The 144179-nt window shown below is 39.3% G+C and overlaps 1 pseudogene; it reads left to right on the forward strand.

The window, feature by feature from the left end:
* The first annotated feature begins 35817 nt into the window (after window positions 1–35817).
* Window positions 35818–98637, forward strand: LOC127215012 (uncharacterized; annotated as a pseudogene).
* Window positions 98638–144179: the final 45542 nt, after the last annotated feature.

Genomic DNA, 144179 nt, shown 5'->3' on the forward strand with positions numbered 1-144179 from the left:
CTGGACCAACGTGTTGACAATGTGTCTCACGCAGTGTCTAAGAACATGAGTCATATCTGACCAAAGGCATACACTGACCCGAATTCAATTTAGTCACAGAATTCTTTATGTCAGCCAACATAGGCTGGGGAGTAGGACTTCAAGAAATTAATTTTGGAATGGCATGAACATTTAGACTAGGACAGGCATGGTGGCATTTATGATAGAAGGAAAAGGAAAGCATTATAAAATACTTCCAAAGTCCCACTCTTCCTTCAGAAAATAAAGCTGATATACATCATTTTCAGCCATGTTCTGTTGAATAAAGATGAGAACAGGCTAAAGGGAGACAAAAGGAACAAATGTGGAAAAAGAAGACCACACCCAATTAATTAGACTATCATGTGTAAGACTAAACATATACCAAAAAAGGAAAATCAGAACCTGATGTTTTTAAGTGAGCTAATCTTGCTGACTTACATGAACAAGTCTTAATGGAAGAATTTTTTCCCAGCAATTTCCAATCTACTCCCATATTGAACTGCAAATTGCCTCTTATTCTTTCCCCCAGGCTGCTCAAAGTTTGAATTTCTGTCAAAGCTGCCAGTGTCTGAACAGTCAAAATCAGCACTGTTAGTTCACTATGTGCACATGGGTAGGACTTAGCCCTAATGAGGAATGATTGTGAAGGAGGGAACCAGAATGGTTGGGGAGATGGCTCAGGAGTACTCATCTGGAAAGGGAGCTGCACGCTGAGTTGCTTGTAAAGTGGGATTTTGAAAAGTCAAATACGATGCAGGATACCCAGAGTGCAGAAGATCCTTGACATTTCCTGAAGGGAGCTCGCACTTAATCCAAATCACAACAGTTTGTCACTGATGAGATTTTAGGAGGACCCAAACAAGGAGCACATATCACAGTGGTAAAAAGTGCCCAGAGCCAGACAGGAAGGAATGGAAAACCAATTGTGTGAAAATGAGGTTAAAAATACATGGAAAAGTTAAGATTTATGAGACAAGAACAATAAATTTGGAATATAAAAAAAACTGTTAAAAGTGAAATGACTAAGGGATAAACTACTGATAATTGCTAATAACAAATCAGAAATGATGAAGTTGCTGTATGAAAGGAGAAGGAACCCAGCATTCCAGAGCATTTCAGACAGTGGGTGGAACTTTTAGGGGTAAATCATGAAAAAAATGGAAAAGTTTCATTTCAGACATGAAGCTCAGAAATTCTGATATATTGATACCATAAATTTGTTTGTTGAATTTAGAAAAATCTTATTGATTTCATTTTCTGATATCAAACATGCTATTTTAGATTTTGTAGAACTGTTCAAAAATATATTCTAATATGTAGCATATACAACCTTTTATTGTCAAATATCAGAAAACATGGATCAATTGAAGTGGAGTCATATAAATCAACATAGAAATAGTGCTTTACATAAAAGTTACATTTTCAAAATGACATAAAATAATTTTTTATGCAATTCTCTTGAAGACCTCTCTTATAGCATAGATTTAGAAAGGAGGTTTTCCAGAAGTAGCAGGAAGAAAAGTTTTAAAAAAATATCAGGAGTAACTATAATACAAAATCTAGAACTCATTGTGAATAATCCAGTGTCTAGGCACTAAGAATAAAATAATGTGGGTAACATAATTTGGTATGCATTACGTCAATGTGTCCAGTCTACATAATCCCTTTAATTTTCAGTTCAGACATAAATACATACTAAAGTCTGACTAATGAGACATGTAGGAAAGAACACTGTAGTAAAAATCAAAGGACATGTCTCCTTTTGTTAAAGAAATTGTCTGATTCTGGGCAGGTGGATGAGAGAGTGCTGTTGTACTTTGAATTTGAAAGCAGTACTGTAGTCTAACTGAGACATTAATGACAGAGTGGTTGTGATATATTCAATTGTTTGCTCTTCAAGACGTATAAGAGTCAAAGAATCTTCTCAGCAAAGACATCAAAAGTGATGTCAGAGTCTTCAACATAGACTACAAAGGTCAAGTTCTCTATCGTGGACATAGTACTTCTCCTGTCTGTGTTCCTTTCATCCTTTAGACAATGCATACTTCAACTTTCTTAAACTACCAATAATTGGATGAACAAAATAATATAGACTAATCAAAGGCATCATTTTTCTCTTTGTTATGAATATAAGAAAAACGATAGACTTTGTATCACTGCATTATTCTAGCAGAGCATGCAATCAAGCTCAAAACTGATAGAAGTTGATGTGTGAGAAATTCCCAGTAGGAATCAGTAAAGTTATCAAGATGGGCCAGAGAAAATCATACTGCTTAGAGTGCTTTTCAGAATGAAAAATTTGTCAAGCTATTAACATGCTAACAAACCATCAAGAGATAGACAGTTTATAATTGTAATCAGTAACAGAACCTACATATACTAGAAAGGCTTGGATGGAAGATAATAAGCAAATCAAAATTTCTATTCAAAGACATCACTATTATCCAAGAACCAAAAGGTCTACCAGAGGTAAGATTCATATTATTAGAATTATTCAATGTATGGTAAACTAAACATTAATCAGTTTAAGTTACTGATGCTCAGAAATTCCTCCATGCAACCGATGTGCAATCACAACTAAGACTAGCATAAACTGGTAAATAAATAAATTTCCAATAGCATCTTGTCCCTGAAGATGCGACAGAAACCTCAGGATGAGACATAGAATTTAGTGATTTTTTTTTTTAGCTAAGACAAAACATGACTAATATACATCTGAGAGTACAGGCACAAAGGCTACTGTCACTGTATTGCTTCTTCAAGGAAACACTCTAGGAGACACAGAATAGACTATGAAATATAAGATTCTGAATGGTACTTAAAGGAATTTGAAACAATGAATATGTTAGTAATAGGGACTTTTAATTCTATTTCTTGAACTAAAGCCTAAAAGTTAAATTAAAACTGAGATTAAATTTTTAAACGTTCAGTTTTATTATTTGATTAGAAGTAGCCAGAATGTATATTTTTGCATTGTATCCTTTTACTTTTTAAGAATACATCTTAAAAGCTCTTTTATCTTTAAATCAAAAGATTATAAGATCATTAAAATAAGATTTTTGATGATTTTCACTTCAAATAAGGAATCAAAAGGAAAATCTGATCATCTTACATAAATAGTAAATTAACAAAGTGTAAAATGGTAAAGTCCATTAAAATTTCATCTACAGAGGTATTTGGCATTCGATGATTACCAGCTTCTGGAAAGTCCTCACTTAGGAAACAAAAGGGATTCCTAAAATAGTTGCTGTATAAATAACAAGTGTTCATTCATCACTAGAAATGAAAATTAAGGTTATCAATAAGTCTAACCATTGTTTGTGCTCCCTGATGTATCTGCATGTTCAACCAAGCTTTGCCAAGTCACACCTGCTTGGAGCTGTAGCAACATAGACTTTTTATAGTCACATATGGAAAGCAAGTCCTAGGTGTCAACATTTCCTAGCACAGCCTGGTTGTGGTTCATGTGGTGCAATCATTGGCATTTTCTTGTCCTTAAGAACAACTGCAGAGTTGATCCCATGCTAGCTAAATAGGAAGAACTCAAGAGTGTAATGCTCAGGTTTGGAAGTGTTGATGTTCTTAGCTTTTATTGGTGGTTGAACTGATACAAGATCATGAAAAAGCATGTGAGGGGGGAGAGAAGGTAAGAGGAAGAAAGGGAGGAAGGGAGGTAGGAGGGAGGGGGACTTGGATCGACATGTAAAATAAAAAAATAATAAAGTAAAATATAAAAAATAACAAAAATTCTTTAGAGGGTTAGTACAACAATCTTATAGCCTTATATCTTGAGAACAACTTTCCAAAAAGTCATGCTAATTCTCTTTCAGCCTACTACAGGTCTCCTGCTTAAGTGGAGTTTGAGCAGAATACAAAAGTTTGGTTTGCCCCTAATATATATATGTATGTATGTGTGTGTATGTATGTACATACATATATACATATATACACACACATACATACATATATTGCATTTTAAGTATATAGGGGTACTTTTCAAGGCCTTTTGAACGGTGTCAATTATCCTTAACCACTGAGTCACCTCTCCCATCAAACCCCCACCCCAAACACACACACACACACACACACACACACACCGCACACATTTTTAAATCTAGTTCTTTTCATAGATACTTTAACTAAAGTATCACTTTCAAATATCAATTAAAATTATTGTTGTATACAAAATACATCCAAAAGTAAGTAAGCCAGCAGTAATGAGAAGGAAAAAACCTGAATTCTTATTGATGACCAGAGGCAGAGTATCAAAAAAATTCCCTGGGCACCCTAGCTCTGGATTACTGAATCATGAGATACATGTCATCGCAATTTATTTTGTTGTTGTTATGAAGCATCATAACTGAAATAGTGGATTTTACAGGTTCCTCTCTAGCAATGCTCTCATATTCAAACTATCAAAGAGTCAGTGAGTAAGCAACATATTATTTCTAGATCCTTCTTATTGGGATGGGATTTTCTGTCATGGAGTCAGGTCAAACATTAATTTATGTAAAAAACACACACCTGTCCAGAGTATAAGTTATTATCCCCTACAGAGCAAGGAAGGAATAATTAAGCACTTTTGGGTGCTCAAATAGACTTTCCATTGTCAATTTTGTCAGGAGTTTTCAGTTTTTCCGAAAGTGAAACCGTATTCTCACCCCTAGAGAAAATTACTCTATGGCTCCTAGCATTTGAACTGCTTTATTCTTGTTTTTCTTGTCTCCCTATCTTTAGATGGCACAAAAGAAAATTTCCAAACACAAAGAAAACTCTACAACTCTACAGCCTCATCATTGGTTGTGAGTTGCAGAAGACAACTCATAGAAGGAGTAGATAGAATTGTCTTCCGTCCTGATGATCTTGTTTGGTCAAATGATGGGAAAATCAAGAAATGTATACCACTGCTCCCTTCATTCATGACTTCCCTGCAGCATCTATACTAATTCAATTAGGAAAGGAAGCAAGAAAAACACATGGTGTCCCTGGACTGTATAATGCATACTAAGTGCATTAAGGAGAATTATTATAAATATTTAAAATAGCTGAGGCTTGCAGGACAATTTCCTGATGTTCAAACAATGATGCCATTTTATTCTCCAGTCTCACTTAATGAAAACTGGAAGAGGAGCTTTTCAAATGAAGATCTGAAAGGATAATCAAATGATATTTTTTTTTCTGAGTAGAACAGAACTAAGAAAGGGAAAAGAACAAATGGCTAGATTAAAAAAAAAAAAAAAACTTGCCTCCCCCACTTAGAACCTCAGCGCATCCCCCATGCATTAGAAAGCATTCATTTCTTCTTTTCCTCCCATTTCCACATAAAGGATTGTTCTAGATTTAATCAAACTCTGGTTCTAAATTTGTAAGAAGCACAAAATGGTAATCAAAGTTGGAGGAAAGTATACCTGACTCATCTAGTGTCGTCACATTCAGTTCAAATATGGAAGTTTGAATTCTCTCTGACTTGGCAAGGCAGTTTCACAATACTCAGAAGAGTTTCAGAAAAACTCATAAATCTTTACAATTCAGGAACATAGCTAAATATTGACATTTCTACTCTCAGATAAATGTTCATTGTGTGGCAGGCAGGGTGACAAACATGAATCACATATATTATTCATGGCAGTTTCTAGAACAATATAATAATGGTAGAGGTGTCGTTGGTAATTTAAAGGTAGAATTTTGAATAATTATCACTCATGTGTATTTATTCTTTGTAGTTGTCATACTGAGATTTCTTAAATTTTAGTTAGTCTAAATTAAAGAGTCACATTCTCTACTGATAAGAGAAACAAGGTTCTTGAAATATGTAAAGGGAGAAAAGCTCTGTTCTGCCATACCACGGTGTTTGGACCTATTCTGTCTCACATTTTACAGTGGTTAGAAAAGCAAAAGAACTTAGTAATAAAGTAATAGGAAAACTAAGCAAAGTTATATTTCAAGTGAAACTAAAAGACTTTATAAAATATTCATGCACAAAAAGCAATATGACTTTTGTTCTCAAAAAATGCATGAAATCTCTTCAAGATTAGACCATATATCTGGACACAAAACATCTAAACACATTTTTAAAAGATTGAGATCATATAACAATTTCTTTCTTGGCACAATAGAATGATGCTACAATTTTTTTTTTAATTAAGGAAGAAAAAAATCTTGAAAATTCTCTGAGATGTAGAAATTAGCATACTTTTAAACAATGAATAATTCACAGCAGATATCTCAGGGGAAATTTGAAAAAAAAAAACCCAAGATGAGTGAAAATAGGCCATAGCACCCAAAATCATGGGATGACATGAAGGAAATACTCAAGGGAAATTTACAGCTGTAAATGCCTACATTAAAAATGAATACTCAAATGAATAAATTAGTTGTACATTTTAAAGAAACAGCTAAACAAGACTGAAGACAAAGATTTGGTGGAGCAGGACAATACAAGATAAACAAGTAAACAGTAGGAACTTAAGCATTAATCACCATCAACACACAAACTGGGAATGTGTGATCACGTACAGGGAAATGGTGGGGTTTTCTATCTGAAGCAAAGCATGCAGAGCTAAGTCAGGGCAATTCACATGAATCATTCCACTCCACACTAACAAGGTGTTGAGTATGAGATTCATGAAGGAGGAAACATAACTTTTGAAATCAAAGTGCACATGAACAGTGGTTGCAAATATGAATTAACCACAGGCAAGAGAGTAATAGGGCAGGAATGTAAAACTTGAAAATAGGAACGTATCTGTCACAAATGATGGTATGATGGGAGTATGGTTAGGAAAAGGTCAGATAAGTGGACATACTTTCATTTTAGCTGAGAAGAATAAGGGAACTGCCTCATATTGAAGAAAAGGGACATGGAATATGTTAGTGTGCTCCGGTATGTATAAATTATTCTAACAAATACCATAAACGGTGTGTGTGGTGGTTTAAATAAGAATAGCCCCTATAGGCTTATATATTTGAGTATTTGATACTCACCATTAGTAAAATTTTTCGTGACACTACCAAGAAGTGTGGCCTTGTTGGAGGAGGTGTATGTGGGGAATGACTTGGAGCTATCAAAGACTGGTGCCATCCCAGTTCTCTCTCTCTCTCTCTCTCTCTCTCTCTCCCTCCCTCCCTCCCTCTCTCTCTCTCTCCCATCTCCTTTCTCCCCCTCCTGTCTCTTGATCCATTGTTGTAGATCAAGGAAGAAGTTGGAATCCTTCAACTTCTGAGAGAAAGTGGTCCTTTTGGTTGTATAATGCAGCGTCTATGTATTTTGAGATGCCATTGTTTTAGCTCTCGTCCCCAGCTGGTAGAGTTTCAGATGTCCTTGATGCTGGGCATTTTGTAAGTGGAGAGAGGTTCTGGAGAGTCCTTTGCCCAACATGGAAAGTGAGCAAACAGTGTCTATTCTATTGTGCAAAGCTCTTGTCTAGGTCTTATTACTGTACTTTGCTGAAGACATTACCAATAAGGGGGAGGGCACTTCATAATATCAAAACAATTTCCCTAGTTAGTATTCAGATACCCTGTACTAACTGTTCAATTTATATAGTGCTATAATGGCACCATTGATTCTGTACCAAACTCACTACAAAATCTCCATGGTAAGCACAAACTCTTTATAAAACTCCACATGTAGCATCTTTACGTTTTCCAAACTATTTCTGTGCATCAGAAACATCACACTTTCAAGTGTCTTTTAATCTTTTAAATGTGGCTTTGTGTGGCTTCCTTTGATATCTATAACTTTGTACAAAATATACAGAAGAGAAAAGGCTCATAAAAACAGCAAAAAATGGTAAGTGGCATAGTCATTTTTCTTTAGCTATTATTTGTAACTGTATGCATTAGTGAAATGCTAAGTACCAATATTACTTTTAGCATTAGCATTTTGTAATTCAAAACTTTTCTGGTTTAACATTGTTTATGAAGATGTGATATACTTACCATTTAATATGCTTTTTATCTAATTTTAGATAACTCATTAAAATGATAATACTGTATGAACTAAATAAAGAACATGTGAATTAAAAATATGTTGTGAAACAAGTTAAAAGTAGATCCCTCCTGGAAGGCATCACCCTCCCTGTGGAGTGGGGGGGATGGGATGGGAGGGTGGTTCAGGGGACATGGGAGGGAGAGGGAACTGGGATCAATATGTAAAATAAGAAAAAATAAAAAAAAATTTTCTTTTATAATTTACCGTGATCATTTTGTTTAATAAGTAAGAACGTATATTCATCCATGATAAAAGATAAAATTGCTATAGAAAGTTACTAAGAAATGGCTGTCTATAAACTATGTATGTATAGCACAAAGAGATATTCATTTAGTACTGATCTGGTAATAAAATTAATTATAAAGCAATTATTTAGCAGATAAAGAAACATGGAAAATATTATTAAATTTGTCAGTCAGTAAAGGAAAAGGAAGGAAACTATCACAAAGCCATTGTAAATTGTTCCTCAACATCACCTGGAATGATGAGCCATTTAACTTGCCAGTGTGCGCTCAGGTCACATGACAGTCAATATAAAAACAGTATGAACTCTGTATGCCCAAGACATGAAGGTTTGAGCTATACTGGGTGGCAATCAGGAAACAAGTCCAGATAGGTCAGCACCCCAAAGCACCTTTAAAGGCACACCTCAGCGCCTTGTTTCCTCCAAGAAGATCTTCTGTTGAAGCTTTCCCCATCTCCCAGAAGTACTGTCTGAATCAGACCAGACCTTTAGTACAAGAGTATCTGAGGGCTATTTAAAATCCAAACATAACAGTCATCTTCTAGAATGTATACAACTCCACTTAAATATTCATATTTTCTGAATGCCCCACTTCACCAGGTGGAATTTATAATCTTTCCAGTTCTGTCCCAAATCAGGGAGAGCATGGCTGCAGTACCAATCCAACTATGCAAATCAAGATTGTTACATTGATATTTGCCATCCCTTGCTTAAATCCTAAGTAACCCCCTAAACATACTCCTGATTTATTAAGTCTTATCTTTACTTCTGAAAGTCTCGTTAGACTGATCACCATCTTTTACTTGGGTTATTATCCTTTGCTACCAGTATTTTCCCTCCCCCTTCATTCTGAATTACCGCTAATAGATTTTCCTCAAGAAAAACGATCCCGCCTCGGATATAGTAATCTCACCGTGATTCCCTCCTACTCCCAGTATGTCAGCGATTCATCAGCTCTCCTTGGAACAAAGGCTAAGCATAAAATACTCTGGAAGGCAGTTTGGTCCTATCTGTTCCCTTTCACTTTAGCCCGCTTCTTAGCATAGCTTTTAGAGTTAGCCATCCAGTTGCCCTGAGTCTTTTCTCAGACTCTTAGAATTGACATGTAATTTTTCTTCCCTTCATTTAAGCATGTGGTTTCCTGGGCTTATAGTTCTCCTCCCTCTGCTCTGGGATGACAGCTGTTCCTATTCATAGTTTAGGTCTCAGTTGAAATTCCATTTCGTTGACTATGTAAAGCTGCATTTTATCTTCTTTTTATGTATTTTTCCCACAAAGACCACTCTCCCTTATTACCTTTATTATAATTGAATCTCCTGCTACATTGCAAACTTCAATGACAAGAGCTGTGTCTACGTTGTTAGTTCATGTCTGTCTAGTTGCATATCAGACTTGGAACTTATTAAGCATTCAGCCTTGCTTCCTGTTTCATAGAGACATAAACCTCTAGATATCTCTAGCTTTTGCCTATGAAAATGTATGTCTGTAGAGATCTTTTGTCATTTTCTTTGTTCTCAAAGAAACAGTTTGTTCTGTTTGTTTACAGCCTAAGTCAAATATAGGTGTCTTGTTCTTAAATGGTCTGTCCACGCATTGGCTACTTACTTTATCTCAAGTGTCTTCAACATTGTCTTCCCAGGTAAACACCTATATAGCAGGATACAAACTCTCCAAACTGCCAATGCCTGTCCTTGAGTCAGCAGTTTTACTTCTAGGTTGGAAAGAACTAAAGAATTTTGCTGCCTCACCTCCAAGCAAAACAGGCCAATTACAGATCATAAAGTCCTGTCTGTCTCACTGACGCCTAATTGTGACCATCATATGCCCTTCATTCCTCAAAGAGAGGAGATCCTTGCCAAAAATTCACTTGGACAAAAGATAATTGTCTAGTACAGGAGTTCTCAACCTGTGTGTCATGACCCCTTCTGCAAACTTCTATCTTCAAAAAATTTACATTATGATTCACAACAGGAGTAAAATTATAGTTATGAAGTAGGGACAGAAAGATTTGATCATTATATGTGTGTGTGAGGGGTCATCACGACATGAGGAAAGCATTAGGAAGATTCAGGACCAATGGTCTTTGTTGTTTCCTTCTACCCTACTGGGTACTCCAGGCTAAAGAATAAACTGACAAAACTCATGTCTGCTTTAACCTGTAACTGTGAAGGAATTTAGAATCAGCGACTCTGTGGTTATACTCATGTTAAAAGGGAATAACACTAGTTCAGAATAGGCACTAAATGCAGTAAGTGCAGCCTTTATGAAACAAAGGAGAATTGGACAGAGACACAGATGAGTGCTTACACACACACACACAGAAAGAGAGGGAGAGAGAGAGAGAGAGAGAGGGAGGGAGGGAGAGAGAGAGAGGAGATCTTATAACACAGGAGAACATAGTGTGTGAATATGGAGGCAGTGCTGTTGTAGTTCAACAACAAGCCAAGAAATGTCAAGGAATTCTAATAGCTACCAGGTAATAGAAAGGAGTTACAATCAATCCATCTAGGCATCATCAGAAAAGATGTGGTCCTGTAATTTCCAGCTCCTAGCTTCCAAATCATCAGAAAATTAGTTTTTTTTGTTTTGTTTTGTTTTGTTTTTTGTGTTCAAACACATTTGAATTTTTAAAGTTAGTAAGATAGCACTTGGGAAGAAACAGTCTGGAATCCAGGACAAAAGCTTTTGGAAGTTGCTGGTTATCTAAGTCCAAGGGGCCTGGCAGTCTAGCTGTCCAAGCATACACAAAGCCCTGGGTTTGCTCTGCCATACCACAAAGCGAATACCACTGACTAAACACTATTTGCCTTTGGATGTAGTTGTTATGCTGTTTTACCCATTGTGGGATATTGTCTAAATCGCAGGATACTAAACAAATCACATTTGAGATTTCTTATAGTCATGCCAGGCTTAGTAACTGGATTTAGAGCAGAAAGAACGCCCTCGGTCACTGGCTCAGCTCTGCTTCCCTTGTGGCCTCTGAGGCAGGTTTCTGATCCTGCCAGTGTTTCTAGGACAAGGGTGGCAAAGGTATTCTTTAACACAAAGAACTATCGTTGCCTGTGCTCATTTCCCATTCTGCTTTTAACAAGAACACTGAAAAGTTTCAAGTCACAGGGAAATGAGAGACAGCATGTGTGGCATGGGCTCAACATGTGTTTCAGCTGCTGCAAGACCCGCAATGTCTGCTGAAGTCATAAGCCCATTTGACTTAGACTGTCTAGCAGGAGGCTGATTGGAGCCTCTATCGTCATGATCATCATATCACAAACACGTTGCCTGTGGACGTGCCAGTAACTCCCGCTTTCATGTAAAATCATGTGCACTTTCACTTGTACACATACACACACACACATACACACTGAGCATATTTTCTCTCACATAACAAGAGAATCACCTACCTAATCATCATATTGCATCTATATCCACAGAGCTTGTGAGCTAATATAATTTGCATTCAAAAGAGAGGATGGAACATTTCTAGCGAAATTTCAAAACATGCTGATTCAATAAAGCATAACAATAAGATAAGAGACTTTCTCCCCTTTTAGGCTATCAGTCCTTCTGAAAGTTAATAGATTTGATGAAGGGGAAAAAAAAGCCCTGGGTGATGTTTTTGTTAGAGATTCAAAGTCAAAAAAAAAAAAAAATCCCTGCTGGGAAGCAGGACACTAAGGTCACTGCTCATGCTTCATCTACACACACACACACACACACACACACACACACACACACACATACACACACATGAGAGAGAGCGAGAGCTCAGGAGCTCAGGAAAAGCAATGACAGAAGCAGCCCTTGATCTGAGCTGTAGCAGTGATCGTCTTAATTGCTCTGCTAAAAACTAATGAAAAATTAGACTAAAATTTATCCTTGAAACATTCACAGCAAAGTACAAGATTCCTTCCTTTCTGTTAGTCATTAGTCTCTGAAAAAGCATTGTGGGAGTAAATGTCAGCTTAACTCTTCATGCCATGGATCTTTTAAGATAAGGGGGAGGGGGGAGATCCAGACACAGCAATTACAGAGATGGGCAAATGAGCGAGAAAACAAGACTGTCTGATGAAGAGATATTTCAGGAAATATGATATTCTAATGCAAATGCCACCATTTTCTAATGCTTTGTGGAAAGGAGACGCTGTGCTGTTGTCAATGTAATACAAGGATTGTGGGTGGGCTAGACATCTTGAGCTTGCAATTCATTTTCACTTTGAAGTGGATTCCTCCGGGAGAAGGTAATCATTCTGACACTCTTCCTGGATCCTTGGCGGAGGCCATGTTGCCATCGGTGAACAGAACATGTCATCTCAGGTGCCCCTGTGAGAAGATGATGACCTTTAGCTGACACTGTCTTTTTAAGCAATAGACAGATGATACCACCAAGACAAAGAATAAAAAATTTAAACAAAAAAGCAAAAGTAAATTAAATCATTTCAGTCTGCTCCACAGTGAGATGTACCACATCACTGAGCTTTGGAGTCAGAGAATTCTAAAGAACATAAAGTTCACCAGGCAATTTACAGGTGAGGTCTGGTTTGCAGGGTGGCTTCAGGAAAATCTAGGTACAGCTCATATTGGGACTCCTGATTTCACGCACCTCCATCTCTCCCTTTCCAAAGCAAAGTGTTTCTGCATATTGAAGTTCTCTTGACCCTCCCTTCTTCCTAGATTTAATATAGTAGGTAATGACCAGAAAATGGAGAAAATAGGAGGCTTTCTATTCCTGAGAATAATTTAATCAATAAAGAGCCTGAGCTTCTCATCAAAGAATAAGGAAGGGTAATGTTGTATTTTTGCCACCACCCTTAGTAAGAATGGAATGCTTACTAGCTAACTCTCAGAATATCCTTCAGAAATATAGTGGGGCAGTTTTACTATAATGATCCATTTCCTAGAAGAAAGACTATGAATGTAGCACTGTAGACCTCTTGTATCACATGAGTTTCATTGGAAGTTTATCCCATTTTCACTATTTGATATTTTTAAAATAATCCCCTGCCATTGCCCTGCCATGTTCAGAGAATGAGCATCCCCTAGTAACAGTTCAGTTTTTTCACATGGACTCTTTCATCTGGAGAGCTTGGTATCCATAGCTCTCAACTGCCTTCTCCCTGGATTCCTCCCTTTCTAATATAACACAGTTCTTATACTCACTGAGCTCTAACATCTCTGGTGACTGCTGAACCCTCAACTCATGTGTTCCTATGATCCCTTTCCACACTCTCATCCTCAACAAATTAAATTGAAGCTTAGCACGTTTTTCTTGGATTTATACTGTTAGCGGTTTGATCAGATACATATATGGGCTTTTCCTCTGCTTTGCTAGCAACAGGCCAAATGTGTCAGCAAATAAATACACTCTGAGGAAATCATTCCATTACTACCAGCTGTGGTAGAAGTTACCATAGCAATGTCCCAGCTTCCCTTTCCTCCACTCAAGGTAATTCTCAGAATCTCTATCAAATCCCCACTAGGATTAATGTCCCATTGTTTATGGTATGACTTGCTTTACAACTTCCTTTAGCTTGGCAGTTTTCATTTCACCTTTTCACTTATTATCTTCATCAAAAGTCTCCAGATAAGTGAAGTGGAGAGAAAACTGTAGTATGCAAGTGTAGATTACTAAGACCATGCTAGCGACCACATGGGTGTGTCTCTCTGATGGAAACATAGAATGCACGCATTAGATTTATGTTGATATGGAAGGGGAAACTGGGATTATAAATAAACTTTTGTAAGTTATTTATTTGTATATTTAGGTTTATTGTTTTGAGATAAATTCTTGTTGATAGTCCTAGGTAGCCTATTCCTAGCTGTGAATCTCTGGCAGACCTCAAACATTCAGAAATCCTTCTACTTCAGTCTTATGAGTCCTGAAATTATAGATGTGTGTCTCTCATGCCCAAGTTTTCTGGTGACTTATTCATTGTAGGGTTTCTAGGATGCAGTGATTCTCTGATTCTTCTGTCTTGTCAATTATATAAGCAGCAGCATCTGCATACTCAGAAAATCAAAGGTACTGGCCTTTGGAAATTGTATCAAATATGTTGTAGTGGGAGGGCTTAAGGATAACTGTAATGCCAGCTACTCAAGAGGCTGGAGTTGAGCAATGTGGCTTCATAGATAGCTTGGCAATAGAGTGAAATCAATGTCAGATAGACACTCCCCACCAAAATAAAAAATAGAATTACAGCTAGTACATAGCTCAGTGGTGAAGCACTCACCTGGCATGTACTTGCTCTAGGTTCACTACCAGCATCTGGTGAACTGCTTGCAGCTGTTTAGTTTGTGTAATATAACTTTGACTATGTAAAAGCATTTCGCATTTGTTTATGTTTCCTTTGATTAACTGTGTAAATATGTTACACTTGTTTCACCTTGTCTGCCTAAGGCATCTGGTTGGTCTAATAAATCTCTGAACAGCCAATAGCTAGAAAGTAGAGGGATAGACAGAGATGGTGGACAGGGAGAAGTAGGAGAAATCTAGGCGCAAGAGAGCAGAGAGGACAAGGGAGAAAGAGAGATAGATGCCCAGGGCCAGCCAGCCTGGCAGTTACCAGCCAGCCAGATATGGAGGAAGCAGGGCACACAGAATGAAAGAAAGGTAACAATTCCAGAAGCAAAACACAGGTGAAGAGGAACAGGGTAATGTAAGTTATAAGAGCTAGTGTGACAAGGCTAAACTAAGGCTGAGCACTGATAACTAATAATAAATCTCTGTGTGATTTGGGAGCTGGTTGGGGGCCCAAAAGAAATCCTGAGAAACCACCCATGCAAGGATGTTATTATGAGAGCTGCTTTTGAAAAATTGAGACTGTGACAATCATGACTGGTGTTGAAAACAAGTAGGTTGTCAAAATCTAAACTGTTCTACAAGAAAAACATAGGCAGACTGCTTTGGAGAAATCTGGGGAATAATCAGGATGTGTCTACCTGAGAAGACGAGGATGGTGATAAAAAATTTCAGGACCAGTAGGAGTTATACAAATCAGGATAAAGGAAGGGTACAGAGAACATTCCATGTACTTGCAGTAGAAAGTCAAGGAAAGGTCATTAGCAGCTGTCTGGCTCCAGTAGAAGCAATAATGTTTTGTGTTTGCATGCAGATAATTAAGAGAAATACTAATGCCAACTAAAAATAGTTCAACTTTTATTATGCTTCTAAGTTCCTTAGTAGAATCAGTGATAGTATCTATACTTCAAAATGATTGCTTCAGGTACTTCATGCATATGGATGCTATGAATGTTTGCATTTTTTATGCTCTTTAATGGCTGCTATTCTTTACACAGGCATGCTCTGAAATAGTTTTATATGATCTGAGTTTGCTTCTGGTGCAACATATATACTCCCTCCATATACTACTCCATATTTGTGAATTAAAAAAAATAGGCTTGAAATAAGTAACAATATAATGGTAATTGGAGAAAACAGAAATGACAGTCGTGGATCATTTCTATTCTGTCATCTGAAAATGCCAGGATAAATGGCCAAATACTTCAACAATGTCAGAGAATACAAAGTGGATGGCGTTTTACTCTAAGAATACAGTACTGGACTTAATGCATGCTCAAAATGAGGAACCCTGCCTGGTACTAGAAACCTAGCTAGTTACCAAAGTCTAGTGAAGTTATGGCCTTGGAGAACCTACAACTACCAGTTTATTAAATCAGCATAATCCTTACCTACACTCCATTTATCCTTATTCCCACAGATAAGGGTGGTCCTCAACCCTCATCAAGGAAACTACTCTTTGTAAAAGATGGAGATCTTTACAAAAAAACCAAAATGATCAAAATGGAGAGTTTGGAAGCCTAGTCTCAGTGGATACATCAACTAAATGCTCCCACACCTAAGGCTCAGGGGACATTGAAGAAAGGCACAGGTAGATCCAGACCAGAGTACTCCCAGAGGATCAGGGAGTTAGCTCTGAAATTGTGCCTCCTGGGAATGTCAGAAGCTAAACATGCAAAGTCTTACCAACAGATTTGCCTGAACTTGAACTGTTCAAGGAAAACCATAATAGGCAATCTAAAATGAATGGGGGAAATCCAAGGAGGCTAAATGAGCACAATGAACTCCAGGAAATGAAAGAATGCTAGAACAAGACAAATAGTCTTCTCCAGGGACTTAACACATACCAACTGGTTATCCAACACCAGATAGAAGGACCATAAAACATACATACAGGTAACATTACACAGACTGACCAGGCTGTATTTAGTACTATATATGTGTATATATATATATATATATATATATATATATATATATATATATATATATATATCAACAATTAATACAAAAGAGACCATGAATTTGAAAGGCAATGGGGAGGGGGAAATGGGAGGATTTGGAGTTAGGAAAGGGAAGGGGGAAATAATGTAATTGTATTATAATCTCAAAAAAGAAAAGTATTTTAAAAAAATAATGCTACATTAAATGCCATAAGTAATATCAAAGACTGGGTATTATGGTGCATGCCTTTAATCCTTTCAATCCAAGCAGGCAGGTTTATTTACACAGTAAAACCCTATCTCACAACTCTTTAATTTAATTATTAACATTGGGTTTCTTTTGATCCTTTTAACTTTGTCTTCATGTATGGGAAATATCCCTGGATGTTTTTAACAGATCAATAAGAAACTTTGGAATTCATCTGAAATAATTTGAATACTGAGATACAAGAAGATGAGGACATGGCCTCTACACATGTGGGTCTATTGTGAAACTGGATGTTGTTGACTCTTCTAAACACATACATTGAAAGTGGATTTTACCATTAATACAGATGCTTCCCTAAAGACTGTTTCTTAATAAGCCACCACTTTAATGTCTTTCTCAGTTTAGGTTCTTTCTTTCCAAATAAATTTGAATTTTCTTAAGATGTAGTTTTCAAAAGATAGAGTCTTACTCATGGGGCACCATTTTTATTGTTCTAATGAAGAACGGAAAGTTCATCTTTACTGGTAATAATCTCTTTAGAAATTCAAGGTGCTTTCTTAGCATCCATCTTGTCTCCAATTTTAAGCCCTCTCTTTTCCCTTATTAAAATGACACATTTTAAAAAATATCTTTTCCTGTTCATTCTTCCTTTAGACTTAAATAAGGGTATTGAGCAGTAATCACAACCCAGACTAAATGTTACCCTGTCTTAATGTTTTTTCTTACATCAATTACTCCATTATTTTTGAATTTACACTCACTCAATTTCTCAGGACATGATGCAGCCAGGTTCTTTTCTAGGCCATAACTGGAATGGCTTCTAATCTAGGTCCCAACATTCGTTGCTCTTCTCTAAAACCTCATTAGTCCCAACGTTGCAGTGTCACATGATAATAAAATCTAGAGATAGATGATGGGCCTCAAGCTGAAGATCAGAAAAGCAAAGCAGCTGGTCAGTAGCTCTTACCTCTACCAAGGCTGAAATGGAGATCCAGTCTTCCTTGTGACTGGAAACTCAAGCTCAAATGAGACCCTTTGCTTCTTTCTTATATACCTCTCTAGTGTGGGAATTAAAGGTCTGATGTTTTTACTATTTTAGATCGATTAACTCTCATGTAGCTCTTGGTGGCCTTAAACTCACAGAGATCTATCTGCCTCTGTCTCTTGAGTCCTGGGATTAAAAGTGTGTGCCACCACTGCTCAGCCTCTATGTCTGTCCAATGTGTGGCTTTGTATTCTGATCTTCAGTGGCTCTATTGGATTATAAACAATATCTTGCCACACTGCTGTCCTTCTTGTAGTATACTGATTTTCACAGTCTTCCCTAGCATGTTCCACTCAGTACTGCCCATAATAATCTGCAGTTTTGTCGTACTTAAAAATAACAATTTTCCTTCAGATTCCCCCAGCAAACCATTTCCAATGACCTAACAGCCACATTGTCAGATTTCTCACAATAGCTCTAGTTCTCAATAACAAACTTCATCTTAGTTACTTTGCTCATTTCTGTGACAAAATACCTGACTACAGAAACTTAAGGGAGAAAAATTTTATTTTGGCTTATAATTTGAGAATACAGTTCATAGACATAGCAGTACTAGAGGCACCTGGTCACACTGTTTCTAGAGTCAAGGACAGTGAGAGAGTAAACTGTTGACCAGCTCTTTTTTTTTTTTCTCATTATTCATGTGTTCCCATCTCTGTTCAATGATGTCAGAACAGCAATAAGACCAGGAGAAGCTCATGAGTGTTCTGTATCATACTTCAAATACTAGTTAATTGGTACTCAGGAATGCCCATTGAGAACTTCAAGGATCACAGAAATGGCATTGTGTTATATTTCACATTGATAGAAGGGCTAGTGGAAAATTTACCCTCTGAGGTCAAATAAAATAATACATGAGTCTCACTCTTCACAGATACCTTTATTACCTTAGGAAACCAATTTTCAAGAACTATCACAGAAGATTAAAAAAAAGTCTTCATCAAAATTATGCACACACAGCTAAAACAGGCAGATAATCTTGACTCTTATCAGTGGCTTCAGCTGCGCTAGGTCACCTTTAATGATAGTGACTGCTTGAATTGCAGTCTGCCTAACTGTTCACCATGTGAGCACAACAAACCTATGTATTACCTCCATAGCCCAATCAAGCACAAGGCTCAATTTAAACATATAACTCTACAGCTTGTCTCTTCAGTGACTACGCGTCTAGCAGGTATCAAGCTGGTTTCACTATCAAACTTCTACAGTGTAGCCATACTTTGGTACACACATACATGCACACACTCACATAGGCACACATGCACGCACGTGCGCATACACACACACACACACATACATGCACACACTCACATAGGCACACATGCACGCACATGCGCATACACACACACACAATATAAAATAGAAATAGATACAAATAAATACAGACATGACATGTATGGACTCATTTTATCATGTGTATGGTGTGATTTGAGGCTTAATATTTGCATTTAAGACTATGATAAAAGAATCTGTTTGTCAACAACCAAGTTTCAAGAGAAATCAGAACTATTAGCTAACACAAGTTATTTAGGTTGCAAATGTATTGTCCAATAGATTCTGTTATCTGTTACAACAAAAAACTGTCTCTGTACATGTGATGACCATTATTGTCAACTTAGTACATTCGGATTAATGTCTAGGAACACCTGTGAGGATTTTATTTTATTTTTTTTTTTCACTAAATCATTTGAAGTGGGAAGACTCACTCATCTTATTTGTTGTTGTTGCTAGGGAAGATCTACCTTTCATCTGGGTGATGCCTTCTGGTGGCAGGCTATGTAAAGGGTGTGAAAGAGGGAAACACTTTCCCTTTATCTGCTTGCCCTCACTTTCATTGGCAAGTCCATTCCATCACTGATACTGGAGTCTATTTCTTTAGGATTCCAGTTTATACTGAAGACTAGCAGAGATGTTTAGAATCATCAACTGAAAAAGTATAGTATTCTTGAACTTTATGTCACTAAACAGACATTGTTGGATTAGCTTGACTGCACCCTGCAAATTATTCTAATAGATCCACTGTGTATACACAATTGTCATTCTACAAGTTCTGTTAGTCTAGAGAACCCTTAGTGATTCAGTGGGTTTCTTGTAGAGTGTTATGATGCTACTCCAATATAAATTAAGCCCATAAAAATATCAAAACAGGGCTTATCATTCTTCAATTACTATGATATTACCCACTTAAATGAGGAAAAGGAAACAGGCTGTCTGAGGCATAATAAGGTACATACCCCTCACTATACAGTGATAGTAAATCCCTATACAGTTTGAATCTATTATTCCATTAAATACAGCCAATAGGCCAGTAATAGACCCTTTAAGTGGCTTAAAGACAAAAATAAAATAACAACAAACAAACCAAAAGCAAACAAGAAAAAAAAGAAAAGAAAAATCCTTCAGTAATTTTTTTTTGCCTTTACCAGGGAACAATTGTAATATACACAAAATGTGATTCCATAACTTCTGAGAGCTCATATATTTCTCAACTTCTAAAATCAACTTAAAACATCTATCATTTTTAGTTTAATTCAATATGTAGATTAGTTATTATTGTAATCTCCCACATACGATTCTTTCCTCAAAGGCATACTTTTTTTTTTTAACAATCAGCTAGACATCCAAAGATAAAATGCAAATTGTTGTTAGAAATTTACACACCTACATCACATAACAGCTATGCAGTGATAAAATAAAATGGGTCCCATGGGTTCATATATTTGAATATTTGATCCTCAGTTTCTAGACTCTTTGAGAAGGATTAGGAAGGGTGGCTTGTTGGAGGAGGTATGTCACTAAAGACAGACTCTGAAGTTGCAGAAAGTCATAAGCCATTTCCAACGTACCTCTGCCTGCCTCCTGTTATGGAGCAAGATGTAAGCTCCTAGATATTCTTATCCTATGTTATTGCTCCAGCATCCATTGACTTTAACCCTATGAAACCAAAAGTCTAATTGAATGCTTTCTTTTGTAAGTTGCCTTGGTAATGGGGTTTTGTCAAGTGTGACAATAGAGAAGCAGCTAAGAGGGGAATTAGTACCAAGGAATAGGCTACTTTTGTGACAGGCCTGACTATGCTTGTTTTTAGAGGAATGTGGATAGATTTTTGGATTTTGTATTAGAAATTCAATGGGACACTATAAGCAGAACTTCATGAGCCATACTAGTAGAATGCATAGAAGACAGTAGTCCCTGTATTGTATAGAGGTCCCAAGACGTTAGAGCTGACAGCACCATAGAATATCTTCTAGAAGAGCTGCACACAGGGAATGGGACCAGACTAATCTGTAGGCAGTAAAAGCAGAAAGGTAGAAATCTAAGTGCTATGACATTAAACTTGGAGCTGGGGGATTTGGAGATTTTGGTAGGGAGTTTTGGTCTTGTCCTCACTATGCCTCAGTTTCTCCCTTTTGGAAAAGCAATACTCATTCTGTGCCATTTCACATGGGCTTATAGTTAAGAGATGGCATTGAGTTTCAGAATTGACTTGTTTGTTTGTTTGGTTGGTTGGTTGGTTGGTTTTTCAACAGTTTTTCTGTTTAACAACCGTAGATGTCCTGGAACTAGCTCTGTAGACTAAGCTGGCCTCAAAGAGATCTGCCTGCTTCTGCCTCCCAAATGCTGGGATTGAAGATATGTGCCACCATCACCTGGCCAGAATTGACTTTGAATTGTGGACTTTTAAAAAGTTGAGACTGAAAGACAATGGGAACTTTTTAAGTGGAAGTAGGTGCATTCTGCATTGTGGTATGGCAAGGAGCCCATGGGGCCAGGGAGTGGAATATGGTGGTTAAAATAAGAGGGCCTCCCCCAGTCTCCCACTCCCATCCTTATATTTCAATATTTGATCCAAACCTTATTCTCACATTATTCTTTCCCCAAGAATTTTGAATTTCTATAGCTTTCCTGAAGTCACACTATGATCAGTGATCTCTGACAATTTTTCATTTTTCTTCTGCTTCTGCACTCTTCAATCTCTGCAGAATTATGTTGTGTTTACCATGCATTCTTGAAAGAATGATATCTTTGTTTTATTACTCATTATTTTCCTATCCCCTTGACTTCAAAGATGAACCAAAACATTTCTCAAAGTTTTTATTTTCCTGAGTACATCTTATAAATGACACATTCTTTTATACTCATAATCAAACATGGAAAATTTGGAGAAAAAAATGGCTTTTGATCTTGGTCAATACCTTAAAGGGGCTTTGGAAGTATATGCTGTTCAAAAGATGTTACTTTTCTCTAGCTAGCCAACTTTGGTATTTTAAGCCATTTCAAAATTATTTCATAGCAGGAATTACTTAGTAAAAATGAAAGGACTGTACTACTTTGATCATAATGGAAAAAACAGAACTTGATGGTCACCTAAGAAGATAAGATGAGCATAACTATTAATTCTGAATAGAATAACATGGCTATGTTGAGAAACAATTAACACAATTAATGCTACCTCCAACTTAAGCAACAAATATGGCTATAGTAATTAACTTGTGACTTGGGAGGTGGAAGTAGAGAATCAAGAACTCAAGGTCATTATTGGGTACATGTGATTTCCAGGTCAGGCTAGACATACACAAATCCTTGTCTCTATAACCCAAAAGAAAGAAATAGTGTTGTGAACACAAAGACTGTTTTTAAGAACTATAATAATAAACTCAGTTTAAATCCCAATGGGAGGTTCAGTCACAAGGAGATTAAAATTTTCTCCTCTCTCTAAAGGTCATTAGTACTGGAAAAAAAATAATGAGGAAGTTTAAACGTTAAAGAGAAGATTCAGCCTTTCGGTGTTTTCAACAACAGGATGGGACCAAAATTAATGATTAGGAATAAATACAGGGAAAGGAGCTGAACTGTCCTTGTTCTTAATAAAGTTTGTAATGATACAGGCTCAGAGCCTAGGTGATTACAATAAACTCATACATGAAAAGTTAGTATATTTATGGTGGTTTGAATAAGAATGCCCTTGAATAAGAATGCTTAGTCATCAGGGGATTGGCAGTATTTGAAAAGGATTAAGATGTGTGTTCTTGTTGAAATGGGTGTGATCTTACTGCAGGAAGGATGTCAGTGGGGATGCCCTTGAGGTTTCAAAACCCTCCCTAGGCCCAGTGTTTATCACTCTGCCTATGGATCTGGATGTAGCTATCAACTACTTCTCCAACACCACATCTGCCATGCCCCAGCCATGATAATAAAGGAGTAAACCTCTGAAACTATGAGCAATTACATGCTATCTTTTATTAGAGTTGTCTTGATCACAGTATCTCTTCACAGCAATAGAACAGTGACTAAGACAACATTCTAAGAAATTAAGAAGATTTGAAACAGATATTAAAGTGCTGTTAAACCATTATTTTTTCTTTTAGTTACAGAGTTATAAAAAACATAGTCTTTTTATTTTTGAGTATAGAATTTAATTACATTCCTCACCCTGCTTTTCTCATTTCAAACCCTTCCATATAGCCCTCCCACTCTCCTTCAAATACCTGAACTCTTTTATTTGTTACTTATTATGATATGCATATGTGTGTGTGTTTGTATATAGCATGAAAATATAATATAAAATACAATATAAATATTCTATATAATATATGATCTTTATAACATAAACATAATACAAACTGTTTAATCCAAGCAATATTACAAATGTGTATATTTTCAGGAGTGATCATTTGATACTGGACAACCAGTGAGTAGGGCCGAATAATCATTTGCAAATCTCACAATACTGTGATAAAATTTTATCAGAAAATTTTATTTAAGCTTCCATTTTTAATGATCTGATTTAGCAAAATAAGAAAAGGAAATAGCCAGAGTGTGAGTGAGAGTGAGAGATTTAAAAACAAATTGTCACATTTTCTTGCTAATGTTTTAGTTTTACTTCTTTTGTTAAAATATTTTTTTCTAGGGGGACCATAAGTGGAAAAGGCAACCTCACACTTAAAATGTTTTGTATGTAAGATTTTAAAATGAATCACTTCATTGACATAGTGGTGAAAAGGTGAAAATTCTGCTTCATGTTAGCTCAAACCTTTGATCCATCCAACACACTAGCAATGTTATTCTTGACAGAGAATATATATAAACCACTTACAAACTATAAGCAAGCCTCACAGGTAGCCTTATTTTGCTTATTTTGTATTTAAGAATCCTTTGGGGACAGACTTCTTACTATGTCTCTGATTCATCAAAATACAAAAGAAGTTAAATCTCCATTCCATTCCTCTCATTTTTTTTTTTGTTTGTCTTTAGACATATGTAATCACATCTGATAAAGAGTTTGGGAAGAAAAAATGTAAAACTTGCAATCAGTTACCACTTTTACATCAAACAAACTCATTGTGGACAGTGCTCATGGTCATTTGTAGAATGATGTATAAAAGTCATTGGCTGAATATTTTGGAATTTAACTCAAGTAAACCATCTCAGAGAATTCAAAGTGTCATATCCCTAAGAAAGGAAAGACTATGAATAAAATTGAGACTCTTCACAGACAGGGCAGCTGCTCTTTTTGAAGGAAGACTTACTTTATTTTACGTAGTTAGTTACCTTTACCATATGAGCTTTCTGTGAAGTTAAACATCTACTTAATAAAGAATAACAGCTCCCAGAGCTCAATGCTAGTTCAAGGGAAAGGGGTTGGGGAACATAATGATCCCTTGTAATCAATGCTGCACTTTAGTCATTATATATATATTATTTAATTGTAGAGAAGTACAAAGACGTTTGTGGCAAGATAAAAGGTGGACTCTCAGATCAGCAAAAAGGCAATTCCCTTAGTGAGAATGACTAAAATATTCCCATATTATTTCTAACCTTGCAGATGAAGTTTTAGTTGAAAGGTTATGCCTTTAAGTACTACATTTGAAGTGTAAATGATGCCCTTAAACGTTTTCCCTTCAGCTACCTTGTCATTTAATTTTATGCTAATAACTATAGAAAAGCACACTGAGAAACTGCCATATGTAAAACTGCCCTGGAGTTCTACAGGTGGAGCAAACAGGCTCACACTATAAAAAAAGCAAGCGAGAGTATTAAGAAAAATGAAGCAGAGAAAGAGTTGAATTATAATTACGTGAAGTTCAAAGACTGCCAATAAGGAAGTATTCAGAGACGAGACAGACACCGATCAGAATTTAATTATAGGTTTTTAATCATGCTGTAGTTTCACTGATATATATTAAGAGATTTATCAATCATTTTTGATATCTCACATACATACAGATGCCTATATCACTCACAGTTTTGAATATCTACATTTCTGTGTTGTGTGTGCGTTCAGACCAGACAGAACATACCACACAGCACAAAACCTTTTTATCAGAGGAAGACAAAGAGGATCCCTTGTCAAAGGGAAGCTGATAATATTGGACATTCTACGGACACTTGCTAAAGCTTTGCTGCCTTGCTGCTTGGTCAACTGTCCGCATGTTATTGTGAAGGTATGCTACAATATGATTAATATTTCAAAAAAAGAGAGAGAGACTTTGCATAGATCAGGGTATTCCCCTATTAATAGCCTTGACTTCAGTGGAAGCCTTTTAAAGGAAAATGGAACCCCTGATTCATAAGGAATTCAACCTCAAGACTGCTTTCCAATTTGAGACTGTGGTAGAATTTCTTCTCCAGGATGTCCCTTGCTCTGGTCATTGTATAAACTACCAGGTTTCCCATCATAAGAGTCTATCCCTTAAACTTGCTCCCATCTCCCACATACATGTCACATGGGCCATGTTTTACTGGAGATCATTCCCTTTATTGCTATCCATGGTGAACTTTTCCTTCTTTTCTTGTTGTGCCACTCTTAATGACATGATCACTCACTGAGTTTGTATACATTTACTAATTTTCAAATTTTAAGGATGTGACATTTGTAAAGAGTTACTGGTTACTCATTGACTTAGATCCATGCACCGAAAGCATGCTGTGCATAGGCATTACACAGCACCTAGGACTAGAACTATGTGTAAGACTGAAAGTTTCTGCTTTTGAGGTTTCCATTCTTACAGGGACCAGTCAGGAACTCTATTATTTTTTAAAAACCAAATTTACATTAAATTCACCCAGTTTGAATTACTGGTTATACCCATGAAGGCGGGTTTAAAGGAGTCTACAAAACCCAGATAAATGATTAACAGGTATTTATTAGGGAAGCATTTACACAATTATGGTAAGTAACCACCATGGTCTGATCTTCCTACTCCTGAAGGTGTAGTCTCTGCCTTTCTTGTTCTCCAACTAAGCCCAAGAATGAGAGCCAACACTTCCTCTTATGTAAGGAGTAAGGTTTTTCTGCCCTCCTGGCTGGTCTTGTCCTGCCGCTGCGCCAGCCCCAAGTAATGCACAGAGACTCTGAATTTGATATATTTCTGTTGACCAGGTACTAGTTTCTTATCGGCTAGCTCTGTCTTAAGTATTAGCCCATTTCTGTTCATCTATGTATTTACACGTGCTTTCACCTTACCAGGGAGTAGGGCAGGCGTTTGGTCTCCCCAGTCTCTCTCCATACTGACTTCCCCTTCCTACTTCCTCTTTCCTCCTTATCTCCTAGTCCCTCCTCTTTTGCTTTCCTATTGGCTAACAGTGCTTTATTCATTAACCAATATAAGAAACATATCTACAGAATGGCCTCTCCCATCATCTCCTCTTTTTGTCTAAAATAAAAAGAAGGGTTTTAACCTTAACATAGCAAAATATATAACACAACATGTATCAAGTAAGAATCACAGATAACAATATTTAGTCCATTAACATTTAGAAAGATTTGAAGAAAATATTCAATAAGCTATCCTATCTTTGTGTCTAAAGTCTAAGTAACTTATCTTTAATCCTAACAAAGGTAAACTATAACCATAACTATTTGTCTTCAACTCCATCAAAGTCCACAGAAGGATAATATATAAACTCTAGAAATGACAGAGACAAGTCACCTGAAGTTCTTCTGTAATGTTCCATCTTCAGCCCATAGGCCGTAGTGTGTCTGGCAGACTCTTCAGCAAAGCAGGAAACTTTAAACTGTCTTCTTGTATTGGCAGTTTGTCAGTCATTTTTGTCTGTGTCCTGCAGACTGTCTGGCAGACTCTTCCATGAAGCAGGAACTCTGTCACAATGTCCATCTTGAATCAGCAGTCAGTTTCCTGTGGGTCCTGCATGTCCAGTTTATACAGCACAAAGTCAAACAGCCAAGACAAGAGCAGTATCTTGTCCAAATGGCTAGTCTTGCCATATTGGAAGTAACTTCATAATGCATTTCTTCGATGTCCATCTTCCATTTTCCTTTCTGGTACAGGTGGTATTGCCAGGAGCATTTATGTCTCACTGTCAAGAAAAACCCTAAACCATTTTAACTGCCATATTCTGTAGGTCTTTGAAATGTTTGAATATTGCCTGCCCCACTCCCTGATAAGGTGAAAGCACGTGTAAATATATAGATGAACAGAAATGGGTTAATATTTAAGCTAGCTGGTAAGAAACTAGTACCTGGCCAACAGCATTATATCAAATACAGAGTCTCTATGTGTTAATTGGAGCTGCCACCGTGGTGGGTCCAGGCCGGCAAGGGAAAAACCTACTCCTTATACTCTTCCTTTTAAGAGATCACATCTGCATACCTAAAGCCAAGCCACCTTAAGTCCACTGGCGAAATAAGACATAATTACATACCAAAAATCTTTTGAACTAAAAGGTTGAGTCTTTTTCCATATAGTTAAAGTAGCCCCATTTTGTGGCAGGATTGAGCCATTTGAAAGCTTCTATTAATCACATCCATATTTTTGGTCAGCTAATGACAGACAATAATGGCAACAATTCATAAAGAAAGAATCATTAGGGCTCCCAGATTGCAGGAATAAAGATATGATTTGTTTGCTCTTCTTCTGTAAATCTCATGGCAAGGTGGTGAATCATGGGCAGAGTAAGTGACCAAGGACAGGCATTTACCCGACACACTGCACAGTAAAGTAAAGGGTCCAGGGACTCATTGTCTCCTTCACAGTTAGGCTGTCAATATCCTGAAGTTGGTCCACTAGACCAGACCTAATATGTTGGCCCCCTCCCTGTAGTGAACTAGGCTCAAGACCAAGAGTTTCCCACACAACCCTTATGGAGACATTTCAGATTCCTACTACAGCCCACATGCAACTAGAAGTACAAAATAATGGCTTGATAAATTCAGTCTCTTCTTGACTCATTCAATTCTCTATCTCTTTTTATATCCAAGAAGTATTTAGGACAGCTTGAAGAGAGGAACAGCTATGGTAATTGAAATTTATGTAGTTAATAGCATAAAATTGGAAGGAGATACCAGATACAGAAATACCAGATTTTCCTTTTTAAAATTTAAACTTGAATTCTAATTTTGAACAAGACAGCACTCATTTTAAGTGATTATATAAAGTATTTGCATTTCAAAACTCACATTCTATTTCCTAGCTACTATTACTTGCCCTAATTGAAGACTTCATTATTTCTTCATAAGGACTGAACTGACTTCTGAATAGATTCTTTGTATCACAAAGATATACCATGCTGCATCAAAACTACCTTAACCATCTATATTAATCTATAATTATCCTGTTATACATTTTCAGTAATTTCCTATATCAAAAAAATCTGATATTTCTGCTACCAAACTAGGTCCTTCATATCTAATTCTCTAGTCCCAAATCAAGGAAATACAATGTCCTTGTAACCCTATTCCCATCTCTGCACATGGTATATGCATCTTCTAGAGTTTTGAATATATTTAGATTAAATTATCATCACCTAAATTGTATAATTATATATTTATAAAAAAAAAGACTCTCTCTGTTCTCAGAACCTGTTTTTTGTTTGTTGTGATCATATAAAAGTTTGATAGCATTCGTCTCCCTGTATTTGAACTATTCAAATACGTATTTCCTTTAGTTACTAGAATAAAAAGTAGACATTTCTTTATGTCTTCAAAAACCCATCACAAAGAGATGTTTGTAATTATTCATAAATTACAGCTCTCAGGTTTTCCTCATTAGCATATGGAATTCTTTGCATGGTGTTAGAAGTGTTTCTCATGACATGCCTAAGGTTTCAGTCATAGCACACACATGATAGTAATCAACAGCTCTCTAATTAGACTACTGAACAGAGGGAAAGCATTCCTGGTAGTAGAAACCTAGGCAACCACCTGGGAGTAATAAAGCCATGGGTCTTGGAGTGGAAGTAAAGTGGATCAACTTCCTCTTTACTAAATGAGCATTACACATAACTACATTGTATACTTATCCTTATACCATACCCACAGATAAGTACAAGCCTCCACCCTCATCAATGGAATGTTTCCTTGGAATAGATGAGACCACTACTGAAAACCACAACCAATTACAATGCAGAGAGAAAGTGATTGAATGGTACCCAACTTAAAATCTACAACACAACTATTGCACCTAAAGAATTACTGTAGAAGTTGGGGGAGAAAGATGCTGTGGTTTTCATCTTCTAAAAATGTCAGAAGTCAGATCCAAGAAGTCTGACTAACATGGCTGCCTAAACAAGATTTAACCAAGAGAAACATTTATATATGCACTAATGAAGAAAGGAGAAAGCTCAAGGATCTTCAACCCTACACAAATAACTCAGGAAATTAAAAAATTCTGAGAGCAGGAAAAATAATATTCCTTGCAAAAGAGATCATTCCCAACTGATATTTTAAGTCATAACAAATGGCCAGCCTTGATATCATATACATACAAATACTAGCATAATGACTGAACAAGTTGAATATATATATATATACATGTATATTCTAATATATATATTCCGTTTTCAGTGCAGTATTTGAGTCAATGCTCATGAAAAAATATTTGATGAATATAACATATAGTGGTAATATTTTCAAATATTTATGTTAGAAACATGTCAATTTAATTGAATTCTGGATATAATCAGAAGTAATAGAGAGTTCTTTTAAAATATGCATGTACAGAGTTTATTCCAGATGAGCTTATTTAAAATTTGTGGGACAAGGGCTAGGCAACAATGTTTTCTAAGCCAAGTGAAATTTCTTTGCAAGGAAAGAAAAAAAAACTTATGTTTTGAATGTAGGTATCTCATTTTATATAACTATCCAGATTTGCATATTATTATTTTTAGCTTTTAGTGCATTGATAAGAAAAGTTTATGTCAAGGTAACTGACAGTCATTTTTCTAATTAAGGAAAGATTTGAGGCATCTCAAAAGACTAAGGAAACTCGTATTTATGAGAGTATGATAGACATGGCACAAATTATAGTTTTAATAGGATTAATTAGTTGTTTCTTTACATGAGCTAGAAAGGAAAAAAAAGATTCAGCATTATTAATAATCTTATCTGCTCTTTTAAAAACATTTTATTTTTAAAAGGGTTGTGTGAAAATCATCTAACATGAACTATTGCTATTTGTTGGTTCTTTGCAAACATTAGAAAAGTGGTTATGTATAGTTCCAAAGTCCTAGAGAAAACCATGTGAAGGAACATTTGATTGACTTTTGTTGAGGAGAAAAATAGTGTTGATACGTTATCCAAAATAACAACTGAAAAGTAATAATCACAAAAATTCTAGTGTCCATTTTATAAACTTTTCATTTTACTTTTACCATTTAGCTCTTAAATAGAAGAATATATCCCTTAATACTCATTCAATGCACCTACAACAGTTCAGAAAAGACATTACCTAGAAATGTCATTCATATTAAAGTTGACAAAAATGTTAATATTTCTTTATTAACCTTGTAGTTTACATATTTAACACCATACAATACGTTCTGTATGTCAATGAAGAAAAGTTATAAGAAGAACAAAATGGATATTTGGAAACTATGCTCACATCCACCCAGGCCAGTCAACAGCCTCATGTTGGGTTGAATGAGAAAAAAAAAAAAAAAAAAAAAAAAAAAACAGGAAAATTTTATTCAGACCAAAATTAATGTATACAAATAACAGAAATGAGCTTCTGATCATTGTTTATCTTTTCTCTACGTTTTTCTCCATTTTAATTTTTCTACTTTTTCTCCTTCTTTAAGGTTTTGTTTTGGTTTTCATGTAGGAAAGGAAAAAAGCATAAATAATAATAATAATGTACCTGTGATAGAGCTAGACAGTCTGTTGAGAAGACTATATACAATGGTGAACTTTGCATTTGTGACTTACCTTTTAGCACATAGAGCTTTTGTCTTGTATTCCTCATATTTCCTTCCATCAAGTTTTAAATACTTTCATTGTAGTACATATCTTCCTAGGCTGTAGTGTTAGACACTTGGGCTTAGTAACCTGTTCACTTCCTGTTCACATTGCACTGGCTATGACTGAGCCAGTGTTCATGCCCAGATAACCATGCATTCTTTTTCCAGCTTGTCAGGTAAAACTAGTAAATATACAGTCGAGAAAGATGATTCAGAGAAAAGTTAGTTGTATCTTGGTAGGTGTCTGTGTAGACAATGCAGCACCATAAGTGAGTGACCACATCCCTGAGCCACCATAAAGCATAAGATTGGATGCTGAAGAAATGGTTTCTATGAAAAGAGGAAGTCATACCTTCAGTTGGAGTAAAGATATGTAGAGCAGATCTTTTTTAAAAATAGCTTTGTTGAGGATGACCTGGACTACTCAAATGCAGAAGCACTACCTAGGCTAGAAAAGAGAATCATGTGAACAAAGGAGAGAGTTACAGCACAAAAGATCAATCCATTTTGAAAGTGTTGGGCTATTAAAAAAAAAGGAAAAAAAAAGAAAAAAATGATATATTAATCATTTTTGGAGGTTGGGAGGATTGGACGCAGTGTCAGCCAACTTCATGGAAAGATGTCCCCTTATCAAACCAGTTGGGACCATGTCACTGTTAGGACACAGCACGCATCAGTGAGGCCATGTAATTTTCTGGAGCATTAATGGCTCCATGGGCAGTTGCTAACCCAGGAACCAGGCCGAGGAAAAGGAAAGCTTCGATTGGTCCTACAGGTAGCATGCAACTGCTGCTTTCCTGGACCAAACACACCGCTGTCCAGCCCAAAGACACCACCATCACTGAATCTTTGTGTTATCATTATGTTTTGAATGTCCAGAGGGATATTCAGGGAAAATGTGACAGGGATTTTAGCAAGGTTGTAAAGGCAGTCTTCCTGAAAGTCTTACTGACGTTTGAATGTGCGCGTGGGAGGAGGATAGATGCTGAACTCTCCTTGAACTTCCCTAGGGTGGAGGCTAGACACATGTCCTGTGTGGAGGTCCCTGCCGGCCGGGCCTGAGGGCTACACTTCCTCTATGCCGTGTTGCCCTGGCCTAACAGACTGGCCTTCCCCAGCCCCGAGGGGTCCTGAGGAACTCCTTGGCTTCCCTGCTGGCCTTGGTTCTAGGGCCCTTCTGATTGCCTGGGAACAGAAGTCCCAAAGTCGTCTCTCTCCCTACTGTCAACCAGCAGCTGTCACCGCCCTTCAGCAAGCCCGGGAGTTGCCTTCCTCTCTCTATATGGAAGAAGTTGGGACACAATGCCCACATCACTTCCTGTAAGGCGCCCTTTTGTAGTGAGATAGTCACCTTGCTGCTCCTGTGGCATAGACCACACCCGTTGGGGATGGAGACAGGGCCGGATGTGACCTGGGGGAACTAAGTCTAAGGAGGGGGCTCAGAGAGCTCTCTTGCTTGCAGTTCGGGGATTGGAGAACATCCAGAGGCATCCTTGGGACCAGGAACCTGCTGGTGTTCATCTGTCTCTGTTGTGAGTTATTTCTCCCTGAATAAATATCTATTGGGCCTGTTTGTTTCTCCTGATCCTTATTAAACATCAGTAACTTCCTGTAGGGCACCCTTTTACAGAAGTCACTTGCTCGGAGTTAGGGATGTGCCTCACATGCTCCTAAGAGGTCACCCCCTTTGGGAACCAGCTATTTCAAGGCCATGATAAATGGTTCCCACCCAGGCTCAGCAGCCTTCCCAGCTGTGGGGGGGGGCACTGACCCTCTCCTGAAAGCCTTGGGTCTTTAGCGAGCTGTAACCACCTTTCCCCCCACTTTGTTAGGACAACTGAAGTAACTAGAATTATTTCTAAAGGTGACAATTTGACATTAATTAGCAGGGGAAGGGGGGAGGATAAGTCCAGTTAGATGGCTTTAACCATCCCTTTCTGGAAAAGCTCCATTTTTCAAATGAGTTCGACTTGAATCGTGAGATTCAGGTTAGCAAGAAAGGGGAATGGGAAATGGGAGATGTGTCAGCTCTTGTTCTCTTCTCAAAACCGGGCAATGCTAAAGACCCCTTCCTAGCGCCGCTTCCCTGGGAGAAGAGCCTGCATTTGGCAAACTGGCTTTTCCAAAATCCCAATTACTTCATCCCCAGATGCGCCGAGAGCCCTGTCAGGTTTGTGGAATGTGAGCCTTTCCTCCAGGTAGAGAACCCAAACAATGCAATGGTCCTCGTGAGGAGATGTTCTGAATTTCTTTTTCTTCTGCTTGTGAACAATGTGTTTGTACTTTCGGAATGAGCACTGTGGTGTGTCACTTCGATGAATAATGGGGTCCGGAGCTCTCCCTGTGCACAGCCAGTGGGCAGGGGTCACCTTCAATGACTTCTTCCTCCCATAAGTCTCTTCCTCCCCAAGTAGGTTGCTTTCTTCAGTTGCTTCCTGGTGTCTGTACACAGTTCGTCTTTGTATAGGAGTGAGCAAGTGTGGTGACCTTCGAACCTGTGCCCTCCAGGGTTCTAATTTAACAAATGGCAGTATGAGGAAGATGCTGTACATAGAATATAAATTAAACTGGATCTCTGTGGCCTAAGTTTTGTACATACAGAAACTGTATGGTAATTAAATTATTGTTTCTCTCTGATGATGTATGCAGTTTGAAAATGCAGATAAGATAAATAATTGCTCAGGTAAAGCCAAATTGCTAATTACTAAAGTTGATCTTAATTTGTGTTATATTTGAAAGCACAAATTCGTTTGCTTTTTCAGAATAAGGCATCACTTATTTCAACACTAGTATCTCCAGAGGAAGTTATTCTTCTTTCTCCCCAATATGTTCCTTCTTAACCTTTTACTTCTTGTAGGGTTCTTGACTCTGGCCCCATGCTTTCCGTCATTGGTTTATTTAATTATATAATTTATTCATCTAATTAGCTCTAATGCAAAAATGCATTAGCCAAATGACTTTTAATACTGAGCCATCTTTCCATGCTTAGTATTAATATCACTCAGATGTAGCATTTATGTTTTTTTATATACATGTCTTATATTTGCAATTTGATGGTCTCTATTTTAAAGGTATTTTTAGGAAGAAAAATTCCAGTATTTAGGAAGCATTTCACACTTATCATCTATATGCTCCAAATATTAATACCTATTATGTCACCCATCTCTCCATTGCCTTACTCTACAGCAGCTCATTCAGTTATTATATGGATTTTTGAGAGAGACTTACATAGGTTGATGTGTTTAGATCTCTTATTCTATCATCAAATATGCTTTTCTCAGCTAAAAAAAAAAAAAAAGGCTCCATTAATTGGTATATAGTCCTAGCTGCTTAAAAGAACATAGTTCATTTTGCTTTTACAGCTTTCTAATGCTATGTATGTAGAATTGGTTGTGCTGTCATTATTAGTGATGCTGAATCATACATTGAGCCATTGCAGAATATTGGTTTTCAAAGCTTCTTCTAAAAGTAATTACTATGCTTTATTGGCCATGAGAATTAAATGAGTCTTTTATAGACCATGCAGAAACATATAAACAATAATTCACTCCACATCATGTTAAATTTACCATATAGAATATTATAGTGTTAAAGTGGAAGGACAAATGTTCGAACTATGTACAGCTGGGATACTTTTGTTCTCTAATTTGTAACAGTGAGAAAAGTAAAAAGAGAGTTTTTGCTGACTGGTTTTGCATGTCAACTTGTCACAAGCTAAAGTCATCAGAAAAGAAGGAATTGTACATTAGGAAATGCTTCCATGAGATCCAGCTGTAAAGCATTTTCTCAATTAATGACCGATGGGGGAAGGCCCAAAACATGGTGGGTAGTACCATACCTGGGCTGATAGTCCTGAATTCTATAAGAAAGCAGGCTGAGCAAGTCATGGGAAGCAAGCCAGTAAGTAGCACCCCTCTCTGACCTCTGCATCAGCTCCTGTTTGTAGGATCCTGTCCTGTTTGTGTGTCTGTACTGATTTCCTTCATTGATGAACTGTAATGTGGAAGTGTAAGCCAAATAAGCCCTTTCCTCCCCAACTTGCTTTTTGGTCATGGTGTTTTGCTGCAGCAATAGAAACACTAAGGCAAACTGGTTTCCACATAGTTAGGTGTTGCTGGGACAGACCTGACCATGTCTTTGGGAGGGTTGTGGAAGGACTTTGGAACTTTGGGCTAGAAGAGCCATCGAGTGTTAAGAACTCAGGGGGATGTTCTTTAGGAGCTTGGAAAATGTGAGAGTTGAGAGTAGTGTAGAATATGGAGGTCTGGCTTGTGAGCTTCAGAGGGAAGTTTACAAACTTTACTGGGGCCCTTTGTTATTTTGAAATCTGTTGTTCTGGTTAGCTGGGGTTAAAGAACTAAGAAAGTGAAAGTTTGCTTCCTGGGATACTTAATGCTGGTCAGCTGGAGTTAAGAAATTAGCAATGAGAGAGAGAGAGAGAGAGAGAGAGAGAGAGAGAGAGAGAGAGAGAGAGAGAGAGAGAACAGCCTTGCTGCGGTGACATCTTCTGGAAAGTGTTTCTCCAGAGCACAGAGAAACTGTTTTCCAGAGGTGACCAAGGTTGTCCACTGTGCTGGACTTGGTCATGTGTAAGAATCACCCAGGTGGTACTGTTTTTGTATATTTGGTTGCGAGCCTAGCCTTTACAAGCTGAGCCCTCTCTCCAGCCCAAGTGGTACTTTTTTTAATGCATGATGGGGGTAACGGAGAGCAGCTGGGGCTTGACACTGTGAGAAGCCAGGAGAGGCCATTGGTGAAGGTACAATCTCAGTGGCAGTTGAAGGCCCAGGGCTGAAGGGGCCATGGAATGAAGCTGAGACTTGGCACCATGAATAGAGTCTATGAGAGGCTATTGGAACAGGTACAGCCAAATGGGAGCAGAAGAGCCTAGCATTTTGGAGATGCCAGGACAATGGGATGACCACCGAGAACAGCAGCAGCAGAGGAGTGGAGCCAGCCAGAGCCTAGAAAATCAGCCATGTGTGCTGCAGAGGGCAGAGTCAAAAAGTGACTGATGATGCCCTTTGGGGAATCTAGAAAAGTGTGAGTGGATCCCACCCATTAGACTGTTGAAATTTGGTTTTGCTTTGATTTGATTGTAACAATGACATATTTTCCTCTTGAAGTAAGAAAGTATTTTACTGGATTCCACAGTTAAATTTTGAATTTTCAAAGACTTTGGATTTTAAGAGACTGGCTGTTTTAAAGGGACTGAATTTTTACTATGTCTGCATTTGTGAAGACTATGGCACTTTTAAAGTCTTAATTTTGAGATATTGGGGATGAACAAGAAAGGAAGGATTATAGCTTAATAGTGATTTGTTTGTGTGCCAAGTTGACAAGGCATCAGTTATACCGGCTGCTTTTGAGTTCCTGTCCTGACTATAGCCATCCCTACCCTAACTTGCTCTTTGGTCATGGTGTTTCATCACAGCAATAGAAACCCTAACTGAGACAAGGGAATATAGATGTTCATTTTGCTCAAGTTATACATATTCCCATGCTCATGGCTGATGACTGGTTTTAGATAGAACATTACCATAGCAATTACAGAAAATTAGTGCTGTACTGATCTTAAAAGACATCAGAAAAGATGTGCAAAGTCATCCTCACAGTACTGCTATAAATATGGTATGAAGAAATGTGGGTGTTGGTGTTGGGGTACCAATCCTCCATGCCAAATGGAGGGTACATAGGGGAAAGTTGCCTGCACCCAACCCTAATGAGGAAGGTGCTGAGAACAGATGAGAACTAACAGACTCAACATGTATGGCTCAAAGTCAAAAGATGATAGTAAACCACTCACAGCCAAAGCCCCTGACACTATCTTGCCAGACCTGACTGTGAAACTGTGTTTTAAAAGCTCTTCACTTTCTGTGTCTGAAAGTAGAATATAACCATATCATGTCTTCTTTTCCTTTCCTCCCTCAGGACTCTTTCCTACCTTCTTCCTGGCTCTTTCAAATTTATGGTCACTTCTTTTTGTTATTTGTCATCTCTCTCTTACAAACATGTACAAATATGCATATGTATATACACACATATTCTGTGAACATCTAACTGATCTTTAATATTGACCTTTTCTACTAGGAGGTTTTTTTTTTTTAATATTCAAGCAATTAGTTAAACACATTCATACTTAGGGTATATACTTTGCATTTAGTAATCTTGAAGTACTTTGTGCATAAAAGATTTTTAAACATTTTTATTTAATTTTTTTATTTAAAAATTATTTTTCAAATTACACACCAAGCCACTTTCCCCTCCCTCCTCATGTTCAGCCCCCCTTGCTTCATCCTCCCACCCCATCTACTCTTCAAAGGAGGTGAGGTCTTCCTTGGGGAGCCCAAGGTCTGACATACCAAGTTGAGGCTGAGCAATGTATCCCAGTATAGGGAATGGGCTCCTAAAAGCCAGTTCATGCCACTGGGTTATATTCTGGTGCCAGTGCCAAGCGCTCCCCCCCCCCAATAGATCAAGTCACGTAACTGTCACCCACATTCAGAGTGTCTCATGTAGTCCCATGCCGGTTACCCTGCTGTCAGTCCATAGTCCATGAGGTCACACTACCTTGGTCAGCTCTCTCTGTGGTTTCACCTATCATGGCCTTGAGCCTCCCTTTTCATATGATCTTTCTTTCCTCTCTTCAAAAGAACTCCAGGAATTCAGCCCAGTCCTTAGCTGTGGGTCACTGTATCTGCTTCCATCAGTTACTGAATGTAGGTTCTATAATGACAATTAGGGCAGTCATTAATCTGATTAAAGGGGAAGGCCCATTCAGAAACTGTCTACCTTATTACTAGGAGTTTAGCTGGGGTTATCCTTGTAGAGAAAATCTGAGAATTTCTCTAGACCCAGATTTCTCCATAATCCTCCATTAGGATTACGGAGATCTCTTTCATTGGTCTCCCTCTCCATCCTTCCCCTAACTTGGTCTTCTTGATCCTTCATGTTCCCATCCTCCATCTCTTCCCTTCTACCTACCCTTCTAGTTAACCCAGGAGACCTCAAATATTTTTCCTTCCTGGGACCCTGCATGTGTGTCCCTCTTAGGGTCCACCGTTTTACCTAACATCTCTGGGGCTGTGGATTGTAGCCTGGTTATCCTCTGCTTTACGTCTAATATCCACTTATGAATGGACACATACCATATTTGTCTTTCTGAGTCTCAGCTACCTCACTCAGTAGTTCTTTTTATGCTTCATGTTTCTTCATGTACTTCAGATTTCATGTTTTAGATGCTGAGTAATAATCCATTATATAAATGTACCACATATTCTTTATCTATTCTTTGGTTGATGGACATCTAAGTTGTTTCCAGTTCTGGCTATTACAAATAACACTGCTATGAACACAGTTGAGCAAATAGCATTGTGGTATGATAGCATCCTTTGGGTATATGACCAAGGTGATATTGCTAGTTGTTGAGGTAGATTGATTCCCAAATTTTCTGAGAAACCACTATATGTTTTCCCAAAGTAGCTGTACAAGTTTGCACTCCCACTAGCAATGGAGGAGTGATCCATGTCCTCTCCAACATAAACTGTCCCCAGTGTTTTTTTATCTTAGCCACCTGACAGGTGTAAGATGGTATCTCAGATTCATTTTGATTTGTATTTCCATGATAACTAAGGATGTTGATCACTTCCTTAAATGTCTTTCAAACATTTGAGTTTCTTTTGTTGATAATTCATCTACATGACTAAACAATTCTAACTCTTACTCTAGTAAAATATGTGCCTTTGATACCATTACCTCAACAAATTCAATATTGCCTTCTATGAAATAATTTAAAATAAGTAATAATTAGGTAACAATAAAGAAAATATTTAAAGGAGTATGCATTTGAAATTAAATGAATACTTTCATTGCATTAACGCATGCACATTAAAAATAAAATAAATATGTAAATAATTTTAAAAATACAGCCTTGTCCAGAAGGGTTAAAAATGAAGTGAATTTATCCATCTGCCTAAAACAAGTCAAAGCTAAGACAGAAGACTAAATTATGGTTTGTTAGATACTAATTGTCAGGCAACAAAATTATTTTGTTGTGAAATAGGAAGCAAGCAAAATGAATCCTATGAAGGTCTTGAATGATGAACTTTATAGTATCTCCAACCCATAGATCATGAAGAGGGCAGACGGGTGTCCCAGGGTTACAGAACTGAGCAAGACGCTGAAGGCTGCAAAACTGGAGAGAAGAGAGTATTGCTACAGTCCTGGTAACCTTTCTGAATACTAACCCTGATACTTGGAATAATTCAAGATTATACATACATAAGTACAATTGAAAATTATCTTCAGCTAGAGAAAACACCATTTCAAATTACTAGAGCAAACTATATCCAGTGTACACACACAGAAATAGCATCTGCTCTCATGAGATGATTTAGAAACATTTCTAAATTTTGCAGAGAAGAGTTTTGGATGGATAGTGGGGATTAGAGTACAAACTGCTCTAAAATGTCTTAAAAGCAATCCTCCTACAGCATAAACTTGCTTCTTGAGTCCCTTAACTTGGTTCCAGAATAGAGCTCAAGAATACCCTCCCTGTGGAGTGTGGGGAGGGGTGTGTGTGAATGGGATGGGAGGGTGGTCAGAAGTATGGGAGGGAGAGAAAGAGGGAGGGAGAGAGGGTGGGAGGAGAGGGAACTGGGATTGATATTTAAAATAAGTAAATCCAATAAATAAAAAAGAATACTTGCATATATTATATGTCTAGAAACTGAGAAATTTTAGCTTGTCTAGCCAAAGGAAATGCAAACTCACAACTCACAAATAATAATAAGCATGGGGATACACTCCAAGATGCAAAACAATGTGTGAAGCAGTTGTCACAGGATAAGAGATGATGGAGGAAGGAATGATCTTGTCAATTACAGTACCCGCCTATGGAAAAACACTCTCTTTATGTACCTGTATGATATGCATGCATTTGTTCTACAGCACCGTTTATTTTATTTCTTCTCATTATTTTCAGTTTAAAAAACCTTACAAACCAATCTCAGTTCCCACTCCCTTCCCTTCTCTTGTTCCCCCCCCACACCCTGCTACCCCTCAGGTAAATCATCCCACCTACTCATACATCCACTCATCCTCATGAATTGAGTTAGTCAAAAGTCATTGTCACTCTGGAAAGTAACTGTAGTCTAAATTGCCTAATAAAAGCTCTTTGTGACTGGATATGTTATTAAAATGCACGTCTAATTATGAATCATTCTTGAGAGCATCTATTTAAAAATCTTTGAAAATTCCTTGTTTCTTTGGCTAAAAATGGTTTTAATACAAGAAAAGGGAAAGTGTACTTGCCAATGCCTACAGCATGCTAAGAGAGATGCATTGAACCTTTCAAATTATAGCTTCTTTCTAATGATTTTGCTTCTTCCACTGTTGAAATAACTCTGAGGTAAATGATATCGGTGCTCATTTGTGAAGCATCAGGAAGGCCATCAGTGGAAAGCCATTTTCAATGTATTAACAGTTTATATATATGTTTTGCAGTGTGTTTCTTCTTTTGCTAAGATAGTTTTTTTTTAAACAAAATATTCAGTTGGGGTAACTCATCAGCAAGAGTAAAAGGAATCAAGATTCACAAAACAGTTATCCTAAATTCATCTTCATATGAGAAGTCACAGAATTAGCTTTCATGATAAAAACCTAGAAAAACTCTCCTTTGGCTAGTGGACTGAGACATCGCCTTCTCATAAAAGGGTGGTGGAAATATCATAAAATACCCTTTATTGCAACTTAAATAGAATTCTATGTATTTGTTTCTAGAACTTCAATCACTCTATCAAGAGAACTGATAGACACCAAACAATGTCCAGACTGCTCTACATGACTGGAAGAAATAATTGTTTGATTTTGGAATTATGACTTATCAAGATCATTTTTAAAATTAAAGATGCAAGCTGTTTATTTCTGTATTATGTGTAGAAAGAGTAAAATATATTTCTACAATTCTATTTCTAAAATTATTGAGACTTTGTACCAGAAATGTGATAGGGTTAGGAAAAGAGAAGTAATGACTGTATCAAATACAGGACTAAAACATAGCAGAGGTGGCCTTTTATTTTAACTTGTATTATAGCTTTCCTTTTATTTGTACATTTATACACAAGTGTGTATTAATGGCCATAAGAAATATGAAAGAGAAGACACATGCATAAAAATTTAGATTCAGGGTTGGGCAAACATCCTAAAAATCTCATTTCTTGTGGGGTACTTATGGTACTACATTAGCATAAAGTCTTCAAATAGAGTATAAAATGAAACATTTAGAAGATGTTAAATACACTATAGATGTAATACAATATTTCAGAGAGTTACAATGATAGTCCCCACTAAGTAAAGTTCTATAAATTATTCAAATCAGAACATCCCATATACATTTAAAAACAGCAATATTTTTAAATAAGTCTTTCAATAACATCACTTTGTGTTATCTATGAAAAAACATCTCTGAGAATATTCTATTTTCACTGGACCAAATTACTTTTCCATAAGCAAGTATGCATCTAATTTAGGGAAGGTGGAAATTTATAGGATACCTGAAGATTTTTAAAAATTTGATAGTGACTGGAAAGCCATATGTTTTAGCTATGTATATTATTTCCTCCTGCTGTTTGGCTTCTTTAAGGCATGGTACAAAGGAAATTAAAAAAGTAGTTTTTCCACTTACTGTGAAGTTATAACACAATATTTAGCCAGTCAATAATAAGATCTTACAGGAACATGACCCAAATATTATCAAAATGATTTGATAGTTTGCCATAAGAACCAAATAAAGGACTCATAGCTTTGATGCCTTCATGGCCTGTGGTCTGAGATGACTTGTAGAGATCCACTTTAAATGTGAATTTGATCTATGAATAATATCAGTTTCTGACATAGATGTGACAAAGAGCACGTATGTCCCAAATTTCTTAATAATTAGCTAATCTTTCATCATGTAAAATGTATTTTATTATAAATCTGATTGTCTAAAATTGTATTAAGAGTAACCTATTACAGCTTAGGACTGATTTAAACAGGGACAGATTACGGATAGAGAATGGACTGATTGATTTCTTGTGTTTGTACAGGATGCTTCAGTGGAAGAAAACAAGTGAAAACAAAGCCATTATGCATTAAAATAATATTGAGTTCTATTGTTAAAATATGCCACAACTAAGAATTACTTACTATGGAATTGAACTGAAGTTCAACACTGAGTAAATTTTTTAATACTTCTACAACAGATGTAATTTTGTTCAGCATTCATTGAGAATCTCTTGTTCTCCTTTGAAGCTATAGATCATAAATACCCATGAATATATGTGCAGGATTCACAAGCAAATCTGCTTGCTCTGTTCCTAACCTTCCACTGTGCTGTAAAACCTAGATGCCACACTTTCTGCTTCCTAGGTCTCTTGCTACCAGTGTTCTGAAATGACTTTCATATTGCTACTGTACTTTCAGAATGCAATGTGTTGTTAGTACTGTGCATGGAAGGTAGTGTGCATTTTTGATCTGTAAGAATAGTGAAGAAAGACTGTAGTAAAATATTCTGTGCTCCCAAATTTCTCTTTCTGGATTTTTGTCCATTTGTTTATTTTATTTTATTTTAATTCATGCTAGAATGAAGTAAACTGACATGGCCCTTGTTTCCCATCATATTTACTAATTCATCCATTTCTTTCAGTTTTCTTTGCTCTATTGTTTAGAAAATAACTATGAAAACTGACTTCTAAAAGAGGATTTTTGATGAAATCAATTGAATTAAAATGATAGTGCATGAAATTACAAACTACTTTAAACATTTCCCTCGGTGTGCTTAGTGTAAAATCTAATAAATACCTGAAAGTTTTCAAGCCAACGGGTGTTGTGTGCTTGGGCTCTTTAAAAGTTATGCACAGATTGTCATTGGAAGATTATAAAGGAATCACAATTCTCCCGCTTTACTGGTGTGTGAAACACTACACACAGCACATTTGTTTCAGAAGCACCATCACACGTGTCATCTTCTATACTCTCTTACTGGCACTATAAATTACTGATGTAATTCAGAGTCAGAAAAGGAAAACTGAACATAACTGCTTTAATCATAAAAGATGAAGAGCTAAAATTTCAGGCAAGATGATCTGAATCATGAGTCAAAAGTTTTTTATTGCATTATGATTACTTCTATAATTCAGCAACATGTATTTATTATACTTTGGCCTTCATGAAATAACTATACATACAAATGTAAAGGACACTTTTCTACAAGAAATTGAAAGACAATACTATTGAAATGTATTCACTTATAAATTTGATAGGAAAATAATGAATATTAACTTTCATACACATACACACATACAGATGCATTATATATAAACATATTTATGATATGGATAGGGTTGATTTGTTTGTGCTTGCCACAATTCCCAATAAGTTGAGTAAATTATATTATGAATGTAATTGTAACGTGATTTGAAACGAGACAGCAAAAATCTAATCAAATGTTTTATATTGCCTGAAGAAACAGTAGATCAATAAAAGAGAGACAGTTTGAAGAAATTAATTAGGATTTAGTTACTATTTCTTGATGTTTGCCTAGAGCATGTAGCAAAGCAGTGAATCAGAGAAGCCACTCTTAGATTGACACTACAAGTAGACAAAGTAAACTAAATGTCATTTAACCCCCAGTTTTTGTAATTTATTTTATATAACCAAGTTCATTTAAATGAAAACAAACATTTATAGACAATATTTGGGGATTTGGGTGTCGTTCTTTCCAAACTACTTCCTGCTGGTAAGAGCTGCTGTCATAGGGGATTCTAAGAAGATGCAGAAATCCTGGCTGTAGTCTGCAAGGCTGCTTTGTCCAGCTGTTTTGAATGTAGGATCACTTGGTGCTCTGTTTCGGGCAGTCTGGCTTGATCAAACCACATTAGTCTGGAAGGAATCCACTGCTTTTCAATTTCTGTGGAAACAAAAATAGAAATCCTTTTCCCCAGTAACTTGTCCTTGAACTTAAATTTTGCAGTCAAAGCATTTTTTTATTTAATTTATTGTTTTACATGTCGATCCCAGTTCCCCCTCCCTCCTTCCCTCCTTCCCTTCCTCCCTTCCTCCCACCCTCCCTCCCTCCCTTTTACCCTGTCTGCCCTCTTATATGCACCCTAACCACCCTCCCCTCTCATCCCTCCACCCCAATTCCATATGTGGGGGAATGCCATCCAGTTGGGGTCATGTAGATCTCACAGGTCATGTGAAGTAGGGACTAGGGCTTCTCTCCTGTCTCTAGGTTAAGGCAGTTATTCCTCCATGGGGATGTGTTAGCAAGGTCCTTTTGTGTACCAGGGATACATCCTGGCTCCACTGTCTGAGGTTCCCTTAGACTGCTCAGTCCTTCTGGCTGAGACCCATATTCAGGGGGTCCTGAGTCAGTCCCATGCTGGCTTTCCAGCTATCAGTCTGGTGGCCCGTTAGCTCCTCCTTGTTCAGGTAAGCTGTCTCTATGTGTTTCTGCAGCCTGGTCTTATCTTCTCCATCTGCATCTGGGTTCTAGTTCGACCCAGTGTTTATGTATGGGTGTTTGTTCCTGTTTCCAACAGGCATTAGATGAGTTCTCCATGGATAAGTTAGTTGTTGATCTCACTATCCGGGAAGGGCATTTATGGTAGCCTTTCCACGGACACTCAAATTGTTAGTTGGCAGCAGTCTTGTAGTTCTCTAGACCTTTCTTTGTGTTCAATTTCATCATCAAACTAATATTGGCTCCCTCTATTATGTTCTCTCTCTCTCTCTCTCTCTCTCTCTCTCTCTCTCTCTCTCTCTCCTGTCTTCTATTCCTAACCGGGCTCAATCTTCCTCGTTGCACGTGTTTTCCTTTCCTCCCCCTTGTTTTCTCCTACTTCTTTCTCCATTTGCTGCCTCCTCCCCACTTCCCCTGAGCTCTGGAGGACTTGTCCCTTCCTGGTTCTGTGAGGGACTTTATATGAATCTCTTGGAATACACCTTGTATCCTAGTTCCTCTGGTGGTATGAATAATAGGATGGTGATCCTTTGATCTATGTCTAAAATCCATATATGAGTGAGTACATACTATGTTCCTCTTTTTGTGACTGTAACCCCCAGGTTTTTAGTCATATTTTTACCGTGTGATTCTAGTTCCTACTCTATACTGTGGAGAAATCAGATCCTTTGGTTTCAGTGAATCTAGACACAGTCTATGCCAAAAAAGTGTGCCTTGGGTGAATTTATTTAATTTGTGATTTAATTCTATCATTCATAATTGAGACTATTAATAGTAACAACATCTCAGGGTTGTTCCAGTTATTAAAAGAGTTCATACATGCAAAGTTCCTAGAAAATTATCTATCATATAGAGAATGGTTGACAAAAATTAGAAAAAAACTGAACAGTCATTATCACATTGGTTTGTCAGTAACACATTGACTATTCAGTAAATTGTACTTTTATATGTGTGATCTAAATATTACAAATGATTTCACGAGATAGGACACTTTTAGGTAGGAAAACTGAACACACAGAATTTAACCAATTATCAGTGACCATTAACATCTGTAAATGCTTCTGGTTGTCTCATTTCTCATTTGTATCTATTATTCTTTGGATTACAATTGGCTGTGATTTGGTTGCGGTGACTCAGTATTACTGCGTAATCAGTATGGGTAGATAAGCCTCTAAATTACATGGTGCACCTGCAGAGGTGAAGATTCAATTTTGGAACATAGTTGGTAAATGTATACAGTACTATACCTTTATGATATTCTATTTGCCTTCAGAAGATTGCTTCCTTTTTTCACCTTAAATTTAGCAAAAACTTCTGACTATTTTTTAGAAGTATGATTCATATTTTTTACTCAAGTATTGCATTTTTGGATCATAATTTGTCTTGGAAAGTTTAATATATTTTATTTTAATAGCAAAGCTCTTGAAGAATCTTTATGAAAAAATTGCAAACATATTAATTTTCTATGATAATTGTCATATAATGTCATTACAAATAAACCAGTCTTGAAAGTAGGCACGCTTTCTCTGTCTTCCTGTATTAAAATTTCATATGTGAAGACTAGCTAAAATGATCTCTCTGAGCTCTTTCTTCCCTTCTTTTAAGAGAGAGTCAAGTGAAAAATAATCACAATAGAATAGTGATGTGTATGAAGACATGGGAAAAGAAGCAGTCTCTTTTAAACCTGAAAGTATCTATCGTCCTCAACAACATCATCATCACCATCATCACTATTATCATGACCTGAATCATTATTCTCATAATAATCACCACCACTGTCACTGTTACCATTATTTTATCCTGCTTTGGTATATACATTCTGTTCATCTCTTAAATGTAAGGTTAAAAAATCATGTAACTCAATAAGAAAGTCTGTTTTATTTTGGGAAGAATTAGCAGTGAGTTACATGAGTCACAGATCAGAATTTATACTCTTCAATCATTATTTTAACAATGAAGGTAAGGCTGAATTAAATAGCTATCTTTTAAGCACTTATGTGAATTTTGAATAAAAGAAAAACAGGAGATTGTACTTAAAATGTCAATCATCTTCCCTTCCCACATTTCCATTGCCTGTGTTATTTCTGAGGATATTTCCCTTGCCTTCAAGAATCTTCCTACACTCATTCCTATTTTTCCATGAATATTCCCTCACTAGAGAAGGGAAGAGTGTCAAGTAGTTACTTCTGACAGTCTTAATATTGGCTCTTTGTACAGGTAAAATGTTCCACTGAAATACTATGCAAAGGCTTATAAAGATAGAATATGTATTAAACAAACAAGAGTTTTGAACATTTGGTATAAAACCAAAAATAATCAACTCAACCACGTTGTCTATTGTCATAAAAGCAGCAAAGAGAACATGTGTACTTCATTCACAAGGGCCAGACAAGCTAATATAAAAGGTGATGTGGGGCTTTTATTTCCAAAGTATTTGGACCCATTAAATGCATTGATAAATTTCCTAGAGATAAGTGCCCCCCCGAAAACTCAACCATTATTCAACCATTACAGAAGAGCATGAAGATTATTTCTTTCTTAGTTGGGGTGAAAACTTGATTTTTCAGTAAAGGTTCTCATTTAACAGAAAAATAAATAGTAAGAAAAATTTCAGTCAATAGATCAAGGGATGAAAACAGTAGGAAAATAAAAGTACAACACTGACATTATCACTGAATTGACACTAAGCATGTGCAATGGCTTGCCTTAGGGTGAGCTCCTCACCTACTGAGTGCTAATTACTGCTAACAACTAACAACTAAAAGATAGAAAATGTCTTCCAGGGTGTTTATGGAAGCAGGTGCAAGAACATTTTCCATACCCTTTTGTAATCAGGCTCCTGTGAATCCAAGGAAAATCAGCAAAGTTTTGCTGGAGAGAATCCTCAAGAGGACATAGAATTCAAATACAGTTACCAAGTTTAAAGAAGTTTCATGAGTTTAGCATTCCCATGAATGCTAGCAGCATCAGTGAAGTTTCAGAGAGCCTCACATGATTTTTAATGTGCATCAAGTCCTTCATGCATTTATTGACAGGTAGGAAGAATAGAAGCAACAAAGAACTAAAAGAAAAAGAAAAAAAAATTTTTTTTTAATACAAGGACGCATTGAATCAGCACAAGAGCAGTGACTTAGTCTCTGTTGCAGGTCAAAGTTGCCCTTTGAAATATTTGCATGTAGTGTATGCACAGAGAGAGTAGCCTATTCATTAAGGCAGATTAGAAAACTAGACAAATATCTCCATTTAAGGGGTAAACTACAAAATATCACGAGACAACGCAAAAATGTGAAAGAGTTTTCCAGAAATGAAGAATTGCTGTGGCAACCATGTCAGCCTGGACCTGGACCTGAATACTCAAAACTAATTCTAGTAGCCAACATATTTATCAGCACATTACCATTTTCTGCTTACCATTTTCTTGTACCAATGAAAATGCAGACTACATTTTTAAACTCTGGTTTCTTTTTCATTCTAGAACACAGCTTCATTAGTTTTCCCTCAATATATGAAGCTACAAAAACATTTTGTTAGGATAAACTCTGTCTAGTTATAAATCTAATAACATTATCCCTAAAGTTCCAAATAAATACTCAGTTGTAGAAAATATATTTCTGTTCCTATTAAATGTAAAAGTATGAATTCTTTTGGCTGGAGAGAGAGAAAACAGCTGAGTTTGGTGGTATTTTGGGAAAAATGCCCTGCCTTTTTTCTCTTTGTCCTCTGTACAAATATTTGATATGTATCTTTTCATTGTTTAAAATTATAATTGCTAATGATGAATACTGGAGGTATCTGGGATTCCTACTGGTAATGAAGGACTTCATTTTTTTCTTCATTTAACAAATACAATGAAAACCTTTAAAAGAAAACTAAGGAAGTAACCTGCCTTTAGGCTTCTTTTGAATATTTTCAGACATATAAATAAAGTAAGTATAGAAAACACTAAAAATATATAAGTTCTGTACACATTACTTATTCACAGGAAAAGCATGCATTAATTAACTTTTCTTTTTGTTCCCATGGCAACAATTCCATCATGTAAGGAGATCTGAGCTATTTTATAATTCCATTATGCTATTTATAATTCAATATATCACATTAAATTCTTTTTTAATTTTAATAAGACATGGTCTAACTAGTATAAATTTAGAGAGGCAAATTGACTGATTCAGCAAAAAGCAATGATTCTGATATTCCCTATACTGATTACTGAATTGCAGTAGAGTTTTATCAATTTGCAAGCAATCACTCATCTTTGTTGAATACCTAGAAACAATCTGTCACCTCTCACATTACAAGGTGTCCTTGATACCTGTTGCCCTTTCTTTCTTATCATATGTCTCTTGACAACACTGAATTCTGTAAACCATCAAGTTCAAAGCATTATTCTTGGATTATTCAATAAACAGAAGACCAACTGTGAAGGTGGGGTTTAAATGAATAATAAGACCCTAGATAAATGATTAATGGGCATCTTTTAGGAAGTACTTACACAATTATTAGTAAATAACTGATGTGGTCTTTCTGCTCCTGAAGATGTAGTCTCTGCCCTTCTAGAGTTCCAACTACTGCCCAAGAGGGTGAGCCAACGCCTATTCTTCCTCATATGAGATCACATCTTCACACCTGAAACCATGCTCCTAGGATGGGACCACCACCATAAGTCTACTGGCAAAACAAGATGTCATTCACAACTGTGTCATTTAGAATTACAGAGTTGTTTGGGGGTTATCTTGGGATGTCATAACTAATCTAAAATGTGCATATTGTTATTTGAGTCAAAATACATGTAATATGTAAAATTATTTTTTAGCCATTTTCCTTGAAGAAAAAGCACTTAGATATGCATATAACTATACCTTTACTTTCTACTTTCCCTTATTTGATGAACATGAAAGAACAATGGAAATATGGTCCCATGACCATTTGACAATCTCTTGGACTGATGATACATGTTCCTCCTCTCCTGAATGTATCCTTGAATTCTGCATCGATAAATGTTTGAAACTAATATTTAAATCTATGAATCACCTAATTTACACCTGTAAAGGCCTTTAATAGGCTTTCTAGAGTTTTTAATCCATCAGGATTTTCAATGAAATAACATGTACAGTCTTTATTTATTAGAAATGATAATGAATCAGAAAAGTACAAATAATGGTCTGAAATGACTCAGTAGCTAAAAGCATTTGCTTTCTTATGGAAGTCCTAGGTTCAGTTACCAGCACCCATATAGTGGCTAGCAAACACTGGTTACACTAAAATATTCAATGTCCTCTTTTGGTCTTCACAAACACTGTATATACTTTGTGCATTCACATACAAGTACACAAACCATATATACATATAAATGCATATATAGAAATAAATGAATAAAAGTACAAATACAATACTGAGAGGCAGAGTAATCCAAGGCTTTCTCAGAGGTCCTGGTAAAAGAAGAAATGAAATATAGTTCTCTGTCCTTGCTGAGCAGCCAACTTTACAAGGACACTCTGGGACTGGGATTAGGACATCTAAGAAATTAATGGTTCAGTTCTTGGGAAGTTGACTTTTCTCCCATGAGGAGCCTGAAGTTATCATTCTCAGTGCCACTGTGTGCTCAGTCCTTAATGCTCTTGAGATACCCACTGCTCTATTTGTGTAACATTGTTTGATTGTCCTCCTGTTGACTTCACGCCATTGTATAATATTTTTGCTTACTCTGTCACATGTCTCCCCAGAAAATAGTATATAAGTATGTCTTAGTGTATTAGTACTTCTTCTATGAAGCTCGTTTGGCAATAAAACATAGTTTGTGCAAGAATATTGTTAGAGACAAAGTTACATTTTAATTACTATTCCTAAGAGAACCATGAAACAAAAATGCCTGTGATCTGAAAGCCCCTTGTCCAAGAACTGATAGTTCCTGAAATACTGGAGACTATTGATTATGGGAGAATAAAAGCCACACATGTTTCACTCCCTTAAATATGTTTGTTGGACCCATGGGCACCAGATGTGGGCGGAAGTATGTAGGCAGGAAGTATTCAGGATAAATGCTTGTCCCTGATTGGACCTGATGTGAAATGCAATACATTATGTATTTTCCTTTTTAAGCCATTGCCATATTTGATTTTGGGCCATTTCCCATAAACCTGGAAATTGACCTGGCCAGTATTTAATTAACAGTTGCTTCCAATTTGGCTTTAAAGTGTGGTAGTGATATTATTTTTGATTGGTGAGATTAACATACCTGATCCCAAACTTTCCTATTTTTTAACTTCTCATCTCTTTGTCTTGTCTCTTAGAACCATGTCACTGAAAAGCAACCTTCTGTTCCAGGTAAATACATGTGTTTCACCCTCTGAAAATGACAGTTTGATTACTGAAGGAAAAATGAATATGTAATGTATTGAATGATTCATTTAGCTGAAACATCACAGACTTAAATTTAAGACATTTAGGATCTACCCATGACTCTGCTGTCCGTGAATAGCTTTTTAAAATCAAGTTTGCACTTTTTTATTATCCATGGAGGTAGGCTTGGTCCACATACCTCCTAGAATGCCTACTGGTATTGCATTTATAGAGTCTTAGCAAAAATATCAATATTTTTTTTGATTTTTTATTTCTTTTATTTTATATAACAAAGTCCAATTAAATGAAAACAAACATTTATACGCAATATTTGGGAATTTGGGCATCGTTCTTTCCAAACTACTTCCTGCTGGTAAGGGGCGCTGTCTTGGGGGATTCGAAGAAGATTCAGATATCTTAGCTGTAGTCTGTAAGGCTGCTTTGTCCAGCTGTTTTGAATGTAGGATCACCTGATGCTCTGTTTCAGGTGGTCTGGCTTGATCAAGCCACATTAGTCTGGAAGGAATCCACATCTTTTCATTTTCTGTGGAAATAAAAATAGAAATCCTTTTCCCCAGTAACTTGTCCTTGAACTTAAATTTTGGAGTCAAAGCATTTTTTTTATTTAATTTATTATTTTACATGTCTATCCCAGTTCCCTCTCCCTCCAGCCCTCCATCCAGCCCTCCCTCCATCCTTCCCTCCCTTTTACCCTCTCTGCCCTCTCACATGCACCCTAACCATCCTTCCCTCCCATCCCCCCCACCCCAATTCCACATGTAGGGGAATGCCATCCAGTTGGGGTCTTGTAGATCTGACAGGTCATGTGAAGTAGGGACTGGGGCTTCCTCTCCTATCTCTAGATTAAGGCAGTTATCCCTCCATGGGGGATATGTTCGCAAAGTCCTTTTGTGCACCAGGGATACATCCTGGCTCCACTGTCTGAGGTTCCCTTAGATTGCTCAGTCCTTCTGGCTGAGACCCATATTCAGGGGGGCCTGAGTCAGTCCCATGCTGGATTCCCAGCTATCAGTCTAGTGGCCGTTGGCTCCTCCTTGTTCAGGTCAGCTGTCTGTATGTGTTTCTGCAGCCTGGTCTTGTCCTCTCTATCTGCATCTGGGTTCTAGTTCGACCCAGTGTTTATGTATGGGTGTTTGCTCCTGTTTTCAACAGGCATTAGTTGAGGGCTCCATGGAGAAGTTAGTTGTTGATCTCACTCTCCGGGAAGGGCATTTATTCTTATACTATGTGTGTTAACTTGAGTATTGAGGCATTATAGAAGTCAAAACTACTGACTAAAGCATATATCTGATTATATTTTTTATTTAAAATATATGTTGATATAAGGGTTTCCAGCCTGAAGATTTACATATTTAATTTTATGTGTTAGTTAATACAGGTAGCTTATTTATTTTATGTTAGGAGGGACAGATGAGTTTTGAGAGGAAGATCATTATAATCATTTTACTTTCTACCAACAGGTTTTAATTTTGGATTTATTTTCCAAAGCATACTATCCAGTGATATATACAGATATCCCACTTTGCTTTATTTAGGATATAAATGTATTTATTTAATATGCACTTTTTATATTGAATTTTTATTTAATCCAAAATATTTGATTTAAATAATGCCTTAGTCAATAAAACAAAACAAAACATAAGTGAGAGTATAAGCCGGAAACATTAATGTCACAATAAATGTCAAAGTTGTAACATGATTTATTGCATATGCACTTACTGATCTTTCTCATTTCTGTCATTATTGATATTCAGAATTTTATTGCATTCTGGAATTAATTGGAAGTAACTAATTATAACTATCTGGTAATGGCTCAACAATACTAGAACGTAATGAGAACAAATAGAGATTAAGTTATTTTAATCATAAATTACAATCTAAATATTGTAATACACATACATTTATACCAATTCAATAATATAAATATCCATTTACAATGCTCCCTTCAAAAGGTAAGGGATGTTCAGGAAAAAACACCATCGGGCATGAGATGCCCTCTTTAGAATAGCTGGTCAGGACTGTCCAAAGAACTCACAAAATATATAACTGAATTGCTACTGCTCTTGGTTGTACCATAGAGACAGCCCCTTTTGCTGGTGACACCATGCACAATTTAAACACAAACAACAGACATAAAAGAATCAGTGTCATTAATACCTCATTTAACAGATTAGAAAAGGGAATATTATCCAGATATGGGTAGCATATGACAACTTTGGCTTACAAAGCAATAATAAACACTATGTCTTTATAAAACAATAAAATTATGGTGATAAGTTGGTGAGGTGAATCAATGGGTAAAGGCTTGTTCTATATAAGCCTGATTGAACATGAACTTAATCAATGTTGTGCATGAGTTCACAATCTTGATCACATTTAAAGTGGAAGTAGTGAATTGATTCAGCAACACTGACCCCCTCCCCACACACACATGACCATGGCACGTACGTGCATGAGCACACACACAAATAACAAGGGAAATAATATTTTAAGAATGTGACCCTCATGCCTGGCCTCTGCTAGAGAGGCCTCAGCTGGAGAGTGCTGGCCCAGGCCAGATCTGCCTATATGAGCAGGACATTCCTGAGTCCCTGCCTTCTAGATCTTTGACCTCCATCCCTGGGCCTCTGCTAGAGGGAAATTCCTGGAGTTTCTCTGAGCAAACTAGACCTGCCTGTCCAAAAGGGACAGCCCTGAATCCCCACCTGCCTGATCTCTGCCCCTCATCACTGGTCCTCTGCTAGAGTTCCAGGCCACTCCCAGAGATCTGCCTATTCCCTCAGGACCATCCTGAATCCCTGCCTGCAGGATTCTTGTCCCCCATCACCAGGCCTCTGCTACAGATGAATCTGGGACCAGCTTGAGTTGAATCTCCCCCACACCCTTCCCTGGGAACTCCCTGGATTAGCCCTGAATCTCGCTCTCCCCTGTATCCTGTCCCCAGCTAGAGTGTTCCTGGTGCTCTGAAACACACCCCCCCCCGAAGAGCTTACCCTCCCCCCACCCTGTGCCAAACACTGCCCACTGTCCCACACTGGGACAGAGGGCTGCTCCAACAATCCTTCCACCTTTGGGGAACTTCCTGGAACTGCTCTGAGCACACTAGACCTGCCTATCCACACAGGTCCACCCTGAATCTCAGCCTGCCTGATCTTTGACACCCACCACTGGTTCTCTGATGGAGTTCCGGGCCCCTCCCAGAGATCCGCATAACCCTGCAGGACCATCCTAAGACCCTGCCTACTGGACTTTTGACCCCCTTCCCCAGACCTCTTCTGCAGCCTGATCTTTGACCCCCATCACCCGGCCCCTGCCTAAGGAGAGACTTCCTAGAGAACTTGGACCAACCAGAGCTATAGACATGGAACTTCTGTCACACCTAAGCCCACCAGGGGAGTACCAGAGAGAGAGAGAGAGTGACCTCACCTGCACCCACTGGAAGAAGCAATGGGAAGGTGGCAATACAAGAAAACACCCAACAATAGAAAGACAAGCATGACACCAGCAGAATCTAGGGACTCTACACCAACTAGACCTGAACACCCCAAAGCATATGAAAGAGAAGAGAACGACTTAAAAAATAATTTCATAAAAAAGATGAAGGCCCTCAACCATGATGTAAGATAATCCCTTACAGAAATGGAAGAAACAACAAACAAAAAATTGGAAGAAATGAACAAATCTCTTAAAGAAAGTACGGAAAGCCAAGAAAAAAAAACAATTAAACAGGTGAATGAAACAGTTCAAGACTTTAAAACTGAAATAGAGACAAAAAGAAAACACAAACTGAAGGAATGCTGGAAATAGAAAAACTGGGCAAATGATCTGGAACTACAGAAGCAAGCATAACCAACAGAATACAAGAGATGGAAAAGAGAATCTCAGGTGCAGAAGATAAACTAGAAGAAAGAGCTTCATCGACCAAAGAAAATCTTAAATCCAACAAATCCTTAACACAAAACATCCAGGAAATGTGGGACACTGTGAAGAGCCCAAATCTAAGAATAATAGGCATAGAGGAAGTTGAGGAAGCCCAGCTCAAAGGTGAAGAAAACATAGTCAACAAAATCTGAAGAAGGACATGCCCATGGAAGTACATAATAATCAAAACACCTAGCATACAGAATAAAGAAAGAATATTAAGAGCAGGAAAGGAAAAAGGCCAGGTAACATATAAAGGCAGACCTATCAAAATTACACCTGACTTCTCCCTGGAAACTATCAGGGCCAGAAGGTCCTGGATAAATGTTCTCCAAGTACTAAGAATCTATGGATGACAGCCCAGGCTACTATACCCAGCAAAACTTTCAATCAGTATAGACAGAGAAAACAAGATATTTAATGACAATGATAAATTTTCACAATACGTGTCTACCAATCCAGCCCTATGGAAAGGTACTAGAAGAAAAACTCCAACCCAAGGAAGTTAACTACACCCACAAAGACATAGCCAATAGATAATACCACTTCACCAGAACCCAAGGGTAAAGCAGGGCAAATATATTCACAATACCACCACCAACAACAAATCTAAAACAAGCAAGTATTAACAGTCAATGGTCCTTACTTTCCATCAACATTAATGGTCTTAACTCGCCTATAAAAAGACACAGACCAGACCGCCTGAAACAGAGTACCAGGTGATCCTACATTCAAAACAGCTGGACAAAGCAGCCTTACAGACTACAGCCAGGATTTCTGCATCTTCTTAGAATCCCCCATGACAGCGCCCCTTACCAGCAGGAAGTAGTTTGGAAAGAACGACGCCCAAATCCCCAAATATTGTCTATAAATGTTTGTTTTCATTTAAATGGACTTGGTTATATATATACATACATACATATACATCTCATTAGATGCTAAAAAAGCCGTTGACAAAATTCAGCATCCTTTCATGATAAAGGTCTTGGAGAAATCAGGGATAACAGGAACATACCTACATATAATAAAAGCAATATATAGTAAACCATAAGTGAAAATCAAACTGAATGGAGAGAAGCTAAAGGCAATTCCTCTAAAATCAGGAATAAGACAAGGCTGCCCTCTCTCTCCATATCTCTTCAATATTGTTCTAGCTAAAGCTATAAGACAACAAAAGGAGATCAATAGGATCCAAATTGGAAAGGAAGAAATCAAACTTTCTCTATTTGCAGATGATATATGATAGTTTACAAAAGTGACCCAAAAACTCTAGCAGGGGACTCCTACAGATGATAAACACCTTCAGCAAACTAGCAGGATACAAGATAAACTCAAAGAAATCAGTAGCGCTACTTTATTCAGATGAAAAAAGGGGCTGAGAAAGAAATCATAGAAACATCACCTTTTACAATAGCCACAAACAGCATAAAGTATCTTGGGGGTAATGCTTACCAAACAAATGAAAGACCTATATAATAAGAACATTGTGGCTCTAAGGAAAGAAATTAAAGAAGATACCAGAAAATGGAAAGCTCACCCATGCTCTTGGATAGGTAGGATAAACATAGTAAAAATGTCAATCTTGTCAAAAACAATCTACAGATTCAATGCAATCTCCATTAAAATCCCACCACAATTCTTCACTGACCTGGAAAGGATAATACTCAACTATATATGGAAAAACAAAGGACCCAGGATAGCCAAAACAACCTTGTACAATAAAGGAACATCAGGAGGCATCATCATTCTTGACTTTAAACTCTACTACAGAGCTATAGTTCTGAAAACAACCTGGTACTGGCACAAAAATAGACAAGTAAACCAAAGGAATAGAATTGAAAATCCTGATATTAACTCCCACACCTACCAACACCTGATTTTTGACAAAACAGCTAAAAGTATACAATAGGAGGAGGAAAGCATCTTAACAAATGGTGCTGGCACAACTGGATGATTGTGTATAGAAAACTGCAGATAGCCCTATGTCTATCTCCAAGTCCAAATGGATCAAGGACCTCAACGTAAATCCAGCCTCACTGAATCTCTTAGAAAAGAAAGTAGGAGGTACCCTTGAACAAGTTGGCACAGGAGACTGCTTCCAGAACATAACTCCAGTAGCACAGACGCTGAGATCAACAATTAATGAATGGGACCTCCTCATACTGAGAAGCTTCTGTAAGGCAAAGGACACAGATGACAAGACCAAATGGCAGCCCACAGACTGGGAAAAGAGCTTCACTAATCCTATAGCTGACAAAGGGCTGATCTCCAAAATATAAAAGAACTCAGGAAACTAGTCAACAAAACACCAAATAACACTATTTAAAAATGGTGTAGAGAACTCTCAATAGAGGAAATCAAAAAGGTTGAATGACTCTCAAGAAAGTGGTCAACATCCTTAGCTATCAGGGAAATGCAAATCAAAACAACTCTGAGGTACCATCTTACTTCTGCCAGAATGGGTAAAATTAGGAACACCAGTGACAACTTATGCTGGAGAGGATGTGGAGAAAGGGGAACACTCTTCCACTGCTGGTGGGAGTGCAAACTTGTAAAGCCATTTTGGAGATCAGAGTGGAGGTTCCTCAGAAAAATGGGAATCAATTTACCACAGGGCCCATCAATTAAACTCTTAGGCATATACCCAAATGATCCACATCCTTGCAACAAAGATGTTTTCAACTATGTTTATAGCAGCTTTATTTGTAATAGCAAGAACTTGGAAGCAACATAGATACCACTCAACTGAAGAATGGATAAAGAAGATGTGGCACATTCACAGAATGGAATACTACTCTGCGGAAAAAAACAATGGCATCTTGAAATTCACAGGCAAGTGGATAGAACTTGAAGAAACCATATTGAATGAGGTAACTCAGTCATAAAAAGAGGAACATGATATGTACTCGCTTACATATGGATTTTAGACATAGAGGAAAGGATCACCAGCCTATAATTAACACCACCAGAGAAACTAAGATACAAGGAGGATTCTAAGAGATTCTTATAAGATCCCTCACAGAAGGGGAAATGGACAAGATCTCCTGAGCATATTGGGTGTGGGGAGGGGCAGTGAGTGGAGAGGGAACTAGGAGAAGGAGAAGGGGAGAAGAGGAGAGCACGTGGAACTAGGAAGATTGAGTCAGGGGAGGGATAGGCAAGAGAAGAGAGAGAGGGGGGAGAGAGAGAGGGAAACCATATTAGAGGGAGCCATTATAGGTTTGAAGAGAAAACTGAACCTAGGGAAATGTCCAGAGACCTACAAGACTGACCCCAACTAACAATTTGAGCAACAGTGGAAAGGCTACCATAAATACCCTTCCCTGATAATGAGATTGATGACTAACTTATCCACCATCACAGAGCCCTCATGTAGTAGCTGGTGGAAACAGAAGCAAACACCCACAATTAAACACTCAGCTGATCTAGAAACCAGATGCAGAGAGGGAGTACAAGGACAGGCTGCAGAAACCCATAGAGACAGCTGACCTGAACAAGGAGGAGCTAATGGGCCCCCAGACTGATAGATTGGAATCCAGCATGGGGCTGACTCAGACCCCCTGAATATGGGTCTCATCTAGATTGCCTGAGCATTCTAAGGGACCTCGGAGAGTAGATCCAGGATATAATCTTGGTGCACAAAAGGACTTTGGGAGCACATTCCCCATGGGGGGTTATCCCTTAACCTAGATACAGGAGAGAAGTCCTAGTCCCTACCCCAAATGACTTGACAGATTTAGACGACCCCTCCTGGATGGCATCAGCCTACATGTGGGGTGGGGGGGTATGTGAGGGGAAGGTGGTCAGGGGGCATGAGAGGGTGGGAGAGAGGAAAAGAGGGAGGGAGTGGGAACTGGGATCAATATGTAAAATAAAAACAAAAAATTAATTAATTAAAAAATTTAAGGATGTGTCCTCTGGTGTAGTAATGGTCTGAACACAATGGAAATAACAAACCATTTCTGATTGCTTCTATTCCACTAAGAAATATGACTATATAGGTCATAAACCTTTGGAGAGGAACAACTACTATTATTCTGCTAAATGGAACATAGAATTAAACTGGATTCCCCCAAGACTCAGTTATCATTAAAGGAGTTGGAGTGGAAGGGCATAAGAATCAGGGTTGGTGGATGAGGACAAGTAAACAATTGTTTATGGACAGAGGAGGGAAGCTGCACATAAACTCAGGTCAGTTGTGACCGCATACACAAAATCTACATAAGGTCAAGCCAGACTAACTTTCAGCATCTAGAGGGAGGTGAGGTGGTCATTAATTTCCACCCCAAGCTATGGACATATTTGAAATTGTTTGCTACTGGAAGAGAAGGAACTGATTTTCTCTGTGAGTGTAGACCCTGTTAAATCAACCATGTTTCTGTCGATGGTCACACATTCAAGTGAATTTCTGGGTTAAGTGAAGAAAAATAACAAAATACAGAGAAAAAAATATTAAAAACCACGAAGCAGAGAACAAGAAATCATCCTGAGTGAGGTAACCCAGTCACAAAAAAGAGAAACATGGTATGTACTCACTCATATATGGATTTTAGACTTAGAGCAAAGAATCACCAGCCTACAATCCACACTGCCAGAGAAGCTAGGAAACAAGAAGGAGCCTAAGAGACACATACATGGTCCCCCAGAGAAAGAGAAAGGGACAAAATTTCCTGAGCAAATTGTGAGTATGGGAGGAGAGGAAAGGGAGTTAGGAGAAGCAGGAGGGGAGAAAAGGAGGGGAGAAGAGGGCATGAGGGCACAAGAAAATAGTCAGGGAAAGAATAGAGAAGAAGAAAAGAGAAATACCATAATAGAGGGAGCCATTATAGGTTTAAAGAGAAATCTCACACTAGGGAAATGTTCAGAGATCTACAAGGATGACCCTAACTAACAATCTAATCAATAGTATAGAGGCTACCTTAAATGATCTTCCCTTGTAATGAGATTGATGATTACCTTAGATGCCATCCTAGAGCCTTCATTCAGTAGCTAACAGAAGCAGAGGCAGACACTCACAGCTAAGTACTGAGCTGATCTCCTGGAATCCAGTTGCAGAGAGGGACAAGCGTTGAGCAAAGGAGTCAAGAGCTGACTGGAGAAACACATAGAGACAGCTGACTTGAACAAGGAGGAGCTCATGGACCCCAGACTGGTAGCTGGAAAACCAGCATAGGACCAACCCACCCCGCAGATCGTGGGTATCAGTTAGGAGGCCTGAGAAGTCTTTGGGGATGTATCCCTAGTGCAGGTATTGATTGACTTTGGGGTCCCATTCTCCGTGGAAGAATCCTTCCTTAGCCTAAAGACATGACAGAGGCCCTAGGCCCTACCCAAAATGACTTGACAGACTTTGATGATCCATCATGGATGACCTCACTTTCTTTGGGGAGTGGATAGGGGAAGGGACGGGTGGCTCAGTTGGGGGCATGGGAGGATTGGAGGGGAGGGAACTGAGATAGATATGTAAAATAAAAAAAAATTAAATTAAGGAAAATATTAAAAAAAGAAAATAATCTCTTTTTCAAAAAGAAAAATGTTATCGTCCTTAATACAATGAGAAGAAGTATATGACATAAAAAATATCAACAAAAAATGCTGTGTTGTGTCTACAACAGGAAGAAATAAGCAACAGGCCTACCTATTCTTACCCAAATCAATAATTTATGCATACTACTATTGCTTAATTATTTTGTATCTGTAATATATAAGCTTTATCTTAATTTTTCTTTTATTGAATATATTTTTTTCTCATAATATATGTCCTTATTACAGTTTCCCCTCTACTCCTCCCAATCCCTCTCTACCTCCCTCTCACCTGTGTTCACTCCCTTCCCATCCCTCGTCAGAAAACAAATAGGTTTCTGAGGGATATTAATAAAATGAAATAAAACTAAAACTAATACATTGGAATTGAACAAAAATAAGAGAAGACATCTCATCAAATCTCTAAACTGGAATTCGTAATGCATTAGACAGAGGACCTAGTGCAAACCAGTGCAGACCCTGTGCTAACTGCCTCAGTCTCTATGGATAATATTGATTTAGAGGGCCTTGTCTCCATGGAGTTCTCTATCACCTCTGCCTTGCATGCTCTTTCTACCTCCTCTTCTCTGTGATTCCCTGAGCCCTGAGGGCAGGGATTTGATGGAGACATCTTGTTTAGGGCTAAGTGTTCTAAGTTTTCTCACTCTCTGTATAATGTCTCTGTATCTGTTTGCATCTAAGTCTATGAGTACAACAGTATATCAATAGGAGTCATTTTATTGCTATGTCATTTTATTTATTTATTAGAGCAATAGTAGTTGTTTTTAACCCCAAGTCCTTGGGCTATCTAATTTCAGATTTTTGGTCTCCTAAGCATTGTTGGGTATGGGTCCCATTTTATGGAGTGGTTATTTCCAATTTTTATGCCACCATTGCCTTAGCATATCTTGCAGGCTGGCTTGGTGTTTCTGTTTCTCTTCTGGTAGCATGTGGAATACATTTCTGTATTAAAACTGCTAGCCAGTAGTGGTGAAATCTCTATTTGAGTACCAGCCTGACTTCAATGAGAAATGTGAGTATTACCTTCAGCAATGAGGCCTTGCAATCAGTTTGGGTAGAGAAACCCACAATCTTGGCAACTGCCTCAGTTGTTTAGAGATTCTTATGGGAGCTATTGGCCAATAACTCAATTAGATGGAAGTCCAACCTAATTTTGGCCTTGAAGCTTCATTTGCTAACAAGAGATAGCCATTCAATACAATGTGTCCCCCATTATTTGACAATTTCCATTTAAACTGCCTTCATATATTCATATATGAATATACTTTAGGAAGCTTCTCCAATATGCCCCTTAATTTAAGCTGTCTCTCCCTGTATTTGTACCCTATCCCCTATGCCCCCTCATCCCCACTTGATTCTCTGCCACCCAAACAGTGTTGGGTATGGCTTCTATCTCTTAGACCGGGCCTTCTTATGTAAGACTTCTGTTTCAGTGATGTTGAATGATGGAGAAAATGAGAGCTAATTTTTTTCCCAGTTTCCCTGGTTGGTTCCAATTAAGCTCATAATTTATGGGTTTGTCCTGAAGATACATCTTTCAGACCAATGAGTATGAGCTAGAGAAATAAAATGTCCCTCTACGTTGAGTTCCCAGGGGCATTGCTCCAATATTTCAAAACAAATCCCACATTTTATGTTAATTCTACTATTTTCTCTTCTTTCATCAAACTCCAGTTGTAAAAAATGCCAAGAGGAAGAATTACAAAGTTAAATTGCAAAGATGTTGCTGCAGGTAAGAGGTATAAGTGGGAAGCTATGCAGATAGGATTGGCTGATTCTTTGTAATCATAGAGACTACCACTAGTCCACACCATTAAACTTGTTTAGTTTAACACTAAACAAGATTATCAAAGAAGGAAATGAAGAATGATATTTTTTAAAGATTTGTTTATTTATTTTGTAAATAGTATTCTGTCTCTGTGTTTCCCTACAGGCTGGAAGATGGTACCACATCTCATTACAGATGGTTGTGAGACATCATATAGTTGCTGGGAATTGAGCTCAGGACATCTAGAAGACCAGTTAGTATTCTTAACCACTGAGCCATCTCTCCAGCTCCATGAAGAGTGTTTAAGTTACATACTTTCTATAAGTGTTCATACCAGGATTACAAAGAAGGGAACATCTGGAAAATTGGAAATGAAGATCAGTTAGAGTACTAAAAAGATGACGCAATGAAGGAAATGAAGGCAGAGCCAATACTCTGGCTCTAGAAGGAAACTTAAAAAGTGAAGTATTAGAGGTGTCAGGACAAAATCAGAAGCTAAACAATAATAATCAATAAATCAGAAGCAGTAAAAAGAAGATAGGGTTTCAATAAAGGGAAAAGAAAGGAATTCCCGCATAGAAAAACATTTTTAAATAAAAAGTATTCAAAATAAAAAAATTTGCCAACAAACATCACCAGAATGTATATTTCCTTTCATGTATTTCCTATGGCATCTTAATGTATAGCAGCATTTTCCAATCTTTTACTGGGTTAGCGTATCAAATATCCTGTTTTTCAGATATTTACATTATGGTTCACAGCGGTAGGAAAATTATAGACAGGAAGTAGCAATGAAAATAATTCTTTTTTTCTCATTTTTATTTATTCTTTGTGCCTTTCACATCATGCATATCTATCCCATTCATTTCTCTGTCTCTTTGTATCCACCCTCTGCCCTTGCAACCTCCCCCACAAAATAAAATACAATAAAATTTAAAAGAAGGAAAAAAAAGAAGAGAAAAGGGAAAAATCAATCTTATCATGGCAGCTATAGTGTGACACAGTGAGTCACACAGTAAACCCTTTTATCCATATATCTTTGAGGATTTCCCCAACACAGGGCAGCAGCAAGATAGCTAAGAGGAATTTCAGTTGTAAGACCCTCAGAATGAGGAGTTTCCCAGTTTCGGTGGATATCCCCAAGAACTCAACGTCCAGTCCAGTTGCTGTAACATGCAAGAGGCTTTAATGAACAGGAATCGTTTGGGCAAACGGGCTCCCTCAGCACGCAGGCCAGAGAGAAGCCCCATTCCCAGAGCACAGGTGATTTTAAAGACAAAACCCACAAGCTTAGGGAGAGGGTGGGACCCTCTGTCCATTGAGTACTTGACCCTTTGAGGCAGATGGTCTCGCTATTAGGGTCAACAGACCTTAGGGCCTTGGGGTGTGCTAATTAATCTTGTCTGGGCAAACCAGAGGTACAGCTATCTCTGTTTCTTAAGGACCCTATTTACCACCTGCTGACTCACGGAAAGGAGAGGCAATATGAATTCTTGGTATCCTGCTATCTTAGGGCCAGTGGTTAGCAAATTCTGCCCAGCATTCCAATTATGTGGGCTTCATTTCATTTCTTTGCTAGTTTAAGTATTTCACAGTGAGGGCCCAGCATCAGTGGTGTAGCATAAATAAGAGGCCTCTAACCAGACCAATGACTTTCTGTAACAAAATGTTTATGGGTGGGGGATCACCACAACACGAGGAAATGTATTAAAGGTTGCAGTATTAGGAAGGTTGAGAATCACTGTTCTACAGACTATGATATAATATTGAGCCAATTACCAAAATACTACAAACATTTTGTATCATCTTTGCTGACCTGTCAACTATGTATCATTCATTTAACTATTCACGTGACAATAAGATTTTTTAAAGAGGAACCAGCTTTATGATATAAAGAACTGTCACCATGAGCTATTTCCAACTTCCAGAATGATGTCCCTGATAGTAGAATTGAGAAGAAACGTTAAACCATCCTTGGGAGATTTTCCCTCAGGGCTCCAGCACTGTGGGCTGTATTTCTTCACTGACCTAATTGCTCTTTTCTCTTATACATAATCTTATAACACATTTTTATTACCTTTGAGGAAATGGTATCTTTGTAAAAGAGGGAAGCTTCCATCAAGGAAATAGGTTTTCGTGTTTTTCAGTTCTATGGTAAATATTGTAAACCTGATGGATGTAAAATTACTATGGAAGCAAACATCTGAGCATGTCTGTGAGTCTCTGGATGGGGTGAGCTGAGGTGAAAAGACTCACCATAAACGCTGGCGACATCTTTCCTGGGCCAGGATTGAGGACTGATAGGAGCAAATGAGAGGGGCCCTAGCCTTCAGCTCTCTTTGCCATGTTACTCATTCAACTGTCCCCATTCCCATCATGCCTTTCCCTCTACTGTGGATTGCACCCTCAAAATATATAAACTCTTTCTTCTTTAGGTTGTTCTTCTTTGATAGTTTGTTACAAAACAACAAAGTTAATACAAAACTTCTGATAATATTTTTAAGGATTTGAAGTTTTCCAGTTTTTCCTCTCATATTCAGTTATAAACATTTAGGTTTCTATGAATATGTATTCACTCACTTAAAGCTACCATTTGAACAACCTTTGTGTATTTCACTGGGAGTTGTGTGTTGCTTTGCTATAACTTTGATGAACTATTTTTTTTGCCTGTGATATTGAGATGATTCAGATGTAGTTTTAGATCAGGCCTCCCAGGGTTACCCCTAAACATGGCGGAGCAAAACACAATATGGCTGGGCACAAATCCTAATGGCAAGGCAACCCAGTAGAAGAAAAATGGCCCCAACTGCATTCAGAGTCAGAAACACCCCCCACTGCCATTGTTGGCAGCCTCACGAGAACACCAAGCAACACAGCCATAGGGTGTGTGCAGAGGACCTAGCTCAGACCCATACAAGGTCCGTGTTTTCGCTTCAGAGTCTGGGCCACCATGAGCCCTGCTCCACTGATTCTGTTGGCCATGTTCCCAGGGAGACCTCCATCCCTCTGGCTCCTATAATTCTTCCCCCACAAGCATATGCTTTAGAAACCTAAAAACAAGACAATCCAAGAAAATTAAAAAGAATCGTCACTGTAAATTGTACATTAGAATTAGCATTGTTCGGTATTCTAAATTCCGTCTGATTTTTTTTTACTTATGGTTTTAATTTATTTTATTGTAACTGAAGTTGATATATTGTCTTCTTTGGATAAAAATATTTATGGTTTTAATTTTGGTATAGTTGTAACAGGATCACAATTGTTTTGATGTGTGATGTTTATATGTTCATAGTTCTTTCAAAACTCTAATTGTACATTTGGTCTTTTCATGACTCACTAGTCATTTAGGAGAACACTTTTTATTTAGCTGGGCTTAGATAATTTTTCCATAAACTCTGATACTTAATTTTTATTTATAAGACATTGTTACTCAAGATTGAAATGGATTTCAACTTTGTACTTTGAAAGTTTCAATTTAAATATTTAAATTCTGTGTTTAAAGTAGTAATACTAGATCTAACTTTAAGATTTTAAACTGTAATAAGATAATGTCTTTCTCTTTCACTGCATACCTCAAGTGACAGGTGTCTGTCACTGGAATATTTTGTGTATACATTTTGGAATACTTTCTACATATGTATAATGCATATATACATGTGTTTATTCTTCTCTTATATAAATGGTACTATTGTTCTATATATTACTTTTCAATTTCAAATATATCTTTCAGGTCAAAGATCACATTGGTAGATCAGCTTTTGTTCTATTTTAGCTGGCATGATTATGGTTGAGGGTTAGCTTTAGGAGAAGGGATGACTTAAACGCAGTTATATCACTGAGAAGCCCACCCTGACATAGGCAAGGATCCGGGAAATTCGCAGTCCTGAAGGCTCTCTACACAACTCATAAGCAGCTCTACAAGTTTGAGAAATATGATCTCTGAAGTTCTGCATCTCAGTCCCTCTGACTAGGAGCCCTGGGGAGGGGGCCTTCAAGAAACTTGCACCTTTCTTTTTTTCCCAGACAGGTGATACTCATTTTTCTTTTGCATCTAGGGAGTCTCCCAGTCCCTCCTGTAGAGACTATTTCAATTCAGAAGGAAATGCTTTGCAATGATACTCGCTACTAACAAATCACTGTCACAGTGTTTGCTGTTGCTGCTGTGTGTGGCTGAACTGGCGGTGTATTGGTTTAGCACAATACAGCCAGTCATTTTCCAATCAACATTATAGTCTTCTCAGTCTTATGTAATTACTAACAATGCTATCTATACTCATTATCTGCATACTTGAGGCATTTCCCATACCTGTGAGTGAATATGAAGGGTAAATTTGAAGGAAAGGAATTGCTGCAGGCCAAGGGTTGTCCATGACTGACAACACTCCTGCATTCTCTATTGCTCTCTGAACTTGGAGATCAGAATGAATACAGTGGTTGGAATGGGGGCTGGGTTAATGATGCAGATAGAAATATTATCCTTTGCTCTAGACTATAAACACATAATTCTTGGGAAAGAAGACAGAGTTCTCTACCATAGAAAGCAAACAGATAGCCCCAAAAAGATTCTCATTAGGTATGTGATTTCTTAAATAGCATCAAAAGGGTCCTGAAGGAGGAGACAGATTCCTCTAGGCCTTCCACTTCACACAGGAGTCGATAGCTCTGGGTAGAGCGATGGCTTTTTTCCTTTATAGGACACTCATTTCTACTGAGCAGGAGACATAAGTAGAAACACTCAGACCTAGGAACATTTGCTTTCAAATATTTTAATGTGTATTTTTGTGTACATTTTCTCTTTGGGTCTCAGTAGCTCTATTTTCCCAGAAAAATAATTATTTTGTTTTGTTGTTGTTATTATTATTACTGCTTCTTAAGGTAATGTTTAAAAATGAAAATTGTTTGTGCTTCTTTCAGGTTTCTATTTCTGTATGATAAAATATTGATCCTTTTTTTTGTTTTGCATTTCTTTGTTATTTTTTGCTTTTATCTGTGGTAATTTATTTTTGAAGTTCTATTTTTATTTACTCACATGAATCTGTGTTTGTATGTGTTCACACTATATGTGCATGTGTGCTCATGGAGGCAAGAAGAGGGAACGTAGTGAATATGCACAGGTGGTGCCCTTAGTGGCAGCAGCTGAGGACATATCCTGTCAGAACCCAAGGACAGGCCAGTACAGATGCCTGGATACTGGCAACCACTGCTCTAGAGAATCAGTTGTCGTTACATGCTGTTGCAGCTCTCCCTTCAGAAGGCCTCACAACAACAATCTCTCACATACATATGCAGGACAAGAATACAGAGGAATGAAAGTTTAGTTGGACATAGATCACAATAAAGCTAAATTTTGTAAGTTCTTGGTCCAATAGATAAAAAAAAAAAAAATTAAAACAGGCCCAGAAGAAGCTGGGCGACGCTGTTATTAAAGTTAGGGGTAAAACACAAGACAGGCAAGCTGTAAGTGTAAATGTTGCCACTGACAGGTTGAGGGAACAAGATAAGAGGAATGGTGGAACACCGGACTTCTGAGTTGATGGTCGGAAGGCAGCAGACCTAGCTACGGATATCTGTAAGCAGATACAAGGGGTAGCGGTCTTCAAAGAGTCAGTGAGAATTCCCAGAGTATCTGAGCAAACGGGTTTAGTGTTTTTGTCTGATATGTGAAAAGGAAAAAAATGGAAGGAAAAGCAAAGTTCATTTCTGAGGTGGGACTTAGAGAAGAGTACAACTTCTGTAGTGAGTGAGCAACAGCACAGAGGGAGGGATGTTCTGATCGGTGTAAATGAGTATCTTGTAAGGTGAGCTATTCCTCACATCTTCTCAACATGCCTTAAGGTGAACTTGAATTCCTTTGCGATTGGCAGGACTCTTTGAAGTAACTCTTAAGGGAGGGGACAAGAGTATGTCTTTATAATCTGACAATCTTATAGGCAATTGGAACTATTACATTTCATTTAGGGGCAGAGGTAGAATTATTATCCCAAAATTTTGACCAAGAACGTTATGAAATAATAAAGAGAATAGAAGAAAAATAAAAAAAAAATATGTATCTAGGAACTAAGAAGATGACTAATTTAGTAAAGTGCTAGACACACAAGACATGATTTCTTGGGTAAGGATAGCTAGGACCAACATAAAATTGACTAGTATATGGTAGCACATGTCTGTAATTTCAACATCTTGTGTTGAGGTGGAAGGCACAGACAGGTGAATTGTCAGAAGCTCTGGTCCTACTGGGCTGTCTAGTCAAAGTAGAGTTGAGGGCAACATCCAAGATCAAATTTTGTCCTTCATATATGTGTAGTCACATGTGTACATTCTCATTCATACACAGTAACACACACACATGCACATATACACACATGCACATACACACACATGCACATACACATGCATGCACTCTCATACACACAAACCCACATATACATTCACAGAAACACACTTTCTCACACACACACACACTCATACACACTCTCTCAAGCATACACAAACACACAGAATAAGAGAGAGATTTAAAAATAAATAAATATATTAAACAGCCATTCTTTATTAGGAAATAGCCCTTAGTCAGCAAGCCTCAACCTTCCTCCATTTCAATAATATTGAAGTCTTAATGGCAATTGTGATTTTCTTTACTATGTATTTAACTTACTATGTATTTAAATTCTTAGATGGGTAACCATCTTTCTCTTTAAGAAAGAGAAAATATGTTAAATATGTTACTCAGGAAACAGGAGATAGGTTCCAAAGAATATCATAAGTGAAGGGTTCATTGTCAAGGGTAATACAAGTCAGTGATTCACTTAGACAGTGTTTACATTAGAATGTTCTTAAGATGATCAGTTCTGCAGTTTATAACAAGGAAAGCAATGTAAAATATCCACCAAGACTTTGTCACCACAGCAGGGAAAAGGAGCAAACATTTAAGCCAATATATTTAAAAAGCCATTTTTCAGCATTCATTTTATTACACACAAAGGAAGCACAATAAAGAACACCGACTGTATACACACATTTTTAACCTGGGCCTTGGGAGTCCGCTCTCCCAGAAAAGAGCATTAGTGCTACTTCGGGGAGAGCAATGGGAAAAGGAACTTACAACTAAAGAACTGCATCCAACTGTAAAATCATGCGCTTGCTAAGCTTAGCTGGAACCTGAGCAAGTCCAGGGACAGGGTGAGATGCCAGGGACTCTTTCCTGACTTCACAATGCCACAGTAGTGTGGTCAGTTCAGTTGCTGTAAAAATAAACTCCTAAACTCAGGCTACTTCATTGTCCAGCACTTTTTTTTACACTTAATGGAGCCCACAGTTAGTAATGGAAACTACCCCCTTACTTTATTTTCAGGTCTGATGAAACAACATACAAGAGGTAATCTAGAGATCAAATGGGAGGCTCAGCCTCTTTCTATGTCTCTGTGTCTCTTTCTGTCTCTTGCTCACTTGCTTTCTCTTTCTTTATTGTATCACATGTGGAAACACTACATTTCATAGGTCCAGGCACAAGAGAAAAACTGTATTTTATTCTGGATATTATTTGCAAATGCATTATACCAGTGGCAAATCTCCAGTTTGTCTGTATATATCTGCACACATAAATGACTTGACTAATACTGACTTCAATTCTATAATTTGAATGACAACTTTAACTGGATGATTGTAATTTAGGCCTATGTATAAAAATAAGCTATTGACTTTTGCTGTTTTAAATACAATTCTCATAAATATATTTCCATTCTCAAAAATATATTGAGTGTTTGTAAGACGTCCAATGATGAACTGTCAAAATATGAATTAAAAAAACAAACAGATATTAAAATAAAATCCCTCAAGTATTTTCAAGACAATAGTACAAATAAAGCAATGAGAATTTCTTAGATCCTAAATATAAAAAATTCATGGAATGTTAACAAATTGAGACTTTTTGAGGAAAGAATTTCAAAACATGTTTAGGATATGTAGAATTGGTGTTTGTGGCTATGAATTTTTTTTTAAATTTATTTTATATAACAAAGTATATTTAAATGAAAACAAATATTTATAGACAATATTTGGGAATTTGGGCATCGTTCTTTCCAAACTACTTCCTGCTGGTAAGGGGCTCTGTCATGAGGATTCTAAGAAGATGCAGTAATCCTGGCTGTAGTCTATAAGGCTGCTTTGTCCAGCTGTTTTGAATGTAGGATCACCTGGTACTCTGTTTCAGGCAGTCTGGCTTGATCAAACCACATTAGTCTGGAAGGAATCCACATCTTTTCATTTTCTGTGGAAACAAAAATAGAAATCCTTTTCCCCAGTAACTTGTCCTTCAACTTAAATTTTGCAGTAAAAGCATTTTTTATTTAATTTATTATTTTACATGTCGATCCCAGTTCCCCCTCCCTCCCTCTCTACCTCCCTCCTTCCCTCCCTCCTTTCTTCCCTCCCTCCCTCCCTTTTACCCTCTCTGCCCTCTCACATGCACCCTAACCTCCCTCCCATCTCATCCCCTCACCCCAATTCCATATGTAGGGGAATGCCATCCAGTTGGGGTCATGTAGATCTGACAGGTCATGTGAAGTAGGGACTAGGGCTTCTCTCCTGTCTCTAGATTAAGGCAGTTATCCCTCCATGGGGGATATGTTCACAAGGTCCTTTTGTGCACCAGGGATACATCCTGGCTCCACTGTCTGAAGTCCCTTAGACTGCTCAGTCCTTCTGGCTGAGACCCATATTCAGGGGGGCCTGAGTCAGTCCCATGCTGGCTTCCCAGCTATCAGTCTGGTGGTCCATTAGCTCCTCCTTGTTCAGGTCAGCTATCTTGATGTAACCACCTGGTCTTGTAGTCTCCATCTACTGGGTTCTAGTTAGACTCACTGTTTATGTATGGGTGTTTGCTCCTGTTTCCAACAGGCATTCAATGAGGGCTCCATGGATAAGTTAGTTGTTGATCTCACTATCTGGGAAGGGCATTTATGGTAGCCATGCCACAGAAGCTCAAATTGTTAGTTGGCGGCAGTCTTGTAGTTCTCTAGACCTTTCTTTGTGTTCAATATTATCTTCAAACCAATATTGGCTCCCTCTTTTATTCTCTCTCTCTCTCTGTGCCTGTCTCTCTCTCTCTCTCTCTCTCTCTCTCTCTCTCCCTCCCTCCCTCCCTCCCTCCCTCCCTCCCTCCCTCTCTCTCTCTCTCTCTCTCTCTCTCTCTCTCTCTCTCTCTCTCTCTCTCTCTCTCCTGTCTTCTATTCCTAACCGGGCTCAATCTTCCTGGTTGCACATGTTTTCCTTTCCTCCCCCTCATTTTCTCCTACTTCTTTCTCCACTCTCTGCCCCCTCCCCACTTCCCCTGTGCTTTGGGGGACTTGTCCCTTCCCGGTTCTGTGAGGGACTTTATATGAATCTCTTGGAATACACCTTCTATCCTAGTTCCTCTGGTGGTGTGAATTATAGGCTGGTGATTCTTTGATCTAGGTCTAAAATCCATATATGAGTGAGTACATACTATGTTCCTCTTTTGTGACTGGGTTACCTCATTCAGGATGGTTTCTTCAAGTGCTATCCACTTGCCTGCGAATTCCAAGATACCAGTGACACAGCAGCCACAATGAAATTTGAGTGCACTGGAGCCAAGGGAAAGGCTGGAAATGCTGCTGAGGGTGGAACCAGAGAGATGCCCTGGGCCCTGTGCAAGAGACCCGGGGTCAGGAATGAGTCCTGGGTGTTGAACACTGAGTTATTTACGCTGTTGGAGTTTGTCTTGCCTTGTTCCGATTGTGATTGTGCCCTGCTTCTTCTCTCTTGAAGTAAAAGAGGTCTGTGACATTTTTTTGGATATTACAGGAGTCCAAAGTTGGGAGCTTGTAATTAAAAACAACAAGAAAATTTTAAATTAAAAAAAAAATGTTTTTTAAAAGAAACTTTAAAAGTATTTAAATTAACAAGGCTCTGGGACTTCTAAGTCCATAAAATGTTTTATATTATGATGTTTTGTTAATATATAATCAAAAACAAACAAGCAAAAAAACAGACATGCATAAAAGTTAGGGCTACAGATATGAGCACTAAATACCTAACACTAGAAACTCAAAGATTCCTTTTTTTATTATTATTCTGTTTATTTTACATATTCATCCAAGTTCCCTCTCCCTCCCTCCTGCTTTCCCTCTCTCCCACTCTCCCATGCCCCTCCCCAACATCCTCCTCTCCCATCTCCCCCCCCCCACACACACACACTCTACATGTAGGGAACCTTCCAGGAGGGGTCATCTAAATCTGCCAAGTCATTTGGAGTAGGGACTAGGCCTTCTCTCTTGCCTCTAGGTTAAGGGAGTATCCCTCCATGTGGAATGTGCCCCCAAAGTCCTTTTGTGCACCAGACACATCCTGGTTCCACTGTCTGAGGTCCCTTAGACTGCTCAGGCCTTCTAACTGAGACCCATGTTCAGGGGGGCCTGAGTCAGTCCCATGCTGGATTCTCACCTCTCACTCTGGGGGCCCATTAGCTCCTCCTTGTACAGGTCAGCTGTCTCTATGTGTTTCTGTAGCCTCATCTTGTCTTCCCTCTCTGCATCTGTATTCCAGTTCAGCTCAGTGTTTAGTTGTGTGTTTGCTTCTGTTTCCATAAGCAACTAGATTAGGGCTCCATGATGGTGGATAGGTTAGTCATCAATCTCATTATCAGGGAAGGGCATTTATGGTAGCCTTTCCACTGTTGCTCAAATTGTTAGTTGGGGTCAGTCTTGTAGGTCTCTGGACATTTCTCTAGGTTCAGTTTTCTCTTCAAACCTATAATGGCTCCCTCTTTTTTATCTCTCTCTCTCTCTCTCTCTCTCTCTCTCTCTCTCTCTCTCTCTCTCTCTCTCTCATCTATTAATCCCCTAGCTCAATCTTTCTAGTCCTACATGCTTTCCTCTTCTCCCCTTCTCTTTTTTCCTAGCTCTCTCTCTCCACTCACTGCCCCCCCAATATGCTCAGGAGATCTTGTCCCTTTCCCCTTCTGTGAGGGACCTTATATGAATCTCTTAGAATCCTCCTTGTATGCTGGAAAGGATGTGGAGAGAGGAGAACACTCCTCCACTGCTTTTGGGAATGCAAAATTGTACAGCTATTTTGGAGATCAGTATGGCAGTTCCTCAGGAAAATGGGAATCAGTCTACCTCAGGACCTGGCAATCCCACTCTTAGGCATATACCCAAATGATCCACATCCATGCAACAAAGACATGTGTTCAACTATGTTCATAGCAGCATTATTTGTAATGGCAAGAACCTGGAAGCAACCTAGATACCCCTCACCTGAAGAATGGATAAAGATGTGGTACCTAAACAATGGAACTTTGAAGTTTGCAGGCAAATGGATGGAACTTGAAGAAACCATCCTGAATGAGGTAACCCAGTCACAAAAAGAGAAGCATGGTATGCACTTACACATATATGGACATTAGACATAGAGCAAAGGATCACCAGCCTGTAATTCTCACCAGAGAAACTAGGATCCAAGGAAAATTCCTTTCTTATGATTCAACAAGACAATGATCTAAGCAGTCTGCCAAAGAACCTATAAAATGTCTCTCCTTAACTAAGGTCTATTCAGACTACCTTAAGGATGTATATCTAACTCCTTGGTCTTTATTAACTTTGTTAAGCTTTAATTATTTTGATAAACTGAGTCATACAAGAAACTTTGATATCATGTAGTAGTGTCCTAGAAAAGAACCAAAAAAAGTAAGGTTTCCAGTCTCTGTGTAAACTTTCTTTATGCTCTTATAATGTTCCCAGCCTGTCAACTTAATGGTTTAAAGTCTTATTTTAATGCTGAAAAATCTTTTTTTTTTTTGAAATTTTTTTTATTTTATTTTATTTTATATAACAAAGTCCAATTAAATGAAAACAAACATTTATACACAATATTTGGGAATTTGGACGTCGTTCTTTCCAAACTACTTCCTGCTGGTAAGGGGCGCTGTTTTGGGGGGGATTCGAAGAAGATTCAGATATCCTAGCTGTAGTCTGTAGGGCTGTTTTGTCCAGCTGTTTGGAATGTAGGATCAGCTTGTACTCTGTTTCAGGCGGTCTGGCGTGATCAAACCACATTAGTCTGGAAGGAATACACATCTTTTCATTTTCTGTGGAAACAAAAATAGAAATCCTTTTCCCCAGTAACTTGTCCTTGAACTTAAATTTTGGAGTCAAAGCATTTTTTTTTAATTTAATTTATTATTTTACATGTCGATCCCAGTTCCCTCTCCCTCCCTCCCTCCAGCCCTCCCTCCTTCCTTCCCTCCCTTTTACCCTCTCTGCCCTCTCACATGCACTCTAAACACCCTCCCCTCCCATCACCCCACCCCAATTCCATATGTAGGGGAATGCCATCCAGTTGGGGTCATGTAGATCTCACAGGTCCTGTGAAGTAGGGACTAGGGCTTCTCTCCTGTCTCTAGATTAAGGCAGTTATCCCTCCATGGGGGATATGTTAGCAAGGTCCTTTTGTGCACCAGGGATACATCCTGGCTCCACTGTCTGAGGTCTCTTAGACTGCTCAGACCTTCTGGCTGAGACCCATATTCAGGGGGGTCCGAGTCAGTCCCCTGTTGGCTTCCCAGCTATCAGTCTAGTGGCCCTTAGCTCCTCCTTGTTCAGGTAAGCTGTCTCTATGTGCTTCTGCCGCATGGTCTTGTTCTCTCTATCTGCTTCTGGGTTCTAGTTCGACTCAGTGTTTATGTATGGGTGTTTGCTCCTATTTTCAACAGATATTAGTTGAGGGCTCCATGGAGAAGTTAGTTGTTGATCTCACTCTCCGGGAAGGGCATTTATGATATGCTGAAAAATCTTTAATTAAATCTTCCACCAAACTTTTGAGTCTTACACTTAACAAAGAGAAAGCAGTAAAATCCTAATCTTATAAAAGCTACTAACTTTTTATAAACTGTTGAAGATAATTAAAACATGCCAGTTAATACTCAGCCATCATATAAATGATCAAATTCCTTAATATGCTCAGAGCTATGCTCACAGTCCTGCTAAGAATAGATGTAATTGATTTGTAAGAAGAAGCTTTAATTAGCCTGCTATATAGGCTTTCAAGGTTAAGACTAGTAAAGTTTGTTTAAATCAGGTATATTTAATAGAGTATTGCCCTTATGCTCTTCAGAGATCTGTTAAATAAGACATTTTTAAGTTTTGTTTTGCTTTTTTGTTGTTGTTGTTTATGTTTTGTTTTCTTTTTCTCATGATAGACAAACATTGTACTTCCTAGCAGCAATTTCTGGTTTCCCAAGAAGATAATGGAGCATAGACAACTCCATCTGTGTTGTGGTCATGCTAACCATTGGGCACAAACTGCCCCATGCCTCACCAGCCACCAGGTCCCTATCTAAACTGTGGACACTGTTGAGTTGACTGCTCTACTCTACCTCAACACAGCAGGTCAGTTTTCCCAAGTTCCTCCTCCACAGGGAAACCTCTCAGACCCTCTGGATCTGACAGCTGAAGGCCAATATTGTCCTGTGCAGAAACTGAAGATGTAATGCTGCCCTGTGTATGACAGCGGAAGACCCTTCTGCACTCCCCTTACCGCCTCCCCCCAAAGTTACTGGACTAAAGGAGCCTAGGCTAATTCTCTAGGTAGTGGGTAAAATCTCTGTCATTTCAATTGATGTAGAAGCCATTTGAATTGTGTTTTCTGTTATAATTTATCCTTCTCAGATCTCTGATGGTGTTGAAAGCTAACTATAGCTTTTTGTTAACATCAATAAGCCAGCTCCTACCCAAGGCTGAAGCTGCCTGGTCAATCCGTTTCATATGTAAAATCAGGTCTCACTTTATTTTAATGCTGTTAGTTTTCCCTTGCTTGCAGACTCTGAAAGGGATAAACACATTAAACATGCTTTAATAAAACATTTAACTCTTATTTAAAGGAACTTACTTTCAGTGACTGCACTCCGTAGTCAACTACTTTGTGTCTCATGGTAAATGGTTGGATAGAAAGAAAAGGTTTGAAGTATACAGAAGTTATAAGGTTCTAAGAAAGTGTCTTTAAGTACATAAATGTAAGTTGAAAAGGCCTAAGAAGGTGATTTAGGTATGTGAAAGATATTTCTATTTTTTTCTTCTTGCTATATTATTTTGTATTAAGACTTCTAAAGTTCACATTTTTAACCTTAATCAATGGTGTTATGATGAGCTATCAATCTAGCCCTGGTAAAGCACTGACTATATCATAGTCACAAAGCTCAAAAGTTTGAATTTCCTTTGGTTGTCTTCTAAGTATAGACTCATTGTGTTGAAACATCTCTGTCCAATAAATATATTTCCATCCCTCTGGATGAAGAAAAGAATGTGAAGGTCTTTTAATTCAGAATCCTTGGATCTTCAAGCTTTTACTGTGACTCAAAGATGTGAGTCCACTCCAGTAGTTTATTGATCTCCTTTGTAACTTCAAAGAATTCATGTAAGCTTCAAGTCCTTTAAATGTCTTAACTTTCACTTCTGTCCCTCGTTTCTATCTTTCTGACAGATTTCTACTTGGTTGACAGACACCATCCAGGTATCACCTGTGGCAGACAAATTGCTCCAAAGGCAATCAATACCATGTCAGCTGCAGGTAATCCTATGAAACCTGGGAGCTCTGAACTTGATGAGCAGACACTAAGCAATCTGGAAAATGTGATTGCTCCCTGTCTCTTAAGCTAGGTCAGCAAATCAGATGCTACAGATGAGTGACTCAATGCTATAGTCTTCTCCTAGCCTTTGGATAACATTCCAGCCACAAATATATATATTTGTGTATGTTTATTCTTGTTTAAGGTATTGCACCTTACATTTAACACTGTAATCTGAATTTTTACCACTTTACCAACTGAGCTATTGAAGGAAAATGTAATGTAATCTCTAGTCCTTAAAAGTTACTACAAACTATTTAGAATAATTAAGAAATACAGGTGGGTAGTCATCTAACAATGAAATTTGTGGTGATGTTGGATATGTTTTCCAGGTCAAACAGAGATATATGCTACATATGATCTTCAAATATTTCAGAGATCTACATAATATGGCATATAAGATATTTTAATAAAAAGGTTTTTCACAACACTGAGATATACCTGTTGATTTAGCACCAATTTACTTTAAAAAAAAAAAAAGAAAGAAAAGAAAAGAGGATGATGGGCATCAAAGGAATTTTGTATTGAGTTTGGTTTCATTTGTGGCAATGTTAGACATGGGCCGAGAAACCACCCTTGCCTCAACACCGACAGTATATTGTCCAAAGTAGACAAGCAGGACACAACTTTGCCAAGACAAGAACAGTCCTGCAAATTTTTTCTGCATCACAGAAAAGTCTGTCAGATATTCTAGGCCTGTAGTCTGAGGTAGATGACCCAGTGTTGCAGAGAAACCTTGGGTGTCTGTCCAGGCAGTAGGCTGTTTCTGTCACTTTTATAGTTTTGAAAGCTGTTTGCTCTGCACTTCCTGTTTACTCATGTAATATCTTTCTTGAGTACCTGATGTGGATGAAAATGAGGTAGTATAGTTACAGTTTTTCTTGTTTCAAATTCAGAAGAAGAAGCTCACAAAAGAGGTATAAATGTATAAGATTGAGAAGCATAAAAGCTTAAATTCTTTATCTAAGAAAATGATTTAAGATGTAAAAACATAGTTTTAGTTGGAGTCAGTTTTGTAGGTCTCTGGAAATTTCTTTAGGCTCAGTTTTCTCTTCAATCCTGTAATGGCTCCCATAAATGCCCTTCCCTGATACTGAGATCAACCACTAACTTATCCACTATCATGGAGCCCTCATCTAGTACCTGTTGTAAACAGAAGCAAACACACACAAATAAACACTAAGATGAACTAGAATCCAGATGCATAGAGGGAGGACAAAACCACTCTGCAGAAACACATAGAGACAGTGGACCTGAACAAGAAGGAGCTAACACGTCCCCAGACTGATAGCTGGGAATCCAGCATGGAACTGACTCAGATCCCCTGAACATGGGTCTCAGTTAGAAGGCCTGGGCAGACTAAGGAACCTCAGACAGTGGAACCAGGGTGTATTCCTGGTGCACAAAAGGACCTTGTGGGCACATCCCCCATGGAGGAATACTCCCTTAACCTAGAGTCAAGAGAGAAGTCCTAGTCCCTACTTCAAATGACTTGACAGATTTACATGACTCCTCCTGAATGGCATAAACCTACATGTGGATTGGGAGGGGTAGGTTGGTCTGGGTGCATGTGAGGGGGGAGAGGGAAAGAGGGAGGGAGGGAGAGGGAACTGGGATCGATACATAAATTTAAAAAAATAAAATTAAAAAAACATATTTTTAGGAGTGTAGTAGAAGTTATGGTAAAAATGGTTTAGGTATAAAACTTTGGATTCCTCATGATAGTACAGATAATAGAATACTTTCTATGAATTTACCAAATACAAGTGGGCTAGACCGTGTGAATGTAATCTTACTTGATAATTGTTCCTATTGTGCAAAGCTATACTGTGTTAGAGTTAAAACCTTTCCTTTTTATTTAGATGAAACAGGGAAATGTGGAGTACTTACTTCCTCTGTGTAGATGTGTCATTGTTATTGGCTTAATGAAGAGCTGAATGGGCAGTAGCTAGACCAGAGAGAATATGCAGGATTTCTGAGCAGGAGAAGGAACTCGGGAAAAATCTAGGTACATAGGAGATGCCATCATGACATTGAAAAAGACAAATGTCACAGAAGAGAGGTATGCATGCCATGTGGCTTAATAGAAAGAAGGTAATTTAAGTTATCAGAGCTATTTGAGTAAAAGCCTAAGCTAAGGCCAAGCTTTCATAATTAACAGTAATTCTCTGTGCATTTATTTGTGAGCACCAACCTCAAGAAAGTCTGACTATAGAGTGCTAACTCCTCCTATTTGTTCTTCTGCCATAGAATGATGCATCAAGGATTGCCTCAGCAAATGATGGCCATCGGAAGATGACCTTTCCAGAAACTTGGAGTCAATGAATAGTTACTCAATGAGTAATACCTAGAATGTGACATTCTTTCATAACAATAAACAGATTAAGACATATCTCAGGATAAACACAATAAACAAGGTATCTAACACTTCAGGGTGAAGAGCAATGCACAGAGGTTCCTCTGAGCTCCAAGTATAAAAACTAGAGGAAAAAAGTGTGAAGACCATTGTGAAACACAGAAATATGAAGACATTTTGTGTGTCAGAAAGGCACCACTAAGAAATCTTTTGGGGACCAAATGGACATTATAATAACAGCTCAAGTCCTGCCTAGAAAAGTTGCTTTTCACATAATGCATAGAGGATTCATACTCATTTCTGGATAAAATGCCATTTGTTCATTTCTATCATTTTCCACAAAGCTAGTGTTCAGTTTAAAGTATCAGAAACTCACAATGCAAGGGTAAATTCTGTCAACAATGAAAGATGAGGCATCAGTTGACAAAGAGATGTAACCATTAAAATGTCATGTTGAGATGCTAGAAAATAAAGCTACCCTTTGAGGGGTTCAACAGAAGTTAGAACATAAGTAACAAGGAAAGCAGTAAAATTGAGTTAAATAAAATTCATTCAAAGTGGAATGCAAATAGGTAAAAATGAAGTATGTGTTAGGGTATAGGGTGGGGTGGTAGGAACCAGAGCAGAACCCCCACGATTTGTTTAATAAGAATGACCACATACAAGAAACACTAATTTTAAAATGAAAAAAAAAATATATAAATATTTCGAAGACAAAAAATTTAAGGACATAGAGCCTGGACATTTAAAAATATTTCAAAATGACCCTTAAAGAAAATGGGGGGGAACCTGAATAAGAATAATGGGTGGGTAGCATACAGTTACATGTATAAGTGCAACTAGAACCAATACAGGAAGCCAAAGAGTCATTGTTTATGATAGTTTGAGGGAGGAAATTAACAAATAAATAGGTGCAAGACACTTAGAGAATCAACTGAAATACCAACACTAGTTAATCCTAGTTTACTCATTAGAAATAGTGTAAATAATGCTGTTGTATCTTCTAATTAAACATGAAATTTTATTTCCTGTAAAATTATCCATGCTGGTTAATATTGATTATCAATTAAACAGGACCTGGAATCATTTAGGAGACAAGCACCAAGCACATTTGCAAGGGATTATCTGGACCAGGTTAGCCTCTGGGCATGTCTTTGGTGATTATCTTGATTAGGTGAAAAGAAGTAGGAAGCCTCGTTTTAGGGAAGGGCAGCCCCACTCCAGCTTGATTTCTAGACTACATAAAAAAGAAGTTAGAGTTAACTTAGAGTTAAGTTAGTTAGGTTTTCAAGATACACAGAGATGTATTTGAGATAGATAGAAATTCTTCAAACCTTTCAAAGACCTACAGAATATGCCATTTAGGGTTTTTCTTGACAGTGAGACATAACTGCTCCTGGCAACGCCACCTGCATCAGAAAGGAAGATGGACATCAAAGAAACATGTTATGGAGTTTGCTTTCAATATGACAAGACTAGCCATTTGGACAAGATACTGCTCTTGTCTGGACTGTTTGACGTTATGCTGTATAAACTGGACATGCAGGACCCACAGAAAAGTGAGAGCTGATTCAAGATGGACATTGCTACAGAGTTCTTGCTTCATGGAAGAGTCTGCCAGACAGTCTGCAGGACACAGAGAAAAGTGACTGGCAAACTGCCAATACAAGAAGACAGTTTAAAGTTTCCTGCTTTGCTGAAGAGTCTGCTAGACACACTATGGCCTATGGGCTGAAGAAGGAAGATTACAATAGAACTTCAGGTGACTGATCAGGAAAGATGTCTTTGTCATTTCTAGAGTTTATATACTATCCTTCTGTGGTCTTTGAAGTAGTTGAAGACAGGTAGTTATGGTTATAGTTTTCCTTAGTTAGGATTAAAGATAAGTTACATAGACTTTGGACATACAAAGATAGGATAGATGATGGAATATTTTCTTAAATCTTGCTAAATGTTAATGGACTAAATATTGTTAACTGTGATTCTTATTTGATAACTGTTATGTTATATATTTTGCTATGTTAAGGTTAAAACCTTTTTTTTTTTTAATTTTAGACAGAGAAGAGGAGATGATGGGAAATGTCATTCTGTATATGTTTCTCATACTGGTTAATGAATAAAGCACTGTTGGCCAATAGGAAAGGGAGATAGGAGGGACTAGGAGACAAGGAGGAAAGAGGAAGTAGTAAGGAGAAGTAAGCATGGAGACACCGGGGAGACCAGACACCTGCCGCACTCCCCAGTAAGAAGACCATGTGGAAACACATAGAAATGGATTAATAATTAAGATAGAGATAGCTGATAAGAAACAAGTAACTGGCCAACAGAATTGTATCTAATACAGAGTCTCGGTGTGTTAATTGGGGCTGGCACAGTGGCGGGACAAGACCAGCGGCGGCGGGCAGAAAAACCGTACTTGTTACAAGTATGGCTGAGCAGGAGTAGTTACACATGTGAAATGGTTAGAATTGTTACATAATGCAGGCATCAGTGAAAATGTATCATTTTTGGAAACGCCTTATAGCAATACACACATGTCTATTGCATAGTCCCAATTTGCTCCACCATTATCCAAGAGAATTAGGAAAATATAACTCCCCCAAACTAGGTCACAATAGTTAATAGAAATTATAGATGTAAAAATCTAGAAGTCAAATGTTATCATTAGTTTAAAAAGATAATCATAACATTAAAAGTAAGTACTTCTTACCCATAAAATTTATAAACAATGTTATGCTCATTATGTATGTAAACAAAAAGGAAGTAAAAATAATGAGTAGATGCTGTGTTATTCTAGTTATGCAAAGCCCATACTGGGTAAAAAAGTCAAAATCATAGCTCAACATCAGAACAAGAGCAGCCTCTGACTTTTGGAGAAATGATGACACAAAAACACTGATGTGATAATTAGGAGTCAGTGCTTCCATGATACTTATTGATAAAATGGTATGTATATGTAAGTTCTTTATAAACTTACTGGAATTAATAACCTTTTATTCAACATGTCATATTGTAGGCTTTCTTTTTTCTATTGGCAATATAGTTTAATGAACCTATTTATTTATTTATTTGTTTATTTATTTTATATCCTAAGTGCAGTTTTTCCTCCCTCTCTTCCAAGTCTTCCCACCAATCGCCTCTCTGCATCTACTACTCCTCCATTTCTGATGAACTGTAATTTTAAAGGTCAGTGAAACCCAATTTAAAATCAGCAACGTGTGTGATCTGAAAGTTTATTGTCTTTCAAGGTTGTCTTAGTTGTTTCAAGTCCCTTGAAATTATATGTCATTATGAAAATGGAGTAGTCTGATTCTGCAAAAAGTGCTATTAACTATTACAAGGTTTTCAATGACCACATCAATTCAGCAATAAGGTTTCTTTACAGTAGTGAATCCATGAACCAGGAATGCCCTCTCTTACCTATTTTCTCTGGCTCTATTTTATGGTTTCAGGCAAACAAGAATTTTTCTTTGAGTAAGTTAGTTTCTATATATTTCCTTCCTTTATGTTCTCCTATGAATAGATTATTCTTAATTTCAATTTGATAATTTAGTTCTTCAGTTTATAATGAAAACATATAATCAATGTCAGATTAGTATATTTTATAAAAATTTACAATAATATTTTAAATACAACAAGTAAATACTAATACATAGAAAATCTGTCTTCACAATGTCAGTATTTGGGATTAGATGGAGGAAATTGAAAAGAGACCAATAAGAAGTATAGTCACATGATTCAGAGATGGTGTCCCACAGCCAGTAGGTCAAAGTCGATCTAGTATTTGTTTTGTAAACAAGTTTTCAGTGAAAAAAGCTGGTGTTCATTGTTCACAGTTGGGCATGTAGCACACAGAGACATCGTGGCCCATGAAACTAGAAGTGTTTTTTCTGCTTAGTGGTTCTCAACCTTCCTAATGCTGTGAACCTTTAGTACAGTTCCCCATGTTCTGGTGATCCCCAACCATAAAATTGTTTTTGTTGCTACTTCATAACTGTACTTTTGCTAGTTATTAATCATAATGTCAATATCTGTGTTTTCTGCTGGTCTTAGGAACCCCTGTGGAAGAGTCATTTGTCCCCAAAGGGGTCATGGTCCACAGGTGGAGAACAGCAGAGAACCACTGTACTAGAGGATCAAATTGTTTTGTTTTTCAAGTAGTTGCTGCAAGAAACGCAGTCAGGATCAGACTTCCCAAGGCCCCTCTGCTCAGCACAGGGTCCTTTTCCTCTGTATGCTTTGCTGTGTGTGTATTTGTTCACCTACAAACAACATCTTTCATTTACTGGGTGTTTGTTTTTGCTGTGTATGAGATTTCTTCCACTGCTTTCTGTGATGCTTGTGAGTTTTTCCTGGTTTTAAATTCCTTACCTGGTAGAGAAAACCAAGACTCCATGGATAGTAACATTGTTGGAACCTCATCTCAAGGTTTCTTCTGAGTTCCACTGTAAGACCCTCAGAATGAGGAGTCTCCCAGTTTCGGTCGGTACCCCCAAGAACTCAATGTCCAGTCCAGTTGCTGCAACAAGCAATAGGCTTTAATGAACAGGAAACATTTGCACAAACGGGGTCCCTCAGCACGCAGGCTAGAGAGAAGCCCCACCCACCGGGCACAGGTGCTTTTAAAGACAAAACCCACAACCTTAGGGAGGGGGTGGGACCCTCTGTCCATTGAATACTTGACCCTTTGAGGCTGATGGTCTCACTATTAGGGTCAACAGACCTTAGGGCCTCAGGGTGTGCTAATTAATCTTGTCTGGGCAAACCAGAGGTATAGCTATCTCTTTGTTTCTTAAGGACCCTATTTACCACCTGCTGACTCACTGAAAGAAGGGGCAGTGTGAATTCTTGGTATCCTGCCATCTCAGGGCCTTGTGAGGGGAAGTTATCAAATTCCAGGTCAGACTATCCTTTATTTCAAGTGGGGGGGGGGGTTCTTTAACTTTACTTTTTTTGTCTTTCACCACCAACTAATCAAGATTGGATTAAACCCAGCCAAAATGTTGTAAGGATAAAAGGCCCTGCAAGTATGGGAAGGTATGGCCAGTGAGCAGTGAACACCCTTCCCCCATCCTGGAATGGGGCTGGCCTTATTATTATCTTCATTTTAACAGGAAAGGTATCCTTTGACATCTGTCTCCCTAACTCTAATAACTGTGTAACGCAGAAAACAAGTTAAACTGCTTGATGACTAGGGTGTAGGATGAAAAGGGCCAAGGAAAAAGCACCCTACCCCTAAATAGACCTGAGACAGGGCCAAGGAAAAACACACTGACTCTTATTTTACCCCAAGACCCACCTTATTTGAACCACAAATCCCTGATCACAGAATCTGATCAATCCCTAAACTTGCCCCAGATATCAGACCACAAAAATCCAACAAACCCAAGGCACCCTGGAAAGCTCTGCCCTCCAAGAAACACGATACAAGCTCTGTACCCAGTTCTATTTGCTGCCTCTTCTAGTCCTTAAGGCAGATATCCTCCTGGATTCTTCCTTCCCAATACATCTCTTGAGTGAGGTTTGTCGTGCAGTGTGACCCTTTCCTGGGAAGGAAGCCCAGCTCTAACAACTTTCCCCTAGAGGAGAGGAGTGCAGCAGAACTGTAAGTCTTTCCCTGAAGAACCTTACCCTTAGAGGAGCAGAGTTGTGACAACTTGCCTTGGCTAGCCCTCCTCTGCCCCAGTAGGGTTGTCTCACACACGCACACACACACTGGGGAAGCCTTTCCCTAGAACAGGGCTGTAATCTGCTATACTTTGGGTGACTGTCTTGGTTCCCGACTGCTGGGATCCATTCCCAGCTAAGTTGCAATGCTTACCTAGAGGCCTGTGAGGGAAAAGAACAAAACAAAACAAAAACTAGATTCACTACTAACCCAGTGACAGAGCCTCACATGGGTCAGGTACCGGACAGGACAGGCATTCCCTGGGGAAACTTGGGGATTTACTCCCCAGCTGAAGACACATAAGTTTGGAATTTTCAAAGCCTCCATATTTCCCACCCTTCTCTCGTCCCTTTTGCAAACTCGAGAGAGAAAGAGAGGCCCCAATATTGTTTTGAAATATAATTGAATGACCTTGAAAGACCTAAAAAGTAATGTTAATGATGGACTAACCTAGAAACCAGTATCTGTTCCTTGGAATTTGCTAGCTTCCTCTCACAAGGCCCTGAGATAAGAAGAATTCACACTGCCCCTCCTTTCCTGTGAGTCAACAGGTGGTAAATAGGGTCAAGAGATAGCTGTAACTCTGGTTTGCCCAGACAAGATTAATTAGCACACCTGAGGCCCTAAGGCCTGCTGACCCTAATAGCAGACCATCCGGCCTCCAAGGGTCACTACTCAATGGACAGAGGGTCCCACCCCCTCCCTAAGCTTGTGGGTTTGCCTTTAAAAACACCTGTGCCCAGGGGAGGGGGCTTCTTCCTAGCCTGCGTGCTGGAGGAGCCCATTTGCGCAAAAGTTTCCTGTTCATTAAAGCCTCTTGGGTTTTGCAGCAACTGGACTGGACATTGAGTTCTTGGGGTATCGACCGAACCTGGAAGACTCCTCATTCTGAGGGTCTTACATTTTGGGGGCTAGTCCTGCATTTGGTCGACCCCTCAGACCCAATTCCATTGCCAGTTGGAGGTAAGAAACAGCTCGGAACCTATATGTTTGATGTATGTCTGATGCGTCTGATGTTACGTGTTTTGACTCTAGTGAATCTGTGCTTGGCCTGCACAGAACTTGTATGTTATGTGTTTTTGACTCAAGTATTTGAATCTGTGCCTGTGCCTGGCCTGCACAGGACTTGTATAGGACCACAGGGGGAGCCAGACGTGTACTGAGACCCTTGGTCTCGCCCTGGACGAATGTCCAGGGTTGTTTGGAGGAGGGAAGGAGACGAAGTTTCTCTTCTCCAGGGGACGGCCGGCCTCTGGACTTGCTTCCTGCTTTGTAACTTTGGTTTGGGCACCGTTTGTCTACCGCACGGATTTGTCCTCTTTGTCAGATTGTTCTGTGTTTTTTTGTGTCCTTCTGTTCCTACTGTTTGCGTCCATTTCTACTCTCCCCATGGGTCAAAAACTAACTACCCCCCTAAGTCTGACTTTAGATCACTGGCAAGATGTCTCAGGCCGGACCCACAGTGAAATTATGGATGTCCAGAAGAAGAAATGACATTTATTCTGTTCCTCGGAATGGCCTTTTTCGAAGTGGCCTGGCCGAGAGATAGCACCTTTAACCTTACAACTATCTTTTTTTTTTTCATTATTATTTTTTTATTTATTTATTTTTATTTAATTTTATATAACAAAGTCCAATTAAATGAAAACAAACATTTATACACAATATTTGGGAATTTGGGCATCGTTCTTTCCAAACTACTTCCTGCTGGTAAGGGGCGCTGTCTTGGGGGATTCGAAGAAGATTCAGATATCCTAGCTGTAGTCTGTAGGGCTGTTTTGTCCAGCTGTTTGGAATGTAGGATCAGCTTGTACTCTGTTTCAGGCGGTCTGGCGTGATCAAACCACATTAGTCTGGAAGGAATCCACATCTTTTCATTTTCTGTGGAAACAAAAATAGAAATCCTTTTCCCCAGTAACTTGTTCTTCAACTTAAATTTTGGAGTCAAAGCGTTTTTTTTTTTTTTTTTTAATTTATTATTTTACATGTCGATCCCAGTTCCCTCTCCCTCCCTCCCTCCATCCCCTCCAGCCCTCCCTCCCTCCTTCCCTCCCTTTTGCCCTCTCTACCCTCTCCCATGCACTCTAAACACCCTCCCCTCCCAACCCCCCACCACAATACCATATGTAGGGGAATGCCATCCAGTTGGGGTCATGTAGATCTCACAGGTCCTGTGAAGTAGGGACTAGGGCTTCTCTCCTATCTCTAGAATAAGGCAGTTATCCCTCCATGGGGGATATGCTTGCAAAGTCCTTTTGTGCACCAGGGATACATCCTGGCTCCACTGTCTGAGGTCTCTTAGACTGCTCAGACCTTCTGGCTGAGACCCATATTCAGGGGGGTCCGAGTCAGTCCCCTGTTGGCTTCCCAGCTATCAGTCTAGTGGCCCTTAGCTCCTCCTTGTTCAGGTAAGCTGTCTCTATGTACTTCTACCGCATGGTCTTGTCCTCTCCATCTGCTTCTGGGTTCTAGTTCGACTCAGTGTTTATGTATGGGTGTTTGCTCCTGTTTTCAACAGGCATTAGTTGAGGACTCCATGGAGAAGTTAGTTGTTGATCTCACTCTCCGGGAAGGGCATTTATGATAGCCTTTCCACGGAAGCTGAGATTGTTAGTTGGGAGCAGTCTTGTAGTTCCCTCGACCTTTCTTTGTGTTCAACTTTATCTTCAAACCAATATTGGCTCCCTCTTTTATGTTCTCTCTCTCTGTCTCTGTCTCTCTCTCTCTGTCTCTCTCTCTCTCTCTCTCTTTCCTATTTTCCATTCCTAACCAGGCTCAATCCTCCTGGTCGCACATGCCTTCCTCTCCTACCTCTCATTTTCTCCTACTTCTCTCTCCATTAGCTGTCCTCCCCCACTTTACCTGAGGTCTGGGGGACTTGTCCCTTCCCAGTTCTGTGAGGGACTTTATATGAATCTCTTAGAATACAACTTGTATCCTAGTTCCTCTAGTGATGTGAATTATAGACTGGTGATCATTTGATCTAGTTCTAAAATCCATATATGAGTGAGTACATACTGTGTTTCTCTTTTTGTGACTGGGTTACCTCATTCAGGATGGTTTCTTCAAGTGCCATCCACTTGCCTGCGAATTTCAAGACACCATTATTTTTTTCTGCAGAGTAGTATTCCATTGTGTAGATGTGCCACATCTTCATTAACCATTCTTCAATTGAGGGTGCTTCCAGGTTCTTGCTATTACAAATAGTGCTGCTATGAACATAGTTGAACAGATGTCTTTGTTGCATTGATGTGAATCCTTTGGGTATATGCCTAAGAGGGGGATTGCCGGGTCCTGTGGTAAACTAATTCCCATTTTCCTGAGGAACCGCCATACTGATCTCCAAAATGGCTGTATGAGTTTGCACTCCCACCAGCAGTGGAGGAGTGTTCCACTTTCTCCACATCCTCTCCAACATAAGTCATCACTGGTGTTTCTAATTTTAGCCATTCCGGCAGGGGTAAGATGGTATCTCAAAGTTGTTTTGATTTGCATTTCCCTGATAGCTAAGGATGTGGAGCATTTTCTTAAGTGTCTTTCAGCCTTTTTGATTTCCTCCATTGAGAATTCTTTCTTCAGTTCTGTACCCCATTTTTTAAAGGGTTATTTGGTGTTTTGTTGACTAGTTTCTTGAGTTCTTTGTATATTTTGGAGATCAGCCCATTGTCGGATATAGGATTAGTGAAAATCTTTTCCCAGTCAGTGGGCTGCCATTTGGTCTTGTCAACTGTGTCCTTTGCCTTACAGAATCTTCTAAGTTTGAAGAGGTCCCATTTATTAATTGTTTCTTTCAGTGTCTGTGCCCCTGGAGTTATGTTCAAGAAGCGGTCTCCTATACCAATTTGTACAAGGGTACCTCCTACTTTCTCTTCTAAGAGATTCAATGTGGCTGGATTGATGTTGAGGTCTTTGATCCATTTGGACTTGAGTTTTGTGCATGGTGACAGACATAGGTCTATCTGCAGTCTTCTACACACCCTCATCCAATTTGCCAGCACCATTTGTTGAAGATGCTGTCTTTGCCCTATTGTATAATTTTAGCTGTTTTGTCGAAAATCAGGTGTTCATAGGTGCGTGGATTAATATCAGGATTTTCAATTCGATTCCATTGGTCTACCTGTCTATTTTTATGCCAATACCAGGCTGTTTTCAGAACTATAGCTCTGTAGTAGAGGTTAAAGTCAGGAATGGTGATGCCTCCTGAAGTTCTTTTATTGTATAGGGTTGTTTTGGCTATCCTGGGTCTTTTGTTTTTCCATATAAAGTTGATTATTATCCTTTCAAGGTCAGTGAAGAATTGTGGTGGGATTTTAATGGGGATTGCATTGAATCTGTAGCTTGCTTTTGGTAAGATTGCCATTTTTACTATGTTTATCCTACCTAACCAAGAGCATGGGAGGTCTTCCCATTTTCTGGTATCTTCTTTAATTTCTTTCTTTAGAGTCACAAAGTTTTTATTATATAGATCTTTTACTTGTTTGGTAAGCGTTACACCAAGATACTTTATGTTGCTTGTGGCTATTATAAAGGGTGATGTTTCTCTGATTTCTTTCTCTACCTCTTTGTCGTCTGAAAAAAATAGGGCTACTCATTTTTTTGAGTTTATCTTGTATCCTGCTAGTTTGCTGAAGGTGTTTATCAGCTGTAGGAGTTCCCTGGTAGAGTTTATTGGGTCGCTTATGTAAACTATCATATCATCTGCAAATAGAGACAGTTTGACTTCTTCCTTTCCAATTTGGATGCCCTTCATCTCCTTTTGTTGTCTTATAGCATTAGCTAGAACTTCTAGTACGATATTGAAGAGATATGGAGAGAGAGGACAGCCTTGTCTTGTTCCTGATTTTAGAGGAATTGGCTTAAGTTTCTCTCCATTCAGTTTGATGTTGCCAGTTGGTTTGCTGTATATTGCTCTTATTATATTTAGGTATGTTCCTGTTATTCCTGATCTCTCTAATACCTTTATCATGAAAGGGTGTTGAATTTTATCGAAGGCTTTTTCCGCATCTAGGGAGATAATCATATGGTTTTTCTTTTTCAGTTTGTTTATATGGTGGATCACGTTGATAGATTTTCGTATGTTAAACCATCCCTGCAATCCAAGTATGAAGCCTACTTGATCATGGTGGATGATTTCTCTGATGTATTTTTGAATTCGGTTTGCCATTATTTTATTGAGTATTTTTGCATCGATGTTCATCAGGGATATTGGTCTGTAGTTTTCTTTCTTAGTTGTGTCTTTGTGAGGTTTGGGTACCAAAGTTATTGTGGCCTCATAAAAAGAGTTTGGCAATAAACCTTCTGTTTCTATCTTGTGGAACAGTTTGAGGAGTAGTGGTATTAGTTCTTCCTTGAATGTCTGGTAGAATTCTGCACTGAATCCATCTGGCCCTGGACTTTTTTTCGTTGGAAGGCTTTCGATGACTGCTTCTATTTCATTTCGGGTTATAGGTCTATTTAAGTTGTTTGTCTGTTCTTGATTTAATTTTGGTAAGTGATAGTTATCCAGAAACTTGTCCATTTCCTTTGAATTTTCAATTTTTGTGGAATACAGATTTTCGAAGTATGACCTGAAAATTGACTGGATTTCCCCTGTGTCTGTTGTTATGTTCCCCATTTCGTTTCTGATTTTGTTAATTTGCATGTTCTGTCTCTGCTTTTTTGTTAATTTGGATAAAGGTTTATCTATCTTGTTGATTTTCTCAAAAAACCAACTCTTTGTTGCATTGATTTTTTTGTATTGTTTTCCTGGTTTCTATTTTGTTGATTTCAGCCCTCAAGTTGATTATTTCCTGGTATCTGCTCCTGTGGGGTGAATTCGCTTCTCTCTGTTCTAAGGTTTTCAGTTGGGCTGTTAATTCATTTATGTGACTATCCTCTGTTTTCTTCATATGGGCATTTAGTGCAATGAACTTCCCTCGTAGCACTGCTTTCAAGGTGTCCCATAAGTTCGGGTATGTTGTATCCTCATTCTCGTTGAATATTAGAAAGTCTTTAATTTCTTTCTTTATTTCTTCTTTGACCCAGGAGTGATGCAATTGCACATTGTTAAGTTTCCATGAGTTTGCAGGTTTTCTGCTATTTGTGTTGTTGTTGAATTCCAATTTTAAAGCATGGTGGTCCGATAAGATACAGGGGACTATTCCTATTCTCTTGTATCTGTTGAGGTTTGTTATGTCTCCTAGTATGTGGTCGATTTTAGAGAAGGTACCATGTGGAGCAGAGAAGAAGGTATATTCTTTTGTCTTTGGATGGAATGTTCTATAGATGTCTGTTAGCCCCAGTTGAGACATAACTTCTGTTAATTCTTTTGTTTCTTTGTTGAGTTTCTGATTTGTGTTCCTGTCTAGTGTTGAGAGTGGTGTATTGAAGTCTCCTACTATAAGTGTGTGAGGTTTTATATGAGCTTTGAGTTTTAGTAGTGTTTCTTTTATGAATGTGGGTGACTTTGTATTAGGGGCATAGATGTTCAGAATTGAGACTTTGTGTTGATGGATTTCTACTGAGATGAATATGAAATGACCGTCTTCATCTCTTTTGACTAGTTTTGGTTTGAAGTCTAGCTTGTTAGATATTAGGATAGCTATGCCTGCTTGCTTCTTATTTCCATTTGATTGGAAAATCTTTTCCCAACCCTTTACCCTGAGGTAATGTCTATCTTTGGAGCTAAGATGTGTTTCTTGTATGCAGCAGAAGGATGGATTCTGTCTTCGTATCCATTCTGTTAGCCTGTGTCTTTTTATAGGTGAGTTAAGACCATTAATGTTGAGGGTGAGTAAGGTCCATTGATTGTTGATGCTTGTTTGGTTTAGGTTTGTTGTTGGCAGTGGTATTATGAATATATTTGTTCTGCTTCACCCTAGGTTTCTGGTGTAGTTGGATTATCTGTTGCCTACATTTTTGTGGGCGTAGTTACGTTCCTTGGGTTGGAATTTTCCTTCCAATACTTTCTGTAGGGCTGGATTTGTAGATACATATTGGGAAAATCTGGTTTTATCATTGAATATCTTGTTCTCTCCATCTATATTGACTGACAGTTTTGCTGAATATAGTAGCCTAGGCTGGCATCCGTGTTCTCTTAATACTTTTAGAACATCTATCCAGGACCTTCTGGCCTTGAGGGTTTCCTTGGAGAAGTCAGGTGTAATTTTGATAGGTCTGCCTTTATATGTTACCTGTCCTTTTTCCTTTGCTGCTCTTAATATTCTTTCTTTATTCTGTATGCTAGGTGTTTTGATTATTATATGTCGAGGGGTCTTTTTTCTTTGGTCCAGCCTATTTGGGGTTCGGTATGCTTCTTGTACTTTCATGGGCATGTCCTTCTTCAGATTTGGAAAGTTTTCCTCGATGATTTTGTTGAATATGTTTTGAGCTGGGCTTCATCACCTTCCTCTATGCCTATTATTCTTAGGTTTGGCCTTTTCATGGTGTCCCACATTTCCTGGATGTTTTGTGTTAAGGATTTGTTGGATTTATGGTTTTCTTTGGTCGATGAATCTATTTCTTCTAGTTTATCTTCTGCGCCTGAGATTCTCTCTTCCATCTCTTGAATTCTATTGGTTATGCTTGTGTCCGTGGTTTCCGATTTTTTGCCCAGCTTTTCAATTTCCAGCTTTCCTTCCATTTGTGTTGCCTTTATTTTCTCAATTTCGGCTTTCAAATCTTGAACCGTTTCCTTCACCTGATTAATTGTTTTTTCTTGGCTTTCTGTACTTTCCTTAAGGAATTTGTTCATTTCTTCAACTTTTTTGTTTGTTTTTTCCTCCATTTCTTTAAGGGATTTTCTCATATCTTCTTTGAGGGCCTCTATCATTTTATGATGGTGATTTTTAAGTCGTACCCTTCTGCTTCCTCTGCTTTGTTGTTGTGTTCCATTCTAGTTGGTGTAGATTCCCTAGATTCTGGTGGTGTCATGTTTGTCTTTCTGTTGTTAGGTGTTCTCTTGTATTGCCTTCTTCCCATAGTTTCTTCCAGTAGGTGTTGGTGGTGTCTCTTCCCTCTCTCTATGGTCCTTCCCTGATGGGCTTATGTTGATCTAAGATTCAATGTCTGTAGCTCTGTGTGGTCCAAGCTCTCTAGGAGGTTTCTCTGCAGACAGTGATCCAGGGATGGGGTCAAGGATGAGGATCCAGAAGAAGATACCAGCAGGTACTCACAGTGGTCCTCTGACCAATAGCTCTGGCCAATGACCAGCAGAAGAGGACAAGGGCTGAGCTTGAACTTGAGAAGGTTTTGCAGGGTAGTGGGATCTCACTGAAAACTGGCGCTCTCCAGCTGAGACCTCGTTCTTTGGCAGGGGCCCGGATTTGGGGGTCAAGGATCTTGCCCGCAGGAACTCCGAGTGGACCCGCAGAGATAGGCGGATCTCTGGGAGGGGCCTGGGACTCCAGCAGAGGACTGGAGGCGGGGTCAGGGACCAAGCTGGTGGAAATTACAGGTGGTCCCAGGTGGATAGTCAGGTATCCTTTGTTCGGAGTTGCTCTGAGAAGTCTCCGAAGTAGGGTGGACTGTTGGCTCCACCCTCTGTCCCAGTGCTCAACCAGAGCGGCAGGACCGTAGGTGGGGTAGGGCACAGGGTAGGGTGGGTAGGCTGGAGGTGGGGATGGGTGGGGGTTTATCAGAGCTCCAAGGGTGCTCTCAATGGGGACCGGAGACAGGAGCAGCAGGATCAGGGGCCAATCCAGGGAGTTCAGGCGGGGGAGGGGGGAAAAGAGGTTGAAGGGGACAGGCAGCCCCAATTGGGCCCAGACTCACCTCTGGCCAATGGGGGGGGGGGGGGGGGGGGGGGGGGGGGGGGACGGGGGGGGGGTGGGGGGGGGGGGGGGGGCCCGGGGGGGGGGGGGGGCCGCGCCGGGGGCCCCCCCCCAACTATCTGGGGGGGGGGGGGCCGCGCGCTCCCGGGCGGGGGGGGGGGGGGGGGCCGCCCGGGCCCCTTTTTTTTTGGTGGGGGGGGGGGGGGCCCCCCCCCCCCCCTGGGGGGGGCCCCCCCCCCTCTCACCTCCTCCTCTGGGCCCCCACCCCGGACCCCTGCCTTCCCATGTCCCATTCATTCCCACACCCTCAGCCCCTCCTTCAACCTCTTCTCTGTTCCACTTGACAGAGCCCCGAACTCCTGATCATAGGCCCAAAGCTCCCCTAGTCCTGTCAGATGCGCAAGAGGATCTCCTCCTTCTAGAACCTCCTCCCCCTTACCCTAATCTCCAGCCAGCAGCACCCCAACTCCCGGCACCTGCACCTGGCCAGGGACCCCCATCCCCAAGCTCCACCTCAGTACGGACACCAGAGGCCCTCGAGACCCATCACCACCATCTGCCCGACTGCGACCCAGCAGAGATAGAATGCCGGAAGAACCTGACAGCTCTGGAGTCTCCCAGGCTTTTCCTCTCTGGTCGATGGGGGGAGGGCTCTATCAATACTGGCCTTTCTCCTCTGCAGGTCTTTATAATTGGAAAACCCATAATCCCTCCTTCTCACAGGACCCACAAGCCTTGACAGGTCTTATTGAATCCATCCTCATCACCCACCAACCCACATGGGACGACTGCCAGCAACTCTTACAGACTCTCCTCACAACCGAGGAGAGACAGAGTCCTCCTAGAGGCCAGGAAAAACGTGCAGGGACCGGGATAGCAGGCCTACCCAACTCCCCAACAAAATAGAGGAAGTCTTTCCCTTAACCAGACCAACGGATTGGGACATCAACACGGCAGCCGGTAGGGAGTGTCACCGTCTCTATCGCCAGACTCTGTTGGCAGGTCTCAAAGGGGCAGGGAGACGCCCCACGAATTTGGCTAAGGTACGTGCAGTAGTTCAGGGATTGGAAGAAACCCCAGCAGGCTTCTTAGAACACCTGATGGAGGCCTACAGGATGTACACCCCTTTTGACCCCCAGGCCCCAGATAGGGAAGCCGATGTAATCATGTCATTCATTGGACAGTTGGCACCTGACATGCGTACAAAACTACAACGCCTTGAGGGGTTGCAGAGATACATCATTCAAGACCTAGTAAAGGAAGCAGAAAAGATTTTTAACAAGAGAAAAACTCCAGAGGAAAAGGAAGAAAGATTGCGAAAGTTACAGGAAGACAGGGAGGACAAGAGAGATAAAAAGCGAAACCAGGAGCTGACAAAGATTTTGGCCACAGTGGTAGTGCAGAAAACAGAACCTAGACCAGGCCAGACAGGGAACCTGGGAGACAGAAGGAGAACCAGGATGGAGAGAGACCGATGTGCTTACTGCAAGGAAAAGGGGCATTGGGTCAAGGATTGCCCCAAGAACCCCAGACGGAAGCCCATCCCCGTTCTCTCTTTGGGAGGAGATTAGGCCAGTCAGGGCCAGGAGCCCCCCCCCCAGCCCAGGGTAACCCTTAATGTAGGAGGGCAGCCCGTAACCTTTCTAGTAGATACGAGAGTTCAATACTCAGTCCTAACCCAGACTCATGGACCGCTGAGTTCCCGGACTGCTTAGGTTCAGGGTGCCACTAGAGGAAAGCTACACCGATGGACAACAGAACGAAAGGTCCATTTGAGCACTGGACATGTGACCCACTCCTTCCTGCTCGTGCCAGAAATGTCCCTACCCCCCTGCTGGGGAGAGACCTCCTTTCCAAGGTAGGAGCCCACATTCACTTCCATCAGGATGGGGCCACGGTTACGGGAGAGAAAGGATTGCCCCTCCAGATACTAACTCTACGACTGGAGGATGAACATAGGCTTTTGGAAGACTCCTCTCCCCCCTTGCCACCCATGGAAACTAGTTGGCTGGAAAAATATCCTCACGCCTGGGCTGAAACAGCAGGCATAGGACTGGCCAAAAAGCAGCCCCCATTGATAATTAATCTCAAGCCCTCGGCCACCCCCGTGGCCATCAAGCAATATCCCATAAGCCATGAAGCTAGAGAAGGAATCAGACCGCATATTAATAGACTATTATGCCAGGGCATCCTCAGACCCTGCCAAAGCCCCTGGAATACCCCTCTCCTTCCTGTAAAAAAACCAGGCACGGGGGACTACATGCCGGTACAGGACCTCCGGGAAGTCAATCGGAGGACTGAGGATATCCATCCAACGGTACCCAATCCCTATAATCTGCTGAGTATGCTGCCCCCGAGCCATGTCTGGTACACGGTATTAGACCTTAAAGACGCATTCTTTTGCCTCAGACTGAGCCCACAGAGCCAGCCCCTGTTTGCGTTTGAATGGAAGGACCCAGAGACGGGGTTTTCCGGCCAACTTACATGGACACGACTGCCTCAAGGGTTTAAGAATTCACCCACCCTCTTCGATGAAGCCCTACACCAGGATTTAGCAGATTTCCGGGTCCATAACCCTAACATAATTTTACTCCAATATGTAGATGACCTTCTCTTGGGAGCAGAGACTGAGCAGGACTGCCTTCAAGGTACTGGGGCTCTACTGCAAAAGCTGGGAGAATTAGGATAACGGGCATCAGCAAAGAAGGCCCAACTCTGTAAAGAACAGGTCACCTATTTGGGATACTGGCTCCAGGGAGGTCAGAGATGGCTGACGGAGGGGCGGAAACAGGCGGTAGCTCTGATCCCACCACCCAAAAATCCCCGAGAGGCACGTGAGTTCCTAGGCAGTGCAGGGTTCTGCCACCTTTGGATTCCGGGTTTTGCGGAGCTGGTAGCCCCGTTATACCCCCTAACCAAGACTAACGCCCCTTTTGCATGGACAAAAGAACATCAAAAGGCCTTTGATAAAATCAAAAGAGCCTTGCTATCAGCTCCAGCACTGAGCCTTCCTGATGTAAACAAGCCTTTCACCCTTTACGTGGATAAAAAGGCAGGAGTGGCAAAAGGGGTCTTAACACAGCAGCTCGGGCCATGGAAAAGACCCGTAGCATACTTTTCCAAGAAGTTAGACAATGTGGCCACAGGATGGCCCCCTTGCCTCTGGATGGTGGCTGCAATAGCAGTCTTGATCAAGGATGCAGATAAACTGACTCTGGGTCAGCCACTTACGGTAATGGCCCCTCATGCAATCGAGACTGTGATCCGACAGCCCCCTAACAGATGGCTTTCAAATGCACGAATGACCCATTACCAGGCTCTACTCCTTAATCCAGACAGGCTGAAATTCGGGACAACCAGGTCCCTGAACCCAGCCACTCTTCTTCCGGAAGCCGATGCAGACACCGCCCCATCCCATGACTGCCACCAGATCCTGGCCGAGATCTGCGGAACTAGAGAAGACCTAACGGACCAACCGCTAACCGGAGCCGACCATGCTTGGTTCACGGACGGGAGCAGTTTCTTGCAAAATGGCATACGACGAGCCGGAGCAGCGGTGGTAGATGGACGAACCACAGTATGGTCCAGTGCACTGCCACCAGGAACATCCGCCCAAAGAGCAGAGCTCATGGCTCTAACCCAAGCACTCAAGATGGCAGAGGGCCACAAAGTTAACATCTACACAGATAGCCGCTATGCCTTCGCCACTGCCCACATACACGGAGAAATTTACCGAAGACGAGGCCTATTGACCTCTGCCGGAAAAGACATCAAAAACAAGACTGAAATCCTGGACCTCTTGCAGTCTCTCTTTCTGCCACAGAAGCTGAGCATCATGCACTGCCCGGGACACCAAAAAGGAAATGACCCAATAGCCAAAGGGAACCGGATGGCTGATGAGGAGGCCAGAAAAGCAGCTTTGGGACCACAGATTCTCCCCTTAAAGATTTCTGATCCAGCCCCACATACACCACAGGGATTTGAGTACACTGACCAGGACTTAAAAACAGTCTAGAGTTTGGGGGCTAAATATGACCCAGAAGCAAAGGTATGGCGCTACCAAGGTAATATTCTACTACCCCAGATAGAGGCTAAAGAGCTTTTGTCCCAGCTTCATCGATGGACTCATCTCCGAAGCAAGAAGCTCAAAATCCTCCTACAGCGAGAAGAGCATACCTATTTACCTATTATATTCATAACCTCAACACCCTCCTCCAGCAGATCACTACCACCTGTGTTCCTTGTGCAAAGGTGAACGCTGGGTGATGCAAGCTGTTGGAAGAAATCAGAGACAGAGGGGAACGGCCCGGGACCAACTGGGAGGTTGATTTCATGGAGATCAAACCTGGTATTTTTGGGAACAGGTATCTTCTAGTTTTCATAGATACTTTTTCAGGATGGACTGAAGCTTTTCCTACTAAGCATGAGACTGCCCAAGTGGTGGTCAAGAAAATACTAGAGGAAATCCTCCCGCGGTTTGGACTGCCTAAGGTAATAGGGTCCGACAATGACCCGCCTTTGTCTCCCAGGTAAGTCAGTTGGTGGCCAAAATATTGGGGATTAATTGAAAATTACATTGTGCATATAGACCCCAAAGCTCAGGACAGGTAAAAAAAAAAAAATAAATAGAACAATTAAAGAGACCCTAACTAAATTGACCATAGAGACTGGCACTAGAGACTGGGTGCAGCTCCTGCCTATGGCACTGTTCCGGGTCCGGAACACACCCTCGATACATGGGCTTACACCCTTTGAGATCTTATTTGGAGGACCTCCACCCATAATAAACACGCTCCTCCCAGATCCTAACCACCTTACTGATTCCCAACCCCTCCAGGCCCGACTGCTTGCTCTTCAGATTATTCAGAACCAGATCTGGAAGCCGCTGGCTGCAGCATACCAGGCCGGAGGCCCTGTCGTCCCACACCCATTCCAGATTGGGGACTCAGTATACATCAGGCGTCACCAGTCCAAGACTCTGGAGCCTCGCTGGAAGGGACCTTACACTGTCCTCCTGACCACCCCCACGGCACTCAATGTAGACGGAATCGCAGCATGGGTCCATGCCTCACACGTCAAGAAGGCCTGCACCATTAGAGATCAGAAGGGGGACGAGACACAGGGATGGCGACTGCAACGCACCCAAAACCCGCTCAAGCTAAGATTTTCCCGAAATGCCTAATTGTTTTGCTTTGCATACTGTTCCCCCATTTCCCAGCCCCTATTAAGGGCAACCCACATGCCCCTCAGCAATTGATCTGGCAGGTGATTTCCCAGATGGGTGAGGTTATCTGGTCCGCCTCTGGCTATTATCCACCTGGCACCTGGTGGCCTAGCCTCACCCCTGATTTTTGTCAACTGGCCGCTGGACTAGAAACTTGGAACATTCCTACTTTTGGTGCGGACTCCCTTAAGAAAACAATGCCTAGGACAGACCTAGGGGACAAACGGTCTCGGGGCTGTAGCGACCCCAGGGCCCGATGCTACTTGGCTCAATCAGTCTTCTATGTCTGCCCTCAGCAGGGTCAACCTAGGGGATCGGGATGTGGGGGATACCAAGAATATTTTTGTAAAAAATGGGGATGTGAAACCACTGGGAGTGCCTACTGGAACCCAAGCTCATCTTGGGATCTAATAACTGTGCGCTGAAATTATACTTGCCCCCCTTTGAGCAGATCTGGCTGTGTCTCTCCAGCCCACTGGGGGAGTTGGACCTGTGAGTCAGGCCTTTGTCTCCCCTTAAAAATTGACTTCACCATCCACGGGAGAAAAGACTATGTTGCCTGGCTAAAAGGCAAGATTTGGGGACTGAGATGGTACTTACAGGGGCCGGATAGAGGGGTTATCTTTAAGATTCGCCTAGAAGTTCGGGACCCTGCTCCATGAGCCATAGGGCCCAACCCAGTTCTTAGAAACCCAGGAATGCCCATACCTAGAGTCCTGGCTCCGGTTGCTACCCCAGTAGTCCCAATCGCCATCAGTCCCCCTCAGGGAGAAGATACCCCGTCAACAGGCCAGCGGGCCTTTAAATTAATCCGAGGAGCCTTCTTTGCCCTCAATCGAACAAGGCCAGATATAATTAACCCTTGCTGGCTATGCCTTACCTCAGCCCCTCCTTATTACGAGGGCATAGCCACTAATGGGGCGTTTACTAACACCACTGAATCATCCCAATGTGACTGGGGGGCACACCATAGGCTAACTCTCACCCAAGTCACAGGAAGAGGCACCTGTTTAGGATTTGTTCCTCAGTCTCACCAGGATCTCTGCAACAACACTCTTCCACCGCCTCAGGCCTGTATGAGCCCCACATACCTAATACCTGACCCTGGCCTATGGTGGGCCTGTGATACGGGGCTCACCCCTTGCATACATACAGGGGCCCTTGACCTAACCAAAGACTTTTGTGTGCTGGTTCAACTGTTGCCTCGTATATTTTACCACCCAACAGAATACCTGGAAGAAATCTATGGTTCTCACCCAATCCGATACAGGAGAGAACCTATATCCCTGACTTTAGCTGTTCTACTAGGAGTAGGGATTACTGCAGGTGTTGGCACTGGGACTGCGGCCTTAGTTCAAGGGTCACAACAATATAGTGAACTCAGACATACTATGACAGAGGACCTAAAAGTAATAAAAAAGTCAATGACCAGACTGAAAGAATCGTTAGCCTCCCTAGCAGAGGTGGCCCTTCAAAACCGAAGAGGATTGGACTTATTGTTCCTACAAGAAAGAGGACTTTGTGCTGCCCTCAGAGAGGAATGTTGTTTCTATCACTCAGGAGTAATTAGAAATTCCATGGCTAAACTCAGGGAGAGACTAGCCCAAAGACAGAAGGAGGTCGAGGCCCAACAGGGATGGTTTGAAGGATGGTTCAACAGGACCCCATGGCTGACCACCCTAGTTTCAACTCTGATAGGACCTCTGTTCATACTCCTTCTGCTCCTAACATTTGTCCCCTGCCTCCTCAACAGGCTTTTAAGGTTTATATGAGAAAGATTATCCATTACTCAAGCCCTTGTCCTTACTCAACAGTATCAGGCTATACCGAACACCGAGGTCCCTTAAGACTTTAAGATTAAAATCTTGCAGAAAGAAAAAGGGGGAATGAAAGACCTAAAAAATAATGTTAATGATGGACTAACCTAGAAACCAATATCTGTTCCTTGGAATTTGCTAGCTTCCTCTCACAGGGCCCTGAGATAAGAAGAATTCACACTGCCCCTCCTTTCCTGTGAGTCAACAGATGGTAAATAGGGTCAAGAGATAGCTGTAACTCTGGTTTGCCCAGACAAGATTAATTAGCACACCTGAGGCCCTAAGGTCTGCTGACCCTAATAGCAGACCTTCAGGCCTCCAAGGGTCACTACTCAATGGACAGAGGGTCCCACCCCCTCCCTAAGCTTGTGGGTTTGCCTTTAAAAACACCTGGGCCCAGGGGAGGGGGCTTCTTCCTAGCCTGCATGCTGGAGGAGCCCGTTTGCACAAACGTTTCCTGTTCATTAAAGCCTCTTGGGTTTTGCAGCAACTGGACTGGACATTGAGTTCTTAGGGTATCGACTGAACCTGGAAGACTCCTCATTCTGAGGGTCTTACAACCTGAGACCAAGATATTACTTCATCTGTTTATTTTGCTATTTTGAGTTTACCTAAGTAAAGGACAAAATCAAAGGGTATACATTAATGTATGAAATGTGAGCATCCAACAGGTGTTTGTGCCCCAGTTAGGGATGGGCTCTCTTAACAATAAAACTAAGCTCATCATAAGTACAAAGCAATCCTTTGTTTTACTACCATTTCATTTGGTGGCCTCCTTAACAAGGAGGTACTGAAAGACCCGCGGAGGGCCTGGACCCTCACGCACTGACTCAAGAAAGGCGCCCCCCCCCCCAAAATCACTCAGGAGAAGCAGTCTTGATGCAAAAGCATGAGGTCTTTTATATTCCAGTACACTGGGGTTCGCAGCCATACTCCACGTGGGTTAGAGGACTGGGAACCCTAGGTGCAGGGTTCAGACAGCTTTTATAGGGTTACAACAAAGCCTGTGCATCATAAACCAATCATCTCATACCATCCAGTGTGGACCAATCAATTTGAACTCTCCAAGCCCTTGCTTAAACCAGGAAATCTGCTTTCGCTAGGGCTTCTGGGTAGAGTAGCATGGCTCATTTCCTGTTCTCATTCACTCACAGGTGCTGTCAGTAAACCCACCCTGTCGTAAACAGTCAAGAATGACCTTTTGCCTACTCACTGCTAGGGTGCAGAGTCTAGGGGAAATTAGGCTACATTTTTCCATCCTTACATTCCCCACTTCTTCTCTGGTTAAGTTCTAATCTTAGAACTGGGAGGACTAAAAGGCCATAATTTGGACCGCACTCATTTTTTCCCTAACAAAAGTAACAGTGAGCAACAAGATGAATGAAATGAGCATTGTAAGAGGCTGTTTCTGGGTCTTATAACCTCGAGTGGCATGGGGGTGGGTCCAGGGGAAGAGAACGTATTCTGGAATGGCCACAAAGTGGGCCTTTTCACCAAGTCTCAAGGTTACTGTGTGGTGACATCTATCGTAGCCTGAATCTCCTCCAACTTGGAAGTGATGTGCAACTTTCAGAACTTTCCTTCCGCCAAGCGCCATGTAGGCCTCCTGGAGGCGCTTCCACGCTTGCTGTCTCAACCATTTGAGCACTTTAAGCCTAGTAAACAGAGGCTTGGAAAAACAGCACACTATGTACAGAGACAATTTTTATCAGTGGACAGCACCCTCCCATAGAGCCATTTATAGGGGGTCAGCCTAAACAGTCCAGGGGTGTTTTCAACTCTGAAAAGCACAAAGGTTAGGAGAGCTATTCAGTCATTAATGCCAGTCTCTGCTGTCAATTTAGTGAGGGTCTCTTTAATGGTTTTATTTATCCTTTTTACCTGCCCTCAGCTTTGGGGTCTGTATGCACAATGTAACTTCCAATCAACTCCCAACATCTTGGCCAGCCCCTGACTTACCTGGGCAACAGTATTTTCTTTGCCACCATGGTTGAGGTCTCCTTCTTGGTAGGGTAAGCCTCTACCCATCCTGAAAAGGTGACTATAAAACTAATAAGTACTTGTTACCATATTTGGCAGGCTTTACTTCCATGAAGTCCATTTCCCAGTGAGCGCCTGGATGGCTTCCCCTCAGTCTCTTCCAGGGAGGCGTTCTTACAGGGTTAGCATTAACCAGCTGACAAGGCATACATGTTTTACTATTGAGTCGGCCACCCCCAAATAGTCTCAAAACATGACAAGGGGATGTTCTAACCAGTCTCTGCAGATGTTTAGCCCCTAGGTGGGTTAGATGATGTATCTGCTGGACGTACTCTAACCCTTCTGAGTAGGGTAAAGTTTCTTTCTATCTGAGGTATAGCGAGTCCCCTCTGTTTACAGATAGCCCTGCCCCGTGCATATGTACAGTTACAAAAGCATAACTGCTGCCCATGTAGAAGTTTACGGATTTTTTTGTTGGCCAGCTGCAAGGCCTGTGTTAAGGCCATGCGCACAGCTTCTCGTGCTGAGGTTCCTTCTGGCAGGCTGCTGGCCCAAACAGTGTGGGTTTTATTTACACTGCTGCCCTAGCCCCCCCCCCTTTTTTTTAACCTTTTACAAGGTAACTTCTCATTGAGGAACAAGGTCAGTGGTTTCCCAGCCAGAGGGAAGTCCGTAAGATCTTTGCAAACTCAAATCTCTTTAACCAGCAGTTGGTGGCTGTCATGAATTACCAGTTCATTAGTCTCCTCATGCAGTAGAGTGGCAGGGTTGAAGGTGGCTGGCTGAGCAAACGTAATCCTCTCGGTGAGAAGCAGGCTTTGGTAGTGAGTCATTCAAGCATTGGTCATCCACTTACTGGAGGAAGGTCATCTGGGGGAGTTGGATCCTGAAGCTGGCCAGATCTTTATGGAGGGCCTCATCAAAGATGGTCGGGGAGTTTTTAAACACTTGTGGCAGTCGGGTCCAAGTGAGCTGTCTGGTTCTGCCCATGTCAGAGTCCCTCCATTCAAAGGCAAAAAGCAGTTGGCTGGTAGGATGTAACCTCAGGCAGAAGAAGGCATCTTTTAGGTCTAATACAGTGTACCAGCTCTGCTCAGGTGGGAGGGCATTCAGGAGGTTATAAGGGTTTGGGACAGTTGGATGTATGTCCTGTGTCCTTTTATTGACCTCTCTCTCAAGTACTGCACTGGCCTATAATCATTGGTACCAGGCTTTTTAACTGGCAGCAAAGGAGTTTTCCAGGGAGGTTGAATAGGAACCAGGACGCCTTGTTGGATTTACCTCTGGATGTGGGGTCGAATTTTTTCCTAGGCCTCTCACGGGGAACTGTTTAACTGACACTGGTGTAGCACTAGCTTTCAGCTGAATAACCTGTGGAGGGACTTGCTTCGCCAGACCCATTCCGGATATTTCAGCCCAAGTTAAGGGAGTGTGGGCCAATCATCAGTCCATATTGGAGGTTCCAGCTCCATCTGAACAATCAAGGTCAAGCCCTGGCTCCTCCTGGATTTTGTACTCATCTTTTATTCTATCGATAAGGACCTGCAATTGATTTTCCTGTTTATTGGTAACTGATGGCTGTTTAGAGTCAAAATGAATCTGAGCTCCTGCTTTTGACAGGATGTCTCACGCCAGAGTCATTGATGCTATTTAGGCTTTTGAAGTAGGGTCAAAGGGAGTTAACCACCTGATCGCCTCCATGAGTCTTTTAAGAAACATCTAGGGATATTCAGTTGGTCCCTGAATCACCACTCTCAACTTAGCCAAATTGGTGTGCTGTCTCACAGCACCTCGGAGACCCACCATCAGAGCCTGGCGATAGACTTTTAAGTTCTCCCTACCCTACCCTTTGTGCTGTTGGAGTCCCAACTGGGGTGAGCCAAAGGGAGTCCCAAGTCAATAGTATTCTCTCCTGCTCCTCGGTTGTGAGGAGCATCTGCAGCAGGCTGTTGACTGTTGAGAAAACATAAGAGACTCTATCGATCCCGTGAGGCATTGGGGATCCTCTGAGACAGGGGAATGGTTAGTCTTTAATTACAAAGATCTAGTTTTCCAACTACAAAGATTTGAGGCACAGCATTGGAGGCTGTAATGTGGACATTAGGTGGGAGCCAAACTTGCACAGCGGCACGGTCATAAGCCTGCCCATCCATTCCGGCCTGGCTCCACCCCTGCCACCCAGGCCCACAGCCTCATGGCTGCTGCTTGCCCGGGCGGCAAGCTCCAGGGGTCGAGAGACCCATGCTTTTACATTCTTGCTGGGTCTTCTGGGCTCCAAAGATGGACCCGCACAAATGCTCTCTGGCAGTAGGTCAATATGAGAGCCAGGTCCTGAAAAAAAGTTGCCTTAACAGCTTGGATAATCTCAGGATTAAACGCCATGTGACACTGAATGTCCGCCAACTCAGGCACAAAAGTCTGCAGAATCTTCTTAGTCTCTAGTGACAAATTATGGGTTAACTTCAGTCCAGTGGTCAACAGTTAAACTAAATGGGAGTCGTCCATCACAGTCAGTCCGAGGGTAAAACTACAAAGACAAGACACCAAAGACTCACAGAACAAAAACACATCAAACAGAAACTAACAGATCCAGACATGTGACCGGCTGAGTCTCCAGCAAACAGCAGGCAGATGGGTCCTATTGACCACAGATGGAAGCTAAGAACTGGGCATCCCCAGGCTTCCTATAACCACCCTGGAGATTTCTCCAGGGCCACAGCTTTGTGACTGAATTAGCACGTGTACTTGTCACAGTCTCTTGGTCCCGGGAAGGCAGCTGCAAACTGAAACCGAGAATGCCTTCCAGAAAACAGGTCAGACTCAGTCCTACCAACTGACAGAAGCAGAAAACAGATTCAGACTCGGCCCTACTGACCGACAGACAGAAGCTGAGAGCTTCTTTACCTCCCGTGGTGTCACCTGGAGGCAGCAAACAGATTCCGACTCGGTCCTACTGACCCACAGATGGAAGCTAAGAACTGGGCGTCCCCAGCCTTCCTATAACCCCCCTGGAGATTCTCCCAGGGCCACAGCTTTGTGACCGAAGAACATGTCTGCTTGTCACAGCCTCTCGGTCCTTATGGCCAGGGAAGGCAGCTGCAAACCAAAATGGAGAATGTGTTCCTGAAAACCAATACCAGAAAACACATATCAAACAGAAACTAGCAGATCCAGACACGTGATCTGCCTGCGTCTCCAGCAAACAGGCAGAAAACAGATACCAGAAAACACACATTTGGAACAGAAATGCCGGCCAACATACAATACATATACACACACATATACACACACAACAGAGGGGATCCCTGTATCTCCAAGTCCGGGTTCTCGGGTGAGAAGGGTGGTCGCGGTTTCCTGGCCATTCCTGGCCAATGCACCAAAGGAAAAACCCAACGGAGGGCGTGGACCCTCATACCCTACTCAGGAAAGGCGCCCCCCCAATCACTCACGAGAAGTGGTCTTGATGCAAAAGCATGAAGTTTTTTATATTCCAGTGCACTTGGGTCCACAGCCATATTCCACATGGGGTAGAGGACTGGGAACCCTGGGCACAGGGTTCAGACAGCTTTTATAGGGTTATAACAAAGCCTGCACATCACAAACCAATCATCTCATAGTATCCAGTGTGGACCAATCAATTTGAACTATCCAAGCCCGCATTTAACCCAGGAAGTCTGCTTTTGCTAGGGCTTCTGGGTAGAGTGGCATGGCTCATTTCCTGTTCTCATTCACTCATAGATGCTATCGGTAAACCGCCCTGTCCTAAACAGTCAAGTGTGACCTTTTGCTACTCACTGCTAGGGTGCAGAGTCTATGGAAAATTAGGCTAAATTTTTCCATCCTTACAGTAGCCATGTAACTTGGATAGCAACTTGGCTCCTGGTATCATAAAGAAGGCAAATGCCATGTGATATCACTCCAGTCTTGCTTATATTAAGGAGACAACACCCCCAAGGTGGCTTTCTGTTTATTTTTTTCATTTTTATTTTTTGTGTTAATTTTGGCATTTTTAACATAATATATTTACTGGTTTTGTAAGGATGGAAAAATTTAGCCTAATTTTCCCTAGACTCTGCCTCCTAGCAGTGAGTAGGCAAAAGGTCACATTCTTGACTGTTTACAACAAGGCAGTTTACCAACAGCACCCATGAGTGAATGGACACAAGAAATGAGCCTTGCCACACTACCAGAAGCCCTAGCAAAAGCAGACTTCCTGGGCTAAGTGCAGGCTTGGATAGTTCAAATTGATTTGTCTGCACTGGATTCTTTGGGATGATTGGTTTGTGATGTGCGGGCTTTTTTATGACCCTATAAAAGCTGTCTGAATCCTGTGCCCAGGGTTCCCAGTCCTCTACCCCATGTGGAATATGGCTGTGGACCCCAGTGCACTGGAATATAAAAGACCTCATGCTTTTGCATCAAGACCACTTCTCATGAGTGATTGGGGGGGGCGCCTTTCCTGAGTCAGGGCATGAGGGTCCACACCCTCCGTGGGTCTTTCCTTTGGTGCCTTGGCCAGGAATGGCCAGGAAACCGTGACCACCCCTCCCACCTGAGAACCCAGACTTGGAGGTACAGGGATCCTCTGATGTGTGTGTGTGTGTGTGTGTGTGTGCTTGATTGTATTATGTGTTGGCTGGCGTCTCTTTTCTGAATATGTGTTTTTTGGTATCTGTTTTCTGTCTGTTTGCTGGAAACATGGGCGGGTCACGTGTCTGGATCTGTTAGTTGCTGTTTGATGTGTTTTCTGGTATTGGTTTTCTGGAACACATTTCTCGGTTTCTGTTTGCAGCTGCCCTCTTGGGCCGTAAGGACCAACGGGCCATGATCTGTAGATGTGCGAATTCGGTCACTAAGATGTGGCCCTGGGAGAATCTCCAGGGGGGATATAGGAAGCCTGGGGATGCCCAGTTCTTAGCTTCCATCTGTCGGTCGGTCCATAGGACCGAGTCTGAATCTGTTTGATGCCTCCAGCAGACACCTGGGGGGCCCCCGGGGGGTGGGGAGGTGAGGAGGCTCTCAGCTTCAGTCTGTTAGTCGGTAGGACCAAACTCTGAATCTGCTTCCTGCCTGCTGTTTGCTGGAGACTCTGAGGATTATGTGTCTGGATCTGTTAGTTTAATGTGGTTTTGTTCTGTGAGTCTTTGGTGTCTTGTCTTTGTCTATAGTTTTACCCTAGGACTAACTGTGACTGGTGACTTCCCCTTAGTTTAATTCTTGACCTGCAGACTGAGGTTAACCCAGAATTTGTCAATAGAGATTAAGGAGATTATGGCAGACATTTCTGCCTGAATTGGAGGACATTCAGTGTCCATGGCGTTTAATCCTGAGATTATCCAAGCTGTTAAGGCAACTTCTTTTCAGGACCTGGCTCTCATATTGACCTACTGCCAGAGAGCATTTGTGCGGGTCCATCCTTGGGGCCCAGAAGACCCAGCAAGAATGTAAAAGCGAGGGTCTCCTGCCCCCTGGAGTGTGTTGCCATGGCGAGCTGCAGCCAAGAGGCTGTGGGCCTGGGTGGCAGGGTTGGAGCCATGCCACAATGGATGGGCAGGCTTATGACCCTGCCGCTGTGCATGTTTGGCTCCCCCCCAGTGTCGGGTGTCCAGATTACAGCCTCCAGTGCTATGCCTCAGATCTGTGTAATTAAAAAACTAAATCTTTGTAATTAAAAAAACTAACCACCCCCCTGTCTCACAGGGTTGCCAATGACCCACAGCGTTGGTAGAGTCTCTTATGTTTTCTCAACAGTCAACAGCCTGCTGCAGATGCTCTTCACAACCGACGAGCAGGAGAGAATACTATTGACTTGGGACTCCCTTTGGCTCACCCCAGTTGGGACTCCAACAGCACAAAGGGTAGGGTAGGGAGAACTTAAAAGTCTATCGCCAGGCTCTGATGGTGGGTCTCTGAGGTGCTGTGAGACAGCACACCAATTTGGCTAAGTTGAGAGAGGTAATTCAGGTACCAACCAAATTTCCCTTGGTATTTCTTGAAAGGCTCATGGAGGCCTTCAGGCGGTTCATTCCCTTTGACCCTACCTCAGAAGCCCAGAGAGCTTTGATGACTCTGGCCTTTAGAGGGAGAACAGACATGACAGAAGACAGGAAAAAATTTGACTAAAATCTTGGCCACAGTAATTAAACAATTTTAAAACAGGCCCTAGACAGTCAGGAAGCCTGGGCAACAGGACCCCTCTTGACAGGACCAAATGTGTATATTGTAATGGGTGACACAGGGTAACTGCAATATTCATGGACTACCTGAAGAACAATGAAACTTGGCGTGGGCTGGGTATCTCACTTTTCCTGGTTATCCCAGAATGCCTTTACCCTCTGTTAAGAAGAGACATCTTGTCAAAAATAGAAGCCCAGATTAATTTTGACTCTGAACAGCCATCAGTCACCAATAAACAGGAAAATCAATTGCAGGTCCTTACCGATAGAATAAAAGATGAGTACAGAATCCACGAGGAGCCAGGGCTTGACCTTGATTGTTCAGATGGAGCTGGAACCTCCAATATGGACTGATGATTGGCCCACACTCCCTTAACTTGGGCTGAAATATCTGGAATGGGTCTGGCGAAGCAAGTCCCTCCACAGGTTATTCAGCTGAAAGCTAGTGCTACACCAGTGTCAGTTAAACAGTTCCCCATGACAGGCCCAGGAAAAAATTCGACCCCACATCCAGAGGTAAATCCATCAAGGCGTCCTAGTTCCTATTCAACCTCCCTGGAAAACTCCTTTGCTGCCAGTTAAAAAGCCTGGTACCAATGATTATAGGCCAGTGCAGTACTTGAGAGAGAGGTCAATAAAAGGACACAGGACATACATCCAACTGTCCCAAACCCTTATAACCTCCTGAATGCCCTCCCACCTGAGCGGAGCTGGTACAGTGTATTAGACCTAAAAGATGCCTTCTTCTGCCTGAGTTTACATCCTACCAGCCAACTGCTTTTTGCCTTTGAATGGAGGGAGTCTGACATGGGCAGAACCGGACAGCTCACTTGGACCCGACTGCCACAAGTGTTTAAAAACTCCCCGACCATCTTTGATGAGGCCCTCCATAAAGATCTGGCCAGCTTCAGGATCCAACTCCCCCAGGTGACCCTCCTCCAGTACATGGATGACCTACTTCTAGCAGGAGCCACCCAACACGACTGCATGGAAGGAACAAATACACTGCTGCTGGAACTGTCAGATCTGGGCTATCGAGCCTCTGCCAAAATGGCCCAGATCTGCAAAAGAGAGACTGATGAACCAGTGATTCATGACTGCCATCAACTGCTGGTTAAAGAGACTTGAATTTGCAAAGATATTAGGGACATTCCACTGGCTGGGGAGGCATTGAAGTGGTTCACCAATAGGATACAAGGTTAAAAAAAATGGCTGGGGCAGCAATAGTGGATAAAAACCCTCACTGTTTGGGCCAGCAGCCTGCCAGAAGGAACCTCAGCACGAGAAGCTGAGCTCGTGGTCTTAACACAGACCTTGCAGCTGGCCAATGAGAAAATCCGTAAACATCTTCACAGGCAGCAGTTATGCTTTTGTAACTGTACATATGCTCGGGGCGGGGCTATCTATAAACAGAGGGTACTTGCTATACTCATATGGAAAGAAGCTTTACCCTACTCAGAAGGGTTAGAGAACAAACAGCAGATACATCATCTAACCCACCTAGGGGCTAAACATCTGCAGAGACTGGTTAGAACATCCCCTTGTCATGTTCTGAGACTATTTGGGGTAGCTCAGGGCTTCTCACTGATCTGTCCCTGTGAGGAAGTTAGAAGGATACTAATGATGATATCTATGGCATAAGTGAAAGCTGGCCTGGCAGAGACTGTATTGCAGGCACGGTTAAGTATGAATTAGTCTCACACTGGGAACCAGTCCTGGGGTGCTTGAATGATGTCCATCACTATTGGTTGGCCAGGATATATCCTCTCTGGATGCTGGGCTGAGGAGGACTAAGCTACCATCCATTGGCCACTCCTAATATTTATTTTGCTTTGCAGATGGTGACTCCTCCAGATTCCTCATTAGCTTGCCTCCTGGACAACTGGAGCATGTTAAACCCCATGTTCTTAGGAAGAAGACTTCAGTGTTTTTTGCAATTGAGGGAGGTTTTTATAATTAAGAGAATCCACTGAAATGTCTTATATACAAAATTCCCTTTGCGTATGAGATTTCACGAACCTAGTGAGATGTGTCAGATAAGAATCACTTGGGAAACTATATGCAGATGATAAGAAAGACAAGTATCTTGATTCCAAACAACTGTCATGAGACTCACAGCAAGATTCCTGTCTAGTAGAAGTCACTGAGTTCAGTTTTAGAAAGAGGAAAATGCCGTTGTGTGATAGATTGACAAATTATTCTATATTGGCTAAATGTGCTGATAAACTGGCTATGGAAAAAGGATTTGGTCCTTGCAATTTAGAATCACTCATCTTTGTCTCAATGTCCTGCAAATTTCCTGTCCTGGGTCAGGATGTTCCCCTGACTTTGTAACAAGGAAAATTAGGGCAACTAATCAGCCATAGGTTGACTTCATGCTTCCTTTCAAGACAGCTAGTAGTTAAAATATTTCCAGCTTAGATTCCTATTATTTATTTCATGATATGACCTTGCCTACAGTAAAATAGCTAATGGGATGCTTTTCCAGAGAGAAGACTCTTTGCCTAGAAGCTTCTCAATAAGTAACACCAATATAACAGTGTTGATGGGTTTTCCTTCGTTGAATTCTAGGAGAGGTTAAAAACATACTTTGAAGGATGTTTTCTTCTGCATTTGCTGGTTCTCTTTGTCTGCTACTTACACACACTCAAAAGCAAAAGCACAGTTAGAGTAGATCATTTTCTTGGACAAACAGAAAACAACATTTGAAAAAAGAAAAATTGAATTCCTGAATTTCTATTTAACTTCTTTTCAATCTTTGACAAATTAGAGGAGTCTAGAATTCTCTCTCTCTCTCTCTCTCTCTCTCTCTCTCTCTCTCTCTCTCTCTCTCTCTCTCTCTCTTTTTGAAGTGGGGATCCTATAATAGAAATATCTGATCAATTTCAAAGTGGGACCAAAGGGAGAAAAGAAAACTTTCAATCCATGGGCTGTACACTGCTCTATTCTATTTGAAACAAGGAGAATACATTTCTTCTGTCATCTGAAACTGCTATCACACAGTTAACATGAGGGATTTTTGGCTGTGTGTGTTTTCTTTTCTACCTTTCTTTAATTGCAGAGGCATTCCTTCACCTCAAGGTCATTCTGATAATGTGTCAAAGCTCTTACTAAAATGTAAATTTTCTATATGTATTGTAATTGCTAATTTGACATATATATATATATATATATATATATATATATATATATAGTTTGGATTAGACTTTGATTTATTAAAGAGGTTTGGCAACCATCTTCCAAACCAAGCCACTTCCATCATCATGAATTCAACTATGACTGTAAAAGACAAACAAGCAAGGAAACAAACAAACAGCTAAGCTTTCTGACCGCAAGTGTTCTTTCAGATAAATGGGGATGGGTAGGGTCATTGCATGCTAGTCTGAGTGTCCAGCCACTCTACCCAGGTATCATTTAATTCTGCTTTGGTTGCACATGGCCTTATGTCTGGGGGGGGAGGGATTAGAATAGCTAAGATATACAGGTTAAGGAAAGAGAGCTTCCCCTATGCAGTTATGAGAAAAATATCCAAATCAATACCAAAATATTGATATACATGCAACACGTTTTTCTCTGTGCTGCCAGCCATCTCCAAAATAATAACATGGAGCTTTCTTATTAATTATGAAAGCTCAGTCTATATTCCTAACTGGTTCTTACAATTTAAATTAACCCATTTATATTCATCTACATTCTATCATCTTGCACCTCCTATTTCCTCCCCATCTCTCTTGACATTTCTTCAATTACTCTTCCTTTTTCTTCCAAGAAATCTCACATATACCTCCTGCATAGCTATTGGCAACTTAGCTTTTTATTACACCAATCACAGCATTACTCACACAGGGTACAAACATCCCACAACAAATACAGGGTATGGTTGCTTTCAGAAAATTTCTGTGATTGGCTCCTCATGCTCTGTAAATAACGCTTCCAATTTCATTGGTCAACCAGGGTGAGCGTGGGTAAAACTAAAACTTTGATTACCACTGTGGACCTTAGGAAGAGGGACTAGAAATTGCTTAATTCCTCCACCCCAAATTTTCACAGCAAATGGTGAATTTATTTGACTATGTTGTTAGGTATTATATTATTGTTATGCTGCTGCTGTTGTTTTTTATGGCAGGGTTTCTCTGTCTAGCAGTGGCTGTCCTGAAACTTAGACCAGGTTGGTCTTAAAATCATAAAAACCTGCCTGCCTCTGCCTTCCAGGTGCTGGGATTAAAGGTATGCACCACTGCCTGTCTATAACTTTTTAAAAAGTAAATTATTAGGCTGTAACAATAAAAAAATATTTCTTTAGTAAAAAAACGTGTGAGTAAAGATGAAAATGGATAGATTCCTTTTTCCAAAATGGAAAATAAGAAGGTTAAATGATCATGCAAATCCTGAGGGTCTGGGTAAGTTATTTAGGATTGGTAAAACATAACACTTTGAAAATGTGAGTGTAGAGAGATCTGCCTATCTCTGTGGGTCCACTCTGAGTTCCCGCCAGCAATATCCTCAACCCCCAATGCAGGGCCTCTGCTAAAGAAAGAGGCCTCAGCTGGAGAATGCCAGTTTCCAGTGAGATCCAACTATCCTGCAAAAACTTCCCAAGTTTCAGCTCACCCTTTGTCCTCTTCCGCCAGCCATTAGCTAGAGGTGAATCTGGGCTCAATTGGGGCGGCCTCTCCCCTATAACTTCTCCCCCCCCCGAACTCCCTGGGTTGGCCCCTGATCCGGCTGCTCCTGTGTCCTGTCCCCATCGAGAGCTCCCGTGGAGTTCTGATACATACCCACCCATCCCCACCACGAGCCTTCCCCTCCTAATCTGGGCCCTACCCTGCCCACAGTCTTGCTTCTATGGTTGAGTACTGGAACAGAGGGTGGAACCAACAGCCTACCCTACTTTGGAGACTTCTTGGAGCAAATCTGAACAAAGGAGACCTGCCTATCCACGCAGGACCACCCATAATTTCTACCTGCTTTGTCTCTGACCAGTCCTCTGCTGGAATCCCGGACCGCTCCGAGATCCGCCTATTTCTGTGGGTCTACTCTGAGTTCCCCCCGTCCCTGGGCAAGATCCTTGACCCTCAAAGCAGGGCCTATGCTAAAGAAAGAGGCCTCAGATGGAGAGTGCCAGTTTCCAGTGAGATCCCATTAACATGCAGAAACTTCCCAAGTTTCAGCTCAGCCTTTGTTCACTTCTGCCAGCCATTGGCTAGAGGTATCTTCTACTGGATCCTCATCCCTGACCCCATCCCTGGGTCCATGTCTGTGGAGAGACCTCCTATAGAGCTTGGACCACCCAGGGCTAAAGATATTGAATCGCTGACCTACATAAGCCCACCGGGGAAGTACCATAGGGAGAGGGGAAGAACCCACCAACTCCTACTGGAAGAAGATATGGGAAGACGGTAATACAAGAAAACAATTAACAACAGAAAGACAAGCATGACATCACCAGAATCTAGGGAATCTACACCAACTAGAACGGAACACAACAACAAAGCAAAGGAAGTAGAAGGGAATGACTTAAAAATTACCATCATAAAAATGATAGAGGCCCTCAAAGAAGATGTGAGAAAATCCTTTAAAGAAATGGAGGAAAAAACAAACAAAAAAGTGGAAGAAATTAACAAATTCCTTAAGGAAAGTAAGAAAGTACAGAAAGCCAAGAAAAAAAAAAAAAAACAAAAAAACAATTAAGCAGGCAAAGGAAACAGATCAAGACTTGAAAACTGAAATAGAGAAAATAAAGGCAACACAAACCGAAGGAATGATGGAAATAGAAAAACTGGGCCAAAAATCGGGAAGTACAGATGCAACAGAATTCAAGAAATGGAAGAGAGAATCTCAGGCGCAGAAGATAGACAAGAAGAAATAGATTCATCGACCACAGAAAACCATAAATCCAACAAATCCTTAACACAAAACATCCAGTAAATGTGGGACACCGTGAAAAGGCCAAACCTAAGAATAATAGGCATAGAGGAAGGTGAGGAAGCCCAGCTCAAAGGTGCTGAAAACATATTCAACGAAATCATCAAGGAAAACTTTCTCAATCTGAAGAAGGACATGCCCATGAAAGTACAAGAAGCATGCCGAACCCCAAATAGACTGGACCAAAGAAAAAGACCCCTCGACATATAATAATCAAAACACCTAGCATACAGAATAAAGAAAGAATATTAAGAGCAGCAAAGGAAAAAGGACAGGTAACATATAAAGGCAGACCTATCAAAATTACACTTGACTTCTCCATGGAAACCCTCAAGGCCAGAAGGTCCTGGATAGATGTTCTACAAATATTAAGAGATCATGGATGCCAGCCTAGGCTACTATATCCAGGAAAACTCTCAATCACTATCGATGGAGGAAACAAGATATTTAATGACAAAACCAGATTTTCCCAATATGTATCTACAAATCCAGCCCTACAGAAAGTATTGGAAGGAAAACTGCAACCCCAGGAACGTAACTACGCCCACAAAAATGTAGGCAACAGATAATCCAACTACCAGAAACCAAGGGTAAAGCAGAACTAATATATTCACAATACCACTGCCAACAACAAACCTAAACCAAACAAGCATCAAAAATCAATGGTCCTTACTTACCCTCAACATTAATGGTCTTAACTAACCTATAAAAAGACACAGGCTAACAGAATGGATACGAAGACAGAATCCATCCTTCTGCTGCATACAAGAAACACATCTAAGCTTCAAAGATAGACATTACCTCAGGGTAAAGGATTGGGAAAATATTTTCCAATCAAATGGAACCAAGAAGCAAGCAGGCGTGGCTATCCTAATATCTAACAAGTTAGACTTCAAACCAAAATTAATCAAAAGAGATGAAGACGGACATTTCATATTCATTGCAAGAGAAATCTATCAACAAAAAGTCTCAGTTCTGAACATCTATGCCCCTAATACAAAGTCACCCACATTTGTAAAAGAAACACTACTAAACTCAAAGCTCATATAAAACCTCACACACACACTTATAGTGGGAGTCTTCAATTACCAGTCTCAATACTAGACAGGACCACAAATCAGAAACTCAACAAAGAAACAGAAGAATTAGCAGAAGTTATGTCTCAACTGGGTTTAACAAACAACTATAGTCCATTCCATCCAAACACAAAAGAATATACCTTCTTCTCTGCTCCACATGGAACCTTCTCTAAAATCGACCACATACTAGGTGGCACATAACAAACCTCAACAGATACAAGAGAATAGGAATATTCCCCTGTACCTTATCAGACCACCATGCTATAAAATTGGAATTCAACAACAACACAAATAGCAGAAAACCTGCAAACTCATGGAAACTGAACAATGTGCAATTACACCACACCTGGGTCAAAGAAGAAATAAAGAAAGAAATTAATGACTTTCTAATATTCAAGAAGAATGAAGACACAACAAACCCGAACTTGTGGGACACCTTGAAAGCAGTGCTACGAGGGAAGTTCATTGCACTAAGTGCCCATATGAAGAAAATAGAGTATAGTCACATAAGAGAATTAACAGCTCAACTGAAAGCCTTAGAACAGAGAGAAGCAAACTCACCCCATAGGAGTAGACTCCAAGAAATAATCAACTTGAGGGCTGAAATCAACAAAATAGAAACCAGGAAAACAATACAAAAAAAAAATCAATGCAACGAGAAAATCAACAAGATAGACAAACCTTTATCCAAATAAATGAAAAAGCAGAGAGAGAACATGCAAATTAACAAAATCAGAAATGAAAAGGGAATATAACAATGGACACAATGGAAATCCAGACAATTTTCATGTCATACTTTGAAAATCTGTATTCCACAAAAATTGAAAATTCAAAGGAAATGGACAAGTTTCTGGATAACTATCACTTACCAAAATTAAATCAAGAACAGACTAACAACTTAATTAGACATATAACCCACAATGAAATAGAAGCAGTCATCGAAAGCCTTCCAACCAAAAAAAACTCCAGGGCCAGATGAATTCAGTGCAGAATTCTACCAGACATTCAAGAAAGAACTAGTACCATTACTCCTCAAACTGTTCCACAAAATAGAAACAGTAGGTTCATTAACAAACTCTTTTTATGAGGCCACAATAACCTTGGTAGCCAAGCCTCACAAAGACACAGCTAAGAAAGAAAACTACAGACCAATATCCCTGATGAACATCGATGCAAAAATACTCAATAAAATATAGGCAAACCGAATTCAAGAATACATCAGAGAAATCATCCATCATGACCAAGTAGTCTTCATCCCTGGATTTCAGGGATGGTTTAACATATGATAATCTATCAAGGTGATTCACCATATAAACAAACTGAAAAAGAAAAACCATATGATTATCTCCCTAGATGCTGAAAAAGCCTTCGACAAAATTCAACACACTTTCATGATAAAGGTCTTGGAGAGATCAGGGATAACAGGAACATACCTAAACATAATAAGAGCAATATACAACAAACCAACTGCCAACATCAAACTGAATGGAGAGAAACTTAAGCCAATTCCTCTAAAATCAGGAACAAGACAAGGCTGCCCTCTCTCTCCATATCTCCTCAATATCTTACTGGAAGTTCTAGCTAATGCTATAAGACAACAAAAGGAGATCAAGGGGGTCCAAATTGTAAAGGAAGAAGTCAAACAGTCTCTATTTGCAGATGATATGATAGTTTACATAAGAGACCCAATAAACTCTACAAGGAAACTCCTACAGCTGATAAACACCTTCAGCAAATTAGCAGGATACAAGATAAACTCAAAAAATCAGTAGCCCTATTTTTAAGAGGACAGAGACAGAGAAAGAAATCAGAGAAACATCACAATAGCCACAAGCAACATAAATTATCTTGGTGTAATGCTTACCAAACAAGTAAAAGACCTATATAATAAGAACTTTGTAACTCTAAAGAAATAAATTAAAGGAGATACCAGAAAATGGAAAGATCTCCCATGCTCTTGGATAGGTAGGATAAACATAGTAAAAATGGCAATCTTGCCAAAAGCAATCTACAGATTCAATGCCATCCCCCTTAAAATCCCACCACAATTCTTCACTGACCTTGAAAGGATAATAATCAACTTTATATGGAAAAACAAAAGACCCAGGATAGCCAAAACAACCCTATACAATAAAAGAACTTCAGGAGGCATCACCATTCCTGACTTTATGCTCTACTACACAGCTATAGTTCTGAAAACAGTCTGGTATTGGCACAAAAATAGACAGGTAGACCAATGGAATCAAATTGAAAATCCTGATATTAACCCACACTCCTACCAACACCTGATTTTCGACAAAATAGCTAAAATTATACAATGGGGCAAGACAGCATCTTCAATAAATGGTGCTGGCAAATTGGATGAGGGTGTGTAGAAGACTGCAGATAGTCCCATGTCTGTCGCCATGAACAAAACTCAAGTCCAAATGGATCAAAGACCTCAACATCAATCCAGCCACATTGTACCTCTTAGAAGAGAAAGTACAAAATGGTATAGGAGACCGCTTCCTGAACATATCTCCAGGGGTACAGACACTGAGAGCAACAATTAATCAATGGGACCTCTTCAACCTTAGAAGCTTCTGTAAGGCAAAGGACAAAGTGGACAAGACCAAACAGCAATCCACAGACTGGGAAAAGATTTTAACCAATCCTATATCCGACAAAGGGCTTATCTCCAAAGTATACAAAGAACTCAAGAAACTAGTCAACAAAACACCAAATAACCCTATTAAAAAATGGGGTACAGAACTGAAGAAAGAATTCTCAATAGAGGAAATCAAAAAGGCTGAAAGACACTTAAGAAACTGCTCCACATCCTTCCTATCAGGGAAATGAAAATAAAAACAACTTTGAGATAACATCATACTCCTGCCAGAATGGCTAAAATTAGAAACACCAATGATGACTCATGCTGGAGAGGATGAGTAGAAAGGGGAACACTCCTCCACTGCTGGTGGGAGTGCAAACTCATACAGCCATTTTGGAGATCAGTATGGCAGTTCCTCAGGAAAATGGGAATTAGTTTACCACAGGACCCGGCAATCCCCCTCTTAGGCATATACCCAAAGATTACACATCCGTGCAACAAAGACATCTGCTCAACTATGTTCATAGCAGCATTACATTATTTGTAACGGCAAGAACCTGGAAGCAACCTAGATACTAGATACCCCTCAATTGAAGAATGGATAATGAAGATGTGGCACATCTACACAATGGAATACTAATCTGCAGAAAAAAAATAATGGTATCTTGAAATTTGCAGGTAAGTTGATGGAACTTGAAGAAACTATCCTGAATGAGGTAACCCAGTCACAAAAAGAGGAACATAGTATGTACTCACTCATATATGTATTTTAGACTTAGATCAAAGATCACCAGCCTATAATTCACACCACCAGAGGAACTAGGACACAAGGTGTATTCCAAGAGATTCATATAAAGTCCCTCACAGAACCGGGAAGGGACAAGTCCCCCAGAGCTCAGGGGAAGTGGGTGGGGGGGGAGCATCGAATGGAGAGAGAAGTAGGAGAAAACTAGTGGGAGGAAAGGAAAACATGTGCAACCAGGAAGATGAGCCCGGTTAGGAATAGAAGACAGGAAAGAGAAAGAGAGAGAGAGAGAGAGAGAGAGAGAGAGAGAGAGAGAGAGAGAGAGAGCATAAAAGAGGGAGCCAATATTGGTTTGAAGATGAAATTGAACACAAAGAATGGTCTAGAGAACTACAAGACTGCTGCTAACAAACCATTTGAGTATCCGTGGAAAGGCTACCATAAATGCCCTTCCTGGATAGTGAAATCAACTAACTTATCCATGGAGCCCTCATCTAATACCTGTTGGAAACAGGAGCAAAACCCATAACTAAACACTGAGTCCAACTAGAACCCTGATGCAGATGGAGAGGACAAGACCAGGGTGCAGAAACACATAGAGACAGCTGACCTGAATAAGGAGGAGCTAACAGCCACCAGACCGATAGGTGGGAAGCCAGCATGGGATTGACTCAGCCCCCCCCCAATATGGGTCTCAGCCAGAAGGACTGTGCAGTCTAAGGGACCTGAGACTGTGGAGCCAGGATGTATCCCTGGTGCACAAAAGGACCTTGCTAACACATCCCCTATGTAGGGATAACTGCCTTAACCTAGAGACAGGAGAGAAGCCCTAGTCCCTACTTCACAGGACCTGTGATATCTACATGACCCCAACTGGATGGCATTCCCCTACATATGGAATTGGGGTGGGGGATGGGCAGGGAGGGTCGTTAGGGTGCATGTGAGAGGGCAGAGAGGGTTAAGGGGAGGGATGAAGGGAGGGAGGGATGGAGGGAGGGAAAGAGGGAGGGAGGGAGAAGGAACTGGGATTGACATGTAAAATAATAAATTAAATAAAAAATTGCTTTGACTGGAAAGTTTAAGTTCAAGGACAAAGTACTGGGGAAAAGGATTTCTATTTTTGTTTCCACAGAAAATGAAAAGCTGTGGATTCCTTCCAGACTAATGTGGTTTGATTAAGCCAGACTGCCTGAAACAGAGTACAGGTGATCCTACATTCAAAACAGCTGGACAAAGCAGCCTTGCAGACTACAGCCAGGATTTCTGCATCTTCTTAGAATCCCCGATGATAGCGTCCTTTACCAGCAGGAAGTAGTGTGCAAAGAATGATGCCCAAATTCTCAAATATTGTCTATAAATGTTTGTTTTCATTTAAATGGACTTGGTTATATAAAATAAATAAATAAACAAACAAACAAACAAATAAATAAATAAAAAGAAAATGTGAGTGTAAAGTGCTTATTCTCAAGGTTTTCCTAAATATTACATATACGTTATAATTACCAATCTGGTCAAACTTACTTTTTGGGCATTCAGTTACCATACTTGACAACCTATACTGATGTGGGCAGGAAGATTAAACTGATGAATATTTCTTCTTTATCCTTCAAGGTCAACTAAGTGTCAGTGTAGTGTGGGTTGGGGGATCTCCCAAAATCTTCTGTACCTGTGAACAATCATCTTTCCCTTTTTCAGGAATTCCATGGAGATACACCAGAGTGAACACTAACCCTTGTTAGGTTTACAAAGAGGAGGGTCAAACAAAGAAATCATATCCTCCACACTTCCAAGTGAAAGCAGGACAAGAAAGGCCTTTGAGTTATCCTGGAATAGAACTAACTTGGGATAGAAGGACTAAGGGACCAGAGGTTCTTCCAAGCCCAAATCACCCCTGAGAGAAAATGATTAAGTTTGGCTGCCTACATTGTCTTAAACATTCAGCAGGAATTAAACTTGCTAGTTTATTTATTTATTTATTTATTTATTTATTCATTTATTTATTTAAATAGTCTAAGGGACTGCAGTCCTCAAATGTTCTTAAACTTATGAGATATTACTGGACAACTGTTTCTCACTAATGATTATCTTCTTGATAAGAACAAATAAAACACAATAACAGAAACAAAACAAAAAAGCAAGCATAGTTTTTGGGGAAATTATTTAGAATAGGAAAGTCTACAAAAACATCTGGTGGGCTTATATTTCTGTTTTAGATTGTCAGTTAGATGATGATATCTAGTTGTGACTTCCACAAATGGAATACTAATTTTAGTCAGGTTCAGCTCCCTCTGGACAATACATCAGGTACATGAGCACAGGTGTCTATTGTTGGGAGAGCGTTGCAAATGAGTCAATTATCTTAACTGATTTTGCTTATAAAACTTTCCGCTGTTTAGAACCTCATGCAGGAGTCTGATGTAACAAATGGCTAATTACACAGTTACACTTTCATTTGTCCAATAAAACTTATAGCAGTGTAGAATCAGAGAACGCTGCTTCTCTGACCTTATCCATCTACAGAGCTGTCAGGTCAGCTGCACTATCATAATTCACCTTACTAAACAAGACTTATACTAATCATACTATAATAGATTTTCCTCATTAACTTTTTCTATGAATGACAGCCTCAAGGAGACCCAACTGACCAACAGTCTCACTTTCTGTATTTTACAAATGCTGCCTCACTCAGAGAGCATCCTCCAAGGATGCCTACTATCATTGAATGGCTGTCTTATGTCCTGGAGCTTTTCTGTCTACTGCATTCTATTGTGGCCCCATAGATTGAACTTCCTCTGAGGCACTCTAATTGTTGCCCTACATTCTTTCATCACCCTTTTACCAGCTTGCAAGCAGCTAGAGCAGTCTGTACCCATAAACCATTAACAGCAGCTACAATTATGTCTGAGAGTGGAGAATGGGGAACTGGGAGTTAGCTAGATTCCCTCATCACAGACAGACAGACAGAGATAGACAGGGAGGGAGGGAAGAATAAAGGAAGGGAGGGAGGGAAGGAGGGAGGGAGGGAGAGAGGGAGAGGGAAAGAGAAGAAAGTAACAAAGAACCCCTTTGCTCATCTAAGAAATTTTACTGCTTCTTATCCAAGTCTCATATATTAGCAGTTCTTATAACAGAATCAAACATAATTACACTTTCTATTTTGTTCTCTAGGATTAACTGACGATGACCCCTTGAAGCTGCAACAGAGTCTATGAAATGTTATCTTCTAGCTGCACAATAAGCATGAAATGCACTTCTGATGTGGAGTTAGAGCAATTGCTGCTCTTGCAGTGTGGTCTTTTCCTATTTCCAGGTTCACAGTGTGCACACATTGGGATCCACTGATAACTCCAGGTCCAGGGGATCTGATTCTCTTTTTTAGCCTCCACAGGCACGTGTGTGTGTGTGTGTGTGTGTGTGTGTGTGTGTGTGTGTGTGTGTGTGTATTTGTACATGCAGGAACATATAAATAAAATGAAATTCATTTTAAAGTCATAAAAAATGATGTACTAACATAAGGGAAGAATAAGAATGGGTATTTGGGAGAAACTTGAAAGATTTATGCTCTGTTTTCATATCCTACTCACTCTTTATGGACCTAAGGCCTTAAAACATTAAAATAATTTATTGCATTACAAAAAAAAAAAAAACAAACAAAACAAAACAGAACTCCCCAAACAATCTCTAAGTCAATTTTAAAGGTGTTTCCTTGATGCTGTGGTAGAAATCTGACTCTCAAGTTAAAAGACATTTGAAGTACTTGTAAAAAGCCAAAATGTACCTTTGAACAAAACTTAAGCCAGGAAGGGTGAATGTGTTAAATATCACGGCTAACTAAAAGAAAAGAAATCATGGTAACACATTTCAACTAGAGGATTTCAGTTATCAACAGTCAGAAACAAACATTGGAAATTTTTTCCTTCTTCAAAGAATGTACAAATTAACAGCTGTTTAGCCACACACTGACTGGGTTCAATTTGACAAGATAATCAGTAAGGTTTCCCAAAAGAAACAAAACCAGAGAAATTCAGGTATACATAAAGAAAAACATTAATTTAAAAAACTTATGTACAATATAATTTGGAAGTACAGAGTCAGTGTCCTCTGAGTGCTGGGGATAAACTTGGGTTTGATTTTCAGCTCTGTGCCAGCAGCCCACCAATTGTTTACAGACATCATCTTCCCCTTGAGGCATTGTGAGTATGAGTATCATGAGTATCACTGATGTGAAGGCCCGAATGCCAATGCTGTATTGGAAGACACTTATTGTTAACATAAAAGAGATCTAGTTGCCAAATGAAAATGAAAGGAACTCTGTTGCACAAGAAATATTTAAATTGAATCATACCTAAATGCAGCCTACATTATTGTCTGATTGTATGTCTTCACAAGTCTGAAAGGCAGCAGATTTTTGTGGACTGATTTAAAGATGTCTGCTCCTCTTGCTGTCTGCTTTTCTTTTTTGCTCTAGTTATATTCCTTCTCTGTCTCTCCTTCCTTTCTGCACTACCCTTCATTCCTCACTAACTCTGCTTACCTATATCCACAGATCTCATCATAAGAACTTTCCTGTTTAGAAAACAAAAACTAATAATTTATACGTTTGGGTTTATGCACACTAGCCATTGAGATGTTATGAAGTAAATTTAAATGCTATGGAGTTTTGCAAAATATAAAGAATTAATGAATGGATGAGGGTTATATGATATTTCATAGGGTGTCTACAAAGGTCAGTTAAAGGTGAAGTCCAGTGACTACTCAATTTCCCAAGGAAATGGGAAAATGAGGCTTGGTCAAATCTCCCCAGACTTCTGTGCTGAAGGCAATTGAATGATACCAATAAACAACTTCGATTCTGAAACTCAATCATTTCTGCTTCCCGTAAGCTACACAGGGTCACAGAGGGACAAGGCTGAGTTATAAAGCTCTAATGTAGCTAATCAGGAAACATGGAGAACAAAAGGACAAAACACTAGGAAAAACAAACCAGGAGCTATAGCTGCAAATTTGGAAAGACATCACAATGTAATAATTATGAGAGAATACTAAGTAGGTTCTGTGCTCATGCATTTGAAATCTCCATAAAGTGGATCATTTGCTAGGAAAACATAAAGAATGAAATTATCCTTATAAAGGAGAAAAAGCAATAGTGAATAAAAATCAGGGAAAAAGTTGAATTATCCTCTAAACTAAAGACTTGAGTCCACCTTAATTTATGTCCAGGGTTTTCCAAATCCTCAATGAAAATAATTTAATTAAGAACTAAATATATTCTATCAATAAATAATATTTAAGTCTATTTCATAACTGAGTGGCACCTCACTTTATTGTAAAAGTTAACAGGACAAATTTAAGTGAAAGGGTATGAAGTATTATTGTCTAAAAATAATATATATATGTATATATGTGTATATATTATAAATACTATACAACCACTTATTGCCTCATGTTGTAACATTCACAATGAATAAGATGGTAAATTCCAAGTGTTCTCATTAAAAGATGATAAGTAAATGAAGTAATGTTAATCACCTTCATTTACCTATTCCACAAAAATATGTTCAACCAACTCTATTATTAAAAATAATTTTCATTGTTAACAGTTTGTGAATTTGTTGTTCTCAGTGATCTTTCAAGTTTGTTAACTTTTCACTTTGAATTCTTATTTAATTTTGCCCAAAAATATGTTTAACTATGAAATACTGAGTGCTTAGTCTCAAACAAATGAATTCCAATGCAAATTTAACTCACCTAATTAAACATTCGAGGCTTGCTCAGGTGTTTATAAATAGGCTTGATTCAGGTCTCCAGTAGCATTTAATATCAGTACCTATCTCTCTGTTTTTCACCTCATTTTGTTTGCTCCCCTTTAGGTAAGATTTGCCTTTTTGATACTTGAGGCTTTGAGCTGAGAAAAAATTGCATTGCAAGACAGTGATAGAAAGTACTAAAATCAAAGCTAATTAGAGAAGCTTCAGTCATTTGCCAATATATCACTACTGACTATTGTGGCCAACGGTACAGGATACTCCAATATTCACGCATTTTACTGTTGGTATCATAGAAATGCCTATACTTCTTCACCCTGCACCACCAAAAAGATTTTACAAACTCTTTCCCTATACTAGATGCTTACTGGAGAATGGTTTCTCAGGCGTGAACTGCATTTCTTAGCCTTTCTCCAGTCTTTGAAACATGGTGGACTCATGTTTCTACTGCTATTCATAGGTAGAAAATATAGGATGAGTCTCAGCTTAAGATGGTCAAAAAACAGTTCTACCTTCTCCAATTTACCCTTCAACATTCTGAGGTTGAAGGAAGATTTTGACAGTATAAGGAATTTGAGTGACACAACGTAGAAATGGATCCTCTGAATATTGACATATTTCATAAAGTTGGTTTATTCTTCCATTATTTGAAAAGGGTATCCGTGGTTTGCATCAATTATACAATGCCTTTAGAAACCAACATGCAATGAGTTTCACTAAAAACACACTAGTAAGAACTACCTGTTATCCTAGGATGACCCAGGAGGCATGTTCAGAAGATATAGTCCTACTCAAAACAATGTGTATGAATTATCACAGGGACTATTTGTACCTAAGTTTCTGACAGTTTTGTGTTTGTTTGGTTTTATTTTTATTTATTTGTTTATTTATTTTTTTTGTGTTTGTGTGATTGGTTATTGCTTTACATTTGGCTTTGGGTTTTCAGACAATCTGCATATTAGCACAGGCTCTTATCCTTTAAATCATCCTGTCTAAGCATCCTGGGAGCTAGAACTATTGGAGTATTCCATCAGGTCTGGCTTGGAAAGTATTTTAAAGTAATCCAAGCCAACCTGATAATTTTTTTTTAATGTGAAACTAAATGAAAAAGTTTCTTTTTCAGTAGTTTTGTAATCATTTGGGACTTATAGTTTCAATTTCTGAAACATTTGCTTACATATTTTAGTGAAACTTAACCATTATATCCAGGTTTGGGGGAATGGAGATGCCGTGCATAGTTATCTTTAGTTTTTATAAACATGTCATCGTGTCCACAATTCACCTCTGGTGCTGCTGCGTTACCATCAGAGTTGAGAGCGCCCTTCCTTTCTTCCTCTTGCCCCCATGTATCTCTCTACTCACTTATCATTCCCTGCTCTTCTTCCTCTGCCTCCTCTCTCTCCCCTCCCTCTCACTGCCATTCATCCTTTTACTTTTTTATCTATTGAAAGAATTTTTGTGCAAAAAATTATTTAATCAAGACTTTCATTTTAACATTTAATTATTTTGAATTTTTCCTTAAGTAGCCCTTTGATGATTGCCTCCTCCTACGTCCTAAAATATACAGAAGTGTGTCACATCTAGGCAGACAAATACTTTATTACATAAAACTGAAAGACACATGTGACAATAATATAAAAAAAATAAGGAAAATGGGTGAAATTTAATGTATATTTTTGTGGAAGATGTCAAACTCAAAATATTGCAGACTGCGATTCCTACTATGTGACATTCAGGGAAAGGAAAAGCTCTGGGGTAGTAAAAATGTCAGTAAACGTACAATGTATCTTTAGAAGTTCTTAGGGGCATAGTAAATGGTCAATGGAACAAATGCTCACATGCACTCAGGCAAATAATGAGCACTATTGTGTCATATTTAAAGTTAGCTTTAAAACAAAAGTGATTAAGTATCTTTCTTAAGGCTATACAGACAAGCTGTTGTGTTAGGATGAAATTATCAACAGAGCTACTTTTGACTCCAGATTTCTTATTTTGTTTAGCTTCTTTCTGTCATTTTCTGTCTGAATTTCCTGTCTTGTACAAATTTTGGAGCAATTTTACATTTAGCAAAATTGAAAAGATCAGAGTCTCCAATATTCCATTGCCCTCACAGATACATTTGTTCCTTAATTTTTAATTTTTATGCAACATAATTGTACTATTATGATACTGACAAGCTTTATCAGTTTATCATGATCTCTCCTTTCTATAATATTCACAGGGGTCATGCATGCTGTTTGAACTGGGCTTGGACAGCAGCTCCCAGAAACGCATGCTCCTAAAATTTTTTCTATATCTTGTATCCAACTGTAAATGTCCTATTGAAACTTCACCTTCCATCCTTATTAAGAAATTATATAGGTTCAATTCTTGAAGATGCAGAGCATCAAGATCCCTATTGGAGGCTTTGGACTTAGGCTGTTGATGGTATAGTAATGTAGTCTCATTAGTTCTTGAAAGTACTCATTTCTCGTGTTTCCTATCTGTTCTTGATTGATCTTGCTATTTCGTTTATGTTGACATTGAATAAGAAGTTCCTGATTTTAATGTCTTTTGCTTCACAATTATCCTTTTAATAAACTCCCTAATAAGAGTTAAGAAATTTTATTTACCACCCAGGTAATGAGGATGATTTCAAGTTTACCTTGTAAATCTGTACAACGTTTGTCTTTCCCATTTAATTTCTGACAGTATCGGGAGCCTAAGTCGGGAGCTTGCTCGGTTTGAGGACAGTTTTGACTATAGAGAAAGTTCATGCTTCAAAAACCAAAAATCACGGGAAGGAGAGGGGAAAAGGTAGAGAAGGAGTAGAAAGAGGACGTACAAGTACAGGGACCTAAGGAAAACCACTGCTGAAAGTAACGATGGAATTGCTACTGGTAAATGGAGAATGCTTACAGACCTGAGGGCCATAAATAAAGTTATCCAGCCAATGGGCTCTCTACAGGTTGGAATGCCCTTGCCTTCTTTGATACCTAACGAGTGGCCTATTATGGTTATTGATTTAAATGATTGATTTTCACTATACCTTTACAAGAACAAGATAAAGAGATATATGCCTTCACGGTACCTAATTACAATAATTCTCAACCAGTGAAGACATACCAATGGAAGGTTTTGCCACAGGGAATGCTAAATAGCCCCACCCTGTACCAATATTTTGTGTAAAAACCATTGGGAATTACTCATAAACAGTTTCCACAATCCATAATCTACCATTACATGGATTGATACATTGTTAGCTGATTCTAAAGTAGAAATATTAGGAAAGATGTTTGAGAAATAAAAGGGAGTTTTACCTCTCTGGGAATTAAAAATTGCACCCTAAAAAAATACATAAAAAGGAGAATCTATCAACTACTCAGGATATAAAACAGGTCTACAGAAAATTAGACCACAAAAAGTACAGATCAGGAGAGAGAGCTACCAAACACTTAATGATCTTCAAACATTACTAGGAGAGATTTCTCGACTACACACCATTATTGGAGTAGAAGGGAATGATCTGGACAACTTGAAAATGGCCATAAAAGGGGAGAAGGACTTGAATAGTCCACCAATGCTATCAGCTGAAGCTGAAAAGGAATTAGAATGGGTAGAAAAATGGATACTAGAAGCACATGTGAACCGTGTATATCCAAAACTAGACTGTATTCTGGTTATATTACCATCTAGAGAATATCCTTCAGGGATTTCTATGCAGAGGGAAGATATATTAGAATGGATATTCCTACCACATAAACAGAATAAAAAGCTAAAAACATGTATAGAAAAGATCTCTGACTTAATTATAAAAGGTAAATTAAGACTTCGTTAACTGACAGGAAGAGACCCAGCAGAAATTATAGTACCTTTACCTAATTATATTACATTTCCTTATGGAAAGATAATGCATATTGGCAGAGAGCCTGCAGTAATTTTTTGGGAATGATTAGCAACAATTATCCTAAAAGTGAAAGAATCATATTTATAAAGAAAATGATTTGATGCTTTCATGCATTGTAGAAAACCACTTATCTCTGGAGTTCCTACATTCTACAATGATGCAAACAAATCTAGTAAGGCAGGATATAAATCAGGAAAAATAAGTAAAGTAGTTCAAGGCCCCTAGAATTCTGTACAAAACGCAGAATTGTATGCCATTCTCATGGTACTTACGGATTTTACAGAACCCCTCAATATAGTTACTGACTGTCAATATGCAGAGAGAGTCCTTTTACACATTCAAACTGCAGAATTTATTGCGGACAATGAATTAATTTCATTGTTTATACAGTTACAAGATACTATCGGGAATAGGAATGAATATATATCACATCAGATCCCATATGGGTCTGTCAGTTCCTCTAGCACAAGGCAATGGTGAAATTGATCAGTTATTAGTAGGAAGTGTGCTAGAAGACTCAGAGTTTCATAAGAAACACCACGTGAACAGCAAAGGTTTAAAGAAGGATTTTTCTATCACTTGGCAACAAGCCAAAGAAATAGTAAGGAAATGTCCTACTTGCTCATTCTATGACCAAACTCTTTTACCTAAAAGTAACCCTAAAAGTATAAATAGGAATGAAATATGGCAAATGGATGTGTTTCATTTTGCAGAATTTGGAAAATTAAAATACGTGCATCACACTAAAGATACATTTCAGGGTTTCAATTGGTCACTGCTCTAAGGTCTGAAAAGGTAGATTCTGTTATCACATACCTACTAGAGGTAATGGCCATTATGGGTATACCTGCACAAATAAAAACTGACAATGCTCTAGCATATGTCTCCAGCAAAGTGAAACCGTTTTCTGAGTATTATAACATAAAGCACATAACTGGCATACCACATAATCCTACAGGACAAGCAGTAGTTGAGCTATCCAATCGTTCTTTAAAGGAAATGCTCCATAAACAAGCAGGAGGAACTAAGACACCCAAACACAGATTACATAATGCTTTATTAACATTAAGCTTTCTTAATGCTAATGAAAAAAGGAAAACCACTGGACAACAGAAAAAAAAAACTTCTGAACTAAATCAGCTAATGTACTTCAAGGATGTATTGACCTCATTATGGAAGCCAGAATATGTGCTATGTTGAGGTAGGGGTTTTGCCTTTGAATCTACAGGCAAAGAAAAACTATAGAGACCATCTAAGTTAATCAAGAACAGAGAAGAAGAGAAACATCTTTATGAAGAGAAATGACAAGTCAACCAACAAATTAGTTCCCATGAGATGTGCGGAGACCTCTCAAAGTTAGGAGAAGTATTCTGTTCTTGTCTTTGCAGGAAAACAGAGAACATCCTTTTTCAAACAGCCAAAAGACAATGAACATGTAGGTACCTACAGAAGAGAAGATAGCTTTCCAGAAATAATCACTTAATGAAGTGGAATCTGATTTGTGGTAAAAATATTTAATTCTGGTAAACTATTTCTACACAGAAATCTGTTTCTCTTTACTATCTAGAATTCTTCTAGTCCCAATTCAATGTAACCAATGCTGGTTTTGGAGTTGGATTTGGCTGTCCTTCTCTAAATTCAAGCATGCTGTTAAGATGAAACTCACAGTTTCTGCCTTAAACCAAGAAGCCAATTGGTGTAAGGCAGAAGAAAACAAAATCTGGGGACTCATTTGTTTATATACAATTTTCTCTCTGAAATCCTAATTTTCTCATATACATTTTAATGCTTATTGTTGCCTTTCCCTATATGCATACCTTAAAACTTAAAAATTTTACATTGATATTGATGTTTAAGCTTTCCACAAGGAATAATAACAATTCCTAACAGCAACCTTTGAACTCTCAGGGAAGAAGATGGGACCCCACTTTGTCTTTTCCACTTGACTCAGCCTGATGTATCTGAACTACAAACATCTGGGCTACAAACATCAAAACCAGTTAGAGACTGTTTTGCTCGAGATAACTCCTGACTAGCTAGGTGTAATGGTGCATCTGCTTATTACACCCTGGCCAGAATTTCAGATAAAACTCCAGTCAAGCATTTTCTGCCACACAGAGACTAGCTACGTATGTCAGCTAGTCCTGTCAAGAAATTTTGTTGCTAAAAATTTTCTTCCTACAGGATCCCATGGAGCAATCATCATCCCATTTCAGCAGGAAGTAATCTTAAGATAACAATGCCTCCTTTCCCTACTCCTGGCATTTAAGGGATAATTTCTATCTTCTTCACGTTGGTTTTAGTTATTTAGGGTTTAGTATGGAAGGTGATGCTTAGACTCCGGTATCTCTTTTAGACAGGGATAGGGTATGGTTGGGAAAGGTATGGTTTTAGATGGGATATAGGTAGATTAGCCTATCTTCTTTTGAATTATTTTAGTAATAGTGAGATATTAGTATTATACAGATTACATTGTTATAGATTCTTGTATGGTAACCTATGTAAATTTAAGTTTATATTCCCTTCCTGGGAGAATTGTATATTATATTTAGTCATATTTTGTAAAATCTTTCCATTTATGATGTTTTATGTGCATTATCCTTGCCATATTTTATGTATGTATACTTTTACTTATGTTCAAGACATTTTGTATTTTGATACAATTTAGTGTATTTTTATCATGCTGCATTTTATAGTTCTACCTCTGGTCTAGACATTTCTACTCTACCTCTGTTTTGGGGATTTACTTGTATATATACATACATAGTTATATGGCTTAGATATTTGTCCCTGCTTTACTCCAGGAATTTTCAATCAGTCTTATAGCAAGGTTCCTGAGTATTACAGATTGTCTTCACCCTTGTTTCCTATACCTATGAGATTAGTCAGACGTAGATGCTTAACCTTAAAACACATCATAGACCTGCAGCACATGGCATTTAAATGTTTTAATATTAGTACTCCTGACAGCACCATGCACCTCCCCTAAAATATGTTGGACATTGTTGTCTCTCCTTCTGGAGTCCATCCTTGTTTTGGCTAATGGCCTCTTGGGCAAAGAACTGTCCCAACCTCGACCACTTATTTGATCCCATATGCTGATCCCTGCCAAGTCAGGGTAAGACAGCATTCCTACCTCCCTGCTTTTGTTGTGGTCTGTCAGGTACTCTTGGCTTTAACCAAAACTGGGTGTACCAAAGCTACTGTGAGACCTTGGGTGACTGTCCAAGTAGCCTGCTGTTTCTGCACTTCCTGTCTACCCTAGTATTGTTATTTTCCTTCTCAGGTTTTGATGAGGTTGAAGATTAAAGTATCACAACTATTATTCTCTTTTCCTAGTTAGATATATTAGGTACTAGACTTAAGCTTTCCAGCCTAGGACAACTCTATTGTAAACCCCGTTTTGCCTTTACCCTAGGACTAGATATATAGGTCTTAAGTTTGTGTGTTCTTAATTTTCATTTTCTTAGAGCACACTTGTTATTCACTGTCTTATATATAATTTTATATCAAGCCTAAATCTTTTCTTTATACTAAAAGGGGAATTGTAGTGAGATATTCACTTTGTCCGCACAGACCAAGACTATTGGGGGAGGGGACAGGGGCAGATGTTATCTGGGGGAACTACGTCTGAGAAAGGGGCTCCAGGAGCTCTCTTGCTTGCAGCACAGGGACAGGAGAATATCCGGAGACATCCTATAAATATGTTTCTCATAGTGGTTAATGAATAAAGCACTGTTGGCCAATAGGAAAGCAAGATAGGCAGAACTAGGAGACGAGGAGGAAAGAGGAAGTAGTAGGGAGGAGTCAAGATGGAGGACAGAGAGAGCAGAACACCCGCAGCCTCTCTCTCTGGTAAGATAAGACCACGTGGAAGTACTTAGATTAATAGAAATGGGTTAATAATTAAGACAGAGCTAGCCAATAAGAAACAAGTACCTGGCCAACAGAATTATACCTAATACAGAGTCTCTGTGTGATACTTGGGGCTGGCGCGGTGGTGGGAAAAGACCAGCGGTGGGCAGAAAAACTACTGGTAACATTATGGTGCCGCAACATGGCTAATAAGAACTTCCATTTAAAACTTAACAGAAGCTTAAAAAAAGGGTTTTAAAAACCAAAAAAACAGAAAAAAGCAAGGCTTCTTGGTAGCAGCATTTTTCTCGGTTGGACTCTGTTTTGCTAGATTCAAGCAGAGATTTGCGCAGCTCCTTTAAGGGAGATTTCATGACTCAGCATAAGGGGCAAAAAACTGCAAGGCTTTAAAAAAGCACTGCTAACAATTTATTGGTGTGTAGGAGAGCTGGTAATGGCAGTGACCACATCTCCAAGCTGGCAACATGTTGCTGGATGGCATCATAGACCAAGATAGTGAGCACAGCTCTCAGTGCTGGCTATAAAATAGGGGCCACCATCTTTGATAAGCCGCAGCAGAAACAAGTATGACTTTCATTTTAGCAATGTTGTTGTTTACCAGATAAAAGACTCATGGCCAGAAAAAGATGATTTACAGTAAAGGCAGATTCACACTAAGAAAAAGCGCTAAAAGTTTACAGTGTGTTCTAAAATATAAGTAGGCTTGGGAGAGAAAAGGAATAAAATGGTTTTAAAAATACAGCGAGGAGCTGGGTATGGTGGTACACACCTTTAATCCCAGCACTCGGGAGACAGAGGCAAGCAGATCTCGGTGATTGCAAAGTAAACCTGGTATGCAGAGTGAATTCCAGGATAGATAAAAGTTACACAGAGAAACCCTGCCTCAAAAAATAAAAAAAAATAAATAAAAGTAAAAAACAAAACAAAACAAAACAAAAACAGAGTAACTAAAAAGCCATGTAAAGATGGAGAAAATATGGATACTATATGGCATTATATTGTCTTTATATATGGTTTTGTTGAACCCCAATTCTGGGGTCTTGATGGGCCCGTGGGAGAGCCCTGCAACACAAACACTAAAACCAGGAGATGCAACAAGAAACAGGTGTTTATTGAACTAGTGCATTCGGGTAACAGCAATCTAGGAGAAAGCTGAACACTCCCCAAAGGGTTTAGGCCCATACATGCATGGGGTACAAGGTGATTGATTACAAAGTATGATCTCATGTTTGACAGATCACCCAGGTATGACCTGTTCTTATTCAAAGGATAAATCACAGAATGGCTTGGAAAGTCCACAGACTGTCCCTTGGCAAGGAGTGACCCAAACAGGGCTGTTCATCTGAGACATTTGTTCCAGGGTTGGGGGCCTATTTCCTTGTTGTGGGCCAAGACCTATGAGAAACTTTTTTTCATACTCTGGCTTTCTCTTGGCAGTAACTAGCCCTATTGAACAAGATAAGTCTAGCAAGACCATTAGCCCTCTCAACATAGTAACTTTCTTGTTTTCATAATTTCTGTTCTCTCCTCCCATGTCAATGTTCATGCCTTATGATTTTCTATATTCTGCTTGCAAGAATTATTCTCCTGCCCTTTTCTTACTTCCTTGCTCTGCAAACTAAAATCTTTCAGTAGGACTGCTGAGAAAACAGCTGTTAAAGAAAATACTGCTGGATTAATTCAATTTATATATTTTAAAAATGCTTTGACTCAAAAATTTAAGTTCAAGGACAAGTTACTGAGGAAAAGGATTTCTATTTTTGTTTCCACAGAAAACCTGTGGATTCTTTCCAGATTAATGTGGGTTGAGCAAGCCAGACCCCCTGAAACAGAGCACAAGGTGATCCTACATTCAAAACAGCTGGACAAAACAGCCAGGATTTCTGCATCTTCTTAGAATACCCCATGACAGCGCCCTTTACCAGCAGGAAGTAGTTTGGAAAGAACGATGCCCAAATTCCCAAATATTGTGTATAAATGTTTGTTTTCATTTAAATGGGGTTGGTTATAAGTGATTAATGACCACAACTAATCTCTTTTTAAAGGTAAAAAGGGAATTATGATATAGATATGAATACTTTGCTTTGGAATGGATTTTCATTTATTGATACAATTTAAGGTCAATTTTGTGATGTGTATATTTTCCTCTTGTTTAGGCATTGTGTTTATATAGCTCATTTAAAAATAATGTATAATGTAGTACAGACTATAGATAATTACCTATGATAGTCAAAACTTAGAGTTAGGTGAATTAGGTTTTCTAGACATATAGAGATGTAATTGAGATGGATGGGAATTCTTCAAACTTTTCAAAAACCTATAGAATATGACATTTAAAATGGTTTAGGGTTTTCCTGACAATGAGGCACAACTGCTCCTGGCAACAACACCTGCATCAGAAAGGAAGATGAACCCTGAAGAAAGGAGTTATGAAGCTTGCTTTCAATATGGCAAGACTAGCCATTTGAGCAAGATACTGCTCTTGTCTGGACTGTTTGACTTCATGCTGTATAAAATGGAATGCAGGACCCCAGGAAAATGACCGCTGAAAAAATATGGACATTGCTACTGGATTCCTGCTTCATGGAAGATTCTGCCAGACAGTCTATAGAACACAGAGAAAAGTGACTGACAAACTGCCAATACAGGTGGACAGTTTAAAGTTTCCTGCTTTGCTGAGGAGTCTGCCAGACACTTTATGGCCTATAGGATGAAGATGGAAAATAACAGAAGAATTTCGGGTGACTGATTAGGCTTTGAGATGTCTCTGTCACTTCTAGAGTTTATATATTATCCTTCTGTGGTCTTTGATGGAGTTGAAGACAAATGGTTATGGTTATAGTTTTCCTTAGTTAGGATTAAAGATAAGGTACACATAAGACTTTAGACTCATGAAGATAGGATAGATGATAAAATATGTCTTTAAATCTTAATAAATGTTAGTGGACTAAATATTGTTAACTGTGATTCTTACTTGATAATTGTTGTGTGATATATTTTGCTATGTTAAGGTTAAAACCCTTCTTTTTATTTAGAGAGAAAAGAGGAGATGATGGGAGATGTCATTCTATAAATATGTTTCTCATACTGGTTAATTAATAAAGCCCTGTTGTTCAATAGGAAAGCAAGATATGCGGGACTAGGAGACAAGGAGGATTCAAGGAAGTAGTAGGGAGGAATCAAGATGGAATACGGCGCTGGCAGCCTCTCCAGTAAGATAAGACCACGTGGAAGTACTTAGATTAATAGGAATAGGTCAATAATTCTGGCCAACAGAATTATACCTAATATAGTTTCTCAGTGTGATAATTGGGGCTGGTGATGCGGTGGGTCCAAACAGGCAGGAAAAATCTTAACTCCTTACAATCCTGTCTATGTTGTAAGTTATTTCTTTCTGAATAAACATCTATTCATCCTATCTGTTTCTCCTGATCCTTATTAAACCTCAATATGTGACTACTTCAATTGAAAGACTAAGAGCATTATATTTAATTTTAGTTCACATACACATATTTACGGAGTTTGTAAAAACTGACATTCAAAATTTTAGAGCAGGAAAAGGTCAAGAATTTCCCCCAGAAGATCAAGCTAGACACATATATGTGCAACTCAATATCAAGGAACAACAATATTTAGCTCTGTACCAAATAAATGTAGACTTCAACTTTGATATGCATAAATGAACTTTAGCTTACTAAACATCCAGATGATATGCTGTCTATTGACATTTCTGGTAAGTGCAGAACCAAGATTTAAGTCTACCTTATTTGGTTTCTGTAATTATCTTGAAAATTTGTTAGCAAAAATTGTTTTGAGGGTAGATAAACACAACAAAACGAACACCACAAAGCATATATACACACAAAAGACTTGGAATGACAGGTCAGTTGCTAAACCACTATACAGTTTATACTGGAACAGTTACTTACCTTATTAAAAAAAGACTTTATCCCATCTTGATACATATATAATTTTCAGAGCAAACCTTTAATTATTAGTCTCAGAAAAAATACCTATTTGCTTCCAGTGCCTCATCACTTGAAATATTTGTCCAAATGCCTCTTTGCAATATTTTATTAACTTACAGAACTAAAACCTCAGTTTCCATGTTTTCTGATGTAGACATACTATGAAAGTATTTTGTTGTCCTAGTTTCCAGTGACCAAGTGACCATGACAATTGCTCTTGATTACATTTACCTCTCTTCCCATGTAACACATGTAACTCTTCTCAGCCAGAATATCACAGTAAGTTCACATTACAAAAGCTTTCTGAAGAGTTGTTAATGACTCTATCCTGAAAGTTCTATCATTTCTTAAGAAGCAATGTATTTATGAATGATGTTTGTACCTTTATGGGGGATTTTGTTTGAAACTGAGCTTTCTTATTTTAGAAAAAAGCATATACTTCTGCATAAATCTACTTATCTTACAAGTCCCTGGTAGTTCTCAAAAAATGTTATGGTTCTGATCACAGAGCTATCTCTATGGATTAATTCTGTCTTTGCAAGATTGCTCCAAAAGCCACTATGGTTTGATAGGCCAGACTCTTTCCATTGTACAGACAGGTCAAAATGTCAGGAAATAATACCTTGATATTATTGTTTTGGGATTAGTATTTCAACAGTAGGTGCCCATGATCTTCTAGAAAAATATTAAAGTCATTTTTAAATTGTTGTGGAATATTATTTTAACTGGGCAAATGTGTGTTACTTTTGGTTTATGCTACATTTGATTGATGATGTGATGTGTTTAATTATGTTAAGACGTGCTACAACTGTTTCCTGCTGCTGCCTAGGGCACTTGAATGGTCTAATAAAGAGCCGAACAGTCAATAGCTAGGCAGAGAAAGGATATGCAGGGCTGATGGGCAGAGAGAATAAATATGAGGAGAAATCTAGTCTTGAATGTAGAAAAAGAAGGGGAGTAAAGGAGAAAGATGGAGACATCACAGATCAGCCACCCACCACTCAGCCTACCTCAGAGTAAGAAGGAAAGACATACAGAATAAAGAAATGTAAAAACCCCAGAAACAAAACGTAAAGGAAGAGACACTGAATGCTGTAAGTTGGAAAAAAGCTGGCTATAAGTAAGTTAAATCAAGGCCAGTCATTTATAACTAATAAGAAGTCTGTGTCATGATTTGGGAGCTGGTTGGTGACCCAAAAGAAAAAGCCGAGTATGCTAACTTCACTTTACCCCTGAAGATCAAGACAATTCTTGTGAATATTCTCAGGAATATTCGTTACAACTACAGTTTTATTACTCCTTTCATATATTTCACAGTCTACCTCCAACTCATATTTTAATCTTACAAATACTTTTGAATTGGCCTTTCATTATCAGATTGACCTCACATTATCACCATTGCCACTTTATCACATAGATATATTTCAATCCCTTTAGGAAATATTTTTTTTTCCTGCAGGTGTCTAATACAAATCTATCTAGTGTCTCTGAGATCAATTTATCTTACATATAAATGTGATCCACAGGGGACTAGGTCTACCTGGAGAAAATGAAGGTTAATTTGCTTGTTGGAAATTATAACATTGTCTGAAGAATTTCTAGGCAGCTTATACTGACACCCATACTGATTACGCTGACCACATGCGCACACACACACACACACACCACTTTTGATTATTTTGAAGTCAGTAATTTCCTTGTTTAATTCTATATTTTTTAATGTGTTGCAGACAAAACTTTGAATCAAAAATAAATTTCAGAAAGTGCATTTGTATTTTTTTCTTTTTGTACCTTGTGATGATGGTTAATTGTGTCAGTTGTTGGGACTGAGAGCTGCCTAGGAGATAAAAACACTCTTCTTGGTGTGTATCTGTCCGTGCTTTACCAGAGGATTAACTAAGCAACAAAGACCCTCTCTGAACATGCCTGGCATCATCCAGTTTTGGGGAAAACCAGATGAAATGAAAGGGAAGAAGGAATCACAGGTATATATGTCATGTACTTTGCCTCTTTCTACCATCTGCCTCATCAACAGAACTTCTGAAATCTTGAACCCAAACAAAACTTTTAAGCAGTTCTAGGTATTGTGATAGCAAGTCTAATACACTTGCTTCAATGGATCCCTCTTGTAATATTCTTAGATAATTTATTAGCGTTTACGTTTTTAGAAGTATACCGCTAGTATATTTATATAAAAAAATGTGTATAGGTGTTCTGCATGTATATCTGTATACATTGTGTGTGTCTGGTGCCCACTGGAGGCCAGAGCAGCACATTGGGTCCCCAAGAAATAGAGTTACAGACATTTGTGAGCCACCATGAGAGTGCTGAGAACCAAACCTAGGTTCCTTTCAAGAGCAGCAAGTGTTCTTCATCATGAATACACCTTCAGAACACAAAAGTGGTTAACTTACCAAGATATTATATTCCATGTGATGCACATCAACATTTATAAGTAAGTTTAGTATTACTCCCAATCAAAAGTTCATTGTCAGGTTTTTCGGCCTATTTAAATCTGTTCTTTAGCAACCTATCATTTCTTTAAAATTAATTGCATATTCATAATCCAAAATACTCTGTCTTCCTTCAGTAGTGGTATAAGGAGAAATTCATTTGTATTTTATCTTCCTATCATATTGGAATAATTATGTTGAACCCAAACTATTATTTGTAATGTATATTTCTTCAGAATGTCCATAATTGTATTTTTAAATCTGTGCTAAAATATTGGTTATATAAATTTTAATTACATGCTTTTTTCATGAAATTATATATTACTAAATTTGTATTACTCCCAATTTCTTGTTGATATACTCCATACTGCCAAATACAAAATAAAATTTTATTATACCAGATATAATATTTTCATTTCTGCCAGTACAATAGTCCCAATATGAACAACTTGAAAAATATAGGTAAATATGTTTATTTATAGGCATCACAAAACTTGAAATTGATTTGAGATGGGCATCCCAAAATACCATGGTATGTAGAAACACATGATCCATGTGTGGCCATTTCTACTTTCTGTTTGGGGACCGGCTTTGCTGATGATTCCATGTCAAAAGGGAAGGTTTGCAGATGGGATGAGGAGGGCATACTCACTGTAATAAACTTGCAGGATTCTGTTTCTTGACATGAATGTCCACTCTATGTTTGCTGTCAGTTTTTAAAAAGTCACCTGTCTATCTGTATTTTTACACATATTTTATTCCTTAATTAACTAATTTAAAGACTAAATGAAGAACAGATTCAAAATACACAAACTAGAATTTACGTGTGTGTGTATAGCTATAGATATAGATATAGATATATAGGGATATAGCTATATAATGATAACTGGGAAATTGCTGAGTTGAGAAATGGAATGAGGCATAATTTAATGGTGTTTGTAAATAGCATTAGATTGAGCATAATTGTGACATGATTTGAATGCATCCATGAGCGTTACTGTGTAATTTCCTGTAATCAAAAATTCTCATGAAAACACTGCAGAGTGACAAGTTCTGTAGTCTATACAAGATAGATGCTAGGGTTTCTTCAGACATACATACATACATACATACATACATACACATACATACATACATGTAACATCATAGTTTGTCTGATCCACCAGACCATGTCCTTACACACATGGTGTTACAGAAAAAGTGAACTTTCTTCTTCTGATTATCTTCTAACTTTACACCATTTAATAATATTTCCTATTGGAAATCTTTCTATTTCTTAATGGCCCATCATGACATGACATTCTCAGTGAATTTTCACCCTATCATACAACATGCTAGACTTTGATTAGGACACATTACATTGATTTGGTTGTGTATATTTGAAAAGTAAAAATATCCAAAAGCAAATAACAACACAAACTAAGTGGCCTTTTCAACAGCAGCAAAGTACACTCAGAAAATGAAGCGAAGAACATGAGAAATGCACGAGATCTGGACCTCTTGGGTTTTAGGACAATTTCAGAAGTACAGTAGATAAATTATTAACTTAAGTAAAAACTATGTTTTTATTAAACGTGGGAGAAACATTAAAATTACAATATACATAGGATATACCATACATATTGTACACCCTTAAGGCAATCTTGATACTTCACTCTATTTCCTCAAATGCACAACTCAAATTGAGAGACCCAGGCATAAACAGAAAACTCAATACTGCAAAATGTTAGGCCACATTTTTTCATCTCAGCATTCATTTTAAAATAAATACACTCTGTGCACCAGATCCTTTTTAAAAAGGGATCTCAAGACTCAAATAGGTAGTCTGGTCAAGAAAATTTATTTATGGGATGCAAATACTTTAAACCTCTTATATGTTTATATACTTGTACTATTTGGAAGGACTGCATCATGGAGGCTTAGGGGGTTTGTTATAAGTTAATATAGGTGACATTTTTATCATTGTACCTAGAGCCAAGTAAGTGCAGGATTTATTATTATTATTATTATTATTATTATTATTATATTAGTTTTTCTTTGTGGATAGATTTCCATTGACTGTTTTAGTCAGACTGCCTGAAAACATGAAAATTATTTTAAGTAGGTTTTTATTGATATAAATGATTTTAAATGCATTTAGCTAAAATATTTATGAGAAAATCATTCATCATAGATCCTTATGTATAGAATTTACTGGGAATTAAGAGACTAAATAAAATATATTATGTTTAGATTCTTTTTTTCTTTAATGGCAGACCTTTAGCTAGCTGTTATCTCTATCTCTGTTTTCTACTTTACCAAGAAATTTCACATTAGTCTAATTAAAAGTTAAAAGTGGATAACCAACTTATACAATTTTGGAAAAATATGCATTGTGATTTATATTATAAGCAGTGTATGTTTGAGATGGATCGGTGAGAGAAGAGCTCTCACATTATCATCAAGGCTCAAAACCAAGCTTTATCTCTCGGAAGATGTTTGTTAATAAGACTTCCAATTTAGAACATGAGATGTCTTACCATATTAATAATTTTCAAACCTCATACACGCATATGCCATGCTTACACAAGATCTCTTATTGAGGCAAGATTAAAATATTTTTGATATTACCTGTAATCCAAATTAATTTTCTCATGCTCACCCAAACATATGAGGATTAGTCCTTATAACAGAAACTCTATTTGTGTTTCTTTTTGAGAACTAATTCTTTTACCCTCAAAGGAATGTGGAAGCATCCTTGTCCATGATACCTCTCTTCTCAAACTCTGCTAAAACCCTTTGCCCAGGCACTGTAATTAACCAGTTCTTCATCCAGCCTTTGCAGCAGCTGCCAACAAAGGTCCAGGTGATCCAGTACTATAAGAAGTGGGAGACCGACATTTTTTCCTAATGACCATGAAATTACTCAAGACAAACATTTAATGGTGGTCAGTCCTCTCCAGGTCAAATATTGTCTATGAAAGGTCAATTGCAAAGTCATTATCAATATAACCAGTCAACATACTTTAAAATACTCAGGCTGAGGCACTTTAGTAGGGAGAAGGCCCTAACATAAAAGTCCTCAAAGAAATTACACGAAGAAGTGAGATCAAGAGAAACTTGTCAGGCAGAATGGTAGAAAAGCCTAAGCAGCAGAACCTTTATCACCTGATTGCTCCTTTAAAACCCCATGGTTTTAAAATATATTTAAAACCCCATGGTTGAGAACATATTTACCCTCAGTCCTACTTCAATCTCTTTGGACAAACAGCAGTAATGGATTCGCCATTGTTGCTGAAAAGCTACTATGATTGGAGTGGGTTTGCCTCCTTCGTAGCTCACGGCTCCTAACTAAGGAGACCCAGGCCTCAGTGTCAGATCATAACCTCCTGCGGTGTTAGCAGGCCCTTGTGGGAGGCAACCATGCTGAGCAGACCAGGGAAGACGCTGGCTCTTTTCAGGTCACCCAGTTTACTTATTTGTTCTGTGGTATTCTGACATTTGTTTAACTTTTGGACATTCCATTTCTTCTTAAGGAAACACAGGCTAAGAAGGAGTACAAAACAAATAAACCTTGTAGCGCCTGCTTTTCACAGCTGTTAAGAGCTGGTGATGAAACAGGCTAGCTGGAAGGAACTGCATCCCAGCTATCTGAGGGTTTCCTTTGACTGCACTCTTCTCCTTTCCAAGATTAGTGACGAGTATTTGCCTCTATGCCCAACAAGCCTCAACTATTTTTAACATACATGTCATTTGGGAAGTATGAAAATGATCCCTGCATTTTACGGCCACATGTAGCTGTTCTTCTAGGATTGACTTAAAGGAACCAGAGCAGGGAAACAGTCTTCATGCGTCCCTGAGAATGTAGAGAAAGGCTAATAATGTAAGTATTCCACATACGTATATTAAAAATGACATGAAAAACAGTTTTATATTTGATAACTATAAAGTTGCTGCATGTTCTTGGATTTTTTGTCATTAAGAGTGCTGTTTTTTTTTTGTTTGTTTGTTTTGTTTTTTGTTTTTTTTTTCTTAACCTTGACATGCTTGTTGTAGCTGCAAGAGTTCATTTATTTCCAACCCAGTTTGAAAGAGGTTGGCAAGTTCATTAAGCTCACTCCAGCATTGCCATGGAGCTCCCATGGTAGACGTGACAGTTCTAACGAGGAGAGTCAGAAACGATGAAGCCTCAGGAAACATTAACCGCCTTTTCATTTTGGGAGTGTTATTCATGGATGCTGTGGGTCTCCTTTGTGTAGAAGGAACAGGGAGAGATGCAACTGTCATGAATCCATGTATATGTACATCTAATACTGCTTGAAAAGTCATGTGTAGATTTTGTGAGCAAGAATTGCTTCGATCTGGTGTATACTGTGAGTGTCTGAGAGAGAGAAAAAATGAAATCTGCAAAAAAGTCTGTCTCCACTAAATGGGACAATGAGTCCCTAATGTGCTAATTCAATCTATGACTTTCATTTATATTTTAATGATCAGTGCCAATAACCAAAATATTTTTGTACAATGTAACAGTGGGTTACTTATAATTTTAGTAAGCAGAAAAATCCATTAGGTTTTAGGTCATGGAATAGTACCTGCTTCATAAATTACATAGGGACATGAGAAATAGGTTATTCATATTTTTCCTCACCCCTTTACTTCATCATTTGTTCAGATGTCATAAGAAACGACAGTATCTTGATGTACAGAAAATACATCTTGGAAAAAAAAAAATTCTCAAACAGTAAATTGTGAAGAATCCCCTATTGTTTAAAAGCTTTGTCCAGGTCGAAAGCTAAGCACAAGCAAATCAAGACTGGGGAGGAGGGTGGCAATCAAAGGAGACTCAGTAGGAAAATTATTTCAACTAAGAAAAAGCAGACCCACCTTAATGTGATAAAACCTTATGTATGTATCAAATCTTCCCCCTACCCCACTCTCTTCGAGAAAGTCTCAGGGAATTTGATTCCTTCTATGATTGTGAGGCAGCCATTTTTCCTGAAAAGGAGATAAGTTATAATTTGCATAACAAAAAAGTCCTGTGAATGGAATCTTTTCTGTATTTTACATTGTTATGTAAAATAGACCTTGCAGATCACTTACTGTGATAAGACAACATCAGGTAGGCACAGTATGTAAGCTATTCAACAGTATGAAATTTTGCTATAAAAAGATCCCACGTTAATTTAGATTAATGCAGTGAGTTTTAAAATGGAAGTGTCTCTGTCAAAGTCAAAGCCGGCCAGGTATGCCTGTGTTCCCCA

The sequence above is a fragment of the Phodopus roborovskii genome, unplaced genomic scaffold (assembly GCF_943737965.1).
Source record: "Phodopus roborovskii unplaced genomic scaffold, PHOROB, whole genome shotgun sequence".
Lineage (NCBI taxonomy): Eukaryota > Metazoa > Chordata > Mammalia > Rodentia > Cricetidae > Phodopus > Phodopus roborovskii.